Source organism: Talpa europaea, assembly GCF_964194135.1.
Source record: "Talpa europaea genome assembly, chromosome: 12".
NCBI lineage: Eukaryota > Metazoa > Chordata > Mammalia > Eulipotyphla > Talpidae > Talpa > Talpa europaea.
The window spans coordinates 47117590-47220044 of NC_140079.1; the positions used below are offsets into that span (position 1 = coordinate 47117590).

Sequence of the window (102455 nt, forward strand, 5' to 3'; positions counted from 1 at the left end):
GTTCATAGCCGCAAGAAACTAATTCCTAAAGTGATGGGCACTTGAGTTTGAAATTGTTTTCCCCCATACATTGCTTATATTCTACTTATGTGACCACCCCCCCCACCTTTCACCATTTTATTTCAAGGTATGCTTGATTGTTCTTGTTCCAGAAAATTGCAAGAACTCCCTTTGCTAGCCTAAGGTCCAGTTGTAGACCCTGCAGTCAACCTGGGAAGGACACCCACATAAGGCTTTGCCCCACACCTACTGTCCCTGGCTGGTCCATCCTCCACTCTCCTCATAAGAAGCCCCTTGTCAGGTTACACCAAGTGGATGATCAACAGATATTTGATGCATGGCACCCTAGGAAGTAGGTGTTATCACCTGAGGGCAACCAAGGGGCAGAAGGGTAAAGTGGAGAGGCCTAGGCCACCAGGTGGTGAGGGGCAGAGTCTGGTTTGACTCCAGTGGTCAGTAATTCCAGTCTCACTCTTACCTGTCAGGTGGCACTAGGGTGATTATTTTACAGGTAAAGAAATTGAAGAGTAGGGCTGGCTCACCTGTCCAGTTCAGAATCCCAGTGGACAGTTGTACAGCAGTGTTTCAGAACTGGGGGTTTCTCATAACCTTGGAAGGTAACTGAGGGCTAAAGCTGCTGTACATTGCCTGGTGTCTTTGGGATCTGGGGCAGCCCATTAGTAAGGGGGAAAATTAAGGATAAGTAGGCATAGAAAGGGTTAATGGGCCACAGAAAATGGCCTGGGGAGGGGAAGGTAGAAACAGTGCATTGGAGGTCTGGTACTAACTTAAGAAAATCTTGGGTTTTTGGAAACTTGGTTTTCTGGAACCTTTTGAATTTTGGGGGTTTGGGGGGAGAGTTGGCAGAGACTTAAGTCATTGCATTGCTTAAGTCAAGGTTCAAGCTTGGTGAGAGGAAGGGGAGGGGAGAGTGGGAAGAAGAATAAAGAAGAAGAGGAGGGAGGGTGGCGGAGGAAGGATAAAGGGCCGATAGAGAGTGGGAAGGTTAGGAGGAGGAAGAGTGGGGAGAAGTAGAGGGAAGAGGAGGAGGAGGGGAAGTGGAGGAAAGGAGGGGGAGGAAGCGAGGAAAGGGTTGAAATCTGGGCACAAGAGAGAAGGAGGAGGAGGGAGAGCAATGTTTCAGCACACTTTTGTAATTGAATCTCAATTTCCAGCTGGTATGGTGGCCCTAGCCCTCAGTTTATTTACCTGTAAAATGGGGTGATTGTAATAGTGCTACCTGGCAGCGTAGTTACTGGTCATTGCTGACTGGATTGACCCAGGGGCAGGGAAAGTAGCCAACCAGTGACTGGCTCTGAGCCTGAGCTCCGGATCTGCGGCCTCAGCCCTCCATTCCACCCACCATGAGCAGGCGGCAGGGACCAATGGCAGCGTGGGGGCTGAGGGCCTGCCCAGCCCTGCCGTCCAAATGGCACTGGATGCCACTGGATGCTGGCCCTGGCTGCCTCCCAAGGAGAGCTTGCTGGGAAGGTCGGCCAACCAGGGCAGAAAACAAGCAGGGATGGATTGAGAAGGGGGAGCCTGGAGAGAGGGATCCAAGGCAGAGGCCCGCGTGAACATAGCACAGGCAAGCAGGTCCTGGGAGCCTGAAGAAACAGAGGCTCCTGAAGCCCATCTGCTGCTAGATTTGGGGCTCTCCGTCTTGACCTGGCCATTCCATCTCATCTGCCTGAGCTTCTGGGAGCCGGTGAGACTAGCCAAGAAACAGGGCCTGTGCAAGGCTCCAGGTCAGCTGAATCAGGGTGGTGGGCAGGCAGGCCAGTACTGGCCCATGCCTGGACATGACAAGGGTCTTTGAGGGGCACCTTGGGGTGCAAATGTACGCATCGAGGCAGGCTGGGTACCAGATGTGTGGATTTTGTACTCCCTGGTCCTTTGGAGGTATGGCACTGAAGCTTAATTGACAAGGTTTTGGCACGCATTTGTGATTAGCTGTGTCCTTGAAATATATTACTGAATTAAGTACCCTCTGGGGCTCCCAGAGTTTGAGTTTAGAATTCCTCAGGTCCCTGGAATATTTAAATATTTTAGAGGCTTTGGGGCCTGGGTTTACGACAAGCTGGGGCAAAAGCCCAGTACTGTGATTTTCTAGTCCCCCGGGGTAGGGATGTAGAATGCCAGCTAGCGCTCCTAGAAGGAGCGCCCGAGCCACGCCTCTCGGCTGTGGGATGCACGTGTTTTCTAACCGCAAAGCTGAGGGCCGGCGGGGGTGGGCGGGAACGAAGCTTAGTTGTCATGGAGACTCGGCACCACTAGCTGGGGAGTTCTAGGCCCCGAGTCTCGTTGGCAGTTGTCTCTCTGGCCCTGGGGCCCTCTCTATGGTCGTGGCCTCCGGAAGGGGGCGGACCTTGGCAATGGGGCTGAGGTTCTCAAAGCCAGACAGGTTGGAAGAAGGCCTCGGGGCGGGACTGGGAGGGCAGTTGGGACAGAGCCCAGGCGTTATGGTGGCCGGAGTTAGGCCTAGGGGTAGTGACTGGGCCAAAGCCTGAGGGCAGGGCCCGTGTCCCGGGTGGAACTTGCGCCTGGGAACGCCAGCAATGCCGGGGTGGAGGCGGGGCTTGGCGTGGGGGCGGGGTCTTATTCAGAGTGGGTGCGGCGTTTGCTCACGGCTAGGACCCTAGTCTTAACCTAGAGGCCCTACCCGGCGGGGGGGGCGGGGCCAGCAGCCTGGGAGATAGGGGCGGGGCCTGAAGGAAAGACCACGACCTATCGTTGGACATGTGGACCCTGGGATCGAGGGCCTGGCATGGGGGCGGGGCCCAGGGAAGGACCAGGATTTGTGGTCGGGCACAAGGAGGAACCCAGACTTGGGGACCAAATCGAGAGGGTGGAGCGTGGTTCCCAAAGGCCTCCAGTTAGGTGAAGGCATGACAATAATGGAGGGGTTCCTGAACGAGCTGAGCCTGCAGGTGTGGCCCAGTCTAATGATTGGCAGAGAAGTCTGGGCCTGGCTGGGAGCAAGGCGGCCTGTGGGCGGAGCCTGCCTGCGGCGTGGCCAATCCCAGGTCTGGGGGCGGGGTCTGGCTGCAGCCCACGCGTCTGGGTTTCGGCCAGAGGAGGGGCGCGTCTTCGCCAGCAAGTGGGCGGTGCTCCGGGGGCGGGGCCTCTGGGGCGGGGCCCGGGCGGCTCGCGTCCTCAGCGCAGTCGGCGTCCCCAGGATGCGGGCTCCGGGTGCGGGAGCGGCCTCCGTGGCCTCGCTGGTGCTGTTGTGGCTGCTGGGGCTGCCGTGGACCTGGAGCGCGGCGGCAGCCCTCGGAGTGTACGTGGGCGGCGGCGGCTGGCGTTTCCTGCGCATCGTCTGCAAGACGGCGAAGCGGGACCTGTTGTGAGTGCAATCGGGCCCCGGGCTGGGGTCGGGGGCGGGGCTGCGAGCCCTGGGGCGGATCAAAGGGGGCTCCTGGGGCGACCTAGGGGGTGCCCGGAGGGCTTGGGAATGCGGTTTAGAAGACTGGGGCCAAGGCTAGGTCGGAGCCGTGGCCTGAAGGAGTGACGAGTAGGGGGGTTCTGAGGGAACCTACAGGAGACAGCCTGAAGGTCTCTGAAGGGAAAGGAATAGGTCTCAAGATTCTTGGGGTTAATTGGGAGGCTTCAGGAGACTGGAAAGAAACTTGGGAGTTCTTGGGTAGCTGGTAGAAGTTCTAGGTAGTTCGGGGGGCTGATTGGGAAATTGTAATTTGGAGTCTTTGGGGCTGGGTGACTGTGGGAGACCTTTGGAGGCTCTTGAGGAACTCTGGTGGGTCCCCCGTGGGTTCACAGGAGCTATCTGTTGGTTTCTAGGGTCTGCCAAGATACCTTGGGTCAATTTACGAATTTTTTTGGGGGGGTGTGAAGGGGCTTCTTGGGAAGTATGTAGAGGACTTTTAGGGTCTGTGAAAGGTGTCTGTCTCTTCAGGGCCATCTGTAGGCTTCTGTGTAGCTGGGGGCAATCTCTGTGAGTGTGATTTCTGTGTGGGATTTTGGAGGAGGTTTGGAATTTGTGGAGAGGCCACTACATATTCCAATAGTTGTTTTCTTCTCTCCCCCCTCCCCCCATGCCCATGGCACTGCAAATATTCTAATACTTGTTTGGGAATCTCTGGGGACTGAGACCTCTGTGGGGGAGGAGGAGGGATTCTGGTTTCTTATGCGGGTATTCTTGGAGAATCCTCCTAAGGTGATACTGTCCTAAGATGACATTGGTGTTGCTGGGATCCCCAAATGAGCAAATGACAGCCCCGTGTGGCCAGACTTGTTGACTTCGCAGGCACCCTTTCTGTTTGGAGTTGGAAGGACTAAACCCATTGTAAGGATGAAGAAACTGAGGCTTGGGAGCAGTAGGAGGGGTATGGAGCTGGAAAAAATTCACTGCAAGTTAAGTCTTTTAGAACTCATTCTTTTTTTTTTTTTTCCCATGGCCCTCTTTGCTGCTGTCCGCCTTCCCTCATTGGCTTTCTAACATACAGATCTGATTTCATCTTCTGTTCACACACTCCACAATCCAACTCTCCTCCTGAGTCTCCTGAGTTGGAAACTCAGCCTCCCATTGGGCACTGAAATCCCGCCAACCTGTCTCCTGCCCACTTGAACTCACCACCTTGATCGGCCCACCTAGTCCGTGAATCAGCTCCTCTTGTCCAGCACAGGCTGCTCCCTCTGCCACCTGGAATACATGACTTTAGTTTACCTGGTGATTCCTTATCATGTTGCCTCCCTGGGAGACCCTTTGTGGAATTTTCCTATTAATCATCCTCTCATGGCTCCTCTCACCCTTAGATCCTAGATTATGTGAAGTCCCTGACCTTATCCCCTGAAGCTTCTCCCTTTTGTCACTGTTCCAGCTACATTGGCCTCCTCACTGTTCCTATACACGCATAACCTTGTTCTAGTCTCGGGGCCTTTGCACTTGCTATTGCCACTGCCTGGACTGCTCTTTCCTGTTCTTTTTCATCCTGCTGTGGTTTAAATATCACCTCCTCAGAGAGTCCCTGACACTGAGTCTCCATAGACCCGCCCCTTTTGTTGCTCTCTAATAATAGCCAACATTTACTGAGTGCCCCCTCCTCCCCTAACAAGGTGCTAAGCATTTTATAGGCATGGCTCCTTGAGTGCTCCCAGCAACCTCCTGCGGTGGGTACTCTTCTCATTTAGAGATAAGTAAATTGAGGCACAAAGTGGTTATGCCACATGTCCAAGGTCACATAGGTCATGGGCATAGGATTTGAATCCAGTTAGAGTCACTCCGAACTTTGACCTATGGCCGCTATTCATCATCTGTAATTCTCGTATGTGTCTGCTTTCTTGCCTTTGATTCTTAGGTTCCCCCCACCCCAACACACTATGAGCTCTGTGTTGGCTTTTGTGTCACTGTGGCCCTGGCCCCTGCTCAGGGTGGCACAGCAGGAGTATGGGCCATGTTTGTTGACTGGCTGGCCCGCCCTACTCCATGGGTTCACCCAGGCCCCATTTCTCCCTTGCCCCTGCTCTGCCCCATGAAACTGTAGGGATCTGTGCCTGGCTGTCTTCCTGGGATAGGAGCTGAGTCTACTCTGAGTCCCCGATACAGAGCTTGACACACTTTTCTGTAGGAGGCAACCTCAAAGATGGCTGCAACTCCTGGTCCTTGTTTGATGCCCTCCCTTTGAGTGTAGGCTGGGCCTGTGACTCACTGCTAATGAATAGAGCTCAGTACAGCAGGTCTTTGAATACTGCTGTGTTGTTGTAACGGTGCTGAGAAAAAAACAATTCTGCCCAACATTGAATAAATTGGTATTATTCCAAGCACCTGCTTTCATTATACATCAATATACTGAAAATCACATTTTCCAAGTACACATTGATGATACTGAGTGAGGACATATTGTAGAAGTGAGGGGGTGTCACATTTGAGATTAGACAATTAAAAAGTGCCATCCTGGGCACTTTCTCTTGGCTCACTTACTCTGGGGGCAGCTTGCTGCCATGATGTGACTCAGTCACATGGAGAGGCTCATGTGAGTGAACTTGGAAGTGAACTGGTCTCCCAATAAAACTGTGAGATGACTGGAGCTCCAGCTGACACCATGATTGTCGCCTCACAAGAGACTCTTAGCCAGAACTACCAGCTAAGTCACTCCCGTAGTCCAGAGACTATGAGATATAAGTGTTTATTGTTTGGGGTGATTTGTTACACAGCAGGAACTGACTAATAGAGCCTTTATAATCTTCTCTGTGTACCAGGCCATGTCCTAATATGCTCATATTCCTGTTAAGAAGGGATGCTTGTTAATCCCCTTTTATATGTAGGCCAATGAAGGCATGGAGGTCATTTGCGCAGGAACACACAGTCAGGGAGAGGTAGGGCTCCAGAGTGGTGTTCTTAGTCTTGGTGCTGGGTTGGTGATGGGGCTTCATTTAGACCCTGGAGGAGAAAATCAGCACCCCACCTGAGTCCTCCTGATTAGTCCTGTCTTTGACCTGATCACTTTCAACTTTGTGGGTATCTTAGTGCCGAGACCACAGGGTGGAAGCAGGAGGGGCACAGGAGCAGAGGGCAAGAGGAGGCTTTGGGGAAGGACCCGAAGGCAGACAGTAGCCTCTTTGTCCCTAGAGTGGGGGTGGCTTGGGCTGCAGCCAGGCTGGTAGCCCAGGCATGAGGCTGTAGCTGAGCACTGGAACCCACTGCCTGCCCATGCAGGTGTCCTGCATAGGGACAGGACAGGAGAAGACAGACTGAGAGGCCCATGCCCCCCACTCACCAGAATGATGAAGTAACCTAAGTGCCATGACCGGCTGCCACCACAAATCCTGTTTCTCACTGTGTCATCTGTGGATGGGGACCCTTCTTGCAGAGGCCACTTTCCATGGCTCCCAACCTTGTTGATAGGCCTTTCCCCATGACTGTGTCACTAATAACACCCCATGTGATTCTTGGAGTACTCTGTCAAGTTCTATCATGGAGAGTTGTTGAAGCAGAGCTGGGTAGAGAATAGTCACTCAGATGCATCACTGCTGGTTGCTCTCAGCTGTGGGTGCCCGGTGGCCCAGTGGCCATGCGGGCTGGTGGTAATGCACTTGGTCTGGAGCAGGAGTATCTAGCCATGATCCTTGGCTCTGTCCCTCACTGGAATGGTGCCCCTTCTCCATGTCCCAGTTCCTTCAGCTGTAAGAATAATGCCCCTTTTTCAAGAAACAGGAATTGGGTGCCTGCTGTGTGCATTGTAGCCACTTGGCTGCCATATGGAACATGGGGAGCACTTGTGGCAAGCCTGAGGAGAGGCAGAGTGAGTCAGCCTGAGAACCTTGGTTCTCGTGTGATCTCAGGTGTGTTAATTCGCTTCTCTGAGCTGCCAGCTCATCTGTCATCTGACAAGTGGGGATCTCAGCTCCTTACTTCGGAGGGTGGCCATAAGGTTAACAGAACCTGGCACACAGTAGGTGCTCAATAATGCTGAGACTACTCATCTTAGCTACTCTTAGTTGAATGGATGAGCTATGGAAATCTGATAAGGAGTACAAGTGGGTGTGTAAATAACTGTCTTTTAATGTTTTACATTTAAAAAAATATTTATTTTTATTTATGCATATAGGAACTGGGGTGTAGGTTAGAGGTGTGGGGGGTGAGAGGATTCACCAGAGATGGTGGGGAGCAGAACAGGCGGATATACTGAGATACCCTGCTGTGGGGAGCAGTGGGTGAGAGAGGAGAGGTCTGCTGCGCCATGTGGGTTAGCCCCCTGGCAGGGATCAAAGTCCTGTCAATGACTGGAAATTGCTTTATAGTGCTGAGACTTTAACCCCTGCACCAACAGGGAGGCCCTAATGTTTTACATTTTAAGTTAGTTTTGTAATAGTTAAAACATAAGACATGGTACAAAATTCAGATGTCATAGAGGGATTTGCAGTGAGAGTTGCCTTCTCTGTTACCCCCAGCCCTGCATTCCTTCTTCAGAGGTGCCTTGTTCTCGGGGATCGGGGATCGAACTCATGCTGCAGAGGCTGAGGATAGCTTCATAGTGCTGTGCTTAACCCCTTGCACCCCCAGGGAGACCCAGAAAGCTTTATTTTAATAGCATCCTAATCTTGTTTCATGAATGTAATGTGCCTCCTTCTATCTCCAAAGGTAAGGATGACTGTTTTAGCATTTTTTTTCCCCTTTTTGTTTAGTATTGCAAGGATTTTCTCTGTTTTAGTTTCCATCATCCCTGTTAGAGCAGGCCTTCAGGGTTCTTGGTTGTAAAGCTTGTTAGATGCTCTCAGCATGTGTGTGTTTGGAGCTGGGGCGGGGTGGGGGTGGGGGGCCGGCGGAGGGGATCTTGTCCACTGAGCTTCATGAGCTTACCTAGCTCTCCTAGCTGGTGGTGCTTGGGGAAACGCCTTTGGATTTTGCGTCTGAACCTGGTTAGATTCCCCTTAGGAAGCCTTTTGGGTCTTCCCCCAGGAGGGGCAGGCCTCTCCAGCAGCATCCCAGGAACACAGAAGGGAAGAGGATTGGGGAGCTCAGCATGCAGTAGGTAAACATTCATTTTATATGCCTTTGTAAGGAGGTTTGCACCCAGGATCCTCCCCTGAATGGACCTCTAGCCTTTTCCCGGGTGGCAAAGGGTCTATTTTTTGAAAAATTGAGATATAATTGACATATAACATTATATTCGTTTCAGGTGTACAACATAACGATTCAACATTTGTATATGTATGAACATCACTACAATAACACTGTTGAACATCCTTACAAAGTTAAAAATTCTTTTTCTTGTAATGAGAACTCAGCAACTTCCAAATATGCAAACAGTTTTATTAACTGTAATCACCATACTGTACATTGCATCCCCAGACTTACTAATTTTATAGAGGGGGTTGTTTCTTCTATAGGTTTCCACCCACCCCCCACTGTAGCCCAGGATTCTGCTTCTCCCACTCCCTGGTGCCCCAACCTCTCATCTGCTGTTCCCCAGCTTCCAAAAGTGGGGTGATTTGGTGTCCACCCACATTTTCCTGGTCCTTGAGAGTTGACGCTTTAGAATGGAAATCACCTCTCTGGCTATTTTGAGGGACCTGGGGAGGCACAGTAATTGTTCAGTGTCTACGTGCTCAATTGCCATCTTTGCCCTGAAATGGCCCATGACTTTTGCCACTTACCTAAGGCTACTTCCTCATCTGCCTACAGGAGGGGCCCCAATCTTGTGAAGGCTGCACAGACTTCCCTTTTAAGGAGGAACCATTGTTCATCTATTCTTTCCTTAGCACATGGCTTTTGGGTTCTTTTTCCTCGTCTTCTCATCAGAAGCCACAAATGAAGTGTTAGACATTATAATGTGCCCAAATTGATTCTGTAGTTAGTGAAATAATTCTGGCACAGAGCTGCCGCCTCTCATTCTCTGCTTCACTCACCTCCACCCCAGCCTACTGACACTTGTTCTCTTTTATTAATTTATTTTTAAAAATAGATTTATTTTTTATTTATACAATAGCTGGCCAGAGGCGTGGGAGGGTGAGAGGATTCACCAGAGACAGAGTGGGGAGCAGAACAGGCAGTTGGACCGAAAACACTGCTGAGAGGAGCAGCGGGCGAGACAGGAGAGGTCTGCTGCACCATATCTGTTGCTCCCTGGCTGGCCGGAATCAAACCCGCACTGCAGAGGCTGCGGACAGCTTCACAATGCTGCGCTCAACCTGCTGCACCACCGGGGAGACCCCCTTGTTCTCTTTTAAATGTGCCTGCTTCTAGGCTTTTATACTTGCTCTGTTCTCCACCTGGGCTGCTTTACCCAGCAGCTGCTCCTTTTTTTTTTTTTTTAAAGATTTATTGATTGATTGATTGATTTATACATACATACATACAAGTACTGGGTACAGTCAGAAACACAGGAGGGTGAGAGAATTCACCAGAGCCAGAGCGGGGAGCAGAGCAGGCAGAAGGACCGAAGTGCACTGCTGAGGGGAGCAGCGGGCGGCAGGAGAGGTCTGCGCGCCATGTGGGACCCTCCTCCGGTGGCTGGGGAGCAGCCGGGGATCGAACCGGCGCTGCAGAGGCTGCGGGCAGCTTCGCAACCCAGCGCTCAACCGCTGCGCCACCAGGGAGGCCCAGCAGCTGCTCCTTCTTACTTAAAATTACATTCAAACATTGCTTCCTCAGCAAGGGCTCCCTGCCCCTGTTGATAAAGTGGTCCTGTTTGTTCCTTCTTAGGAAACTTCTCATACAAAACTTTATTTTTGTTTGCTTGTTCCTTGGTTATTGTCTTTGACTCCCTAGATCATAAAACCCATAGGGCCAGGCATCAACCTTACTTTGGTCACATGTATGTCCTCATACCTTCCATGATGTATGGTGTTTGGTAGTACTCTGGGGTGGTATGCTACACAAGTGGGTCTGCTCCCCTCAGGAGGTATTCTTCATGAGGAGGCAAGTGGCATCAACTGTAGGGAAAATTTATAGCCACATGTAATGTGGAGGTTTTTTTTTTTTTTTTTTAATAGAGGCATGTTTTATTTATTTATTTGTTTGTTTGGTTTATACAAGCACTGGGTACAGTCAGAAGCGCGGGAGGGTGAGAGAATTCACCAGAGCGGGGAGCAGAGCAGGCAGAAGGACCGAAGTACACTGCTGAGGGGAGCAGCGGGCGGCAGGAGAGGTCTGCGCGCCATGTGGGACCCTCCTCTGGTGGCCGGGGAGCAGCCGGGGATGGAACCGGCGCCGCAGAGGCCGCGGGCAGCTTCGCAACCCAGCGCTCAACCGCTGCGCCACCGGGGAGGCCCGTAATGTGGAGTTTTGATGTGAGGTGGCTCTTGGTTGGTCATTTCATGCCTTAGCTTGTTTCATTCACTCTGGTTCTTTCTTTCTGCTCTGTCATCCTTGCAGCATTTTCACTCATTTGACAGCTAACTAATCTCCGTGCCGGTTGTTCAGCTCCACTCCTTCTATTTGGGGTTCTGCTGTCCCCTGGGATCTCCTATCCCCTTGCATTTTTGGGACAGATGTGGGAGTTAAAATCTCCACTAGTAGGAGGGCTCCTGGCGCCGGGAGGGACACATGCTGGAGGGCTCAGCCATCTGTGCCCATGGCCACTCAGTGGCTGGCAGGTGCAGAGTAGCTGGCAGCTCAGGGCTGGGTCCCCGGGTCCTGGTTAGGGTAGAAAGAGCATGAGGAATCTATTTGGGAAGTGGTGGTGTTACGGCAATTTCCTTCCCGGAGAAATCGGGCGGCACTCAGAGAGGTGGAGATAGAGAGATTTATTTGTCACACTGGCAGACTCAGTGGGAGAGCTCCCAAAAGACTGAGCCCTGAACTGCACTTATGGTAGGGTTTTACACAGTTTGTGTGTGGAAACTTGTTACCCCATCTATCATAGACTTCCTTCATTGTTTGGGAGGGAGGTCAGAGTAGCCATAGCTGCTACTGTGGCGAGCAGCACACTGCAGGAGCTTTCTGCTCCAACAAGCAGCAGACTTAGCAACTTCCTGCTTCAGTGGGCTAGCATGGGGTACTCTGGATATCCTAGGAGAGCAAAAAGGACAGATAGGGTCATAGTATCGTGGTTTGGTATGGGGGGATTCTTAGGTCCCTCTGAGAAAAAACTTGGCAATCTTCTGTTCAGTGACATAGGACAAGTTTGTTAAAAAGATGCCTGCATAGTCAGAGGCACACAGCAATCTTAAAGAGCAAGAGCTGTGTTTTGCCAGAGCAAGGGATGTCCTTATACATTGCTCTTTGATGGACTGACTCTGAAATTTTTAGCTTTGGGGTTGGGTTGGGTTGGGTTGGTTTTCTGTAGACTGTTAATCCTCTCTGCCCCCACCTCTGACTGATAATCCTTTCTGCACCCTCCCCCCTCTTGTTTTTGACTTTGTAAAAAAAAAAGTCCATACTTAATTTTCTACTCTAAGCTTCCTGCAACGCCATCCCTACCCCCACCATACTTGGCTGAGAATCTATTAGGGAGTTGAAGGGGGGAGGCCCAATTTCTGCAACTGCTTCAGGCCAGACGGTCTCTACTGTCCCTCCCTAAGGGGGCTAAGATATGGCCTCTCTAATGCTAGACCTGAGCTGGCTGGTGAAAATCCTTTCTGCTGGTTCGCGAAGAAGTGTATGCAGAGTCCAAGGGGTGGGGTCCTCAGACACTATTGTTCCTCTTGGAGGGGCAGTTGAGTTAATGATCTTGAAACAAGAAAAAGCGAATTTAACAATGAAATGGAGAATGCAAGATCCAAAGAGGAGAGTGGGAAATACAGAAGCTAAGGGTCCCAGGAATGACAGTATCCATGGGAAGGCCCCATTGTGGATCACCCCCACCCCCCAGTCTGATGGTTTGTTCTTGAAGTCTTCTTATGTTGGGCATTACCTGTCCACTCTGGTTAATAGTAACAACATTCCTCCTCCAGGTAACCAATAAGTAGGTAACTATTAGGAGGAGTTTCAGTGTAGACTTTTTCAAGGGATATGTTATTGGTGGAGGATGGGAAAGAGTAGGTAGAAAGTAGAGGGAGATAGAAGAGTAGGCGTGGCAGTCCAGTTTAGGGTCTAGGTTGCCCCTCGCTCACTTTCTGGATGGCTGTCTCTTGGTCATGTTTAGCAGCTCTCTTCTGAAGAGGTATGTTAGGTAGCAGACCACTGGGCCCCAACATTCCTGTTTGTCAAGTAAGAGAACGGATTTTTTTTTGTTGCAAAATTGAAGGCATCCTGCTACACCAGTACCTCTGGGAGTCGGGGGTGGCTGGTTTACAAGCAGGGCCGGGTGAGATTTATGAATTCCCCTCTTCTGGGCTGGTTGGTAAAATGGCTGTACCCGTAGTGCCTGCAACCAAAGGATCCTCATGTAACCTCTGCCCCTCAGGGTGCTTGGACCTGCGCCTATCCCCTTCTTTCTCCAGAAGGGGATGCCAGGGTTTGGGGAGGCCTACAGGAACCAAGGTGGGGTGCCCGGTGACACAGCCCCTCTGTCCTCTCTCCCAGTGGGCTCTCTGTGCTGATCCGTGTGCGCCTGGAGATGCGGCAGCACCAGCGTGCCCGCCACACCATCCCGCAGATCTTCCAGGCGGTAGCACAGAGACACCCTGAGCGCCTGGCACTGGTAGATGCGGGCAGCGGTGTGTGTTGGACCTTCAAGCAGCTGGATGCCTACTCCAATGCCGTGGCCAACCTCTTCCTCCAGCTGGGCTTCTCACCGGGTGACGTGGTGGCCATCTTCCTGGAGGGCCGGCCTGAGTTCGTGGGCCTGTGGCTAGGCCTGGCCAAGGCAGGAGTGGAGGCCGCGCTGCTCAATGTTAACCTGCGTCGCGAGCCCCTGGCCTTCTGCCTGGGCACGTCAGGTGCCAAGGCCCTGGTCTTCGGAGGGGAGCTGATTGCTGGTGAGGCCGGGTGTGGGCTGCATCTGGGTGGGCTGGTGGGGGGGACTCGCATGGGACTGCCCAGGGCAGGGAGACAGTACATCCCACGCTTTGGGAAGGGGTCTGATGTTGACCATGGCATGTGCTTTGGGCTATAGCAGTGGCTGAGGTGAGTGGACAACTGGGGAAGAGCCTGCTCAAGTTCTGCTCTGGAGACCTGGGGCCTGAGGTTATCTTGCCAGACACTCAACTTCTGGACCCCCTGCTGAAAGAGGCCTCCACAGCACCTCCAGTACCACCCCCAGGCAAGGGCATGGACGGTAAGACCAGGATGGAGCCCCCGTCCTGCCAATGCCCACCCATCCCTTTGTTCCCACTAGCCTGGACCCTGGTCCCCAATACCCTCATCTCCCTTAGATCGACTCTTCTACATCTACACTTCAGGGACCACGGGGCTGCCCAAGGCTGCCATCGTCGTACACAGCAGGTGAGGAGTCCATGGGCATTGTCTTAAGTCCAGGCATTGTCTATATCCTGACCATACCCTGGGCACCCCTGTTCATATTGGGGTCTGGTGGGCATCTCCATCCCAACCTGGTAAAACCTGGTCCATCTCAGAACTCAGTTCTGCTTTGCGACTTCTCTTGGGTTCCTTACCTCTGTCCCTAACAGGTCTTCTTCCCTCAGTGGTCATAGGAGGGTTTAAAATCCTAAATCAGACTTCCCTCATGTCAAGTTCCTTTGGCCCTCAGAATAAAGCCTTTATAATCGTACGCGGTCCCTGTCACTTCTCTGATGTCATTTTCTTCCTCCCTACCCCTTGTTCTTCATTCCTCGGTCCCTCACACTGCCTCAAACCCACTGGGCTTTTTCTGGCTTTAGGACCTTTGCACGTGCTGTGCATTCTACCTGAGTGCCCTTTCCGAGCTGGCATCCACAGGTTCTTGTCAATCTCAGCCCATGTGTCACCTTCCCAGACAGGACCCTCCCTGCTCACCTCCCTGACTGTCACCTTCAGCTGCTCTCTGCCCCTTCACCCTGTTACACCCATCATGGCACCTACCACCATGAACACGTCTTTATTTGCTGCATGTCTTCTTCCCTGACCCCCTCGAGCTGGGCTGCCTCTGCCTGGCTCTCTGCAGTGTACCCAGTGCCGTCACACTCCTTCCACTCCCGCACCCTCAGGGATCGAGGTGCCAGTCCCTGCATCCCTGCCCTGCAGGTACTACCGCATTGCTGCCTTCGGCCACCATGCCTACAGCATGCGGGCAGCAGATGTGCTGTATGACTGCCTGCCCCTATACCACTCGGCAGGTACAGTGGGTGACTCGGGTGGGGGCTGGTGGGAGGAGGATCGGGAATCCCTTACCCAACCAGCCCTCCACAGGGAACATCATGGGTGTGGGGCAGTGTCTCATCTACGGGCTCACTGTAGTCCTCCGCAAGAAGTTCTCAGCCAGCCGCTTCTGGGATGACTGCGTCCAGTACGACTGCACGGTCAGCCTCTGCCCCTTCCCGTTCGCCATCCCCAGCCCCACATTCCCCTCCATTAGATCATAGGGCTCCCCATCCCTCTCCAAGGCCTGAATAGGTATGGGAGGGTGGCCATTGTTTCCTGAACATGTGCTTTGTACCTGGCCCCAGCATGTAAGCTCATGGGATCCTCCTAACTAGTAGGCAAAGACATCATACCCATTTTGCAGATGGAGAAACTGTGGCTTGGAATGCATCTGGGATCTCCCTAAGGCCTTGCTTTCTCCTTGCTCTTGTCCTGGGGTCATCCCTGCTGGGGACTGTAGGAAAATGAGATGAGTAGGTGTAAAAATCACCCCAGACTGATTAAGACAAAGCTGGGAGCTTCTAGGTGGGGCGAGTCTGAGGCAGGGGTGAAGGTCGAAACAAGTCCCTTATTCTCCTTTCCCTTCCTCAGTGAGGAAACCAGGCCAGGATTTCAGCGCTGTGATTGGGGTGGAGACACAGCTGCTAGCACCCTCCCCGAGGAGTAAGAAGGGGTGAGGAGGGAGGAGAATGTATATGGGGCAGATTGGCAGCTGCGGTATAGGACAGGTGAGGCCCACAGATGTTTAACTGTTTGCCCAGATTACACCACTAAGCAGGGTTGGTGCTCTGGGCTGGGCCTCCTGGGGACCACTCTGGGCTATGAAGGATTTACCCTCTGCTGGGGAGTGGGGAGGGCAGGTGGGTCTTGGGGGAAAATTGCCAGTCTGAATCTTGAAATACAAAATTGTCTTTCTTTAGAACTGAATTACTGAAAGTTGCAAATGCATATAAACATGGACAGAAAAACAGGGGGTCCTGAACACTGGTCACTGGCCCCAGAGGCCATTAAACACCTTGCCCTGTTCCCTCTACCCCCACCCACAACCCTCCTGTAGCATTGTGAGACCACTCCAGATAGCAGCACATTTCCTGCATTGATGTTTCAGGAAAATCACTGAAAGATGAAAGAACTGGGGCCTCCTCTGGTGGCGCAGCGGTTGAGCGCTGGGCTGCGAGGCTGCCCGTCAGCCTCTGCAGCGCCGGTTCGTTCCCTGGCCGCCAGTGAGGGTCCCACAAAGAAAAGGAAAAAAACAAAACAAAACTGAAATAAGGTCAATTAAATGATATATTAAAAAAAAAGATGAAAGAACTGTTTTTTTCTTTTTTTTTAATTGATGTGAAATCCATATAACATAAGAGTGGTCATTTTAACGTGAATAGTACAATGGCATTTTACACATTCACAATGTTGTACAACCACCACCACCTCTGTCTAGTTCCAAAATATTTCCATCTCCCGCAAGAGACCCCGTTCCCACTGGCTATCATTTACCATCCTCCTCCCCAGTCCTTGACAGTCACCAGTCTGCTTTCTGTATATGGATTTGCCTGTTCTAGACATTTCGTATCAATGGGATCAGTGTCTGGTGAGGACTATTTTTAATCCAAAAGAGTTGAAAGCAGGGTCTACAAAGAGGTATTTGTACACCCACATTCTTTTCATAGTGGCATTATTCACAGTAGCTAATTGGTGGAAGCAACCCAAGTGTCCACTGATGAATGGATAAAATGTGGTCTGTCCACACAGCGGAATAGTATTCAGCCTTAAAAAGGAAAGAAAAAAATTTTTTTAAGAAAGGAGTTTTCCTTTACTCAGGATTGCACACATACACTTTTTTTTTTTTTAAAGATTTATTTATTTATTTATTTATTTATACAAGCACTGGGTACAGTCAGAAGCACGGGAGGGTGAGAGAATTCACCAGAGCCACAGCGGGGAGCAGAGCAGGCAGAAGGACCGAAGTACACTGCTGAGGGGAGCAGCGGGCGGCAGGAGAGGTCTGCGCGCCATGTGGGACCCTCCTCCGGTGGCCAGGGAGCAGCCGGGGATTGAACCGGCGCTGCAGAGGCTGTGGGGAGCTTCGCAAGCCAGCACTCAACCGCTGTGCCACCGGGGAGGCCCCAAAAGGAAAGAAATTTTGACACAGACTACAACATAAATGAACTTTGAGGACATTGCGCTGATGAAATAAGCCAGATATAAGAGGACAAGTAGTGCGTGATCCCATTTATATTAATCAGGTTCGTTAAATAAAATAGGATGGTGGGTGCCAGGGGCTGGGCAGGTGAAGGGAGTGATTGTTCCATGGGAACAGAGTTTTGGTTTGGGAAAACTCCAGAAAGATGAAAAAGTTCTGGAAATGGAGGGTGAGGATGGTCACACAACAGTGAATGTGCTAATGTTATTGAAATGTACACTTAAAAATGGTTAGAGTGGTTAATTTTGTTACATGTATTTTGACACACAAAAACACAAACATAATTTCAATACTATCCTCACAGCCAAAAAGTGACAGTGATTTCTTACTGCCATCAGGAACCCAACCTCATGTCTCACCATGTTAAAAACATGGATGATTTTTTCTTGTTCCTATAATTTAACAAAATCAGTATATAGATAAAACCGACACACTGTAGCTGGTTAATGTGTCTCATAAGAATCCTTCCATCATCACGTCTCTCCTTCCTCTTGGAATCTAGTGAAGAAGTGGGTCTGTTTGTCTGTAGTGTTTTCCCATTCTGGGTGTCACTAGCAATTACTTAATCATGCTCCTCTGTTTGTTTGGGGTATTTCCTGTACCTTGGGAGCTGCATCCAGCACAGTGTTTCTCAATTGTAGTGCTGCATTTGGGTGTTCTGGCGTTCAGGTTTGGATTGCTCTCTGGTGAGGCCATTCTGTGCACTGTGGGATGTTTGTCAGCATTCCTGACCTTAAATCGCTAAATGCCAGTGGCACCCCACACCCTAGTTGTGACAATAAAAAAATATGTCCAGTCATTGCCAAGTGTTCCAGGGGGTCAGAATCACCCCCGGTTGAGAACCACTGGTCTGCTTTTTTGGCAAGGAATGTGGGTGATGCCTTGTCCTCCTGCTGGGGGATCCCTCTCTTTGTCTTTGATATACCGTGTTGCATTGGGCATTGTTTGTTGCCTCCAGGCACTTGGAAGTCCTTTTTGTTTCCTGGAAGTGGACTTTTTTTTTTTTTTTAAGATTCATTCATTCATTCATTCATCCATTTATTTATTTATTTAAGATTTATTTATTTATACAAGCACTGGGTACAGTCAGAAGCACGGGAGGGTGAGAGAATTCACCAGAGTCAGAGCAGGGAGCAGAGCAGGCAGAAGGACCGAAGTACACTGCTGAGGGGAGCAGCAGGCGGCAGGAGAGGTCTGCGCGCCATGTGGGACCCTTGCCGGCGACCGGGGTTCAAACCAGCGCTGTAGAGGCTGAGGGCAGCATCACAGCCCGGCGCTCAACTGCTGTGCCACCAGGGGAGGCCCAGATTCATTTATTTTTATACAAGAACTGGAGTACAGGCCAGATGTGTGGGAGGTGAGAGGATTCACCAGAGACAGAGCGGGGAACAGAACAGGCAGACTAAAGTAATACATTGCTAAAGGGAACAGCAGGAGAGACAGGAGAGGTCTGCTTTGCCATGTGGGATTCTCCCCAGCTGGCTGGGATCGAACTGGGACTGCAGAGGCTGTGGACAGCTTCACAGTGCGGCGCTCAACTGCCTGCGCCACCAGGGAGGCCCTGGAAGTGGACTTTCTGCGTTCAAAAGAAGGCTTGTGGTAAACATGAGGGACTCTAAACAATCCTCAAAGGTCAAGTTTAATAAGGGTGCTGAGAAAACAAGAGCATGCATTTGAGCTCAGAAATTCTGTCTTGTGGGGCCTCCCCTGGTGGCGCAGGTGGTTGAGCACAGCGCTGTGAAGCTGTCCACAGCCTCTGAACGTGGGTTCGATCCCTGCTGCCCGGCGAGAATCCCACGTGGCGCGGCAGACCTCTCTTGTCTCGCCCGCTGCTCCCCTCAGCAGTGTATTTCAGTCAAATCTGCCTGTTCTGTTCCCTGCTCTGTCTCTGATGAATCCTCTCACCCTCCCGCATATCTGGCCTGTACCCCAGTTCTTGTGTGCATGAATAAATCTTTAAAAAAAAAAAAAAAGAAATTCTGTCTTGTATCTGTCAGATAGGGAAGCAGCTTTGTTGCTGTTTTATTTGTAGTGGAGGCCACAGTCCTAGATGCACAGCCCTGCTGTCTTCACCGGAGACAGAGGCTATACTTCAGTACATGCTTTCTTAGCAGCATACAAGCAGAGCAGCAAGCATCTCAACACCTGTTCGCCTTTGTCTCTCCATACCCACTCAGGTGTGTGCACTGGGAATACAAGGGCTCCCTGACACAGGGGAGTCATAGGCTGGACATCATGGCCTGGGCACTAGTGTCTGCCCCGCACCCTGAGTCAGTCTAAAAGTCCATGCCAGAGGTGAAGAATAGCCATTGGCTCTCACTGCATGGACATAGCCTCAGAGCCATGAGGGCATCACCTTCAGCTGCATCAGTTACTGCCTCCCTGGGATTGATTTCTGAAGGGAATAGCTGGGAGTTGCTCAGAGCATGACAGGTGGAGGGCAGCTCTGTATTTAGTCAGGACTTTGTGTCGAAGGAGCTAGACCTTAACCCCAGTCCTAACTTTCTGAAATAAAGGGTTGACTAGTTTAAGGAACTGTGGAGTCTACGTGGTGACAGCTTTAGGCATAGCTTGATCCAGGAGCCCCCTTCCCTTTCTTCTCTTCTTTTCCTCTTTAATTGGTGACTTCTACCTGCTGTAGCTTCTCCATGAAAGTTCCAGTAACTCCAGTGGAGAAAGAGCCTCTTTTCCTACCAGTCACATCAAAAGTCTCAGGACTGGTTGGTTCACTGTAGCCTATCTCTGTTCAAGTGTTCATCCTTGAACTGGTCAATTATTAGAGGTGGACTGAGCTGACTGGGCAGCCTGTGCCACATCTTCTGTTCTGGAGACAGGATAATAGGATCAGGGCAGAGGGAGAGAACTGGCCACTGTCAGGTTCTGGACTTGCCTCCTGGTCAACAGTGGGCAATCTTGGGTTGGTCAGAGAATGCCTCTCAGTGGCTGTGTCATTGGGCACTCTGGCCAAGACCTGAGGGCCCAGTGCTTCCTGGGAAGAGGGCTTTAGGCAAAGGGCACAGCAGTTGCAAAAGGCCTGAGCAAAAGGAGACCTCTGTGACAGAGCCAGTGAGCTGGGTAGATGGAGGGAAAGGAGGCAGTGAAGGCCAACAGGATGGAGTTGACCACAGGCAGAAATTTGGACATCATCTTGTGAGTGGAGGAGAGCTGTGAGAACTTTGCAGCTGTGCCAGTGGTCATTAACCAGGGCATTTAACTGCTTCATTTGGACAGGGACCTGGATTCAAAACAAATTGTACCATATATCAGTGCTACTTACTGTGAGCCTCAGTTTCTCTCTCTGTAAAAGGGGAGGGTTGTCATTCAGAGGCCCATCTGGAGATGAGGATTCCAGGGCACCTAGGGAATCCCAAGATGACCCCAATGCTTGTGCCAGAGGGAAGGAGCCCTATAGAGGGCGCACACGATCCAGTGACTCCATGGGCTACAAGGACTCTGCCCCTCCCTCAACTTCAGGCTATCTGGGGACAGCACAGGGCTCTGGACTGAGGGTTGCCTTGTGGAATGTCAACTGTGCAGCTGCCTCCTTTCCCTGCATGTATTCCTAAGAAGCAGCTTGGCGAATAGAGGGATGAGGGGGGTGCCTGGGGTAGATGTTGATGCCCCCACTTGGATAGAAGAGGCCACCCAGGCCCCTTGGGAGGACTGGGCCAGCAGATGGGTGTAAATGGCCTGGGTTGTTTCCTTGCTATCATCCTAAGGCTGTTTTCATGGCACCCAAGATGGGGGGTGTCTCAGGGGTTGGGCCCTTGGTGGCCACCCACCCCCCACCACCCCCCGCTAGGTGGTCCAGTACATTGGGGAGATCTGCCGCTACCTGCTGAAGCAGCCAGTGCGCGAAGCGGAGAGCCAGCACCGTGTGCGCCTGGCTGTGGGCAACGGGCTGCGGCCAGCCATCTGGGAGGAGTTCACCGAGCGTTTCAGAGTGCACCAGATCGGCGAGTTCTACGGGGCCACAGAGTGCAACTGCAGCATTGCTAACATGGACGGGAAGGTGGGTGTAGGCAGGGGCCGAGCCAGGCTTAGGGTTTGGATGTGGTTGTTCCCTCTGCTTCCCAGGCCATGTGTTCCCATGGAACAGCCTGTTCTGGAATGGAGAGCTCACAGGGAAGGTCCTATGACCTGAGAGCATAGTCAGTCAGTCATGAACTGTCATCAGCCACCTCTCCAGTTGAAGAGTAGGGTGAGGCTGTGTACCCTCCTGCAAGTGCCTCAGCCTTTCCGAGCCCATTTCCATGCCTGGAGAGAGAGCAGGGCTCTGGAATGGGAGTTGGGGTCCCTATCCCCTCCTACTGGACAAGCCACTCAGCTCCTTGCACCTCAATTTCCTCATCTGTAAAAGGGGGTGACTGCTCAGTGGGGTTGTTAGGATCACTGAAATCATGAGCTCAGCCCAGAGCCTCCATTCAGGTGTTCTGCAGATGCTGCTTTTATGGTTAGTAGTTACAGCAGGTGGTCAATAATGTCCTTTCGTTCAGTGTCACTTTGTTAAAACATCAGTGAGAAAAAAACAATCCCAGCCCATGTTGAAAACCACATTATTTGAGGACTTGGCTTCATTATAGGTAGTTTGACTTCAAGTCAGTTTCTAAGGATCTACCAGGCTAAAGTGAGAACTTGCTGTATTACCTGATTCTGCTTAATCAAGCCCCTCTAATCAAGCCCCTCCTAGCCCAGATGAGGAACATAATGAGAATAATAATGAAGCAAGCACCCCAAGGAACGGATTCTTTTTCTGTCAGGGTATGAGAACAAAGCCTCACCCCACAGTGCATATATCTGTTGAGCAAACAGCCCCAGAAGACACAGCAGGTTGCTGACATACCCAGCAGTGCCCACCATCCCACAGATGTTTCTGTCCTCAGAAGTGAGCTGGCAAGATGACATGCAGGGGGCTGGTTTTTATGGACCAGGAAGTGGCAGTGGCTAGCAGGTCTCCTCCCATGACCAGGGGAATGCTGCACTTACCATCCCCTTTTCAGATCACCTAAGGTGACGGAGCTGGGTGACACATGGGGGGAGAGGGGCCCTGTTTCCAGGGCCTGGGACAGGAGAGGCAAGGTATCAGGGGAGGACCCTGAGCCACCTCAGGGCTCCTTGATCACTTAATTGGCCCAACCCAGGTTGGCTCCTGTGGCTTCAACAGCCGCATCCTGCCCCATGTGTACCCCATCCGGCTGGTGAAGGTCAATGAGGATACCATGGAGCTACTTCGGGATGCCCAGGGCCTCTGCATTCCATGCCAGACTGGTGAGTGGGAGCCCGTTCAGGCCCCTGGGGAACCAGGGCCACCACCCCATCTGCCAGATGCAGCCTGAGCAAGGTCTCCTCCCCAGGGGAGCCGGGACTCCTGGTGGGCCAGATCAACCAGCAGGACCCATTGCGACGCTTTGATGGCTACATCAGCGAGAGTGCCACCAGCAAGAAGATTGCCCATAGTGTCTTCCGCAAGGGAGACAGTGCCTACCTCTCAGGTGTGCAGACCTTGGGGGAGGTTGTGGCATGGCTGACCTCCATCTCATCTCTCTTTCTCCCCTCTGCCAGGTGATGTGCTAGTGATGGATGAGCTGGGCTACATGTACTTCCGGGACCGCAGCGGGGACACCTTCCGCTGGCGGGGGGAGAATGTCTCCACCACTGAGGTGGAGGGCGTGCTCAGTCGCCTGCTGGGCCAGACAGACGTGGCTGTGTATGGGGTGGCTGTGCCAGGCAAGTGGGGCTGTGGGGGCGGTCCAAAGGCAGCCAAACCAGGAGGAGCTTGGAGGACAGGTGCCCTTGGGCAGTGTGCAACTTGGACCAGCTGCGTATGGTAGCCTGGGTAGGAACACTGGGTCTAGAGTCATCCTCAGGCTTGATGCTGAGCCTCAGTTTTCTTGTCCAGAAAATGGAATTGTGAACATGACACCCTGTATCAGGGACATAGTGGGAACCATATAAAATATTAACTGTTGCAGTGACTTTTATCTCAAGTGGAAGGGACTGGAGACCTGAGGCCAGGGACTGCTGTTTAAAGGTGTATTGCATCCTTGGGTGGTGCGAAAGTGGATGTCTTCAGTGGAACCTCTGTCTCCAGGAGTAGAGGGCAAAGCAGGCATGGCCGCCATCGCAGATCCCCATGGCCAGCTGAGCCCCAATGCGTTGTACCAGGAGCTGCAGAAGGTACTGGCACCCTACGCCCGGCCCATCTTCCTTCGTCTCCTGCCTCAAGTGGACACTACAGGTGCGGCCCCCTGCCTCTGTCAGCCCGTCTGTTGGTTTAGCGGCCATTTATTTACTTGTCCTGCCTCATGCCGCTGGGGCATGACTGACGTAATAATTCATAGCCAGCCTGCATGTGGGGATGAGGGCCCTTCTCTTGTTTTAATTGCATCACTTTATTTTCATTCCTTACTCCCACCCCTGTGAGAATTCCTGAAGTGTTCAGTGCACAAGTCTTTTCATTTTCTACATTTTTCTGAGGACTAGGAAGTTTGAGCAAATCCTCTCACACCTCTTAGGTTCTGTAATCACCTGTTTGTATCTTCCACCCATGTCGTATTGTCTTGGTTTATTTTTCTTTTTTAGTTTAGGAGAGTTGCTTTTAGTATCCTGGTTGTTAATTCCTTGGCCGTTTCAGATATCATCAGTCTCTTCTGTTTTAAAGCCTGTTAATTTTGTTCAGTGTCCTTTTGTTAAAAAGAATTCCTTAATTTTGAGACAACCTTATACCTTTTTTTTTTTAATTTATGTGTTTCTGCTTTTGAAGTTTTGTTTAAAAAAGTCTTTCCAATTCTAGTGTATAGTCACCTTCTCTTAACAACAAGACATGTTCTAAGGGGTGTGGGGTGTGTTGTTGGACCATCAGCATGTGGTCACACACACACCCAGCAAACCTAGGCAGTATAGCTCACTACACCGAGGTTCTGTGGTGTAGCCTGTGGAGACCACTGCTGTCTGTGCGATTCATCATTTTAGACTATCCCTATACATACACATGGCCGTACATACATAACCTCCCTTGCTCTTTGTTTGTTTTTTTTTTTTCCCACCAGCACATGGCAAGTTTATTAAGGGAAAGAGAAAAAGGAAAGAAACACTTGTGGTGGAATCTTAGAGTAGAAAAGTTTAGGATGGAAGATTTCACAAGGACAGACACCAGAGGTGGGGATAGGGATAATTAATGAATCTTGTACTAAACCTGACTATAGATGTTTCCAGGAATCTAAGGTGGGGTCAGAAAAGATTATCAGCCAGAGGTGGGGGCAGAGAGGATTATTGGTTTTAGAAGACCAACTCAATCTGACCCCACCAAGGGATACTTTGCACAATAATTCCATCTAAGAACGTTATAAAAGAACACCCCTTGCCCTGGCTCTTACCATTTAAGACTTGCTACCTGTGTCTGAAGGCATCTCTCTTCCTTGTTCTTCAATAAACTTGCCATGTGCTGATAGTTGGGAACTTCTGCTGAATTCTTTCCCAGAGGGACCCAAGAACCCCCCACACCAAATCCCCTCACTTTCATAGACACAGATGAACAGTTTAGCAAGGAATATTCTTTTATAATGTCCTTTGATGAAATTATTGTGGAATTTATTGCCTTAGGGTCAGATTGGGTTGTATTCTATGATTGATAAAATCCTCTCTGCCCCCATTTCTGGCTGAAATTCTGCCCCCGCCCGCAGATTCTTGGAAACTTCCATATTAGTTTTATTTATTTATTTATTTAAGATTTATTTTTATTTATAAAGAACTAGGGTACAGGGCAGAGGCGTGGGAGGATGAGAGGATTCACCAGAGACAGAGTGGGGAACAGAACAGGCAGATGACTGAAGATACTGCTGAGGGTAGTAGTAGGCAAGGCAGGAGAGGTCTGCTGCACCATGTGGGTATCTCCCTGGCCGGCCAGGAATTGAACCTGCGCTGCAGAGGCTGCAGACTCTTCACAGCGCTGTGCTCAACCCGCTGTGCCACCAGGGAGGCCCCCATATCAGTTTTATATTAAGGTACATTAATCTCCTTACCCCACCTCTGCTGTTTGTCCTTGTGAGACCTTACATCCTAAGTTTTTCTACTCTGAGCTTCCATCAAACACCTCCTGGCCATATACAGTCCAAAATCTTCTGGGGGGGCTGAAGGGGTGGATGGTCCTTCTATAGCACTACCTTCTATAGCCGTAGTGCTTAGAGCTGTCCCTAAGGGGCCTAGGACATGGTCTCCCTAATGCTAGTCCAAAATAATAGACTATTGGTTGTTTGTGCTGGTTCTAGAAGGTGGTGTAGCAGAGTCCAAGAGGTAAGGCGTTTCGGCTGTTCTTGTTCAAGGAGGAGTTGGAATTTAACTGCCTCTTAGTGTGTAAGACCTTCAGTAGAAAAGAACTTTAACAGAATTAGAAGATGTGGGGCCTCCCGGTGGCGCAGCGGTTGAGCGCTGGGTTGCGAAGCTGCCCGCAGCCTCTGCAGCGCCAGTTCAATTCCCGGCTGCTCCCCGGCCACCAGAGGAGGGTCCCACATGGCGCCCAGACCTCTCCTGCCGCCCGCTGCTCCCCTCAGCAGTGTACCTCGGTCCTTCTGCCTGCTCTGCTCCCCGCTCTGGCTCTGGTGAATTCTCTCACCCTCCTGCGCTTCTGACTGTACCCAGTGCTTGTATAGATAAATAAATAAATCTTTAAAAAAAAAAAAAATAAGAATCTCTTAAAAAAAAAAAAAAAGAATTAGAAGATGGAGGAAAGAATATAGATTCCAAATGAAGCACCCAGTTACCCGCCCCCCATGGGTAAATTCCCAGCTAAACAGGGTTGGCCCAAAGTGAGGCCACTCTGGCCCAAAAGCTTGCCACAAGTCTAAGGCACCTTCTGTGGGGGAACCATAAGAAAGGGGCAGAAGAGGTCTGGCAAGTATGGAAGAAAAGAAGCAAAATCAAATTGTGCGTCTAGATAAAGGTTGCCATCGTCAGCCTCCCCGGGGTCTCTCACCCACATCTCTACAAGTGTCTCCTTCCATGTCCCCCAAGTCCCTGGTGCAAGTCCCAAGGCTAAGAAGCAAGTGTGGCCTCTTCTTCACATGCCTCTATTCCCAAGTGCCTCTGCCAGGTCTTCTCCCAAGTCTTCTCCCCCTTGCAGCTCAGCTCCACCCTTCCTTAGATGAGTCAGGGAACCAGAACCTCCCCTTTCTGTGGGGATTATACTGTTAGTATTTGATATTAAAAATGTTAGGATCCAGGGCCTCCCTGATGGCACAGGGGGTTAAGACACAACCTATGAAGCTGTCTGCAGCCTCCGCAGCACAATTTCAATCCCCTGAACTCCCGGCCAGCCAGGGAGCAACCCACATGGCACAGCAGACCTCCCCTCACTCTCCCGCTGCTCCCCTCAGCAGTGTGCTTCAGTCATTCTGCCTGTTCTGTTCCCCACTCTGTCTCTGGTGAATCCTCTCACCTACCACACCTCTGGCCGGTACCCCAGGTCTTGTATGCATAAATAAATAAATCTTAAAAAAAAAATAAAAGTTAGGATGCAGTCCTATTTGCAGACTGAGAGGATCAGAAACTGATATCAAAAGTTACGGAAGCATAATTTATTTCTACCCTCACTGCAGTTCTATCAATTGATTACAGTGAAATTTGCAAGTCTGCTTTTAGTAAATTTGGCAGGTTCTTCTGCATATGTACAGCAAGAGCAAAATATTTTTGTATATTTTTAAGATAAGCTTTACTGGAATCTCCATCAGGAATCTCAGGTTGAGCCCTTAACAGTTTGTCTCTTGGGCAGGAGACCATGGCCATGGTCTCATTACCTGGCATTGCCTGTAAGTACCTGTGTTTTTGGGGAAAGATCCTCTCTGAGGTCCCCAAATGTATTGGGGTCTCCTGAGGGACTGACATTCTTTATTGTACTTGATAGACCTAGAACCCTGAAAGTAAGATATTAGGCTGTCCTTTGTAGGTTCTGAGACCTGTGGATTCCTGAAAGCATTCTGGTTTCTAGTCAAAGTCTTAGTCATCTTGCTATAGAGGAAAATAAGGAGCTTTACTGGATTCATGCAAACAAACACATTGTCATGAAGTATCAATACTTAGAAGTTTTTCTATTTTGGGGTGAGAGAGAGAAAAACATGTTCCAGTTTGCTCATAAAAAGGTGCAGATTGCTACAAATCATACAGCACTGTTCATTGAGAAGCTTTCTAGAAACAAAATACAAAGTGTTAGGGAAAAACCATAAAAATATTAGTCCTTCTCAGGGTATTCTGTCCCATGTAGTAAGTCTTGGATCTCCTGTTAGAAATTTTTAGGAGCAGTTTCATGGTGAACCTGTGATTCCCAGAGTACTGTCAGTTCTTTGTCCTGTGAATTTTTCTGACTGTAAGGTTTAGTAAGTAATCTTTGTGGATGATGTCATTTTTGGAATCAATGCGTTTAGAGAGTGGGGTCCTTGGGTTTACTCTGGGAAAGGTTTTCCCAGAGCTCCCCTTTCAGTGGCACGCAGTGAGTTTCCCAGGCGAGTTTCTTCACGAGACAGAGACGGTAGTTATATTTATTTATTTGTTTTTAAGATCTATTTATTTATGCATACAAGAGCTGGGGTACAGGCCAGAGGTGTGGGGGGTGAGAGGATTCACCAGAGACACAGTGGGGAACAGAACAGGCAGACTGAAATACATTGCTGAGGGGAGGAGTGGGCGAAACAGGAGAGGTCTGCTGCAGAGGCTGCAGATAGCTTCACAGTGCTTGTGTCACCAGGGAGGCCTGGGTTATATTTAAAGAGTAGGTTTATTAGGTAAAGGAGACAGAAGAATAAAGTACACTTGCATAGTCAGAAGCGGGCAGAATGAGCTGCCCCAAAAGGGACAGATTTGCTGAAAGAGGCCTGCATGGTTGCAGATGGGTGAAGAAGAGTTGCCTCTGCTGAGAGACGTCAGTGAACAGAAGTCCCAGTGTGTTGCAGGTCATGGGCAGGCAGGAAGGCTGCTGCCCTGCAGAGGGAGGTGGTGAAAAGAAGCACCTACAGATACCCCCCTTCCCCCTCTCAGTAGTCATAAGATTGTGGTATCTCCTTGGTCAGGGCATCCCAGGTCTTGACTTGCTACCTGCTTTAGCCATTTTCTCTTCTCTGGAAGGAAAAGAGAGTCTTAAAATCCTATGTCTAGATGGATGGAGGATTTGAAATTTCAAAGCTCTGACCAAGTTCTCAGTGGGTGAACATTGTCTAGTTCACTGGGGCCTCTTCCTCCCAGAAGGCTGGAAAGCTCTTTTTTTTTTTTTTTTTAAGATTTATTTATTGGGGGGCCTCCCCGGTGGCGCAGCGGTTGAGCGCTGGGTTGCGAAGCTGCCCGCAGCCTCAGTGGCACCGGTTCAATCCCCGGCTGCTCCCGGCCACCGGAGGAGGGTCCCACATGGTGCGCAGACCTCTCCTGCCACCCGCTGCTCCCCTCAGCAGTGTACTTCGGTCCTTCTGCCTGCTCTGCTCCCTGCTCTGGCTCTGGTGAATTCTCTCACCCTCCCGCGCTTCTGACTGTACCCAGTGCTTGTATAAATAAATAAATAAATAAATCTTAAAAAAAAAAAAGATTTATTTATTTATGCATACAAGAACTGGGGTATAGGCCAGAGGTGTAGGGGGTGAGAGGATTCACCAGAGACAGAATGTGGAACAGAACAGGCAGACTGAAATACACTGCTGAGGAGAGCAGTGGGTAAGACAGGGGAAATCTGCTGTGCCATGTGGGTATCTCCCTGGCTGGGGTTCGAACTCGTGTTGCAGAGGCTGTGGATAGCTTCATAGAACTGTGTCTTAACCCCTTGCATTACCAGGGAGGCCCTCCATGCTCACTATTTTTTTTTTTTATAGAGGCATGTTTTTATTTATTTATTTAGTTTTGTTTGTTTGTTTATACAAGCACTGGGTACAGTCAGAAGCGCAGGAGGGTGAGAGAATTCACCAGAGCCAGAGCAGGGAGCAGAGCAGGCAGAAGGACCGAAGTACACTGCTGAGGGGAGCAGCAGGGGCCAGGAGAGGTCTGCGCGCCATGTGGGACCCTCCTCTGGTGGCCGGGGAGCAGCCGGGGATCGAACCGGCGCTGCAGAGGCTGCGGGCAGCTTCGCAATCCAGCGCTCAACTGCTGCGCCACTGGGGAGGCCCCATGCTCACTATTTTAAGTGGCTGGAAAGACCTAGTTTGAACAGAGAATAGAGCTCATGAACCTACACTTTTCCCAAGGAAAGGGAGGATGGTGATGGTGGCTCTACTGAAAAATAAACAAGATTAGAGAGAGACAGTAGCCAGGTGTCATCCTTCCAGGCCATGGGAATCCGAGAGATTGCACCACCACCATTTGTAACTCACTGTGAAGTAGCCATGGCCAGGGTCAGTCAATTCATGAAAGGCCAAGTCTCACCAAACTCCTAGAGGGAGAATGTGAGAGCCATGGCTAAAGTATAGGGAGATTAAGGAGAAAGAAGATGGTGGAACCAGACATTCACCCTTCCAGGCCAAGGGCATCTGACAGGCTGCTCCCTCCCCCCCTACACACTTCAGGATCCACAGAAGAGTAGCCTTGACCAAAGCCCATTAGTTCGAGAAAGGCAGACAGTCACCAAAAACCCACTCCTCCTGAGAAGGCAAAAGGCAGCAAAGCAGCTGCGCTTCCCTGGGTAATAGGAGGAGGGGCAAGGGAGAGAGATTGGGTATTTACCCTTCCTGGGTCATGGGCAACTGGAAGGCTCCAGCCCCATGCTTTGGAATCCACCACAGAGTAGCCATGTCCATGTCCAGGATTCTGCAATTCGTGAGGATTAATCAAACAGTTATCGAACGAACCCAGCTCCCTCTGGAAACAGAATAATGAGAAAGGACAGAGAAACAGACAAAAGAGGCTTACTGGTGCCAATTGTTGCCCCACGTTGGGTCTAGGTGTTGGGGTTCAGATAATGGGCTCCTCAGGTCCCTCTGAGAAAGAATTCAGCAGATGTTTGCATTCATCAGTAGGCACGTTTATTAAGGAAAAGAGGAAAAGCAAAGACACCTGCATGAGCACAGACGGGCACTCTTAAAAGACAAGAGCTGCCTCTTGCTTTTTCCTACTGACTGTGACTCTGGTGGTGTCTTTCACAAAACCCTTCCTTAATCATTCACTGCAGGCGTGTACGCTTTTTCATACAGGACCATATAGTAAAGGGCCATATGGTCTCTGTCACAACTCAGCCCTGCCATTAGGGCTGAGTTGTGACAGAGACCATGTAATGCAAAATCAGCTGCAGACAGTGCAAATGAATGGGCATGGCTTCTTGCCAATAAAACTCTTTATAAAAACAGATGGCAGGCCAGATTTGGCCCTCAGGCACAGGTTATTGCCCCTGACCTACTGTGTGATGACCCAGCCTTGCCTTGGTCTTGTGGGAGATGAACTTGTGAGTAGGCGAGGAAGTTTAAATATAGAGTTTCAGGCTGTGATGGGGTTAGGTTAGGGAGGCCTTCCGGGGAAGCGGGGAGTGGGATGAACCAAGGACCTGAAGATCAGAGGGGAATTGGACAGACAGAATGGGGAGAATGTTCCCAGTTGAGGGGACTGCCCTGCAAAATCCTGTATGTGTGGGAGATGATGGTGATTTGGTGACCCCTTGTTGAGTCCAGTTCCTTTCCCCTCCCCCTCCTCCAGGCACCTTCAAGATCCAGAAAACTCGATTACAGCACGAGGGCTTTGACCCAGGCCAGACCTCGGACCGACTCTTCTTCCTGGACCTGAAGCAGGGCCACTACCTGCCGCTGGACCAGGGTGTCTACACCCGCATCTGCTCAGGCGCTTTTGCCCTCTGACACTCCTCCCCTGTGTGCTGAAACCTCTCAGTTGGGCCCATTGGGGGGTGGCCGGGGAGCCTGACAGCCCTGCCCCATCCTGGGGTGGAGAAACAATCCCAGAGGAGCCTGCACCTCCCCCCTGCTTCATTCCTCTCTCCCACTTCCCTGTCCCCCACACCCCCAACTCCTGGGGTGCCCTGCCCTGCCTGTCTTCCTGCTCCCAAGTAGGTGTCTGTCTGTGCATCTTTCTTTCCTGCTAGTCCCTGCTGCTCACATCTGTTCTCTTTTCCTCCTCTTCCTTCTCCATCTTCTGCCAGAATGGAGCAGACATTTCCTGGGAGCTTGGCAATTGCCAGTCCTGGTGCCCCTGGGGATGACCCAGGAGACCTAGAGTGGGGCCTCCCTCTCCTTTCAGCTGTGCCTTCAGGAGCCCCTATCCAGGCCTCCCTAGGCCACTGGCCTCCAGGATGTTGTAGCCCTGCGTGAGCTTCAGGCAGGTGCTCTGCCCTCCCTCCTGAACTAAGAGCAAGGGGTGGTCTGCCAGGCTCACCCAGGTTGGGGTGGGGAATCAGCAGGGCGTGTCCAGGTCAGCTGGAAATCCTCTCAACTGGGCCAATAACCTTGTGCACTCCCTGACCCTGATGGGTCTCCCCTGCCCTGCCTGCCCTTCCTGATATCCCAGAAGCTTCCAGAATTGACTTGTGACCACTGGATGTCATCCATGCCAAACGTCTCAGGGCCCTGGACACTGTGCTGTGTGCTGCTCAGCCTGCCACTCAGATGGCACTGTCCTTGGAAGAGGCCTCTTGGTGTCCCCCTCCAGCATCATGGCTGCTGGTGGGACCCATGAGAATGTCAGTGTGAAGTAGGGGGTGGTCTCCTGCCTGGGGATGGAATCTGAGGTCAGGGCCTCCAGCCCATTGAGCCTCCCTCCTGACCTTGCTAGTGACAACTCAGCCTGTAATGTGGTGACCACTCAGACAACTCTCCTGGGGTGATTTGGATGTCCTTGGTGACCCTTGGTGGCTCATCCCACAGTCAAAATGTTGGGGCTAGCCACCCCATCCAGCCCTCCCTCATGCAGCACCATCTAGCCCCTTAAGTAGTGGGGACAAGTAGCAAGTGGCTACACAGGCCTATCCAAGCACGGAAGTTTTGTCTCCTAGTTGAGTTTTAAAAAATAAATCTGCTGAGCATCCAGGGCCTAATGGGAGCACAGCCATTTACTGTCAGTCCCCGTGTGGCATGGAAGCCTTCCAGGGGTTCAGCAGGACCCTCACCTAGGACACATACTTGCCATACACACATCACGCTCTGCCTTTTCTCACTGTTTCCTGTTGCCTGTCAGCCCACCTTCAAGACCTTGGGGACTAGGACAAGTACCTTAGTGCTCTCACCACCTCCCTGCAGCCTGCAGTCTCAGGAAGCACCACGTCAATCTGCCTGTGGGTTGTGGCAGGTGCTCAGGATGGCCCAGAGCAGAGGATGTTCCCTGGCACTTCTGGCTGCCCCAGAAGGGTGTCTCTGTGTGTAAGGAGCCAGCAGGTGGGGCCAGAGATTTGGGTAACAGTTCTGGACCTACAACAGTGACTGTCTGAGTTGGGACTCAAAGTCGGGACATGAAGCTCTGGATTCTATGCTCAGCTGTCACCTGCTGCTCCCCATGCCTTCCAGTGCTGGAATGTTTGCACTTCAAGAAAGTGGAGCATCTGCTGGAAGGGGAGGACGCCGGACCATGGGGTGAAGGCATAGACAGGCCTCCGCTGCCTCAACGGTGGATGAGCCATCCATGTCCGAGCTTGTCCTTGGACTCCTGTGGTCTGCAAGGAGGGGGGTGCAGGTGGAGAAGCAGCCGTGGCTCATGGGTATGGTGTGCCCCGCTGTGCCAAATAAACAAGTGCATCCTGATAATGGCCCTTTAGAAGTCACCTACAGACCACCTGTGGAGGGGTCATCATGGTCCCTGTTGTAATGATAAGGAAACTGAGGCACGGTGTGTGTGTGTGTGTGTGTGTGTGTGTGTGTGTGTGTGTGAAGATACTGAGGGAGTGCTTGGTGAGAAAGTGGCCCAGTAGGGACCTTCCTTGCCCCAAAGCCTGTGACTCCAGCTGTTACAGCTTAAGAAATTAGCTCTGGATCCTGATGATTCTTAGGTCTGATCCCCATGTTCTTTTAAAAATTAATTGATTAATTAGAGCAGTTTTTGCTTTATAGAAACATGAGGGGACTGTTCATGGAGTTCCCATCAACCCTGTCCCCAGGCACCTCAGCTCCCGGTAGATACATTAGTTTGCCATTTGTTGCAATTGCTGAGCTGATAGCAATATGTTCTCAAGTGCTGCACTGACAAAAGAGTTCACTCTGTGTTATTTGATCATGGACTGGCAAATACAACATCACATAATACTTGCACTGCCCTAAAATTCCCTGGCTCCACCTCTCTGTATCTTCTCCTGGAACCCCTGGTAACCACTAATCTTTGCACCATCTCTATAGTTATGCATTTTCCACAATGCGTGCACTTGCAATCACACAATGTGTAGCCTTTCAGACCAGCTTCTTTCACTTAGCAAGAGGCACTGAGGGTCCCCCCATGCCTTTTTTTCATAGCTCTGTTTTTTTAATGCTAAATGAGAAGCCCTGTGACTTGCCCCCCAGAACCCTCATAAGTCAGGAGGAAAGTTGGCATCAGAAAGCACACTGTCCTGAATCTCTCCTTTGTGGAGGGTCTTAGGAGTGTAGAGAAAGGACTTTTGTATCTGTGACCTGGGAAGAGAAACTTGCCCCAGTGAGGCATGTTGGACAGTGCTCTATGAGAGGCAGGGACGTGTGAGGGACAAGGAAGGAGCAGCAGTTTCCAGAGGAATGGGGTAGAGATGAGAGCCTTTGAAGGAGGGGCAGCTTCAGACTGGGCCCCTTCCTCTTGCCCTACCCTGTTCCAGCAGGGAGGTCACCTGTGGGAAGAGTCCAGGCTCTTTGGTCTGCCCTGCCATCCTGCAGGCTCCTCCTTCAACTGGTTTCCAGGTTGGCTGACTCCCGTGCCTTTACCCCTACTGCCTCTGGTGCCTGAACTGTCACTCCTCCCTGTGCCTGGGCGACTCCTACAGATGTGATAATTGAGATGTCACTCACATACTGTGAAATCCACCCTTCTAAAATTGTATGACTCTGCAGCTTTTAGTATAGTGTCGTACAACCATCTCATCTTTCTAGTTACAGAACAATAAATAATCCCATTGCATCTCCTCCGGCTCCTGACAACCACTAATCTACTTTCTGTTTCCATGGATTTGCGTGTTCTGGATATTCCATATAAATGAATTGTACATGATGTGGGCTTTTGTGTCTGGCATCTTTCATTCAGCTTGATATTAAGAATCATCTGGGTTACAGTTCATTCCTTTTCATGGCCAAATACTATTTATTAGTATGGAGTACCTTATTACAAACTTTCACTAGTTGATGGACAATGAGTTATTCCCACATGTTTTTGTGTGTACATATTTTTAATTCTCTTGGTTATGAAAATAGGTTATGTGTTAAGATAACATAACTTAGCACAGTTTGAGGAACCACCAGACTGTTTTCCAAATGACTGCCATTTTATATTCCCACCACTAGCAGTACATGCTGGAGTTCCAGTTTCCCTCATCCTCACTGGTACTTACCTGTATTAAAAAAAAAAAAAATCATTCTATGGGCCTCCCCAGTGGCGCAGCGGTTGAGCGCTGGGTTGCTAGGCTGCCCGAAGCCTCTGTGGCGCCGGTTCTATCCCCGGCTGCTCCCCGGCAACTGGAGGAGGGTCTCACATGGCGTGCAGACCTCTCCTGCCGCCCGCTGCTCCCCTCTGCAGTGCACTTCGGTCCTTCTGCCTGCTCTGCTCCCCGCTCTGGCTCTGGTGAATTCTCTCACCCTCCTGCGCTTCTGACTGTACCCAGTGCTTGTATAAATAAATAAATCTTTAAAAAAAAAAAAAAGTCATTCTAGTAGGTGCGAGGTGATACCTCATTGTGGTTTTTTTTTTTTTAAGATTTATTTATGCATATAAGAACTGGGGTACAGGCCAGAGGTGTGGGGGATGAGAGGATTCACCAGAGACAGAGCGCGGAACAGAACAAGCAGACTGAATGAAATATACTGCTGAGGGGAGTAGCAGGCGAGTCACAAATACACTGCTGTGCCATGTGGGTAGCTCCCTGGCTGGGGATCAAATTCGTGCTGCAGTGGCTGCCAATAGCTTCATAGGTTGAGTCTTAACTCCTTGCACCACCAGGGAGGCCCCTCATTGTGGTTTTGATTTGCATTTTCTTGATGGCCAATGAGCAGCCCACTTTTCATCTACTTATCAGCCATGTGTATATCTTCCTTGGAGAAATGTCTATTCAGAACCCCTGCCCATTTTAAAATTAGGTTGTCTTTTTATTGAGTTATGAGAGTTCTTAATATAGTCTGTACACTGCACCCTTATATATGATTTGTGATTTTCTCTGTCCAGTGGGCTATCTTTTCACTTGGTATTATTTGAAATACAAAAGTTTTAAATTTTTATGAGGTCCAATTTATTGACTTGTCTTTTTTTTATTTTTATTTTTTTTAAAGATTTATTTATTTATATAAGCACTGGGTATAGTCAGAAGCGCAGGAGGGTGAGAGAATTCCCCAGAGCCAGGGCAGGGAGTAGAACAGGCAGAAGCACCCAAGTACACTGCTGAGGGGAGCAGCGGGCGGCAGGAGAGGTCTGCGCGCCATGTGGGACCCTCCTCTGGTGGCCAGGGAGCAGCCGGGGATCGAACCGGCACTGCAGAGGCTGCGGGCAGTTTCACAACCCAGCGTTCAACCACTGCGCCACCAGGGAGGCCCTGATCTTATTTAGTTAAAATCCAGGTGTTGTCAGGGATGCATTGCTTCTGGAGGTTCTGAGAGAATTCATTTCCTTGCCTTTGCCACCTTTTAAATACTACCTACATCTTTTGACTTATGCCGCATCCATCATCTTCAAAACCAGGAACAGCAGGTTGAATCGCTCAAGCTATCATTTCTCTGAACCCCTGTCATTATATTGGGCCCATCTAGTTCATCTATATTAAGGACAGCTGACTAGCTAATTCCATCTGTGACTAGCTAATACTTTAAGGACAGCTACTAGCTAATTCCATCCTTAATTCCTCTAGCCAAGTAACCAAACATTTTCACAAGTTCTGAGCACTATGGTTTGGACTCCTTATTTGGCTACCAAAGAGTCCAGCTTCATTCTTTTGCATGTGACTCTTCAGTGGTGCCAGCACCATTTGTTGAAGACTAGTCTTTTCCCATTGAATGGTCAGGGGACCCTTGAAGAGCCGTTTCCTGGAGATACAGTGTATGGATTTATTTGTGCATGCGTGTGTATTCTGATACCATATCTTGATTACTGGAGCTTTGTAGTAAATTTGAAATAAGAAAGTGTGAGTTCTCCAATTTTTTCCCCCCTAAGATTCTTTTGATTATTTCTGGCTCCTTGCAATTGCATATGAATTTTAGGATCAGTATGGCAACTTCTAAAAAAAAGGCAGGTGAAATTTTGTTAGGTGTGGTGTTGAATCTGTAGACCAATTTGGGGACTATTACCACCTTAACAATATTAAATCTTCCAATCCATGAACATGGGTACCTATTGATTAGATCTTTTTTTTTCAACATTTTTATAATTTTCCGTGCACAAAGGTTGCACTTCTTTTGTTAAATTTATCCCTATTTCATTCTTTTTGATGCTACTGTAAATAAAACTGTTCTCTTAATTTGCTACTGATTTTAAGGATGCATTGCCAATACAAGTCTCCTTGCACTTACTAGACTCTACTTAACTGCCTAGGCTCATAAAGACTTCACGTTGCAGCCCTCTTTGCCTGTGCTATTCCTGCTTTCTTATCTACCAGGGCCCACTTGCTCCAGCCTGGAAACTACTCCATATAACAGCCAGGGTAGATGCCTCTCTGGGTCCTCAGCGGCACCAAGGTCCCCCTGGGAGCATTTGTATTAGGCTTTTAAATCAGTATGTTTTCAGTCCCTGCTCTGTGCCAGGCAAAACTCTAGGGGCTTTTGATGTATTAGTGAAACTAAATTAAACACCTTGCTCTAAATGCAGCTTATATTTTATAGAAAGGCCAAAACAGCAACAAACGTTAGAATGTTCGGGAACTTCGAAGTCCATCCAAATACGCCCTTCGCCAGGAAATTTTCCCACCTCGAAATTCCTCCTAGGCTCCCCAACTCCAGTAACTCCGCCCTGACACCACCAGGTGGAGAGCTACAGCAGCCCCGCCAGCCCTGCCTGCCCAGCCTCATTTATGCGACTGCGCATGTGCCGTAGGCGGCTGCTTGAACGTTCAGAGTCGAGCGGCTGGGCCTGCATCTGCGCAGGCGCACTGGTGACCCCTGGGAGCGCTTCCGCCTCCCCGCCGCCGCCGTCGCCATGGCCGCGCCGGCCCCGGGCCTCATTTCAGTCTTCTCGAGCCCGCAGGAGCTGGGCGCGTCGCTGGCGCAACTAGTAGCGCAGCGGGCTGCGTGCTGCCTCGCTGGGGCCCGCGCCCGCTTCGCGCTCGGCCTGTCAGGCGGCAGCCTGGTCTCCATGCTGGCCCGCGAGCTGCCCTCCGCCGCCGCCCCCGCCGGGAACGCCAGCCTGGCGCGCTGGACTGTGGGCTTCTGCGACGAGCGCCTCGTGCCCTTCGAGCACGCCGAGAGCACGTACGGCCTCTACCGGGTGAGCGCTACGGGGGCCGCTAAGGGTCACGTTCAGAGAGCCGCACCCATCGCCCGAACCCGGCCGCGGGTGCGCCCGGGGCCACCCCGAGGTGGCTGCGCCCTGCGTCTGAGCCCGGCTGCGGGGGTCCCGCAGGGTCATACTGGCCCCGTGACCTCTATCAAGGCGGGAGCTGGGAAGGGGTCACTGGGTGCCCTGATGTCCCACGTGTGCTGTACATTCATTCCCTTCTGGGTGGGGGCCTTGAAGTCCTTTGTGCTTTATCCGGTGGCCAGGCAGGGGGAAGGACATGGGCAAAGGCGTGAAGGCGAAGGTCGTGTTCCAGGGACCTAGAGAATTGCAGGCTCTATGGCAGTTAGGGACCAGGCAGGCAGTAGGGAGCTGGGGTGGAGCCCAGGCCTGAATTTCCTGACCTGCATAAGTTCTTGCCGCTATCCACGCCTCCGAAGGTGCTGATGACCTGGGGGCAGGCTTGTATTTCTACTGGGGTCCCAAGGCTCCTATAGAACTAGGGAAGCACTCCCATTTTATAAGTAGGAAAATTGGGACGTGGAGGTTATGAGGGCGACCCTGAGGTCCTCTGGCGGCAAAAGCTGCCCAGGGAGGTGTGGGAGGGGCCAGCTTGGCTGGGAGCCTGGAGTCCTTCAGGTGCTGGGTGTGGTGTTCTCTTGGCATAGAAGCTTGAGCTGCTGATTTTCTGGTTGATTTTTTATTTGTTTGTTTGGTAAAGAAGGAAGTTTTATCCATTACCAAGCACTTTATCTGCAGTATCTCATGAATGCACCTCATCCTACCCCCAATAACCTATAAGATGAGGCTGCTAGTTACCCCTATTTTATAGATGAGGTCACCGAGGCCAGAAGAGGAGTGCTTACCTGCCAGGGTCACCCTGTGACCAGTGGGGGTCTGGGACATGGCTCTTCCCCATGGCCCGCCCATCCCCTCCGGGAACACAGTGGGCTGTGGCTTAAGGGCCTTCCTGTGTTTCTTCTCCCAGAACTTAGTTAAAAGGGCTTTTGTTTCTTTTTATTTTGGGGGACTTTTTACTTCAAGAGACTTCAGAAAACTTTAGATTTTTTTAAATTAGGAAATTTGTACATTACTTAAAATTCTAACAAAAAAGTAAAAGAGAAAGTTGCAAGGATGTCCATGTATTCAGTGCTGGGGTCACGGTGGGTAGCTGGGTGGTTCCGTTCTTGGGCTTCATTGTTGGGCAACAGGCACAGGATGTATAGACCAATGAATAAGAGAAACCCATGCAGAGCATTAATATAATGTGTAGACAAAATACAATAGTGTGGGATGATGGGAAGTGCTGGGGAAGAGGGGGTGAGCTGCATGGTGGGGGTTGGGTTCTGAGAAGGTGACATTTACTCTGAGACCCGGAGGTAGTGAGGAGCTGGCTGCAGGCAGCCAGGGCAGAGGGCACTGCGGAGGCAAAGGCTGTGTAGTGGGAATGGATGTGGGTGAGGATTCTGTCTGTCTGCCATTTCCCCAGTGAGGGGAATTCTGTTAGTTCCTTGGCTGGCTGTAATGAAGAGCTACAAATGGGGCAGTTTAAAATGACAGGGATTTATTGTCTAGTAGTTGTGGAGCCCAGAATTCTGAAATCAAGGTGTGGTAGGGCCATGGCTCCCTCAGGACACTCAGGGGAGGGTCCTTCGTATCTTCCAGTTCTGGGGGCTCCAGGCACTCGTGTTTTGTGGCCACGTCACATTAGTCTCTGCTTCTGTGTCTACACAGTCTTCTCTGATTCTTTCATTGTGTCCTTGCTTATTAGAATAGGTTTTAGAGCCCGCCCTAACCCACTGAGACCTCACTTTATCAAGTTACACCTGCAAAGACTCTCTAAATAGGGTCACATTCTGAGGCTACAGTGGACATGAACTTTGAGGGCCACTAGTAAAACCAGTAGAGGGACACAGGGGCATTTCCATCTTCAAAGATAGACCCTGTGCACCTTGGGCCTCTCAGCAGGAATTTTCTTCTGCTCAACCCCAGCCATAGACCTTCAGGGCTGAGGTGCCCCTGGCCAAGGAGGGGGTTTGGTTAGCTGAGGACTTGCCGGTGTTTCGAGAGAACTGCCTGACAAACCAGCAGTTCCATTGTTGGGCACCTGCCCAACAATGCCCAGCCAGAGGAGGAGGGAACTCAGGTGACAACATGGACATCCATATTTCCTCTTGGCTTTTCTCAGTGCAGTCTCCAAGGGTGTGTGTAGATGGTGACCTTTGTACTTGGACTGAACAGAGAGGCCTTTCCAATAGTGGATTTGACCATGTTACTCTCCAGCTCCTTGGCTCCCTCTTACCCTCAATCTGGAGCGCACACTCCTTAGGGCAGTATTTGGGAGTCAGTCCTATGAGATTTGATGGGTTTACCTGACCCTGCTATTTTCCCCCTCTAATTCTGTATTTTTGCTGATCCCCTGCTTTTCCTTTGTGTCTCTTCTCAGCATCACCTTGGCTGAGCTAGACACTGCCTGAAAGGTGACACCAATCTGGGGTCGCCAACATCTTTCCCAGAGTGGAGCAAAGGTCTGGGATTCATCTCCATGGGAAATGGCTGGAGCCTCTGCTTTGCAGGAGGCCTGAGTCCAGTTGCTTCTACATTAAACCAGTTGAACAGAAGTGGCACACCTACGAAGAGCTGGGCCTGGGCACCTGTAATGGCATCCCAAAGAGAAGTTAGTGCTCATCACAGTTACAGATGGTGCCTCTAAGCAGCAGTGTGGGGGAGGTTCAGCCAGGAGTAGCTGCCTGGAGGAGGCAGCCTGAGGGATATATAGGAGTTTTTCATGCAGGAAAAACTGCTTGTGTCTAGGAGGGGGCCTCATGGAGGACAGAGTAGCTAGGTATTATCCTGAGGGTAAAGGGACCCTGGGGATTTTGAAGCAAAGCCAGACAGTGCCGACTGGGCCAAAGGTTCCCAAGCCTGATGAAGCCAAAGATCTCAACTGACACTTGAGGTGGGTATGAAGACAGTCCCATCCTCAAGGTGTCCTCATCAAGTGGTCGTGTGCAAGCCCTCTGCCATCAAGAAGCCTGCATTACTGGTGGTGATGTGTCCTATTTTCCCTCTATCTGCCAGACCCACCTCCTCTCCAGGCTGCCCATTCCCGACAGCCAGGTGATCACCATTAACCCCCAACTGCCTGTGGAGGAAGCAGCTGAGGACTATGCCAAGAAACTGAGACAGGTGAGTCCCTCAGTGGCCACGGAATGCCTCACCCACACTGACTGCTTCCTTCCAGGGCGGTGAGCAACCTGCAGGTGGCACTGCATGATTGTTTTAGTGGAAACTCCCCTGGGGGTGATTAGTAGACCCAGCCCTGCCCTGGGTCACCCCTTTTGAAGAGTCCCCCTTCTGAGAGGTCATGCCCCTGTCCTGTGGTCCCCAAGGGAAACCTCGCCACTGCCACCTTGGTACCAGGGCTGGGTCCTCTTATCTTGGCGACAGTTGTATTCCTCGACTCTGGGCTAGTCATCCAGGTGAGACATGGAACCTTATAGAATAGAGCACCTTTTATTTTTTTTTTTAAAGATTTATTTATTTATGCATACAAAAACTGGGGTACAGACCAGAGGTACAGGGGTGTGAGAGGATTCACCAGAGACAGAGTGGGGAACACAACAGGCAGATCTGCTGAAATACACCGCTGAGGGGAGCAGTGGATGAGACAGGAGAGGTCTGCTGCTCCATGTGGGTCACCTCCCTGACTGGCCAGGGATTGAACTTGTGCTGCAGTAGCCGTGGACAGCTTCATAGTGTTGTGCTTAACCCCTTGTGCCATCAAAGGTCCTAGGGCACCTTTGATCACGGGTGAGGTCCAGCATAGCTCTCTGTTACAGACATGTATGATTCTTTTTTTGACAACTGTGTCCCTGGAGCCCTACCTCACAATCTCTCTGGACCATCTTCTTTCCTTCAGGCCTTCCAAGGGGACTCCATCCCAGTTTTTGACTTGCTAATCCTGGGTGTGGGTCCTGATGGCCATACTTGCTCACTCTTCCCAGACCACCCCCTCCTGCAGGTGAGTGTGCCCACAGCAGTCATAGTGGTACCTGAGCAGCGGTCTGTGCCATCTGGGCCTTCCAGAGGAAAGAGAGAGGTGCCTAGAATCTGGTCAAGAAAGCCTCAGCCAACAGGTGTGCAAGCTGAACCTAATTCCTCTGAACCTTGTATGCCTCTCTTAAAACGGACCTTCAGTTAAATAGAGGCACAACTTAGAGTTATTGCAGGTTGGGTTGAAGACCACCACAATAAAGCAAATGTGGTAAAGCGAGTCACACATTTTTTGGTTTCTCAGTTATGTTTACTTGATGAGTAGTGAGTAGTGAGGTTTACACTGTATTGTAGTCTATGAAGTATGCAATAGTGTTATATCTAAAAACAGAAAAAGTGTACATATCTTAATTAAACGTGACCCGAAGTGAGCACATGCTGTTGAACAGTGGTGCCAATGCAGGGTTGCCACAGACCTTTAATTTGTATAAATGACGAATCTGTGAAGCACAAATAAGAGAAGTGCAATAAATTGAGGTGTGCCTGTACCTCAGGATTAGTGGGGTGGGATGGGATGATGGCTTGCGTGTGCCTGGGGTGTGTGAGTGCTCATGACAGATGACACTGTCAACCTGTCTCCCACTGATCTCCCACCTCCAGGAACGGGAAAAGATTGTGGCCCCCATTAGCGATTCCCCGAAGCCTCCACCACAGCGTGTGACCCTCACACTCCCTGTGCTGAATGCAGCCCGAACTGTTATCTTTGTGGCAACTGGAGAAGGCAAGGCAGCTATTCTGAAGGTAATGGCTGAAGACCCAGTCCGAGAAAGTCATGGGCATGTGGGCCTGGGGATAGAATAGGGTCCCAGACACTGTTGTATTAGAAGCATTAGGGTCCCAAGATAGTGTATAATTCAGGGGTTAAAGGGGAGAACGAAACTGGTCACAGGCCAGTGGTAATTAGCAATTATGGAACAAGATGAAGAAATGATGCCAAAGGTGCCCTCAAGTGTATTTATAGCACTTAATGTGTTAAAAAAGTTTTTGAAATAATCTCTGTAATCTAGAAACAAGATAAATATAACTCTAAGAAAAATGGGTGGAAGGAATAAGCAAAATTAAAATCAGAATTTAATGAATTGCTTAGTATTTTTAAAAGCCCAGTGGTAAGTAGATGCAAAAGATAGACCCTTGGCAAAACTAATGGGGGGAGGGTAGTGTGGGAAAATCGTGTGTAATAGGAATAAGAAAAAAGGTATCTTGTGTATAATATTTAAGAAAGAATATAAAATAAAAATCTTAAAAATAAACTAATAAAATATATATTTTTTTTCTATCATTGAAAAGACTATGAAAGACACTGGAAACATTTTTTAAAATTGATTAAATGATATTTCTTTCCCCCAAATCTTTGGGCCCAGATGCCCTCCCATGGGTGACTGATGCTGGGGTTTGGGAGTCCAGCAGACAGTGTCCCTCCCTGTGATGCCCGCCTGACTTTATACAGCCTTTTAGCCTCCACCCCTCCCCTTTCCCATCAGCAAAGTGGAAGGGTCCTTCCCCATGGGCCCCCCAGAGTCCCCAGCTCAGCGTGTGCTTCTGTGAGGCTACCTCAAGCCTCAGCTCCCCTGCTGAAGGGCTGATCTCACAGGATCTTAGCAGTAAATGAGCTAACAGACCCAGAAGGCTTGGCCGGGCCTGATGGAGAAAGCAGTGTTTCTGACACAGCAAGGAGGAGGCTACATCGGGGGACTCAGCGTGCTACACGTTGTAGGGCCAAATCCTTCAGCTAAGAAAGGGATTTTTACCTATTGAAAAAAAAATATCAAAATAAAATACTCCTTGACATGTAGAAATCTTACAGAATTCAGATTTCCATGTCTATGAATAAAGTTTTGTTGGAACTCAATTGTGCCTATTAAGTGTCATCTGCTACTACTTTTGTGCTATGAGGGCAGAGCTGAGTAGTCGCCCACCGGGCAGGGTGTGACCTGGCCAGAAAGAGACAGCTGACCCTTGAGCAACACGCACCTCCATTTATACACATATTTTCTTGTAAACAGCTGAACTTGTGGCGTTGACATACTGCAACACTGTAAATAGGATTTTCATAATGCCATTTTCTTTTCCCTATCTGTATGGTAAGAATACAGTCTATATTACATATATAATCTACAGAATTTTTTAGTTGTGTGCTCTCGGTAAGGCTTCTGGTTAACAGCAGGCTAGCAGTATCTATGTTTGGGAGGAGTTAACAATTCCACATGGGTTTTTGACCACAGGGGGTTGAAGCTCCTGCTGTTGTTCAAGAGGCAGCTATATATGGACTCTCTGATCTTTGCAGTAAATGTTTGCCGACCCCAGCATTAGTCACAGATGACAGAAGGGAAGGGAACTTGTCCCTGATAGCTTGAAGGTAGGGCAACTGAAAAAGTAATCTCACCTCTTGATGGCTCAGGAGTCTTGTCCCTGGGGGGCCCTGAGACCTCATGGGTATGGGGGCCTCATACTCCTGACCTCTCCATGCAGCGCATTTTGGAGGACAAGGAAGAGAACCCGCTCCCCGCCGCCCTGGTTCAACCCCACACCGGGAAGCTTTGCTGGTTCCTGGACGAGGCTGCAGCCAGACTCCTGACTGTGCCCTTTGAGAAGCATTCCACTTTGTAGCTGTTCCTGAGGGACACCACCGCTGCTGGGACCAAGCACTGCCCAGCCGGGCCAGGACCTGCTGGGGCTGGGCCCCACCGCCACCACGCTTGGGCTTCTTTTTCGAAAAGCCGAGTGGTGCTGCTGGAAGCCAACAGTGTCCTGCCACCAGCCCTGCCTGGGGGGCTCAGCCCAGGGCCCTCACTCCAGACAACCCAGATATTAAAAAGAGCATTTGCTTGAAGTCGCCACTGTCTCCTGGTCCTTGGTGGGCAGTACCTGGGCTTAATGGCTGACCCCACCGCACTCTCACTGGTCCACCTTGGCAGGGGGGTGGGCTGGGGGGGCGGGGACTCCTAGGATGACATTCCTGGGGCTGCCACAGCAAAGTCCTGCCAACCGTGGAACCTAAAACTAAAAATTTGTTTTCTTATACTTCCAGAGGCCAGAGTCTAAGATCAAGGTGTGGGCAGGGGTGGATCCTTCTAGAGGCTTCGAGGAGGCACCTGTCCCAGACCTTTCTTCCGGGGCTGGATATCTGGGTTTTTGGTGGTGCTGGCAGTCCTTGGGTTCCTGGCTTGTTGCTGTATTACCTCCATTTCTTCCCCCTCCTCCCTGCATTACCTCCATTTCTGCCTCTCTCTCTCTGTCTCTCTGTCTGTGTGTGTGTGTGTGTGTGTGTGTGTGTGTGTGTGTGTGTCTTGGTGTCCTCTTTGGATCTAGAAGCACTAAATACGGGATGACCTCATCTCAAGATTCTTAACTGACTACATCTGCAAAAATGCTTATTCCAAATAAGGTTGCTTTCTGAGGCTCTAGGGTTTGGGATGTGGACATTATCTTTTATGTGTAAAAATGCAACATAAAATTTGCCATTTTGACTCTTTTAAGTGTACAGTTGAATGGCATTAAAGTACACAACAGTTTTTCTCTTTTTTCTCAATAGCTGTAGGCTTAACTCTTGTAGGGACACAGTTCACCTTGTGCAAACCTCACCACATCTGACCCCATAACTGAAACTATGTGTCCATTCAGTGCTCACTCTTGCCCAGTCCCTGGTATCCACCAACTACCTTCTATGATTTGGTGATTCTAGGGGCCACATACAGGTGAAGTCACAGTATTTGTCCTTTTGTTCATCCATATTGTAGCGTGGTTTAGGATTCCTTTCCTCTTTAAAGCTGAATAACATGCCCTTGTAGATAGGTACTCACATCTCCTTGAGCCTGCTTTTCAGTTATCCTGGGTATATACCCAGAGGTGAAATTGCTGGGTCATATGGTAATTCCATTTGTAAATTTGTTTGAGGAACCTCCATCCCATTTCCCTATTACTGTATCGGGTTCCAATTTAACACATCCTCGTCAACATTTTATTCTGTTTTTTGTTTTGTTTTGTTTTGGTTTTTTTGCCAGTCTATTGGGTTGTGCTGCATACAGGGTTGGTGGTGCCCTCTGCGTGGGGCTGCAGCCTGCTCATAGCCTTGATGTGCCAAGTGCAGAGCTTCTGCAGTTTCCAAGCTCACCTCAAAGTTATGGCCTAGTGCAGCTTGCTGGACTCCACGGATGGCACTGGGGCAGGATGGTGGGCATACAGGGGACTCACCCATGCAACAGCTTTGTCTAGTGTGGGACTGGGGGCGGGGGTCATCCCACAGAGGACCCTGAAAGGGGCATGGGAATTGAAACCCTAAAGTTGAAACCACAGAAAGTGAATTTTTAAACGTCTTGTCTGGCTCAGTCACACCTCATGTGACAGTGAGAAAGTGACTGGAAATACTGAAAAAAGCCCCAGTGGTCAATAGCAGATGGCTGGGAGCTGCAGGTGGAGCTCAGGGCAGGGCTTGAGAAGCAAAGGGGAAGTGAGGATACAGGCATGGGGACCCTACATGTACTTCTCTCCCCATGACATCTATCCCTGCTTCAAACCTGCTTATGGCTCCCCTTCCCTGTCAAGAGTGAAACATCTCAGGCCTCCCTGGTGGTGCAGGGGTTACAGACAGGGCTATCCAGGAGCCATCCACATGGCGCAGCAGACCTGCCTCTCCCGCTGCTCCCCTCAGCAGTGTATTTCAGTAGATCTGCCTGTTCTGCTCCCCACTGTCTCTGGTGAGTCCTCTCACCACCCCCCCCCCACACCTCTGGCCTGTACTCCAGCTCTTGTATGCATAAATAAATACATCTTTTAAAAAAAGTGAAACATCTTACTTGGCTCACAAACACCGTGTGGCTCCTGAGGACCCCCTTCCTTTCCTAACATCTTCACCTCACTCACCCTCCACCAGCCCACCCACTTTGTGCTGTTAGTGGAACCCTCCAAGTTCATTTCCATGTCAGGGCCTTTGCATGTGCTGTGCCCGCTGCGTAGGGGTCTCTTTGCCTCAGCCTTGTACATGACTTGGGCCCTTACGTCCTTCAGGTCTTGGTACAACATCACCTCCTTCATTCCTCCCCACTCAGAGCATTTTCTACCCTTTCATATTCCATTTTCCCCTTACTCTTGTTATCTGAGTTTTGTGGGCATGCTAACCCCGTAGTCCACGGAGGGTGGATTGTAGCTTATTTTGCCCACTTCTGTATCACAGTGCTTAATTCAGGGATGATACTCAGGCTGGCATGAAGTGATGTTTCTTAGAGAAGATATGAATCCTGTGGGATATTGCTGACACTAAAGTCAGATGTTCCTGGTGACTTAAAATGTAAGTTTAACTCCTTCTGTGGAAGCAAGCACATAGGGCTGGTGGATTAACTCTTTGGAGACCCCAGTCTCCCAAATGTCATAGCTGTGTCATTGTTATGAGAGTTTCACCTCATGGTCCAAAGTGATTGCTTATACACCAGCCATCACATCCAAGATCCAGTCACTGGAACTTGACACTCCCCTCATCTGAAAGCTCGAGAAACTCTCATTTGGTCACATTTCAGCTTGGATTGCATTGCAGACCCTTCTCTTTTCTTTTCTCCCTCCCTCAAACACTGAGGGCTATTCTGTGCCAGGCACTGGAAAAACAGGTGAAGGGGAGAAGACTCAATTAACCCTAATTCAGGGCACAGTGATGTCTCTCTCTGCTGCCTCCTCCCCTGCCCCAGCACTGACCCTAGTGACTTGAATTGTCTGTCCAGTGGTTTCCCAGACAGGGTGGTCGGGGGCCATGGCAGGATCCTCTTGAGACCCAGTATTGCCAACCATGTGGTGGATACAGTGGGGGTGGACACTAGGAATTAGACATCCCATACCTACCTCACCTTCCTTGCCCCTCACACTAGCCACTTTTGCAGGTTTTGATAGATAATCTGCCCTGCATTCCTCCCCCAAGGCCAGCTAGAAGTTTTGTCTCCCATAACCCCACCCTGCCTCCAGGGCTACCTCAGAAATCAACAGATCTGAGGGCTTGGCCCCAGGGGAACCAGGAGGATGCAGGTGCAGGGCGGGGCATCCCCCACCACACAGCCTAGTCCTTCTCTGCCCCCTGATCACAGGCACTGTTCTCCTCATCATCCAGGCACCTTGCTGGATGCCCTGCTCTTAGTGTTCCCCAGGACTAAGGGACCTCGGGTGCTGTGAGGAAGGGAAGCGTGTGTGCCTCACTCTCAGGGGAACCCAAGGAGACGACAGCAGGATGGGCGGGCGGCCTTCTAGCCCCCTGGACAAGCGGCAGCAGCAGTACCTGAGGGGTGAGCAGGCATGGGGCAGGTGGGGTTCAGGGCTGGGGGTTGGTCGACACACAGGATGCCCTATTAATGCAAATTCCAGATAAATGATGAATAATTTAAATATAAGTATGTCCCAGATCTTGCACGAAGACCTACTTGTACAAAAATATTTTCCTTATTTACCTGAAATTCAAATTTAACTGGTGTCCTATATTTTAATTCAGTAAATCTTTTAACCCTACTCAGGGTGTGGGTTCAGGGAGGGGAACATGGTGCCAAGTGGGAGGTGCCCTGGGCCCATCCAGATATCCTAAGGTAATCCTTCCAGGTGTGCAGGAATGGGCAGACACCTCTGTGTGGACCCTGGGAAATGAGACTCAGTGTTTGTTTTGAGACAGTGAGGAAGCGGTGCCTCTAACTTCCATACACATGTTTAAGCTCCTACTGTGCGGGAACTGAAGATATAGTAGGGTTGGGAATGGCCCCATCCTTATGGGTTTACAATCTAGATCAGAAAAGAAGGTCAAGTTATTATCACACAATAAATTCAGTAAATTTCTCCAGGGAGATTCAGGATTATTTACTAAACAAGTTTAAACAAGATAAGGATTTATTTCTCTTTCCTAGAGAGAGTTACAGGTGCCAGACAGGTTGACAAAAGTTGTACACCCCAGCTCCTCTCATCTCCTGGTTCTATCATGTGTAGTCTTCTGTGCCTGAGGCCACCTCATAGCACATAACAGCTGCTGATGCTCCAACCATCAGATGCGAATTTCAGGCAGTAGGATGAACATACAGGGAACAGCTTGAAGAACATTAACACCTGTGTGATCACTTCTGGATCAGGATACAGAACACTTCCATCATCCCAGAAAGTTCCCTTGTGCTGGGGTGGGGCTTTTTAAGAGATTTTGAAAATCTCCCAGGTAAGAGACATGAGGAAACTCTTGGGTGCAATGTATCTGCTCATTATCTTGATCAAGGTGATAACTTCACAGGTGTGTACATCTGTCAAAACTCATTAAATTCTGTGATTACACAATTATGTTTATTGTGCTTCAGTTATAGATTATGCTTGAGTCACCCATCCACTGTGGATGGAAACAGGCATGGAGGGTTAAGGGTGAATGGGACTTGGAGGCAACTAGGGGAGGAGGTGTACAGGAGCCCACCACTGAATTCTTTTTTTAAAGTCATGGCTGTCACCAGGAAGACCTTTCTTTTCTTTTCTTTCTTTCTTCCTTTTAAAGATTTATTTATTTATGCATACAAGACCTGGGATGTAGGCCGGAGGCGTGGCGGGGGTGGGGTGGGGTGGGGGTTGGTGGTGAGAGGATTCACCAGAGACAGAGTGGGGAACAGAACAGGCGGACTGACTGAAATACACTGCTGAGGGCAGCAGCAGTTTAGTCAGGAGAGGTCTGCTGCGTCATGTGGGTAGCTCCCTGGCCAGGGATCAAACTGTAGCTGCAGTTGTTGTGGATAGCTTCATAGTGCTGATGCTTAATCCCTTGCCCCACCAGGGAGGCCCCCACCAGTGGATTCTTGCCTGTTCTGTCCTCCTTAGGCTGGTCTTTGGGTCCGACTCATGGTCCCCTTGATCTGCAGGCCAGATGGATGCCCTGCTGAGAAACTTCCTGCCCTGTTACCGTGGACAGCTGGCAGTATCCCTTCTGCGGCAGATCACCCAGGAGCTGGGCCCCCAGGAGCCGGTTCAATGTCAGCTGCTGCGAAGTAAGGTGGGTGCTGTAAATGTGGGTAAGTGGAGCTGAGCAAGGGGTATTTGTTGGGCAGGGCCCTCCTCATACCATGGAGTTTCTGGTACCAAGACCTGGGGTGACTATTGAAAATTCAGCTAAACACTCACTGGGCAGCTACCGGTGCTACTCCCGGGGCTGCATGGTGGAGACACAGCAGTGACTGAGACAGATCCTGCTCTGTCCTTCAGGATGCAGGGTTGCTGGATGCGGGAGTCAGGGTGCATGCAGGGAGGGCTTCTCTGAGCTGAGACCTAAGAGATGAGAAGGAGCTGGATCTACAGCCCAGGATGGGAAGGGTGCTCTAGACAGAGGGTACAGCTGTGGCAAAAGCCCTGAAGCTGAAAATGCTTTGCCTGAGAGCAGAACCAATGTCACAGCCCACTGAGCTCCCAGACATTTATGTGCATGATGCCCTCTCCCCATTCCTCCTTGTGCTTTGACTGCCACTCTTTCCAAGAAGCCTGCCTTGATTACCATTTCACCCTTGATCTGAGTGGGGCACCTCCCCTGGGATCCCAATCCTGCTGCTTCTCCAGGGGAGCCCTGGGTCACATGTCTGTCTCCCCTATTTACCTGCCCTTTAAAATCAGGCATCAGCTCTTAGCTCCCCTTTCTGTACCCTCTTGTGTCCATGTGGTGTTGGCATATGGTAGGGACTCAGGAAGAGATTGTCCACTCAAGAAGTGTTTGCAGTGAAACAAAAGAGCCTGGAATGGCCCAAACCTTGATCCGAATGTCCCCTGAGCTGGCAAGCAGCTTCCAAGGCCTCCATGTGCCTTGCACAACATAGTCCTCACCAGCCCAGGAGATAGCTCTCTGACCAGAGGGGTAACTGAAGCACAGAGCGGCGAGGAAATACTCCTGAGTTCATCCACCAGCATGAGGCAGAGGCACGATCTGACCCAAGTCCACATTCCTGACTGAGGCCGGGTCCCTTGCCCAAATCAGGGCACAGGAATGTCCTACCTCTCTTTTCCCCCTGGTGCCTGCCCTGGGGTGGGGACTCCCTGGTGAGGAGCCCCTGCCATCTGGGATTTTCCCTTTCCCATACAGGACTTCTTGAGTTCTGGGTGATACCCCCAGTTGCATCTTTCACCATCTGCAGGTTCAGGTCACCTGGGCCAGGACACAGCTTCACAGGGGTTCCAGCAGTGAGGAGGGATTTCCCCTTACTTTAGCTTGAACGTTTCATGTTATATTTGTTTTCTATGCTCGCATTATACAGCTGTTTCTTAACTCATGAAGGGGTGAAACCCAATGAAACCATGGTAGGTTAAAAATAACCCAAGCACAAAATGTATTTACTACACCTCACCTGCCAGACATCATAGCTCAGCCCAGACAACCTTAAAAGTGCTTGGAACACTGGCGTTACCTCCAGTTGGGCAAAAATTACCTAAACAAAGCCTACTTTATACTAAAGTGTGAGCTATCTCATAGAATTGACTGACTCCTGCACACTGTACAGTGTGGTTGTTTCCCCTGGTGATAGCTGTGCTGCCCAGCACCGCAGAGAAGATGGTAGCACACACCACTGGCCCTGAAAAATCAGAATTCGAGGTGCAGTTCCTATTGAATGCATATCATTTCTATGCCACCATAAAGTCAAAAAAATCAAAGTGAAACCATTGCAAATCAAGGACCAGCTATATATAATTTATATAATAACGTTTTAATGATATTATTATGAAACATCTCATACCTCAGGAAAAGCAGGCAGAATATTCAAGAAACACCAAAGTTCCTACAACCCCACCAAAGAACCAAAACTTCATAAATGCAGTTAATTTATTCATCAAATATTTACCGGGGCCAAGTGTGCCTTAGGTACAGCTCCTAGGTCCAGTGATGAAACAGCCCATGCAACTCAAGTGCCACATAGTGAAAGTGAAAGAGAGATGGAGAAAGTGAAATGAGGTGGTGTCCCACCCTGCTATAGCCTGGCCATTTCTCATGAATTAACCCTCACCTGCTTACCTGACCCAGGCCCTCCAGTTGTGTTAGTCAGCTGATGCTGCATGGCAATATACCTCAGTATGTATGGCTAAAGCATTACATGTTTATTATCTCATGGCTGCTGTGGGGTGGGAATGCTTCTTTTTTCTTTTTTGTATTTATACGTACAAGAACTGGGGTGTAGGGCAGATGTGCGAGGGGTGAGAGGATTCACCAGAGACAGAGTGGGGAGCAGAACAGGTAGATATGCTGAAATACACTGCTGAGGGGATCAGCGGGCTAGATGAGAGGTCTATTGTGCCATGTGGGTAGCTCCCTGGCTGGGGATTGAACTCTTATAGCAGTGGCTGCAGCCAGTATAGAACTCATGCAGCAGTGACTAGTGATAGATTGATAGCACTGAGGCTTAACCCCTTCGCCCCCAGGGTGGCCCCCTGGAATGCGTCTTTCAGTCCCTTTCAGGTTGCAATCAAGATTGGAGTCTCTTGGGCCTCCCTGGTGGCGCAGCTGTTGAGCGTTGGGTTGCGAAGCTGCCCGCAGCCTCTGCGGCGCCGGTTCGATCCCCGGCTGCTCCCCGGCCACGGGAGGAGGGTCCCACATGGCGCGCAGACCTCTCCTGCCGCCCGCTGCTCCCCTCAGCAGTGTACTTCGGTCTTTCTGCCTGCTCTGCTCCCCGCTCTGGCTCTGGTGACTTCTCTCACCCTCCCGCGCTTCTGACTGTACCCAGTGCTTGTATAAATAAATAAAAAAATAAATCTTAAACAAAAAATTAAAAAAAAAAAAAAAGATTGTCTCTTGTGGAGTCCCTGCTGGCACAAGGGGTTAAGCACAACACTGTGAAGCTATTCGCGGCCTCTGCATCATGAATTCGATTCCCTGCCGGCTAGGGAGATACCCACATGGTGCAGCAGACCACTCCTGTCTCACCTGCTGCTCCCCTCAGCAGTGTAATTCAGTCAGTCTGCCTGTTACGTTCCCCACTCTGTTTCTGGGGAACGCTCTTACCCCCCCCCCCGCACCTCTGGTTCTTGCACGCATAAATAAAATAAATCTATTTTTTTTTTTTAAAAAAAAAGACTGGCCTCTCATCAAGGCTCGAGTGGAGAAGATTCTGCTTCTAAGTGGGGGAGGACACTTAGAGTGTCTACATGCCGGGCTGTGGGGAGGATTTCAGCGCATGCTCTGTAAGAATCAGCGCCACTCTAGCAGCATGGGAGCTGTCCAGTGTTCGGTTCGGGACATAGGTTCATGCATAGGACATCCATTCCTTCTCCCACAGAAACTGCCCCGAGTGCGAGAGCACCGAGGGCCCCTGATCCAACTGCGGGGCCACCCCCCTCGGTGGCAGCCGATCTTCTGTGTTCTGCGTGGGGACGGCCGGCTGGAGTGGTTCAGTCACAGGGAGGTAAGTAAGGGAGTGACCCAGTCCTATTCACCTTCAGCTTCTCCCTCCCACCCTACAGATCCCAGCAAAGCCCCCCTCTTTTCTCCAATCATTAGCATGAATGGAGGGCCCCTAAGTGCTTGGCCTGGGTGGGTGATCATCTCCTGATATGCCCGCGGTGAAGTGAAACCCGGGCAGTGGTAGAGTTGTTTGTGGTCATCAGCACAGACGAGGTAGAAGCCAGGCAAGGCATTTGTGCTTTATGCTTCTGCCCTACTTCCTGGCTGCGGGGGCTCTGGCAGATAGGTCTCTTACCTTCCAGGGACTCAGGCCCTGCCTCTGTGAAATGGGGTGATGTGGCTCACCCTGCATGGGGCTGTGAGGAGTCAATGAAAAGATCCTCACACAGTGCTTGGGAGTGGCCTAGCAGTAGAGATGCTGGGTTGTGGACTGAGGGGGGAGGAAGAGAGAGAGGTGTGGAGGGAGAGAGGAAGGACTTTCCAGCTAACCTGATTCCACACTTGGGACATGGGGCCACAGTTTAGACCTGCCCCAAACTTTTCTTTGGATGCCTTTCCTAGGAATATGAGAATGGGGGCCATCCTCTGGGTTCCATGACCCTGACGGGGTACACAATCCTGACTTCCCAGTGTGAATATGTCTCTCTTTTAGATGCTCTCTGCCCAAAGCCCTCAGGTAAGGTTCCTGGGGACTCCAAGAGCAAGTTTATCTATCTCAGCACTGTTTCATGGGGGCTGGATCATACTTTGCTGTGGCGGGGCTGTCCTGGGTGCTGTAACGTGTGGAGCAGCCTCCCTGGGCTCACTCACTCCATGCTTAAGGCTCCTCCTCCCAGCTGTGATACCTAAAAACATCTCCAGACTATGCCCAGTGTGCGTACATGTGGGGAAGGGCACAGGGGCAGGGGTGGGGTGGGGCAGTCAGTGTTGCCTCTGGGGGAGCCTGCTGGCTCTAGAAAGAGAAAAATTGAGCTTTCTAGAATGACCAGGAGAGTTAGGTCACTGGGATCAAAGTAGCAAAGGATAAAAACAATAAAACTTGGTGTCAGTGAGCCTGTGGGGAGATGGCAGGGGCTTGTAGAAAATCACACAGACTAGCTGCAGGGTGAATCATTTGCCCCAGAGTCCTCCTCCTCCTCCCATTCCTCCTCCTCCTCCCTCCCCCCTTTTTCCCTCTGCTCCCTCTTTTCCTCCTCCCTCTTCTCTTCCTCTTCCTGCTGTCCTCCCTCCCTTCATTCTTCCTCCTTTCCTTTCCTTCTACGCTCCTCCTCTTCCCCCTGCCCTTCTCTCTACCCCTCCCCTTTCTCCCTCCATCCCTGCATAAATATAAGGTAAGGAGCAGTGTTACTGGCTCTCAGCGTGGGTCCTGCATTATTTTACTGAATATGCCCAGCAGATGGCCTCGTATTTTACGGGTGAGGACACTGATGCTGGGGATTGTCACTGTGAGGGAGGTACGCAGTCTGCTGTACCTTCTCCTTGATGGAGCCCTCCTGCTCCCTAGTATAGCCACAAGGACAGCCTGCAGAAATAGTGATGCTTTTAGCAACATCAGAATCCATCCGGATGTATCCTTTGGGGGTGATTAAATAAATTGTGGCTGGCCCTTAGAAAGGAAAACTGCAGTCCCAAAGGTGTCCCAGATGCATGGAAGAAGCAAATTCAGCAATTACATCCCACAAGGCTTTGCACAAACTTTAATATCTGAGTAATGTCCTCTAAACTGTTAACTGTTATCATTGTCTCTAGGGGCTGCATCTGGGGTGACAGGAACTTCATCTGCTGAATTATTACATTTTACTGCAATCTGTATGTGTCACTTTATAAGTCAGAACAAAACATTGAGCATTTAGGTGACCTCAAATAAATCCTCCAAAAATAAAGTCACTCTTAAGGGTCTAGATGGTTAGTATCACTTTTAAACCTAATTTACAGGTAGGAAAACCCAGGTTCAAAGATGGAAAACTGTGTCCTAGGTGTGGAACTAGAAAATGGGTTAAAATCTGAGTCCAGTGTCCTCATGGATTGGATTATATGTCAATTTAGACAAATTGGCAGTGATTGCCAAAGGCACTGTGTTTAGGATGAAGAAGCTGGGAAAGGACTCTGGAATCAATTGCTGGTGTCTTCCCTAGACACCCCCTCTTGGCCCACCCCACCACACCCCGGGTTGAGCTGGATTGAACAATGTGTGGCTATAACTGTGTGACTCATGCTTGTTGAGCAACCACCAGGCCTCCTCTAAGCATTTCGTGGGGATTTTTTCCTGGTGACTGAATGGTTGATTGTAGAGTGAATGAATGAGTGAAAAAGCAGCTTCCCCTCTCTGCTTTCAGGAGACCACACACAGGAAGACCCTGGCCTTCTTCTGGAAATGCCTATAAGCTTTCCCCTGTTCCTGCAGCATCCCTTCCGCCGGCACCTCTGTTTTTCTGCAGCCACAGGGGAGGCACAGCATGCCTGGAGGCTAGCCCTACAGGGGGGCATCCGGCTTCGTGGAACAGGTGGGTTCCATGAAAGGTTAGGAGTGGTGAGTCTTGGGGTCTGGGGTCAAATGTCTCAGTCCCTGCTGGCTGTGAACCCTCTGGGAACCTCTTTCCTTGTCTATAGCATGGATTTGGAGAGGAGACAACAAGCAGTTATGTGTGGCCAGGGCTATGATGGGCACACACAGGGTCCTGTGAGAGCTTAGCCTGGAAGAACAGGGAACAGGATATGGAAACTGAAGTCTGAAACAGAGGAAGGGACACAGGACAGACACATACGGTTGGGCAGATTGTTGACTGCCCAAATGTTATGGACTAGTGATGGTCTTGGTGCGTTTTCCTGGAGGAAGTCATCGCTTTTACAAAGGTGGGAGAGACGGGTGTTTGGGTACCTAGCAAGAAGGTGGAGGACTTCTTCCTCAGGTGTTGGGGAGCCGGGAATATTTGTAAATAGGGGAGTGGTGGGCAGGGACTGAGGAGCTGCCCTTCAGTCTTGCAGCGAAGCCAGGCCCCCGCTGCACGGGCCTTTCTGGACACTGTACGGCTCTACCGGCAGCACCAAGGCCACTTTGGGGACGACGACGTGACCCTGGGCTCCGACGCTGAGGTCAGTGCCTCTCTAGGTCATACCCCGACCCCTAAGGCCCATCTTGGCTGCCAGGGCCACCGCGCACACAATTCCCGCTCCCGTAGGTGCTGACCGCGGTGCTGATGAGGGAGCTGATGCCCGCACTGAGAGCCCAGACCCTGCCTGGCTTGCGGGGAGCCGGCCGCGCCCGGGCCTGGGCCTGGACGGAGGTATATGTGCTGGGTCGCAGAGGGAATCAGGAACAGGCGAGGGGGAGGTTCTGGGCTGGATGGAGATCTCCTCCCCGTGACTGTCACCTACACCCTCCCGCCTTCTCTCTGCGCCTTTGTCTCTCCCCTACCCGCACCCCATCTTGAGTGTCTCCCGCTCCCCTGGCCCCTGTGCGTCCCCTTGGCCTGTCCGAGCAGCTCCTGGACGCCGTCCACGCCGCCGTCTTGGCCAGGGCCTCCGCGGGGCTCCGCGCCTTCCAGCCGGAAAAGGACGAGCTGCTCGCGGCCCTGGAGAGGACTCTCCGCCCGGATGTGGACCAGATCCTGCAGCTGCGGGCGCTTGTGGCTGGGAGGCTGCGGGGTGAGGCCCGCTGGAGCGCAGCCTGGTGGGGGCCGGGACAGGCGGGGCGGGGGCCCGCAGCCTGAGAGACGGAAGGAAAGAGACGGAAAGGGCGGGGCCGGGAGTCGAGGACAGGAAATCTCAGAGGAGGCGGAGCCGGGGAAAGAAAGGGCGGGGCACGGTGGGTGGGTCCTAAATGAGGGAGTGGGCGTGGCTTGCGGCTGAGGCTCGCGGGAGCGAGGCCAGGGCGGGGGCGGGGGCGGGGTCAGGGGCGGGGCCAGACCAGGGTAACGTGTAGCCTCTGGGCAAAGGAGAGGGCCTGAGGCCCGGTGAGCGGAGGGTGCGAGTATCAGCGGCAACGGCCAGACTCGGTGCTCTGGGTCACACGGCAGCGGCTCTCCACTCACTAGAGAGCCTCGGCGTCAAATCCTGACTCCGCCACGTGCGCCTTTGGGCCCACGCCCTCCTCACCACGGACCTCAGATTTCTAGTGAATTGGTAAAATGGGAGAAGAGGGTGCTCAGAGTCTGCACTTCCGTTCACTTCACCCTGATGAGCCCAGGGTCATTCCTCCCCCGTGCCCCCTCCCTTGCGAGCACGACCGGGAGGAGATCCAGGCAGTGTCTTCCACTCCCAGACGAGGTCCAGGGCCCTCTCGAGTCCTGTCTGCGCAGGAAGGTGGACGCGCAGCTGCCCCGGGTCACGCGGAAGCTGCTGAGCACCGTGGAAGCCTCACTCGCGGCTACGCAGACCCTCCTGGTGCAGGGCATGGACCGCCTGTCTCGCTACCTGCGTAGGAGCCCCTCGGGCGCTCGCCTGCGCAAGGAGGTGAGCTCCAGCGGGCAGGGGACGGATCATCGGGCTGGTGGGTGGCGTGCTCACTTTGTTATAGAGCAACCCCGATATTAAACGGGTTCCTGGCTGTGGGTCCTCACCCGCGCGCTTTAAAGGGACTTATGAATACTCTACTACAGACACACGCAAAAGGGTTAATAAAAGGTTTATTTACAAGAGAAAAAGAAATAAGGAAAATGTACAACTCAGGGAGAAAATAGGGAAATAAAGTCTTTAATGCGTCCTACCCGATCCGACGACCTGGAAACCCAAAATCACTCCCAGAGCTGGCCGGACGCTCCGCGCTGGCCGAGAGCCCAAAAATGGAGAGCCCCCCCCAAAGCCCACGTGTCTGCCTTTTGTCTCCACCTGGCTGCTTAACCCCACCCTCAGGTCCTAGCCACCTTCCCTTTGGTGGTGATGGGATTTGGAGTTCCCAGTGTCTTTGGCTTTGACCTGGGGTGGGGGTGGAGTCCACAAAGCCTGTATGGAATTAGCTTTGAGACATCCTTTTCCCCCTAACAACTTTACAGAAAAGGTGTGTGAACCTTGCATCTTTCTTTTGGAAAAACTTTCTAGATTGCTTTTTACTTAGTGTGGATAACCATGCCTTGGTCACTAAGGCAATGTTTAAAACGTGGGGGGCGGGGGAGAGGATTAGGATGATAAGATTTCAGCAACATCAGTCTGGAGTCACTTTTCCCCCAAACTCCGCCCCTTGCATTCCTCTGTTTGACCATAGCCTACCCTGTCCTCTGAACCAGACAATTTTACTTCATGCAGGTCGGCTCATGAAGTAGTGACCTCCTACAACCTGCCAGGAAACTTTCAACTCCTTAAGCCTCATGTGATAATCACCTCCTCCAGTAATGTTCCCTGGTCTCTCCTTGAATCTGCAGCTGTCTGTGCCTCTGTCCTCACAGCAGTGTTTACACAACACTGTGGTTGTTTATCTGTAGCCTGTCTTCCCCAACTTTTTTCTGAGCCCCTTGAAGATACAATATGAATAGGATCACCCATTTCTGCAGCCCAGGACAGCACAGAGAGGTCATCAGCAGGTGGGCGTAGGAGTGACAAGGGCCAGGAATGCCCATTTCCTCTGGTCATTCCAGCTCTGCCTTTTTTCACTTTTTCCAGGTTTTACCATTTTATGCCTACAATGACATACTGTTTTATTGTGAATTTTTTTGTGACAACTGAGGTGGGATGTGTTCCCATTGGTGTTTCTCTTTCACTGAATAGGCTCAGAAGGCTCTGGCCCTGCTTTCCCAACAACTGATGGTGTTTTTCTCTTCTAACTGCCACTGGAGTACAGGTTTATTCATTTGGGGAGATGCCATGGGACCCGGAGCTGATGCAGACCTGCTATCTGGAGGCTGAGCAAAACGCAGGGTGCCTGGAGCAACTGATGGTGCCATTTGGCTTCTTGGGGATGCAAAGCCTGGTGTTTGGTGTCCAGGATCTAGTACAGCAGGTGAGGGTGAGTGGAAGGCTGGCAGGAGGCCAGGAGAGCTCAGCAGCCTCCACTGAGCAGGTGCCTCATGTATGCTGGGGGCACAGGAAGACTTGACCCTCCCTTGCTGGGCTCCTAGTGCCATGTATGGGGATGCACAGTGTGCCCCAAGGAGTTACCTGCCCATCTCCAGGATTGGGAGGACTTCCAGAGGAGAGGGCTTTCAAACTGGGGCAGCAGTGGGAGGAATGGGGGTGGGGTGGGGCATGTTTTGGGTAGGGGGAGGTGAGAGAGCATGCCAGCATTTGGAGAAAATAAAGCAATTTAGAGACGCTGGGTTGTAGATTTCAAGGAAGAGCAGGAAGGTGGAAGCGGTGCCAGTTATGGGTGGGTAGAAGAGTTAGGACCTCAGGGACTAAGGGGCTGGGTCCTGTCCTAGGACAGTGGGGAGTCATGTCAGGTATGTAAGCAGATTCAAGGATTAGGAAGCCCTTTCTGCCTTGGGGGCAGAAATGGAGGAGGTAGAGAGGCCTGAGCCAGTTTTGTTCAACAAAGAGAAGTGGGGTGTGTTTTGAAGACCGAGGGAATGGGACCTGCTCATTAACATGATGAGTGAAGGAGACATGAACTGAGATGACCCAGCGTTGCCTGACACAGTTGTTCAATGTGTACATGGCATGTGAGTGCTGGGTTGAAGAGGCTGAGCTCTACCAGCTCTCCACTCCCCAGCCTGGGCTTCCTGACAGAAGGGAAAGGACATTTGCTGCTTTGTATGTAGGTCTCCATTGATCGCATGGTCCCCAAATCCTGATAGGAAGGGGGTGCTCTCTCTTAAGATAAGGAGGAGGATGGGGGGAGGGGCTGGCAGAACAGGCTGCGTGCTGACAGGGCCAGGGCATGGATCCTGGGGCTCATCATGTGCCTCTTCCCATAGCTCATGGCTGATTCCGTGGCTACCTTCCTGCAGTTGGCAGACCAGCGTCTAACCCCAAGCCTGGACTGCCACCAAGCTGCCCAGCAGCTGGAGAAAGTCCGAGGGCGTGTGCTGAAGGTGAGCACTGTGAGGAGGGCATGGCAGTGGGTCTGTGTGTTTAGACGGTTGCTGGATCAGCCGTTGCTTGTGTCCTGCAGAAGTTCCAGTCGGACAGCTGCGCAGCGCAGAGGAGGTTCATCCATGGGTGGCTGCTCTGCATCTTCTTGCCCTTTGTGCTGAGCCAGCTGGAGCCAAGATGCAGAGTGGTGAGCCTATGGGGGACCCGCAGACAAGTCCCAGAGAGCACCCAGTGTCTGTGTCTTTCTATGCAGTGGGCAGTCTTATTCTCTCCCTCATAGAGGCAAGATGGTAATTAGAAACTGGGTTGATGGTTCTTCTGGGCTCACACTAGGCCCTCTGCATCTCCCATGAGAGTGCTCAGTGTTGCCATTTGAGAGCTGGGCTGGGGGTCCATGGATCTCTTATCATGAATGACACAGACTTAGAAGAGAGGGAGGCAGATAGTGTGTGTGTGTGTGTATGAATGTGTGTAGGGGGAGGTGCAAGGTGATCAGGAAGCCTCTCCCTGAGAAGATAACACTTGAGAAGCAGTGAGTGGAAGGCATGAGCCATGCCTGGGGTGAGCGGTCCAGGCAAAGGCCCTGAGATAGGACTTAGGACTGTGCTGGTATATTGAAGGAACAGTGAGGAGGCAAGTAGGGTTGGGGCTTGGTGAGTGAAGGGGTGGGAAGGAGATGAGGGGAGGTCACAGGGGCCTGGTCACACAGAGCCTAAGGGTTTGTCTTAGGTGTTAACCAGATCCTTTAGAGGAAGTAGCAATGGGTAGGATGCCCAGTGGAAATACGGGCACTATTCCTGTGATGTGTATTGTTTCATCAATTCCACCATATAGGTAAAGAAGTCCATTTTTTAAATTGATTAATTTATAATATAATTAAAATTTTTATTTATTATTTTTTAAAGATTTATTTATGTATGCATATAGGAGCTGGGGTACAAGCCAGAGATGCGGGGGGTGAGAGGATTCACCAGAGACAGAGTGGGGAACAGAAGAGGCAGACTGACTGAAATACACTGCTGAGGGGAGCAGCGGGTGAAACAGGAGAGGTCTGCTGTGCCATTTGGGTAGCTCCCTGGCTGGGGGTCGAACTCATACTGCAGTGGCTTCGGATAGCTTCATAGGCTGCATCTTAACACCTTGTGCCACCAGGGAGGCTCTATAATTAAAATTTTTGAATTGTTTATCAAGAGAAGCTATTCATGTTTCATAGTTCAGGAACACAGGTCAGTGACAAATTTCCATGAAAGTCAGCCCAAATAAATTCTTTTTTTTTTTTTAGAGGCATGTTTTTATTTATTTATTTATTTATTTGGTTGTTTCTTTGTTTTGTTTACACATGCACTGGGTACAGTCAGAAGCGCGGGGGCGGGGGGTGAGAGAATCCACCAGAGCCAGAGCGGGGAGCAGAGCAGGCAGAAGGACCGAGGTACACTGCTGAGGGGAGCAGCGGGCGGCAGGAGAGGTCTGCGCGCCATGTGGGACCCTCCTCCTGTGGCCGGGGAGCAGCCGGGGATTGAACTGGCGCCACAGAGGCCGTGGGCAGCTTTGCAACCCAACGCTCAACCGCTGTGCCACCGGGGAGGCCCCCAAATAAATTCTTTACATTCCAAAATCACTTTGTACTTTGGAAGATGCCGGCCTTTCTCATCTCCTCAAAATCTTTCATGGAATCAGAATTTCTAGAGAAATCTGTGTATATCTTCTTTTGTGGTTTGGCTGCAGCAATCTTACAGAAAACTGCAACCCCCAGAGATACAGTGAATGTTCCAACAATACGAAATCACAGATGCTTGGCCAGGGCCATATGTCTGAGGTTTTGTCAAGGCCCTAGAAGCCATGTAGTATTCTCCTCAACACTGACATCTTTCTAGACCCAACAAATCCATTTTAAAGATGGGGAAACTGAGTCCCCAGGTTCATCAGATAATCAAAGTTGGGAATGGGGCTCAAACCCACCTCACAGTCCTTCTGATCCAACCTGCCTCTTTTCAGGAGCTGCCAGAGTTTGAGGGGGATGTCCTTGCCGTGGGCAGCCCAGCCCTGACGATTGAGGGCATTTGTGAGGACCTTGTCCGTGAGGTCCTGTTGCAGAGGATCAATCAAGGTGGGTCCCACTTCCCATAATTTAAGGAAGCCGGTGACCCCGGCTGTGTACACTGAGCTCTACCAGGGTTCCCATCTCATGCATCCTCTGAACACTGGCCTTTTGACCAAGAGTCAGAACTGGTCCAGAGGGGGTCTTGGGCAGGCAAGTCACGAGGGGCAGTGACAGAAGCTACGTGAAGGAGGAGGGACTAGAACAGGACTTGAGGCGTCTGTAGGAGTTCTCAGGATAAAAGGAAGAAGGCAGAATTTAAAAAATGGGAATAGACCGTTAACAACCACTCCATTTTTTTTTTTCCCCCCTTGGGGCTGGCATCGAGGACCCAAGAGTTCTTAACCTTTGGGTAGACCTCTCAGGACTTCCAGGGGTGGGAAACAGCTCCAGAAACATTTCTTCTTCCTTCCTGTTTGTTATCAGAGCAGAAGCAAGAGAAGCTGGAGATCACTGGGGCATGTGTGCATGGTCTGGAACAAGTAAAGGAGATCAGAATTTGCTGGGCAGGCAGTAGGGAGCCATGGAAGGTGTATGAGCAGTGGGTGAGAGTGCCCAGATTGGAAACAAGGGAGGAGGCTGAGGGCATGGTTCTGGGGGCAAAGGATCAACTTGAGCATGGACAACAATAAAAGAATGGGGACAGGCATGAGGAGGAGGCAGGCGCTGAGCTATTGAAGTGTTGACCTGTTTATGACTGAGTAAATGGGGCTTGAGGACAGTGTGGAGAGAAAGAAGAGGTATATATTTGAAGCACTCAAATAAGGAGATAGGAGCAGTTGGAGATGGGGGAGAAGCCCAGAAATGGGAAGCTTCTGGGAGCCAGGAAGTAAGGGTGAGGTTGTGTCCGTGGTCTGCAAGGGATCAAATAAAAAACCAAGTTCCCAAAGATCAGGAACATTTTAATGGAAGCAGCCTATTCTCTGATTGGGGAAAAAGCCAGAAACAGTTAACCTCAGAGAGTTTGTTCTTAGAAGGTTTCATCCTGAATTGTGATCTGCTTAAAGCCCAGTGCAGAGAGGCAAGGCTGGCAGCGTGGGTCTAGCTTGGGTCAGGGAAGGTGGGCTCAGCTAGCAATGTCTGCCCCAGGCATGGGCATGGAGCGATCTATGAGAGGCACTTTGGGGTTGAGGTGTTTTCCTGTTCCCTGTGTTCACTTGGCTTTTCTGGGAGACCGCATAGAAGCCATTTGATGGTGGCACTTCCCCAAGTGCATCCAGGGATTTATCTTGTTTTAGAATTGAAAATGGCCCTTGGACCCAGGGGTGTGTCCTGTGTGCTGGATGGCTCCTTGGAGGCCCGATGGGACCACGCGCAAGCAGGTGAGGGTCTCATAGCTTCTTGGGTAATGGCAGATAATTCTGTGATGTGGGGGCACTGCTGAGGGTGCACAGGATGGTCGTGGGCATGTGTAGCAGTAGGAGGGGACGGAGCAGTTTTTCTATGTTTGGAATTGGCGGGTGAAGGAGAGAGTCCTGGAGCCCTCAGTGGCTTTACAGGCTTTTCTTGGGATTTCACCAGGTACACGGCAGGCAGGGGTGCTGGGGGTGTTGGGAGGCTGGCAGGCCCCCCATCCCCAGCAGGTCACCTCTCTCTCTGGGCTCTCCGACGTTCTCTCGTGGCTTTTGCTTCTCTGCTCCTTTCACTCTGGCTCTTTTGCTTTCTGCTGTTTCTGGTTTCTCTTTCGCTCTTGTTCTCTCTGCTCTCCGTTGGAATCCCCATGATGCCACCTTTATAAGCCCAGTCTCAGCCCAGGTGTACCCACCTGTGCATGCCCGCACCCTACTCCAGGTGCCCGCTGTCAGGCATGCATTCAGGACTGCAGATCCATCATCAATCCTAATGGCAGGAGGGCAGAAAAGCCTGACACTTTACCTTACCCTACAGCATGGGCTCATGGATGGAACAGCATGTACCTTGTCTGACCCAGTTGGGTTCACCCAGCTGATGGTGAACAGGGCAATGGGGAGACTTTCAAGCCCAAGCTCTGACATGCCCATGGATTTGTGTCCCATCTCCTCTTGTCAGGGCTCAGTGGGGTCTCTCCTGGTAGCTACTGACTCCCAGCACCAGAGGGAATATTGTAGTAACATTAGCCTGGGATTCACCAGGTGGAGGTGCTCTTGAAGATGAGGCAGGGAGCCAAGCTCAGGGCCTGTGCAACCTGACCCCTGACCACAGGCCGCAGAGTGAGCTCCTGATGGAGCGGAGGACACTGCCACGAGTGAAAGGCTCCCCCGCTGCAGTCCTGGCATAAGATTCTTTCATGGGGCTTCCTTGAAATGGGGCAGAAAACAACTGGTTTGGCTAGGCAGAGGGCAGGATGTCCCTAATCTGGCTGTTCAGAAACCAGGGCAGGTGCAGGGACTCTGGGACCCTACACCCAGCTCAACCCACTGGGAATGGCTGCTGTGACAGCCTCGTGAACCCACCCAAGTAAGTGAATCCCACTGTAGTGGGCAGGAATGACACAGGGCAGGTTTTCTATGATCCCAACAGACAGGGTAAGGGAGGAGTCAGAGTCCTGGAGCCCTTAGTGGCTTTTGCAGGCTTTTATTGGGATTTACCAGGTACATGGCAGGTAAGGGTGCTGGGGGGCCGGGAGGCTGGCAGGCCTCCCAGCTCCCAGCAAGTCTTCACTCTGTTTGGGCTCTCCGGCCTTCTCTCTCGTTCTCTCTGCTTCTCTCATGGTTCTGCTTCTTCTTGGCTTCTCTGCTCCTGCTTCTGTTCGTTCTTGGCTTCTGCTGGCATCCCCATGATGCCACCCTTATAAACTCAGTCTCTCAGCCCAGGTGTACTCACCTCAGGTGCCTGCCATCAGGCATGCGTTCAGGACCGTAGGGTTCCCTCCTTTATCCTAATGGCGGGAGGGCAGAAAAGCCTGATACCTTTTACCTTCCCCTTCACCCACATTCATCATGCACAGAAACTCTCACATAAAGAGCAGGTGATGTTTTCAGCTGCTAACTTGTGGGGTAATTTGTTATGAAACTATAGCGGACAATATACCTCCCAGCTGATCTAGTGGCACCTGGTAGGTAACCGCTATCGATAAACTGATGAACATTTATTGCATCAGGCAACATCACACTGACAAAGACATGGGAGTCATGAAGCAGGCTGCACAATGCAGGATGCTGCTCAAGAGCAAGGTCCTGGCCATTTTTACTGATAGAATAATTATACAGCATCAGCTACGTGCGTTAGGAGGACAAGAAGAAAGGATGAGTGAAACTCAGGAATGTCATCTAGGACTTGGAGAGACATGAGTCTGCTGACCATGTTATCAACTTGATGACCAAGTGTTGTAATCGAAACCAGACCACAGACCCCTGGCCATGGTCCTAATCTTATCAACAAGGCATTCTGCTGATCAGGTTCTGGGGTCCCTTTTCATACATCGGTCCTTGGTCCCCCGGGCGTTTCCGGTCATATCTCGTGATGCATAGCCTTCCCAGAGTGATCAAACTTTCTGCTCTTGATTGATTGGAAAGGCACTTTGTAAGGTTTGGCTCATATGACTGATTGACTGGGCAGTTCTGACCTTTGTATAGGAATACAGAACCATAGGTAACCATAATGGTGGTTGAACAGGCCACTTAAGTCTAGCAGACCCACAAACATTGACACCCACTGGGGTAAATGAAGATCACACATTTAAGAAATACTTACAAGATTACCAATGCAAATACTTCCAGGGTGGGATTATCTAGGAATTTGTCGTTGGGAATGAAGGATTGTGAATGGGTCCCTTACTCCATTTTACCAGAATTGACCTAGTCTTTTGCACTAAAGTTAATGCCACAGGGAATGCCCTCGTGTTTGCTTTGCATGCAAATGCTGGTCTCTGTAGGTTAAGCCCTCATTGTCAAATCTTGGGGTTTAGAGCTAGTGTTTGTCATTTCAGTAGGGGGCTCCAGAGCACTTTCCACCAATGGTCCTAATAGGTGCCCCTCACTTGTGTGTGGTGGGCCTCATGCCTCACAGGAATTTCTCAGATCATCTGTGTATAAGATGGCATCTTTTTAATGAGTACATATTATTGGAAATGAAGTCGAAATCTTTTCCTATGTTTAACAAACACCTTCCATCCCTGTGAATGTTCTTCCTCTTGGCTCTGACTTTTGGGTGCTCATAAATTTCTATTATATTTTTACAGCTAGTCTTCCATTTAATGAGCATTTACTATGGGATAGACATTTGATGTACTTGATTTTGTTGCCACCCTTGTGACACTTTCCATTTTACAGATGAGGAAACCGATACTCAAGAGGACTGAGAGATAGCCAGATTCTAGTGCCAAGGTCCAGTCACTCTGACTACTGCCTCTTCAAAGGACATTCTGGAGCTGAATTTTTGCCCACCTCTATCCTCATTCCCATTAGATAAATGTCTATAGCATAGTATCTGAATCAAAACATGTAGCATTTCAAGGGACATAAACCTGCACCTGTTTTATTGATATCTAATAACTCTTTGCATAGTAAGGATAGTAACACTTTGTTATACAAGTTACAGATTTTGTTTTCTCAGTTTACTGTGCAACTTTTGGGTGTGTATACTCACTTCAAATCTTAACTTAATATCAAGTTTCTCTGCTGAGAGAAAAGCATTTACTGACTTCCTTCTGCTTGCCAGAAAAGTCATCTGTCCACGCAAGGTTGGCAGCTTCCCCACATCACAAGCTTTCCAGTTGTTTCCGGAGCCGGTTCCGGAGGGATTTCCCCAATGTTTTTTTTATCAGTTTAGCTTTCAAAAGTACCCCCACACTCCCGTTGTACCCTGGAGTTTTCACCCTCCCCTAAGGGAATGAGATTTACCTCACCTTTTCTGACTTTCTCCTCCAAGATACATTTGCACTTAACAGCCTTGCCCAGCTGGCTTCTTTTTACCCAGGATATAGATGTTAATTGTAGAAAAATTAAAGCAACAAGAATTTGTCATCCTGTACCTCTTTGAAGATACCACTCTTTGTTCCAGGGTCTAAATCCTTTCAATCTTTTCTTAGTATATCAGGTACTGGCTGCATCTGATCACCCGGTTTTTCTTATTTAACATGAAAGGTCTTCCTTACCAAGTCTATAGAATGTAAACTTGTGTTTGCCTTTTTATTACAGAAAGTTTCAAGTGTACTCAAAAAGTAGAGGCTCCCATGTGACTCATCAGTAGTGACCAAGTTTGGCCCCATCCCCTTATTCCCTTTCCTCCACCTGGAATCAATCCTGGAACTTGAAAAATCACACAAAATCACACTGCGTTTCCAAATGCAGTTTCAGCTCAAACCTTAACTTGCACAGATGATTACTCTAGAAAATAATTGGAAAACAGATGCAAAGGAAAGAGAAGAAATTAGAGGAAGAGCACCAAGAGCAGGAAGGGCAGCTATTAATGATCCTGTTGGCCAAGTTGGGAGATTTGTGGTTCCAGCTGGGTTTTTTCTGGCCAAGTCAACTGTCCCCTGTTACTTCCTTAAACCTAAGCTCCTTTTGTCCCTTGCATACAACGACATGCTCATTGCATCTTGAATTTCAGTTGTCAATATAAAAATTCAGAAGGCAAATTAAAAAGGCAAAGCATGTTTATTTGGGATTGAAGACTTGCAATTCAGGGTACACAGTTTCAGGCAGAAAACCTAAAATATTCCCCCAATATAGAAGTCAGGGGATTCTATGGGAGGAAAAGAAGAAGATATGGTAAGAGGTTAAAAAAAAAAAGAGCTGATTAGTGTTAATAAGCTATTCTTGGCTATCTTGGTTATCTATTCTTTTCTGTCTATACCCAACTTGTTACTGATTCTCTAGAAAGAGAATCCTTCTGAAAAGGGATCCAACTGATTATACCCTCCTGTTAAAAGTCCATATTTATCAGCTCTGATCAGAATAACTTCTCAAACAATTGTTTGCTTGATGGTTTCTTAAAACAATTGCTTTTGACACAGTCCAAAGGTATTTGACCTAGTTAAAATGTCCTTGGCCCACTTCAGATGAGACAGTCTCCAGAGGGTCTCCCCCACTTTGGCTTCTTTCACTAGTCCCATGTTAAATTGACAAGAGAGAGATTAGGAAAAGAAAAGGCAACTTTAATTTGTGCACACAGGTCATGAGATATGGAATCTAGGGATTGGCTGCAACAGTCAGTTTTAGCTTTTAGACAAAGAAGCAATATATCTGAGAAGAACAGATAGGACAAAGAAATTCCTTAAGGTTTGGGATTACTAACTTAGTGAGCTTGTTTACCCAGTTTTCCATCCCATCTCTGGCGGTAATAATGTCTGTCTCCATCTCTGTTCAGGGAGGCTGCCTTTTACGTAAAGATTTGTTTCTTGCTTTCAGGGGAAGAGAGAAGAGGGTCAGAGAAAAGTCCTGTTTTAGGAGAAAGGAGGCTTAGGGTGTCATTCATTCACCAGCTGTTTCTGTAATTCAAAATAATAATCAATTTGCTTCTTTGGCACATCTTGGAGCAGCCTGATCTGGGACCTGACACAAGTAATGCTTTTTCTCTTTACTGGTTCTCCTGTTCCATTTCACAGTGGACACTTTTTTTTTTCTCTTTCTCTCTCTTTTTTTTTTTTAAAGATTTATTTATTTATGCAAGAACTAGGGTACAGGACAGAGGTGAGGGGGTGGGGGTGAAAGGATTCACCATAGACAGAGTGGGGAACAGAACAGGCAGATTGACTGAAATACACTGCTGAGGGGAGCAGTGGGTGAGACAGGAGAGGTCTGCTGTGCCATGTGGGTAGCTCCTTGGCCAGGCATCAAACTCGTGCTGCAGTGGCTGCTGATAACGTCATAGGTTGCGTCTTAACCCCTTGTGCCACCACGGAGTCCCCGGAAATCACCTTTTCACAGAATTAATAATACACCTTAATAAACATACAAGTGAGCATCTTTCTTTTCCTTTCTTTCTTTTTTTTTTTTTTTTTTTTGTGTGTGTGTGTGTGTGTGTGACCCTCTCCGGAGGCCGGGGAACGAACCCGCGTTGCAGAGGCTGCGGGCAGCCTCGCAGCCCAGCGCTCAACCACTGCGCCACCAGGGGAGGCCCCTGAACATCATTTTAAAAACTGATTTTTTACGAATGACATCAAAACAATCCCCGGGTAGCATTAAAATTTTTTTTAAAGATTTATTTTACTTATTTATACACACAAGAGCTGGGGTACAGGACAGAGGTGTGGGGGGTGAGAGGATTCACCAGAGACAGAGTGAGGAACAGAACAGGCAGATTGACCGAAGCACACTGCTGAGGGGAGCAGCAGGTGAGTCAGGAGAGGTCTGCTGCGCCATGTGGGTAGCTCCTTGGCCAGGCATCAAACTCGTGCTGCAGTGGCTGCGGACAGCTTCATAGGCTGCGTCTTAACCCCTTGCGCCACCAGGGAGGCCCAGGAAGTAAATTTTTTTTTTTTTAAATAAATTTTATTGTTATATTCCCCATACAATTGCAGCCCCCCCATTCTGACCCCAATCCCTCCCCTCCCGCCCCCCTAAAAGTGTCTCTGGTTCATAGTTTTTTGTTGATTTTGATTTTCACTTTCTTATAGTTATTCATTTCCAGGAAGTAAATTTTTAAAAAATAAGGAAGCTGAATAAAAAACAAAAAAGGGAAATAGATTTTTTAATTAATTTATGTAATAAGCTTAATACATTTAAATTAAAATAATTTTTTAATAATTTATTTTTTAAGATTTATTTATTTATTTATTCATACGAGAACTGGGGTACAGGCCAGAGGTGGGGGGGTGTGAGGATTCACCAGAGACAGAGTGGGGAGCAGAACAGGTGGATTGACTGAAATACACTGCTGAGGGGAGCAGCGGGTGAGCCAGGAGAGGTCTGCTGCGCCCTGTGGGTATCTCCCTGGCCAGCTGGGATCGAACCCTCGCTGCAGAGGCTGAGGACAGCTTCACAGCGCTGCGCTCAACCGGCTGCACCCCAGGGAGGCCCTGCCTTAGCATTTTTATGGAAACATCCGCCCTGTCTCTGGAGCGGTTTCAAGGACCGTTTGTTTCCATCTCATGCCAATCTTAAGGCGTAGGATCAGTATGACCCCCATTTACAAAAGGACAAACTGATGCTTTTACACAGCAAGCCAGCGCGGGAGTTTGCCCGTGAACCTGGTCTGGGGACGCGAGGGCTCTGAGCTCAATGCCCCACAGTCTCCCAGGGACGTCACAGCGAGGTCCGGAACCAGGGTGGGAAAATCAAGGTTATAGCCGAAAAAACTGAGGCTCAGATCTTTTGGGTTCCAAACCAGGTCCTTTCAGGACTACCTGGGTCTTAGAGTAATGGAAGCCGAACGGTGTATCCGACTGGGGTCCGGGCGAGAGCAGGTGCCCTGAGGCTGGCGGGTTCCGAGCTGCTCGGTACTGAACAGTTCAGAGAGCTCTGGGCCTTTAAGGCGGGAGCGGGGCCGGGCGTCCGTGCAGAATAACGTCTCGGAGGGTCTGCGGCGATGTGACTTTAAGGCCCTTGGGGGACGTAGCCTGAGGGCGGGCCTTGACGACTGATTGGCATCAGGCGCTCTCCTCCCCTTTAAGGAGCGACAGAAGGGCGTGGCCTCCAAGGCTCCCTTAAGGCGCGGCCCGCATCCGCCGGCATAAAAGCGGCTTAAAGGCGACGCGTGGCGCGATGGCGGTGGTCCCACGCGTGTTCCGGCGGCGCGGGCGGCCGCTCCCCGCGCTGCTGTTGCTGCTGCTGCTGGCGCTGCCACCTCCTGGGGGCCCGCCGGGCGCCGCCGCCTACTTCCCCGAGGAGCGCTGGAGCCCGGAATCGCCGCTGCAGGCGCCGCGAGTGCTCATTGCGCTGCTGGCGCGGAACGCGGCCCACGCGCTGCCTGCCACCCTGGGCGCGCTGGAGCGGATTCGGCACCCACGGGAGCGCACCGCGCTATGGTGAGCGCTGCCGGCCCGCGTCCGGCCTGCTGCCGCATCTCGCGGGCCCACTGTTCCTTTCCCTGCCTGCTGTCCCCGTGGGGCGGGCACACGCATGTGCCCTCCCTGCTGTCCCCATGGGGATGGACCCACATGTGCTTCTGCCTGCTGTCCCCATCGGGTGGTCCAAACCCACGCGAGCCCTCTTCTTGCTCTCCATCCTCCCTCACCACCTCCTTAGGATCGGCAGGGCCCCTGCTCTGCCTGCTGCCCCCTTTAGGGAGGGTTGAGTCACTGCCTAGCCTGCTGCACACCCCCACCCGCCTCCACCCTTCTCTTCTGGTAGGTCTGGAACCGGCTGTTGTAGAGAGTGTCCAGCTCAGGGCCGGTGCCAACCCGGGACACTAACCCTCTCTCCCACCTTCAGAGCACTCCTAACTCCAAGGAAGAGTTCCCATGGGAGAGCAGCTGCATTGCATGTCTACTGACTGAGTCTTTCGCGGCTGCTGCTGCAGGGGCCCCTGACCCCAGCCTGATTCAGACTGATTGCGCGCGGAGGGGGTTTGGAATCAGATGGCGTCCATGGCCCAGGGCGGCGGGCAGAACCATGAAGTCTGACTGATGACTTTTGGCTTCCTGCCTCAGGTTCCTCATCTGGTTGGGGTTGTCTGTGAAGATTAACCAGTTAATGGGTGTAAAGCCCTTGGCCTGGCGCTCAGTGTCCAGAGCTGTTATTGTCATGCTGTCACCACTGCTCTCCTTGTTGACTTAGTGACAGTTCATTTGGCAGTACAGCTCTTGACTCCATGGTTAAATAGACTCTCCCAAATGCCCCTTTCCCTTCACCCCAGACTCCCAGCCTGGACAATTTAAGCTGCGCCATGCATAAGAAATATTGATTGAGTGAATGAGTAACCAAAGCCCATTGTGAGACAGTGTAGCTCAGAGGCTCCGGGAGGATGGAATGGGGCAAATGACTTTTATTGAATTGTGCACATTTAGTACAAAGCTGGTTATGAGATCTTAGATGCTCAACAGTGTTCAGAGCTCCTAATGCTTTTTCCAAAATTAGTTTATTTAATGCCTTCTGCAACCCGGTGAAGTGGGTCCTGTCTTTGCTCCTGAAGACGAGGAAACTGAGGCACTGAGAGGGAAGTATCTGCCCAGGGCTGTGTAGCTAATAGGAAGCCAAGCTGAGGTGCAGAGCCCAGGTTGCTTCTCTGCTGCCCTGTCCTGCCTCAGTTTTCCCACTTGCTGACTGCCTGTCTCTGCCCACAGGGTGGCCACAGACCACAATGCAGACAACACGTCAGCTGTGCTGCGGGAGTGGCTGGTGGCCGTGAAGAGTTTATACCACTCTGTGGAATGGCGGCCAGCAGAGGATCCCAGGTGAGTACCAGGCTCTGCCCCAAACCCCTCAAGTCAGACTTGGCTGAACCCCATTTCACACATCTCTTTGGCTCCCCATTGCCCTGGGATGGGACACCAGCTCTTCTGGCACTGGCTACTCTGACCCAGCCCTCAGCTTCACCAGCAGGCCCTAACTAAACTATTCACCTGACCTTTGCCCCTGTCAGTCCCTCTACCTAGAGTTCCCTCACCCCTTGTCTTTCTAGTAGACACCCATTGCTTTGTTCCCAGATTCCATATCTGGGGGGACAGGTTCCAGGTTTCTTCTGCTCTGTGTGTTCTCCCAGGGGCTCCTCAGGCCCTCAGGAGTGACCCTACTTGGTGTTAAAGGCCCCTTCCCTCTGGGCCTCTGTTCGTGCTGTGCTGGTGCCCAGGACATTCTTCCTGCTTCTGTTTTCTCCTCTTGCTTCTTAGCCTTGAGGTGCAGCTTTTATATCCCCTCCTCCAGGAAGCCTTCTCTGACCACCCCTCTCCGGGCTCTCTCAGTACCCCATGCCTCCTGTGTCACTGCTGCCTCTGCACAGGTCCTACCCGGATGAAGAGGGCCCCAAACACTGGTCTGACTCGCGCTACGAGCATGTCATGAAGCTGCGCCAAGCGGCTCTGAAGGCGGCCCGGGACATGTGGGCTGATTACATCCTGGTAAGCTGGCCAGTGGATCACAGTGGGAGGTCAGGGTGTGTGAAGAGGAACCTTAAAACCCTGTTTCCCAGAAAGGGAAACGGAGACTCTGAGGGGGGGTCTGAGTTACCAGAGGTGACAGCTGGTAAGTAGGGGTGCTGGGATTTGATGGGGGTGCCTGGGTCCTTTATCATGAAGAACAGGTGGATTCCTGTATCTCTAGCCGTCCTGGACATTTGGATTCTCTCACCTTGGCCACAGTCACAGTGACACCAAGTCTTCGCAGCCCATGATGGTGCTCCCAGGTGATTTCTGAGAAACACAGGAATAGGGTTGGGAGTCTTGGGGACACTGAGCTGCTGAGGCCTCATTTTCGCTTCCTCCTCCTGGGCGACCATTGCCTCTGGGAGGAAGGGGACAGTTGAGTCTATTGGACACAATAATGTTTGGACTAGTGCCACAGGTCCCAGGCCTGCTGCAGGTTCCTGTCTCCCCTCCTCATGACTTGGGCGTGCTCCTGCCCTCTCGTGCCGATGGGGAGAGAGTGGGCACCGAGCCTGGCCCTCCATGGAGGTTGGATGCAGTCATGCCAGCCTATCCCTGTGGTGGGTTTCTGTCTGCATGCTGGGCTCTGAACTGGAGCCTGTCCCTGCTTTATTTACCAGTCAATATATACCTACAAGCCACTCACTGTGCTCGGCCCTGTGGGTATGGTAAGAATCAATACAGGCTGACCCACCTTCCTAGTGACCCAGGAAAAGTAGGTGTCACTAGGAACCAGACAGGAAGTCCAGATGCAGCTAGTGCAGCGTGGCAGCTAAAGAAAGGCAGCTGGTGTTATCCCACAATCCTGGGCCATCAGAACAAAACACCCACGCGAAGGGCTTAAGGTACCGAAGTTCACTCCTCATAGTTCTGGAGGCTGTAGTCAGAAATCCATGTGTCCAGGGCCGTGTTCCCTCTGGAGGGCCTAAGATGGGAGATGTCCTGCCACTTCCAGCTTCCGGGAGCTCCACGTGTCCTTGTGTTGTGGCCACATCACCCCAGTCTCTGTCTCTCTGGTCACATGGACTTCTCTCTGTTTCCCCTCTTATTAGAAGGCCCAACCTGCTCTGGCATGAGCCCACCTTAATTTCCATTTTATTTTATTTTATTTTATTTTTTTATAGAGGCATGTTTTTTATTTATTTATTTGTTTTTTTTGTTTGTTTGTTTGTTTTGTTTTTGTTTTATACATGCACTGGGTACAGTCAGAAGCACGGGAGGGTGAGAGAATTCACCAGAGCCAGAGCGGGGAGCAGAGCAGGCAGAAGGACCGAAGTACACTGCTGAGGGGAGCAGCGGGCGGCAGGAGAGGTCTGGGCGCCATGTGGGACCCTCCTCCGGTGGCCGGGGAGCAGCCGGGGATCGAACCGGTGCCGCAGAGGCCGCAGGCAGCTTCGCAACCCAGCGCTCAACCACTGCGCCACTGGGGAGGCCCCTTAATTTCCATTTTAATTACATCTGCAGAGACCCTATTTCTAGATAGGGTCACAGTCGGATTCCAAGGCTTAGGACATCAACATAATTTGGGGAGAACACCATTTAACCAATATGACAGATGGCATAACCAGGATGGGGGTGATGAACATGCAGGAGTGGGGGTAACCCTTAGGAGGGGAGCCAAGTCAAGACTGGAAGGAGCAAAAGCAGCAGCTTTGGTAGGGCTCGGGGACAGTGTCTGAGGCTGAGGGAACAAGGCAGGGGGCAAACTTGGAGTGTCCAAAGACTGGAAAGGATGCCAGATGGCTGGAGAGATGGAGAGGGTGATACTAAGGGGCACCAGGCTTTTACTCTGAGGGTAATGGGGACCAAAGGAGGGTGTCTGTGAGCAGGGGAGGGATGTTCTGATTGATGATTTTCAGAAACCTCTGCTACTGCTGTGGGGAGCAAAGTTGTCACATCAGGAGTAGGGACAGCAGGAAGCCAGGGTAGAGAAAGGCAGGCGGGGTCAGGATGCCTTCTGAGGCGGAGGTAACGGGCCCTGCTTGGGGACTGGACATGAGAGAGCCCAGCAGACCACACACCCTGTGGGGAGGAAGGGGCTGTGCCCTGGGAAGGGGCGGGATGGGGCAGGCTCTCCGAGGAACCCGTGAGTTAGTGCCTTACAAGACCATTTACAGAAGGTCCCCTGGAGGCTTAAAGAAGGAGGTAGCAGCCTGTCTGGTGGGATGGGCCTGCTGGACCTAGCACAGGCCTACCTTGTCTGCTTCCCTTGTTTGAGGTTGGAAGGTTTTCACCACTTTTCCCTCTGCAAATCTGGGTGGAACTCAAGGTGCTAGTTTAAAACTCAAAGAAGCTTTTGATATAGCCATATATTTTTGTAAGTGGGGACTTTGGAAATCCGCATTAGAATGTGAACTCATTTGTCTTAACAGGCTTAAATTAGTATTAAAAAGTCCTCTCTTCTTTTTACAAACATTGTGGGCATTACTTGTAAGAAAACATACAAGAAAAAAATGAGAGGCTTAAGAAAAGAAAAAAACACAAACTTGTAATCTTACCTCCCAGAGAGACTGACCGTCTGGCTGTTTTTTTGTTTTTGTTTTTGTTTTTGTGGTTTTTAATTGAGGGACAATTTCACAAAACAGAAAATTAAGTTTTAAAGGAACAATTCAGGGGTGTTAAGTACATTCATTATGATGTGCACCCACCACCTCTATCTAGTTCCAGAACATTCCATCACCCCAAAAGGAGACCCCCCTCCCCTGAGCAGTCACTGACAACCACTAATCCACTATCTATCTACTCGCTTATTCTGGATTTTTCACACCCCGTGTGGCCTTTTGTGTCTGGCCTCTCACTCAGCGTCAAGTTTTCAGTTCATTCACTTTGGAGCGTGTGTCAGGGCTTCCCTCCTTTTCCCAGCTGAGTGATACTCCACCATATCAATGGGCTACATTGAATTCATGCTTCATCAGCAATGGGCACGCGGGTTGTCCTCACCGTCAGGCTGTTGTGGGTTATGTGTTTGCAAACATGGGTGTGCAGATGTTTGTCTGAGTGCCCGTGTCCAGTTCTCTTGTTGTACACTTAGGAGTAGCTTGTTCTGGCTGTTTTACTACATATGCAGTCAAAGGTCATAGATCCAAATGTGTGCAGAGGCTGGCCTGGGAACACTACCCCACCACATGGTTTATCCCCAGGGATTGCCACCCCCCCTGTCCAGCTGAGGGTTACCCTCAGGAATGCCATTCCATGTTGCTAGGGAAGCCTGGAGTTCCACTTTTTGCCATTGTTGTAAGGCAAGTGATCTAAACATTCCAAAGATCTAAACATTCCACGCAGTGGGTAACAAGAACTTGTTTGAGGACCAGATACATTAAGAAAAAGCACCCACCTCTTAATAGCTGTGCCACATACCAAGACCTGTGTGTTTTCACATCCTGGTAGGCAGCAGTGTCCTTGTGAAACCACACACAGCTGGGGAGGCCGATGCCACGGTTGGTGGGTTCTCAGCTGTGCACTTACAACCTCGATGGCCAGATACAGCACAGGCTCAGGGTTCAACAACAACATGGCTTATTTACAAAGGGGAAAGAGAGTGAGAGAAGTTGGGAGAAAGGAAAGTGTTAGAGGCAGAGCCAGAGGCCGTAGCACTGGTCCGGCTGTGGTTTGAAACAGATTGATGCAAAGATCTCAAAGGTCTTTGCGAAGGTCTCGCTAGAGGTGGCATCACAGTAGTCAGCGACCACAATCCAAAGGCCAAGACAGCAGCACTGGACACCAGACCAGTTAGCGCCAAGGGCAACAGCACAGGGGTCAGTGTGCTAGCTCTTGGAGATGCTGGCCATAAAGCCAACAGCAAACAGCTCCTGTAGGGACACCTAGACAGGGCCAGTGGTGTCATTCAGCAGGTGATGTTGGAGGCAGGTCAGGCCTGGTATGGAACGGTGCCAGAGCACAGGGACCCGGTTACACCGCTACAGAGTTTTCCTGGGAGAGTCTGGACTAACCTGACTGGAGCCTGACTCTGTGCTCTTCAGAGTGCCTGCCTTTCAATCCTGGTTGGCACCAGTGGGAGCTCCCATCAGACTGGTCCATTTACAGTGCCAGCTATGTAACTGGTGCTGGCTGACCTGACCAGTACGGAGGCTTCAGACCCGAACACCAGGAACCCCTTTGGCACTAGTGCAAGCTGGAACCTGGTTGTTGCCCATAGGCGCTCCAATCAGATAGGTCCATTTTCAGTCCTGTGCTGACTTCATGGGCCCCTCTGACACTTGCCTCCTGGCTTTCTGTGGCACGATTCTCTGCTGACATTTTGTTCTGCATTGGAAAGGGCCAGAACTTCTCTACCTGATTCGCTGCTGCTGGACTTCAGGTTGTGCCCGTCCCATCCTGTTGCCTACTATCTTTTTTGATGGCAATTCTCATAATATAAAATGCACCATTAAAAAAACCTTTGCATATTGTAAGGCTTAAAGTTTTATTAAGAGAATAGATCTCATGGTAAATGTTCTTTCCACACTTAAAAAAAATTGACAAGAAAGATCCACAATGCAGCGAGCATCCCAGTGGGTCTGTCTGGAAGGTGTTGGTGACATATGGATTTGGGAGGACCAGCAGCACCCCTCCCTCTCCCCATGGTGACTCTGGTTATGGGTTGATACCAAGTTTCCTCCTAGATTTTTTTCTTTGCAGTAACAAATGAGTTTTTTTTAACCCCAACATCCAAGGAAAAAAATCAGCTTATGTAAAGATCCTGTTGGTTTTTTTTTAATTTATTTTATTGGCATCTAACTCACATAGAAATAAGCGTGTCCATCCCAGATTCTCCCCATGCAGGTGACCTCTGCCATGACTGTCCTCACTGACCTGCACTGCCCATTTCTAAAGTCCCCATAGATGGAGCCATGTGTGTGCTGCTGTGGTGTCTGTTCGTGTTCTGGGTGGTCCCTTCTCTTGCTACTGGGTATATTTGGTTGTGTGAACTTGGCTTATTATTGAAGACTGAGCTAGGTGGCTTTCAGGGCCCATGTGCTAGTCCTGGTGCCTAGACCCCGAGGTGTCAGGCCTTTGTCCTAGTAGATCTGAGCTGTGGCTCAACCTGGATCACTCTGGTGGCCCATGCTGATGCCATGTCATATGTTTTGCAGTTCATGGATGCGGACAACCTGATTCTCAATCCTGACACGCTGACCCTGCTCATGGCTGAGAACAAAACCGTGGTGGCCCCCATGTTGGATTCCCGGGCTGCATACTCCAACTTCTGGTGTGGGATGACCTCCCAGGTCAGGAAGCTGCCCAGCTCAGGCAGGAGCCTTCGGGGTGGTGGGGCCTGGGTGGAGTACTTGGAAGCTATGCACAGAGTTAAAGGGATTCATGATTGTATTCTCCCCTCAACCCCCCTTCCTATTACTGAGGGAAAGTAGAAATACAGAGAGAGGGTATGGCTTGCCTAAGCTCACACAGTTAAGAAGTGGTGGTGGCAGGATAGGACACAGCTTGATCCAGGTGTCTAGACAGTGTCCTTCTCTTCCCTTGGTCCTTGGTTGGCTTCATTTTCAGATCATTCCTGGGGCTTGATCCCAGCAACATCCACTCAAAATCCCTTCTGAATGACTGTTACTCACTTTTCTCCCCGCTGCACCAAGTACTGAAGACAGGAAAATTCCAGCTCCAATTGGTCAGGCCACAAGTCCATACCAGGGTTGAGGCAGAGATTACATGCAAAGCTGGGGGAATGAAGGGAGATGTAGTGTCAGAGGGAAGGGGCTGGGTGATCTATGCCAGACACCATCCCATCCTATTCCTACTCTCTTTGTTCTGCCCTGGCATTGGTAGTTGACTTCACTCCTGGGGCCTTTTTTTTCTCCCAAGGTCTTTAAATAAAACCTATTTATTTATTTATTTATGCATCTAGGAGATGCATAAATATTTGTTCTTTCCACAATTAAAAAATTGACAAAAAAGATCCACAGGACACCCAGTTAAATTTGAATTATTTCTAATTACCTATGCCTATGTATGCTAAGATGAAAGAAAAATATTGGACATGCTTACACTAAAAAATTATTTGTGTTTATCTCAGATAAATTACAGGTATCTAAATATATACCTGTAATTATATATATACCTCCTTCTTTATAGTTAGCTGATAAGGTTTTGTAGAATTTGCTTTTAATTGGTTTCTTACAGTTACGTCTGTCCCAGTTACAGCTTCTGTCATGTCCCAGTCAAATTATTTCATCCTTTTCTGCACTGAACATTTTCTAATGAGAATACATGTTTAGCATGATTGTAAGAGCCACTGTCCTGAACATGTACAAGGATAAAATCAACTCCGAGTATCACTCATCACATTTGATTGGATGAAGCACACAATTCTGCTTTCATGGCGCGAACTGCTTTTCTATTCTTCAGGATAAAATTTGCCATTTGAAAGTGAATAATTCGGTGTTTGTTATTGTAATCGAAATTTAGTTGTCATACACTAGCAATTCCAATTTGTACAGGGTATGGGGAAGAGAGAGGTCAACTTTAGGTTGTTCCAGAAGCTTTTAAAATTCTAGAATATTTTCCCCATACTTCTTGAAGTCGTGCTTCTAATGTTCAATCAAAGAACAAATCAAAGGTTTGTACATTATAGACCCTTTTTAAGCTTTTTGATTTCCTCCTTCACGTGCTTTCTTTCTGATCTGAAGTGTGTAGCTAGGTCTGCAGTGGGAAGCTCTTTCCTTTTGTTTGCTACAACCCCTCATGACTCAGGCTGGGGCTTGGAGAGCAGCAGCCTCCAGAGCTCAGGGCTGCCCACACAGTCAGAGCTGGTGCTGGGTCTTGCTGTCCTACAGTGGCGCCAGACCACAGCGTCACACTAGGGAACCCCACGGAGAACTCTGCCTCCTTCTGCAGGGTTACTACAAGCGCACGCCTGCCTATATCCCCATCCGCAAAAGGGACCGCCGGGGCTGCTTTGCGGTTCCCATGGTGCACTCAACCTTTCTAATTGACCTGAGGAAGACAGCATCCCGGAACTTGGCGTTCTACCCTCCGCACCCTGACTACACGTGGTCCTTTGATGACATCATCGTTTTTGCATTTTCCTGTAAGCAGGCAGGTGAGTGCATGGCAGGGGCGGGAGTTGCCATCATGGGGATGAATTGGAAGGTTGTTGAATGAATGAATGAATTGGAAGGTTTCATCTGCTGAGCAAGTGCAAGTAGCCCACAGAAGCCAAGGGTCACAGAATCAGAACTGCATGGTGTAGGGATGGCTTCAGGTATGGGTGGATCCAGGTGCTCAGATGATGTCTGCTTTGGCATTGGTAGCCTGCTTCACTCCTGGGGCCTTTTTTTTTTCTCCCAAGGTCTTTAAATAAAACCTATTTATTTATTTATAAAGATTTATTTATTTATGCATACAAGAGCTGGGGTACAGGCCAGAGGTGTGGGGGGTGAGAGGATCCCCCAGACAGTGGGGAACAGAACAGGCAGACTGAAATACACTGCTGAGGGGAGCAGTGGGAGAGACAGGAGAGGTCTGTGTGCCATGTGGGTTGCTCCTTGGCTGGCTAGGTATTGAACGCGGTGCTGCAGAGGCTGCAGACAGCCTCACAGTGCTATGCTTAACCCCTTGCGCCACCAGGGAGGCCCAATAAAACCTCTTTATTGAAGGTTATATACCTCTCAGTATTTTCATATATCCTCCTACTTTTCTGGAGTTGAGCATATATTAATTGTGTAATTAGGGGGATAGCATTTTAGAGAGAAAGTGAACATAGCCAAATGTGGACCTGTGAGGGTTGGAAAACAATTGCCTATGGGCCAAACTCAGCCCGCCATCTTTTCTTGCAGTGCCACAAGCTAAGAAAGACTTACATTTTAAAATAGTTGGAAAAGATAAAAAGATTACATAATACCTGGAAATTATATGACATTCAAATTTCAGTACCTGTAAATGAAGTTTCATTGGCTCGAAGCCACTCCCTTTCACTTAAATGTTGAATACTTTTGCCACAGCAGAACTGAGTCTATGAGAAGAACCATCTGGCCCACAGCCTAAAATATTTGCCATCTGGTACTTTACAGAAGTTACCCAATTAAAATGAAAAGGGCATCAAGGAGTTTTTCATTTAAGAAAAAATAGGCACTCATGATACAAATTTAAACTGTTCAAAAATGGTTAGTACAGAAGGATGTGTTGTTACTAATGTTTTGTCCAATTGCATCTCCTTTTTGTGCACAAAAGTACATTTTTACTATTCACTCCCTGTTTTGTGGTTTGCTTTGTCACAGACTCCTGCAGGGGCCAACATTTGTTAATAGTTCCAGAGTTTTCCATCATCTTGCCTGGTGGCCTCTGGGTTATTTCTGATTTCTCATCTCTGTACAGGCCCTGGGAGCACCCAGTATGTATTTAACCTACAGCCTGCCGGCACAAGGTGAACCCCTGTTCTGGCTCCAGCTCCTCATGTAGTGCTGAGGGATCTTGCTGTGCCTGCAACTGTTGGCTTTTGTAGGCTGTGGTCCCAGTGAGACTGTGAGCTTGACACTGCTGGTAGGAAGTGGCTACTGCTATCCATTGATCTCTTTTTAATCTCCACTGTTGTTTGCCCTGCCCAGAGATCCAGATGTATGTCTGCAACAAGGAGGTATACGGCTTCCTGCCTGTGCCACTGCGTGCCCACAGCACCCTCCAGGATGAGGCTGAGAGCTTCATGCATGTGCAGCTGGAGGTCATGGGTGAGTCCACCTGTGCCAACCCAGGAGGGCCCAGTTGCCTTCCTTTCTCTGTCATCGGGTCTCCATCCCAGGAACAGAGTGTCTGCTGTGTGCCGGTCTCTCTGTTGGGCTCTGAGGACCTGATGTGAGCAAGGTGGATGGTTGTCCCTGTGCTCACAGAGCACTGACTTACAGGCATCTGTGCATAGTGTGCTGGAGCAATTAGGGTCAGCTTTCTGGGGGAGGTGGCATTAAGGTGCTAAGTCAGTAGGAGTTAACCAGAAAGAGGATTGTAGTAGGAGGGGACTTGCTCAGAGGCTAGAGAATCTGGAGGGAACATGAGCTCAGGACCAGGCAAGGTTTGCCGGACAGAAGTGGGGCTGGTAAACTGTGCATGGCTAACAGGCAGGGCCTCAGACTGGACTGAGGAGCCTGCCTTTTCCTGGGGGGCCATCGGGAGCATGGGAGGATGTGGGAGCGCTGAGGGCAGCAGGTTTTCACTGCTGAATCATCACATACATGTCTGGGACGTGGCCATTTCAGACCTTTTCCTCATTTGTGCCCCTACCAAACCCCAGACCTACTATTTATTTAATATTTATATTAAGCAGATACTTTTTTTTTCCCACTTGAATTCGTTTATCTAAAACAGGAATTGACACATTTTTGCCATCACTGCAAACTCTTATTTTTCTAATACCCATTCAAATAATTCTGTTATTCAACTAACAGTCATCCTTCTGGTGGGTCTGGAGACAGGGTGATTTCTCAGTGGTAGCCTTGCCTCCACATTGCTGTTTGAGGAGGGGCCTCCTCTGGTCAGTGTGTTCAGAGTGAATAGGCCATTCCTGCTGACCACACACATCTCCTTGAAGCCCTCCCACTGTGCAGACAGGGAGGGGTTGCAGGGACTGGGCCCTTGGCCTGTTTCCCACCCTAATCTGTTTCTAGAAGGTTCCCTGTGTGGGGGCTCCCCTTGGTGGCTAAAGATGGAATTGCATCCTGTCCTCTTGTGACTGTACCTTAGAGGTTGGTGTGATTTTACTGTGATGTTCACACCAAGACAAAGTCACCTAACAACACATTTCTCAGCACAAGTCCCTGTTGCTGAGTGACACATGAATATGTGTGCACATCCTGCTTCATGGTCCAGTGAAAACTGCATTTTCTGTCCACCCGTGTGTGGGGACCTAGACCTAGACTGTCCATGTGATTTTTCATGTGTTTAGAAATCTTCTTAATGATAAAATCTCACTCTGTGGAAAAGTACAAGGTGGCATCCCTGTGTGCTGGAAATCCTACAACTTGCTTCCTTGCCCATGTGCTCATGGGTGATGGGGTGTCTTTCCCAGTTGGTCCTGTAAACTGTCTTGGTATAAGTCACCTTTATTGAGCTGTAGCATACGTGGTGACAACCTGTGCACCGTGATGATTGTTTTATATCCCGGTCTGCAGATCACCTGCCCTGGGCACCCCCCACCCCGTCCCTATTCCATCAGCTGCTAGCCTTTGCCCTTTCCATAGAAGTGGACTTGCATTCAGGGGCAGCATTTTCATGCAGCTCCCAGTCTCTGAACCCCCAGCCACCAGAGCCTTTCCCTGGCCTTGCTGCATGGCCAGAGATGTCTGCCTCCAGGAACTGGGGCAAAGCCACACTTCTCTTTGGGCAGGACACCTAGGATTTAAACCTGGGTTCTGGTACCCAAAAGCCTGCCCTGGTACCTCATGCTACTCTGAAGAGGGCAGTGGGGGTGATCAGAGCTGTCCACCCGTGTGTGGGGACCTAGACCTAGACTGTCCATGTGATTTTTCATGTGTTTAGAAATCTTCTTAATGATAAAATCTCACTCTGTGGAAAAGTACAAGGTGGCATCCCTGTGTGCTGGAAATCCTACAACTTGCTTCCTTGCCCATGTGCTCATGGGTGATGGGGTGTCTTTCCCAGTTGGTCCTGTAAACTGTCTTGGTATAAGTCACCTTTATTGAGCTGTAGCATACGTGGTGACAACCTGTGCACCGTGATGATTGTTTTATATCCCGGTCTGCAGATCACCTGCCCTGGGCACCCCCCACCCCGTCCCTATTCCATCAGCTGCTAGCCTTTGCCCTTTCCATAGAAGTGGACTTGCATTCAGGGGCAGCATTTTCATGCAGCTCCCAGTCTCTGAACCCCCAGCCACCAGAGCCTTTCCCTGGCCTTGCTGCATGGCCAAAGATGTCTGCCTCCAGGAACTGGGGCAAAGCCACACTTCTCTTTGGGCAGGACACCTAGGATTTAAACCTGGGTTCTGGTACCCAAAAGCCTGCCCTGGTACCTCATGCTACTCTGAAGAGGGCAGTGGGGGTGATCAGAGCTGGGCAGGACCCTGTACAGGGAGGGGAGAAGCCCGGCACATGGTGCACTGGGGGAACCCCGGCTGGGAAGTGGGAGGTACTGAGATGGTTCTGGGCCTCTAGTTCCCTCCTAGACAGAGGGGCCTGTGTCTATTCCTTAAGCTCATGCAGGGCCTTAATTCTTGACAAGGTGAACGGCACATTCCCTGCCATGTGGAGCTTTTCTGGGCTGGCCTGGTGGGTGGGCAGGAGCCGCACTGGGCTCATGTCCAACATGGATTCCATCTTCCTGCGAGAAATTGTTAAGGATGTGTCGGAGGCCCAGGGCTATAGTCTGAGTGTCACCCACAACAGCCAAAGGCAACAGTCACCACCACTCTGAGTCCTGTCACACGCTGGCTTGTAGACACGTCCCACCAGTCACTCGGCCGCCTCCTGCCCATGTCTTCTCACATCTACCCTTGTGGGTATCTCTAAGTCCAAATCTCCCACTTTTATAAGGATCCCAGTCATTAATTAGGACCTACGCTAATGAACTCATTTTAGCTTGACTACCTCTGTACACACCATATTTCTAAATAAGGTCACATCCCCTACCAAGGGTTAGGACTTCAACAGGTCTTTTTTGGGAGATTGGTCACAAGTCAGCCCATGACAGCATTTGTGACTTCAGAGCATCTGTTCTAGGAGGTTTATTAAGCCCATCGTGTAGAGAAGGAAAGCCACAGCCCAGATCAATCAAAGTCACTTGGCGCTCTACCTTGTTTATTCTCGTTTATTCTGTGGGTGATCACTGACTCTTGCTGTGCTCTGAGCCCTGTGCGGAGCACTGGGAATCCAGTGGGAGTGAACAGACCTGGTGTCTGTACTGCAGATAGGCAGAAGAGACCGGGGAGTTGGGGTGATAGGGAACCACAGGGGTGTGGGGAATGGGCACTGGGGAGAGCAGGAAGTCCCCAGGATACCAGCAACCTCTCCTCTCTGCCCTGCAGTGAAACACCCTCCTGTGGAACCCTCCCGGTTCATCTCTGTGCCCACTGCCACGCCGGACAAGATGGGCTTTGACGAGGTGGGCAGACCTTCCCTGGGGGGCGGGTGGAGGCTGGAGGGTCTGATGGAGAGACCAATGGAGGGTCCCATGGAGGCTTTGGGCCCCAGGTCTTCATGATCAACCTGAAGCGGCGGCTGGACCGGCGGGAGCGCATGCTACGGGCTCTGCAGGCACAGGGGATCGAGTGCCGGCTGGTGGAGGCGGTGGATGGCAAGTGAGTGTGAAAATGGGGATGATGGTCACACTGGGTATAGGCCACACTAGTGGAGACTGCGTGTGCCAAGTGAGTCATTTGGGAGCAGGGAGATAGGAGCAGACCTGCACAGGTTACAGGGTGGAGGCTGTAGACGGGAAGTGAGTCTGACCCTGGGCAGGGGTCTGGCAGGTCTGCGTGTTCGCCATATCCTGGCTGGTTGGCCGGGCCACCGCCTAGGGCCATGTGGGATGCTGACAACAGGAGATGGGGGTGGGGGGCACTAATGGTAGACTTCCCAGCAGAACGGCTCTTCAAGGGACCCCCTCCTTTACCTTTTCTAGGGCCATGAACACTAGCCAGGTGGAGGCACTGGGCATTCAGATGCTGCCAGGTTACCGGGATCCCTACCACGGTCGGCCCCTCACCAAGGGTGAGCTGGGCTGCTTCCTCAGCCACTACAACATCTGGAAGGAGGTGGGTTCTTGGGGGGTGATTTAGGGAGGCAAACAGTCTCCTTTAGGGAATGACAACCCTAAACTGTTCACTGAATATTGGGTGGGGCAGCTATAGTCCCTCATTGTACAGATGGTGAAAACTGGAATTGGAGGCAGAGGAGGGGAGCCCAGCTTCTGGAACAGGTGGGGTCTGGGGCTCTGGAACCTTAGGCAAGTTCTCTCCTTGCTCAACCGCTGTCAAATGTCTTTGGAGCCTGGAGTGTGTGCTCCAATTTTGCTGATGAAAGTAACAGCCATGGTGACATTGACCAATGTGGACCCCATGCTGGAGGTGCCCCATTAGCCCAGGGGCTTGTCAACCACTCTTGGGTGAAAAGGCTATCATGGGCGAGGATTCCAGGCCGGATTTAACCTGGGGTCATCAGGTGTGAGGCAGAGAGGACGTCTGGATGTAGGGAGTGAAGGTACCTGGGCAGTGGCATCAAGTTGGAGGCAATGGATGCTCACTAGTTTGCCCTCCTTTTCTAAGAGTCAGCATGGATGGCCTGGGCCAGAGGCTCTGGTATCCAGGCAGCCCTGGACGCAGAGAAAACCCAACTTCAAGTCCAGCCCAGCTTCTTTGAAGGGTGAACTCTTGAGCAAGGAAAGCTCTTCCTAGTCTGAGCTTCAGTTTTCCCAAATGACAGTTGTGACCTCAGTGGACTGAGGTCATGAAGATTCTAAAGTTTATTTGTTTAGGGAAAATTTGCCAAGTACCTACTGTGCACCCGTCTGTGCTATTGCTAGTGACTTGACAGCTGCCAAGACCGTGCTGGCCCCCCACAATGAACTCAGCCCCAGGAGATGGGAACCTGACAATAAATCACAAAGAAATAAATAAGAGGCCTCCCCTGGTGGCGCAGGCGGTTGAGCTTAGCGCTGTGAAGCTGTCCCCAGCCTGCAGTGCTGGTTTGATCCCGGCCTGCCAGCGAGGGTCCCACATGGCGCGGCAGACCTCTCCTGTTGCACCCGCTGCTCCCCTTAGCAGTGTATTTCATCAATCTGCCTGTTCTGTTCCCTGCTCTGTCTCTGGTGAATCCTCTCACCCTCCCGTGCATCTGGCCTGTACCCCGGTTCTTGTATAAACTAAATAAATAAACCTTTAAAAAATAAAAAAAGAAATAAGTGAGATGCATCTATAGGAGGGGACCAGGACTATTAATTATCCTCAACTGGTGACTTTGAAGCATAGTTGGGAAGGGTGGGTGACTTTTAAGCTGAGCTGAAGGGTGAGAGGGAGGCTGCCAGCCACATGAGGCCCCAGGGTGGAAGGAGCAGTCAGGCAGATACCAGGTATCTGTTGCCAAGTGTACAAGGAGGAGGTGGTGGTGACCAGTAGGTGCTTCTGGATCTGGTGAGGGAAGGGAAGCACTTGCTACTCCTGGTGTCTCAGAGCCTTTAAGTAGAACTGTCTTCAAAGTCAGGCTGCACCTTGGTCTCCTGGTGACCCAGCTGGGGTTTCCTTTCTCAGGTTGTGGACCGGGAGCTGCAGAAATCACTAGTTTTTGAGGATGACCTGCGCTTTGAGATCTTCTTCAAGAGGCGCCTGATGAACCTCATGCGGGATGTGGAGAGGGAGTCTCTGGACTGGGACCTCATGTGAGTGTGGGTTTGTGGATGGGGCTCGAGGCTTTAGCTCATAGGGCATTTACAGGTTAATTGGTTGGGTCAACTCTTGGGAGGATGCAGGAGGACTTGTTGCCTGTGTGAGGGCCCTATGGTCCCTGGACCTAAAAACAGACAGGACTTGGGGGCATGGGCTAGGGCCCTATCCATGTCAGCCAGCTTCTGATGGGATTGGGCCTTGGAGGGTGACCTGGAAGTCTAGAGACTTGGCTAACTTGACTGGGTCCTGTACAGGTGAGATGTGGCTAAGATTTGACTTGGAAGCCTGTGGCTGTGTCTGAGGAGCTTGGGATATGGTCAGGGCTTGTGAATATGACCACAGGCAGGGACACAGCTGAGTGTTGTGTGATAGCTCAGGAGGGTGGGTCTTCGACCATCACTAGGTGGAAGTGAGGCCAGCATATTTCTGGTATAGCCCTTTGGAATCTCATATAGGTTGGTTGTTTCTTCTTCCCTCCACCTCTCTCCCCATCCCTCCATCTTTACATCCTTTCTCCTTCTCCCCTTCCTATGCAGTATCTTGATCTGGCTTTTGGGCCCTATACTCTGGATATTAATATGAACAATACCTGCTCTCCTTCATTCCTGCTGCTCACCGTATCCATATATCTGGCCCAACAGACCCATGGCCTTCTGAATCAGAATAGTTTCCTTCTCCGCCCTGCTTTCTTTCCTCCTCTCTTCAGAGAATGTCCAAGAAATCCCAGTCTCCCCTGTTGCAGTTTCCCCCATGACACCCTAGTGCCCTTGGACAATAATCCACTATCCTCCCTGCAAACCTCAGACCCTGCCTGGTCCAGCCATTTTGGCTTTCTCGTTGCTTCCCAAACATGCCAAGCCTGATCCCATCCTGGGGGCCTGATTAGGCTCACAGAATCCCTGACTTGCTGGGTTAGTGTTCTCTGGCTGATGGGACCCAATCTTGTACCCCAGCTATGTAGGCCGGAAGCGGATGCAGGTGGAACACCCCGAGAAGGCTGTACCCCGCGTGAGGAATCTGGTGGAGGCTGATTACTCATACTGGACACTGGCGTACGTGATCTCTCTGCAAGGTGCCCGCAAGCTGCTGTCTGCCCGGCCACTCTCCAAGATGCTGCCTGTGGACGAGTTCCTGCCAGTCATGTTTGACAAGCACCCAGTGTGAGAGGGGGTTGCAGAGGGGAGGCAGGCTGGGGTCTCACTCTGTAACTTCCCAAGGTAGGGGGTGGCAGGGGACATGAGAATTGCAAATCCAGGGAGGTATTTTTTTCCTAATCCACATCTCCCTCTATTTGTCCCTTCTCTTAACCAGCTGCTGCCTTCTCCCCTCTCCCCACAGGTCCGAGTACAAGACCCACTTCTCTCCCCGTAACCTGCTTGCCTTCTCTGTGGAGCCCCTGCTTGTTTACCCTACACACTACACAGGTGATGACGGGTATGTAAGCGACACAGAGACCTCAGTTGTGTGGAACAATGAACATGTAAAGACCGACTGGGACCGTGCCAAATCCCAGAAGATGCGCGAGCAGCAGGCACTGAGCCGGGAGGCCAAGAACTCGGATGTACTGCAGTCCCCACTGGACAGTGCTGCCCGTGATGAGCTCTGAGTGGCAGTGGCCAAAACACCAAAGCAACCATCATTAGCCCAGTCTCCACATGCTTGCCAGGGACAGTAGAGCCCCCTTGCATACCTCTGGGAGGCTGCATGGGGCTTGCCACACAGGGCAGTGTCCAACCTTCTCTTATTCAGCAGTGATATGCACACAGGCATTAATGGAGTACCTGTTGTATGCCAGGGCTTGGCACTGGGAGATTGCATGGGACCTAACTATCATCTTCACATGTGCCCAACACTAAGCATTTGCTCTGTACCACGTTCCTGTGTTATGGATGTAAATGAGGCCTAAGTATTTTCTCAATTAGTGATTGGTTCAGTCATCAAGCATTTATTGATTCTCCCACCAAGAATCAGTCATTAGTTAATACATATTGTTTTAATTCATTCAAGTATTTATTGAGTACCTACTGTATGTTGGGCAGCAGTCTAGGCTCCAGGAATATTGGAGGAATTTATCCAGGATAAACAAAACAAAATATCCAGGAATTTATCCAGGATAAACAAAACATTTTCACTTACTCTAACACATTTTGTGCACCTATTATGTGCCTGGTACTTGTGACACAAAGATAAGTTCTTCATTTAGCACATTTATTAAGTGCCTACTGTGTGCTGGGAGTTGAGCTAGATGCTGGGGATAGAGATAAACAGGTGCTTTTCATTTTTAAATCAATTTCTTCCTCACATCTGAAGAACACCTACTATGTGCCTGATAATAGTGATACAAAACAGTATGACAATTATTCAGTCAGCAATCTTGATCACTGACATGTGAGCTGGGATACAGAGATGAATAACATGAGTCCTTTCATCATGCAGCAGGCATTGAACACTTACTGTGTACCAGACCTCGTGGACTTTTAATAGGGCTAGAGAATGGTTGAATTTGTTCTTCTCACCTCCCTATTACCCAAGCTATGTGCAGACAATGCCCTCCCCCCTCTCCAGCCCCACTGCCCAGGAGGGAGGGTGGCTCTTCCCTTACCAGGGGCAGCCATGAGTCCCAGTGACCACTTGGCTACATACAGGTCCCCCTTGACCCAGCCCCCCTGGAGGGGGCAAGGGATGAAGCTGGGGGCTGGGTCTCCTGTGCCTACTCCTGGTCCTGTTTGCTTGACCTCCCTGCCCTGCATCTCAGGTGTGGTCTCTGCCTGCTTGATGGGGTTCCTCTATCCAAGCCTTTGGTGGGATCATGTATTTGGGGGCCTTGTGCAGCTCTGCCTCAGCACAGGCTGGCTTCGCTGGGAGTAAATGTCAGAGCCAGCCAGCAGTGCTTCACTCTTAGGAGTAATTGCTTTCCAGGTCAGGTGCTGGATAACTTGCTTTTTTTTTTTTTTTTTTTAATTAAATGCTTCTGGTTGGTTTTCATGTAAGTCAGTGTTCTCTTCTTGGTCCAATTTTACTCATTGCCAACATGTTACCTACACTCCTCACCTCTGCTGTCTCATAACAGGATACGGAGGGAGGTTTGAAATCCCCAGAAAACAATCCTCAAGGTGAGGGTTTGAGGGAATGAGAATTATTCAGGAAGTGACCCCAGGAGGTGGTGGTGGGGATATCAGTCAAGGAAGGAAAGAGCCCTCCAGGGGGCATCAATAAGCAGTTGACTCTGTGGGCGATGGAGGACTTCAAGGCAACTTGAGTTGAGTATACCCCATAAGGTCCCACCCGAGGGGCAAGGAAGGTGAGGCGTTTATTCACATCCAACTGCATCTGGGTTTCTGTGTCAAATAGTTAAGGTTTGTCAAGATCATTGAGCTCTTAGGGGCGTTTAGGCACATCTGGAGGTTTTTATAAAATAACACAGATGTTGTATGATCCTTGTAGAAAAATGGGGACAGACAGCCAAGCAAGTGGAAAAGACAAAATTAAATCACACTTCCTCAACAGCAACACCCAATATTTTGGTGGAATACCTTCTAGCCTTACCCACTTGCCTGGTGCAAGTGGCTGCATGTTTTTAAAAAGAGGATCATGTTCTATCAGCTGTGCTGCAACTCCTCTTCCCTCTCTGCTCCAAACAACAATTTATTTCATAAACACGGGATGAAATTGTACCTGTTTTTCAGCAAATTTCCTTTTTGATTGAATAAAGTATTGTGGATGTTTTAATCAGCACAGATGTCTACCAGTCCTTTTAGGATTGTTAGGTGTAACATTTGGTGGTAATGCCAAACTGGGCATCAAAGAGCAGTACACAGTATATCTCTTCCTGGAGTTTTTGTTTCACTTGGGTAAATTGGCACAAGTAGGATTGCAGGGCTGTGCACCACAAGCTCAGTAGAGGCTACTGTATTTGCTTTTCTCCTACATCATGTTAGACAATCTGAATAATGTGAGTTTTTTAACCTGTATAGAACATTGGAGTCAACTCTTGTGTTACTGTTGCATGTGGTATTTTCAAGTCTAATTTTAACCCAGCAGATCTCCCAAGGAGGTGATTTCATCCATAGAAGACATTTGGCAATGTCTGGAGCATGTCAGTAAACATGTGGGTAGTCTCTGGTGGGTGGAGCCCAAAGTTGCAACTAAATAGCTAACAATATACAGGATGGCTCCACAACTAAAAATGATGTGGACTCCAGAGTTCACTGTGCTGATGGCAGCCAGGAGAGCCTCCTCCTTCCTTCTTGGAATGTTCCCTCTATATATGTATTTTTCTCATCATTAGTTTGAATTGAAAAGTGGTTCATATTCTTGGGGAAGATCCTTCAGTTGGTTATTTCCTATGACTTTTGTAACAAATTTCCACAAACACAACTTAACACAGATTTATTCTCATGGGGTTTTGGAGGCCCAAATGTGATTGTCATCAGACTATGGCAAGGTGTCAAAAGGCATGGGTCCTTCTGGAGGCTCTAGGGCAGAATCTGTGTCATTGCCTTTCTCAGCTTCCGAGAAGTTGTTGGCACCCCGTGGCCCATAGTCCCTCTTGTATCCTTCAAACTTCTTGCAAGAGGGACTTCTTGCTTCCTTCATCACATCTCTTGCTTCATCTGCCTTTCTTGGGTTGCTCTTGTGAGGACCCTTGTGATTGATTACACTTGGGACCCATTCAAATAATCCAGGATAATCCCGCATCATCTCAAAATCCTTAATGCCATGTGCTTTGTTCCTTTTTTATTTAAAATATCAGTCACAGGTATTTACCCAAAGGACACAGAAACATCAATTCCAAACAACACCTGCACCCCTATGTTTATAGCAGCACTGTTTACAATAGCTAAGCTTTGGAAACAACCCAAATGCCCAAAAATAGATGACTGGATCAAGAAGATGTGGTCCATATACACCATGGAATATTACTCAGCATTCAAAAAAGATAAACACATGCAATTTGCAGCAACATGGATGGCGCTGGAAGGGATCATGCTCAGCGAAATAAGCCAAAAAGAAAAAGAAAAATACCGGATGGTCTCACTCATAGCAGGAATCTAGAAAACTTAAATAAGGGGCCAGGAAAATGAATAACTATAAGAAAGTGAAAATCAAAATCAAAAAACTATGAACCAGAGACACTTTTAGGGGGGCGGGGGCGGGAGGGGAGGGATTGGGGTCAGAATGGGGGGGCTGCAATTGTATGGGGAATATAACAATAAAATTTATAAAAAAAAAAAATATCAGTCACAGGTTCTGGGCAACAGGTTGTGCGTATCTTTGGGGTTGGAGTGAACAGGCAGCCTCTCACATTCACCTTTTAGCATGACTGCATTGTGTCAGGCTCTTTGGATGTATCAGAATTTATATGTCATGACATATCTATCAGGGATCAATTTATATGTCATGACATATCAAGTCACTATAAGTCTTTTAACAGAAAGATTTCATGCCGGGAATTCACAACCAACTCTGCTTTCGCAGCATGAAAGTTACCACAGACAGAGCTGAATGAATGAGCATGGCTGTGTGTCAATAAAACCTTATTTACAAAATCAGGCAGGTTGGAGTTGGCCCTGGGGCCATAGTTTTCAACTCCTGATTAGGTCAAAACCCAGGTGATCCAGCAAGAATGACCATACAGAACTGGCTCACCAGAGAATCTGAGGTTTTCCCTAACTGTGAAAGATGGGCAGTGAGGAGGTCCTTAAAACTGCCAGCTCCAGGTACTTACCCTGTATCTGTGACCTAGGAATAGGGTGTAGCCTTTGCCTCCATCAGGACTGCTTTTCAGGGTCCACAAAGCCTGTCATTGGATAAGAATTGTGGATTACAAATATCAGGCGTTTCTACACCTGGCTGCGGGCACAGTGACAGGGAAGCAAACAAAGGGGGGCAGTGGTCAGGTCCCCCTGCCTTCTGAACTCCAGGTTGGCCAGTGACCCGAGTGCAGCATGTGCCCAGCTGTAGAGAAGTCTGTGAGTGTGACTGCAGCCTTTAAGCAGCTGCCTGGAAAGGGGCTGGGTTGGGGCGGATGCTGATGCCAACCCTCACTTCTCCCTCATTGCTCCATGTTGTGGTGCTGGTAAGAAAGATTGTGTAATTGTAGGGTGCATAATCATGGAGACCATTGCATGTAATTGCAGGATTAGGAGCAGAGTAATAATAATGCAATATAATAAATTATGTGATGACATGTGACCTTACATGGATCATGAATCACATAATTGTGTCACACCCTCCAGGAACCCCAGCGAGCATCTTGCTGATGTTCCTGAGGGTACTCCATGCTGGCACATGGTGTGGGAGGAAATGTGGGTAAACGGGGTAGAATTAGGGTAGAGAAAAGGGAGTGGAATTGAGATAAGGAGGATGGGGTGAGACTGGGACTGTGGGTCCAGATGAGCATGGGGTGTGGGGGTAAGCACAAAGACGCTGCCAGAGTTTAATGTAGGAGAAGTGAGGAGAAGCAAGAGGAAATTGAAAAATAATAGATTAGAAGTCCACAAACTGGGCCTCTCTGGTGGCGCAAGGGGTTAAGATGCAACCTATGAAGCTGTCCACAGCCTCTGCAGCACAAGTTCGATCCCCAGCCAGGGAGCAGCCCACATGATGCAGCAGACCTCTCCTGGCTCACCCGCTGCTCCCCTCAGCAGTGTACTTCAGTAAATCTGCCTGTTCTGTTCCCCACTCTGTCTCTGGTGAATCCTCTCATCCCCACACCTCTGGCCTGAACCCCAGTTCTTGTATGCATAAATAAATAAATCTTAAAAAAAAAAGAAGTTCACAAACTACAGCCTGCAGGCCAAGTATGGCTAGTCACCTGTTTATCTTCCTGTTGCTGTGAGATTCAGATAACAAAATTGCCCTAGGAAAGTGTACCATCCAGTGGCATTTAGTTGACTCACGCTGTTATGCCACCATCACCGCCAGTTATCTCTAGAACTTTCTCATCCCAGAAAAAGGGGAACTCTGTCCCCATTAAACATTTAACTCCTCCCCCACCCCACCTACCATTTTTTTTTTCAATTAGGGGATTAAAAATTTCTGGAAGTCCCCTAATACACCATTGGTGGGAGATGGGTCACAATCCACTCCTAAGCTAATCGCTGGCAAGGGAAGCAGGTCTCTTTGGTTGGTATAAACCAATCATAGCTCTTCTTTATTAGGGTACAAACACTCGACAGATATCACAGGGCCCTCTTGGAGGCTCTCTAACTGTGGCCACCATCCCTGTGCTTTCAGCTGCTGTCTCTGAGGATTTGACTCCTCTAGGGAGCTCATATATATATATATATTTTTTTTTTTGCCGACAATATTTTATTTTATTTTATTTTAATAATAAATTTTATTTTTATATTCCTCATACAATTGCAACCCCCCCATTCTGACCCCAATCCCTCCCCTCCCACCCCCCACCCCCCAAAGAGTGTCTCTGGTTCATAGATTTTTGTTGATTTTGATTTTCACTTTCTTATAGTTATTCATTTTCCTGGTCCCTTAGTTAAGTTTTCTAGATTCCTGCTATGAGTGAGACCATCCGGTATTTTTCTTTTTCTTTCTGGCTTATTTCGCTGAGCATGATCCCTTCCAGCGCCATCCATGTTGCTGCAAATTGCGTGTGTTTATATTTTTTGAATGCTGAGTAATATTCCATGATGTATATGTACCACATCTTCTTGATCCAGTCATCTATTTTTGGGCATTTGGGCTGTTTCCAGAGCTTAGCTATTGTAAATAGTGCTGCTATAAACATAGGGATGCAGGTGCTCTTTGGAATTGATGTTTCTGTGTCCTTTGGGTGAATACCTAGGAGTGGAATTGCTGGATCATATGGAAGCTCTATGTTTAGTAGGTCCAGAAATCTCCACACAGCTCTCCATAGTGGTTGGACCAGTTTGCACTCTAGGGAGCTCATTTAAATGGAATAGCAGTATTTATCCTTTTGTGTCTGGCTTACTTCACTCAATTGAATATCCTCATGGTTCATCCAAGTTTGTGTCAGAATCTCTTTCCATTCTAAGGCTAAGTAATACTCCACCATAACATACATCATCACATTGTGTCAGTGGGCGCTTGGACTGCTTCCACATTTGGCTACTCTGGATAATGCTTGAATAGACATGGGTGTGCAACTATCTCTCTGATATTTGTTCTCCATTATTTTGGGTGTATAGATCAAAATGCATTTGGTGTATCATAGAGTGATTCTATGTTTAGTTTTTTTAATAAATCCTGTATAGTTTTCCATAGTGCCTGCAATTTCTTTCTTTTTTTAAATTAAATTACCAAATGTGTGGACTGAAGAAAAATTCTGTCTATCAGAGATGTCTCTGTTCTGAAAAACTGCTGAGCTGGCAATTGCAGAGGCCTAGAGTCAGCAAAAAGGAAAAAAAATAAAACAAAAAAAAAAACAGTTTACTGTGAAGAAGTTGTGCAGCCAAATCGCACCCCAAGGGCAAGATCATTCCCTGGTCATGTTATGAGTTGCTGGAAGAAGGAGCCCTAGTCAAGCTGCCCTGCCTGGTCTTCATGCCTGCAGAAGCATTTTCTAGGATGCCGCAGTTCTTCTGCTAGCCACCCCCCCCCCCCGCCCCCAGCAAATGACTGACTGCAGAGTTAAGAGAGCATTTTTGATATTCTATATAACATTCCTCCTTTGTCATTAACCAAGGCCGCAAACAGCTGCCTCTTATCTCTGTTGTAAGAGAATCGTGCATGTCCTTCCTGCGTGCATTCCACCTGCACACTCTGTGTAACTGGAACCAAAACTTCTGGAGAGTGGTATCAGCACCCAAAGATCTGAAGCTGCCTCCCTGGGTCTAGATCCTAAGTGTTCTCTGAATAATCCCTTTAATAAACTTCTCTTTAAATTGCTTCATAGTCATGGTTATTTGAGCTAACAAATGAATTATTATTTGTTGAAATGCACATAACATCAAATTAACTAACCAGCCACTTCATATATTCATGATACTGTGCAGCCACCACCTCTATTTAGTTCAAGAACATTCCATCACCCCGAAGGAGAGCCCACCCTCATTAACAGTCATAACTCTTCTTTATCAGGATGTGACTACTCGACAGATATCACTCCTCACCCGCTCCTCCAGCCCCTGACAGCTGCTGATCTGATCTTTTTTAAAGTGCACAGTTTAGTAGTTTAAAGACATTCACATGAGTGTGCAGCCATTGGCAACGCCCACTTCCCATAACCCTTCATTTGGAAGAACTGAAACTCCAATTAGTCAATAACTCCCCTTTCTTCCCCCTCCAGCCTCTGCACCCACCATTCTACTTTGTCTCTGAAGTTGACTCCTCTATGGATCTCAAAACCGCCGTGTTTTTCTTTTTGTGTGACTAATCTCACTGGGCGCATGTGCTCCAGGTTCTTCTGTGTTCTAGTGTATTGCAGAATTTCTTTCTTTTTAACACTGAATAATACTCCAGCATATATTTACATAGACCACACTTTCTTTCTCGGGGCAACTGTCAGTGGATACCAGCCGTGTTTCCATAGTTCAGCTGTTGTGATGCCGTCAATAGCACGATGTCAAATGTCTCCTACGGACGCTGCTTTCAGTTCTCTCAGAGTGAAATTTCTGGATCACAGAGTAATTTCATTTTTAGTTTTTTGGGAACCTCCACATTGTTTTCCACAGCAGCTGCACCATTTTACATTCCCATTGGCAGTGCATGAAGGCTTAATTCTATGACCTCCACAACACTTGCTTTCTAGTTTAAGATTTATTTATTTATGCATACAAGAATTGGAGTACAGGCCAGAGGTGCAGGGGGTGAGAGAGTCACCAGAGACTGAGTGGGGAACAGAACAGGCAGACTGACTGAAAATTAGGAAGGCTTGACAGGATGATTGATGGTTACTGAACATTGTACAATCTTAGACAATTGATTATTGCTAGAAAATGAGTTGTACCAAGGAGAATAATTGTCCCTGTTGTTTCTCTTAATCAGATCAAAGTAGTGTCCTTTTGCAGTATGAGATCAAGAGGGTCTTTATATGTTCATGAGAAAATATGTAATGATTGTCTCTGTTCTGCTTTGATGCTTATACTGATGTAATCTCACCGCTTGCCTTAAGGTATAAAGACCTGCTGAGACCCTCAGTAGGAGACACTTGCACCAGAGAGAGTGTCAGTGTCTCCTCACTACCTCGTCTACCTCACTCCACTTCCCCTCAGCCCTCCGAAAAATTTCACTGACGCTGTCCTCTCCTTTCTGAGATCCCTGACACGACTTCTAGCTGGAGCTGGTCTCCAGCATGCCTGCTCTTCAGGAGATTTCTGGGACTTTTTTTCACTCAGCATCACACTAGTAAGATTCATTCACATCTTTCCTCAGAGAAGAACCCCGCTCCACACAGGATGGCAGGAGCCAGCCTGTCTCTTAGCGCTGGGATTCAGAGGCAACTTTGAGACTCCGTGGATCTGAGCAAGACAGTTTATTTCTCACAGCACAGTGAGCCCCAGCCCCAGCCCCACTGGGCACATGGTAGACCCCACATTCTGAGGGACACACAGCACCTTGTAGGAAGCAGCAAGCAAGCCAGCTCCCCTCACCAGGGAGCCAGCCGTCCCTTGCAGTCAGGGGCCTCACCTGTGCACCTCCCCATGGAAGCTTCCTGGTCTGGGAAGGGGGTGAAGGGGGTGGGGGGTGGGGGGGTGGGGGCAGCTACAGTGTGGCAGGAGAACCTGCAGGGAAGCTCAGGGCCCCCAGGGGTGCCTGTTTCTTCCCACATGAAGCAATCAGTTGTGGTGCATCTCTGTTCACACCAGGACATCGAGGCTCTGCCAGATTGCAGGCATGGAAGAGCTCTTTCATGGGGAACACCTGGGGCTTAGCTATTTTTCCTTCCATTTTTAGCTGCACTCAAACCTACCACTCCCCGTGGTGGATCCCTTTCCCCTGCTCTGGCCAAATGTAAAAGAACTCTAAATCTTAGGAGTCCTTGAATTTCCCAAGAAACTCTGAGCTGAGAGTCTGTTTCTCCTCTCTTGTGGGATAAGGGCTCAAAACAAATTGAAATTGGTTGTAGAGGGAAAAAGTTTGCTTATTTGTACACTCAAGTTTATGAAATGAGATGATCACCTGCTACATCTAAAACAGGCAAATTGGGGTATGTGTGTGAATTTAGCATGTGTGACCCAGGAAATTGTGTCTTAACTTGTTTGAGTGAAGAGCAGCTCATTGTCCTGGATTCAAATTTGGTTGCACTCCTACAAGATCTCTCTTCCCTCGGTTTTCCTTCTTCGTAAAATGGGATGATGCTAGCCGCTGCTACGTTGCACCAGAGTGTGGGTGAACTCTTTTCCAATATGGGAATGCAAGAAGGCCACTAGGCAGCGGAGCTGTGGTTGTTGTTTTTTTTAATGTCTGCTGTTAATAAAATATTTTTAGAGACCAAAAAGTCAGAATAGTGCAAAACATCTCAACACCATGCATTCATGACCACTTCTCGTTGGTTTTAAACATTTTTTCCAAGTCACATATTTACAGAGAAATGGAGGCATCTGTGCAGATGCCAGACTGACAGGATGGAATTAAAATAAATAGCATTTTGATTTCACATTTGCAATCACATGCTAAGAGGTGTGTGGAGGACGAACCTCCTGGACTGTGCGGCTGGGTTTGGGGCCTGTAGGAGGTTGGGGTCAGGGGTGGGGGGCCAAGTCCCCCTGGCTGTGTGGCTGATGATGCATGGGGGACCCTCCGCCTGTGACCTGTGTCTCAAAAGAGCCACAGTGGGTGGGCGGGAGCAGGGGGTAGGAGGTCTTACTGGACACTGTCAACTTGATTTCTCTCTTTAAACAAATTAAAAGCAAAGAGAAAAGCAACATGTGTCAGCGAAGACGACTTTGGTCCTTGACGATTCAATGTTTGGGGCAACTCTGGGCTGTCCCCACACTGCCCCACCCCTCAGTGTCCCCATCTGCAAAATGGACAGCACAGGGGGTAGGGATGGGGCACAGGAAGGTCTCTGAGGTCCCAGCCGAGAGAGGTCCTAAGGATTTCTAGTTGGGTGTTAAGTTTTTTTGCATCTCTGATGGGGGGCAAGGTGAGGTTTCAGACCCCTCGCCTGAGTCAGAGGGTTTGGGGCGCATGGCCAGGCACCTCCTCATTTTATGTAAATCCTGCAAGGACAGACTGGGGAGAGTCAGAGAGCAGGACCACTCCTTTTGAATCCCCTCTACTATTCACACCCCCTCCGAGTCTCTCTCTGTCCCCATTGTGGTGTGACCTACCTTCTTGATCTCTTACCTTCTCGCTTTCCTTCCCTCCCTGCTCTTTCCTTGTCTCTGGGTCCCTATTCTGTGTCTCTGTCCCTCTGTGGGAGGCTGAGGACTGACTGCTGTAGACATCTCTCACTCATGCGGCGCTCCCCTACCCCATCAGGGCCGATCCTGCGTCATGCTTCCCCTGCTCCAGGGCCTTCGAGAGGTCAGCTCCTGGCACAAACTGTGATGCAAGACGTGGACAGGGCTCAGACCCCAGGTGCCCAGATGAGGTGGTAAAAGCCCGCTCTGTCCACTTTTTGGGCTTTGTTCTGAACAGGAACTTTATGATTTCAAACACTTCCAGTCCTCCGGGCTCTCTCCTGCTTCCTCCTCATCCTCTCTTCACCGCGCCCCCGGCTCAGCCAGTCTGGCTTGAAAGCCTCCAGGCTGTGTGGGAGGGGAGGGCCCGTACAGGCAGGACAGTTGCACGTGGATGCATGGGCAACACAGACCTCCGTCTCAAAGACAATTGAATTAAGCACAGCCTCACTGTCATCTCCTGTGCTCTGTCTGTGCTGGGTGAATTTGGGGCTCTCAAGAGACCTGAGGCCCCAGTCTAGGGCAAACAGGATCTGCCCCCAGCCCCGTGACATTATGGCAAAGCCAGAGGGACAGAAGCTAAAGAAGTCCTGAGGGAGAAAGGGCTTTCTATAGGAGGGGACATTTGTGATGGGTTTAGGGATGGATAGTTGTTCTCCAGAGGAAAAAAAGGAAAGAAATTTCCAAACAGTTCTAGCCTGGGAGTCAGAAAAAAAAAAAAAATCATTCAACAAATATTCCTAGGCGCTCTCTATTAAGGGCTGCCCAGTAATATCTCCACATGATTGGATCAGTGCTGGGGAACACACACACACACACACATCCTCCCCCTCTTGACACACACACACACACACACACACACACACACACACACACACACCCTCTTGACCAGAGAGACTCCCAAGGAATCTTTTGGGAAATATCTTTTTTTTTTTCAGGCAGATGTTAACACCCTCTTTTCATGGCAAAATCTTTCACAGGTTTGCTCCCCTTAGGGTCTGGTTGGTGTTCTCAGTCCCAAGTTGTTCATCCAGCCCATCTCTGCCAGATGGATGATCCGAATTTCAAATCTGCCCCTTGTTCCATGTGACAGAGACTCCATGTTCCGCCCCAAACTACCTCCTAGCCTGCCTCCTACCCGTTAGGGCCTCCTTCACCCATTGTTCTGAATGAGAACTTGTGTCACAATCCCAGTCACTCAACCTGCCTGAATTTAGAGGACAAATACTTCCAAGTAACTTGGAAAACAGCAAGTCTTCTTCCAGACACACACAAAGCTTAATATCTGAATCTGCATGTGGCCTCCTTAGAGACCCTGAACCCTCGGGAGTGCACAAGTGGGGCAAATGTGTCCTGTGACCCTGCGGCTCATCTAAGGCAGGGGTTGTTTTCCCACTTAATATACCCTCCAAAATCTTTCCAAGAATTAATTTCTCTGTCCTGAAAGCACTTTGTTGGTCCATCCCACCGCATTAGCCATTCTCTATGAAGGAGCTTTTGAAACCTGAAATCCACTCTATGTAGCTCAGCTCCAACCACACAACCTTCTGGTGGTGCTTCAAGCCTGCCTCCCTCCCAGTGTTTGCGCCTGCCATTCTTTCTGCCTAAGGCTCTTTTCTCTCATGGATGGTTCCATCTCATTTTTTACCTCTTCACCTTTTATCTGCTGCAGTCCCCATGACGCTGAGCCCAGCTAGTCCTCTCTCATGCTGTTTCAATGTCTGCCTAGTGCAGCACAATTCTGTACTTCCCACTCCTGCAGAAAAACCCTTGCTATTCATGCACAGGTGCCACACAGAAGAAGCAGACCCTGGGCAAAGATATGCCACATCAACCTTTCCCCAAAGCTTCTGCCTACAGTATCTATCTAAGAGGTGGGAAATGACTAGGGCAAAGTAGTCCCCACACTGCCTGCTGGAAGGACTTCAGACAGGTAGAGGCTCCACCTGGGGGCATCCTGTGGCCTGGGTGTTTAAATGAATGCAGAAATGAGATTTCGAAGACTAGGCTCCAAGCACATTTGTATATTCTCAAGCGTGCGCGCGCACACACACCCACACACACACCCACACACTCCCACCCACCCCTAGAGTTTCTGGTCTCTGTTTCTTTCCAGCCTGGAGAGGAAGGGGGGTGGGGTTGGGGGGGGGTCCTGGGTTCCGGGAATTCCATATCCTCAATCCTTTTGAGGGGAGATTAAGAGTTCTCAGGATATCTCCTCCTGGGGTCCCAGTGGAAAGGGCTGAGGACAGGCGTTTTGCTTGGCAGACTGAGGTGGGAGGGGGCCGCGAGGGCCTTGGCTGAGGACCCCCGTGCCTTGGAAGGACTGAGGAAGGTCCCCCGGGGTGGGGGGTAGGGGGGTGTAGCAGCAGCAATGGGGATCTGTGCCGGGCCATCCGATCTCAGCCCACCCTTCCGTGGGGCACAGGTGAAAGGAAATGGAAAGAGGGCATGGCCCTGGGACCCCTGCAGAAACTCAGTTTTCTGGGCCTCCGATTCACCATCTGTCAAACGGGTGGGTTTAACGCTGAGGTGAGGACCGGGTAATGGGGGGGAAAAGGGGTGGCAAACCCTCACTGGGAAGCAGGGGGGCGGCGCCGGTGTCCCAGAACCATCCCCTCGGCCCCCAGGGTTTGGGCGCCCGAGAGCGCATGTGCTTTTTAAATTCCAATCCCTCCCCTTCCCGTTTATTTTTTGCACAAGCATCAAGAGACTCCGGCCCGCCCCGGGCCCTTCCGCCGGTACCCCAGCTCTCCAGGCCCCAGGCCACTCCCAGGGCTGCTCAAGGAGGCCCTGCCCCTCCCCCGGGCCCCGCCCCTCAAGGGAGCTGCGTTCCACACTTGGCAATTAGTATTGGGACCCAGACGCCGGGGGCCCGTCTTATGGCTTTTCCAGGGGCAGGAGGCGGGGCCTCGTGGGGCCGCAGCCCGGGCGCCGCCCCGCCGTCGGGGGCGGAGCTTCCCCCTCCCCGCTCGAGGCCCCCGGGCG

General features: G+C 50.1%; 4 protein-coding genes across 4 annotated transcripts; all 4 read left to right on the forward strand.

The window, feature by feature from the left end:
• Positions 1-3179: 3179 nt before the first annotated feature.
• On the forward strand, positions 3180-30905 carry SLC27A1 (solute carrier family 27 member 1; the record flags this gene model as incomplete). Its single annotated transcript, XM_084250837.1, is given in 12 exon segments — positions 3180-3346; positions 12926-13320; positions 13458-13619; positions 13717-13786; positions 14525-14616; positions 14690-14799; positions 20644-20853; positions 21983-22109; positions 22196-22333; positions 22404-22579; positions 22935-23079; positions 30492-30905. Coding segments are annotated over 12 exon segments (1950 nt in total). The 3' UTR covers positions 30650-30905.
• A 6109-nt stretch (positions 30906-37014) lies between these two features.
• PGLS (6-phosphogluconolactonase) lies at positions 37015-44227 on the forward strand. The gene is made up of 5 exons (XM_084249460.1): positions 37015-37370; positions 40461-40568; positions 41302-41403; positions 42036-42176; positions 43905-44227. The coding sequence occupies exons 1-5, from the start codon at positions 37083-37085 to the stop codon at positions 44040-44042; spliced, it is 777 nt and encodes a 258-aa protein (XP_084105586.1). The 5' UTR covers positions 37015-37082; the 3' UTR covers positions 44043-44227.
• Positions 44228-47640: 3413 nt separating this feature from the next.
• Positions 47641-66134, forward strand: NIBAN3 (niban apoptosis regulator 3; the record flags this gene model as incomplete). Its single annotated transcript, XM_084250027.1, has 14 exons — positions 47641-47695; positions 49283-49413; positions 52670-52795; positions 53356-53470; positions 55131-55298; positions 55772-55887; positions 55974-56078; positions 56277-56439; positions 57056-57246; positions 58568-58726; positions 59640-59756; positions 59837-59944; positions 61753-61864; positions 66106-66134. 14 exons carry the CDS (start codon positions 47641-47643, stop codon positions 66132-66134), a joined length of 1695 nt encoding a protein of 564 aa, XP_084106153.1.
• A 4300-nt stretch (positions 66135-70434) lies between these two features.
• On the forward strand, positions 70435-88744 carry COLGALT1 (collagen beta(1-O)galactosyltransferase 1; the record flags this gene model as incomplete). Its single annotated transcript, XM_084250838.1, has 12 exons — positions 70435-70745; positions 72003-72113; positions 72659-72776; positions 77894-78028; positions 79650-79854; positions 81359-81478; positions 84784-84860; positions 84950-85056; positions 85380-85512; positions 87004-87131; positions 88092-88298; positions 88477-88744. Exons 1-12 carry the CDS (start codon positions 70483-70485, stop codon positions 88742-88744), a joined length of 1872 nt encoding a protein of 623 aa, XP_084106964.1. The 5' UTR covers positions 70435-70482.
• Between the last annotated feature and the right edge of the window lie 13711 nt (positions 88745-102455).

Bases quoted from the DNA above. Each gene is read 5' to 3' on its own strand.
- PGLS (XM_084249460.1), top strand. From the start codon at position 37,083: ATGGCCGCGCCGGCCCCGGGCCTCATTTCAGTCTTCTCGAGCCCGCAG. The intron at 40,569-41,301 runs GTGAGTCCCTCA...TCTTTCCTTCAG, and splicing joins ATGCCAAGAAACTGAGACAG to GCCTTCCAAGGGGACTCCAT. The intron at 42,177-43,904 runs GTAATGGCTGAA...CTCTCCATGCAG, and splicing joins GCAAGGCAGCTATTCTGAAG to CGCATTTTGGAGGACAAGGA.